At 42.1% G+C, this 141297-nt stretch overlaps 11 protein-coding genes and 1 long non-coding RNA gene across 26 annotated transcripts; 6 read left to right on the plus strand and 6 right to left on the minus strand.

Moving 5' to 3' along the window:
- Nucleotides 1-3859: 3859 nt before the first annotated feature.
- On the plus strand, nt 3860-10696 carry mrpl3 (mitochondrial ribosomal protein L3). 2 transcript variants are annotated; one of them, XM_027014966.2, is made up of 10 exons: nt 3860-4095; nt 4453-4631; nt 4760-4851; nt 6717-6809; nt 7659-7758; nt 7882-7942; nt 8797-8908; nt 9067-9144; nt 9382-9459; nt 10280-10696. In XM_027014966.2, the coding sequence occupies exons 1-10, from the start codon at nt 3998-4000 to the stop codon at nt 10421-10423; spliced, it is 1035 nt and encodes a 344-aa protein (XP_026870767.2). In that variant the 5' UTR covers nt 3860-3997; the 3' UTR covers nt 10424-10696. The 2 variants fall into 2 exon arrangements, with proteins under 2 accessions (XP_026870767.2, XP_026870766.2); XM_027014965.2 differs by having other exon boundaries at nt 3861-4095; nt 6711-6809.
- Nucleotides 10697-11378: 682 nt separating this feature from the next.
- Nucleotides 11379-15522, minus strand: LOC113580425. Its single transcript, XR_003410965.2, has 2 exons — nt 14470-15522; nt 11379-11767 (listed from the first exon to the last, which is right to left on the minus strand). It is a non-coding gene; the product is annotated as an uncharacterized LOC113580425 (long non-coding RNA).
- A 4469-nt stretch (nt 15523-19991) lies between these two features.
- Nucleotides 19992-34408, plus strand: ptpn23b (protein tyrosine phosphatase, non-receptor type 23, b). Its single transcript, XM_027014957.2, has 20 exons — nt 19992-20231; nt 22877-22951; nt 24700-24827; nt 24977-25053; nt 25138-25187; nt 25501-25632; nt 25879-25959; nt 26065-26184; nt 26274-26321; nt 26806-26862; nt 26998-27056; nt 27191-27270; nt 27362-27476; nt 27753-27818; nt 28057-28196; nt 30683-30988; nt 31186-31340; nt 31433-31584; nt 31734-31913; nt 32110-34408. The coding sequence occupies exons 1-20, from the start codon at nt 20148-20150 to the stop codon at nt 33347-33349; spliced, it is 3345 nt and encodes a 1114-aa protein (XP_026870758.2). The 5' UTR covers nt 19992-20147; the 3' UTR covers nt 33350-34408.
- Nucleotides 34409-35421: 1013 nt separating this feature from the next.
- cspg5b (chondroitin sulfate proteoglycan 5b) lies at nt 35422-56385 on the minus strand. Of its 6 annotated transcripts, none has more exons than XM_027014931.2 (9): nt 55939-56385; nt 55559-55609; nt 47749-48631; nt 44899-45087; nt 42850-42922; nt 41947-42003; nt 41532-41636; nt 39615-39740; nt 35422-36229 (listed from the first exon to the last, which is right to left on the minus strand). In XM_027014931.2, the coding sequence occupies exons 1-9, from the start codon at nt 56033-56035 to the stop codon at nt 35948-35950; spliced, it is 1863 nt and encodes a 620-aa protein (XP_026870732.2). In that variant the 5' UTR covers nt 56036-56385; the 3' UTR covers nt 35422-35947. The 6 variants fall into 6 exon arrangements, with proteins under 6 accessions (XP_026870732.2, XP_026870731.2, XP_026870733.2 ...); XM_027014930.2 differs by having other exon boundaries at nt 42850-42925; XM_027014932.2 differs by lacking the exon at nt 41532-41636 and having other exon boundaries at nt 42850-42925; nt 55939-56384.
- Nucleotides 56386-59076: 2691 nt separating this feature from the next.
- smarcc1b (SWI/SNF related, matrix associated, actin dependent regulator of chromatin, subfamily c, member 1b) lies at nt 59077-71551 on the minus strand. The gene is made up of 28 exons (XM_035529420.1): nt 71340-71551; nt 69816-69935; nt 68981-69066; nt 68011-68092; nt 67749-67841; nt 67575-67644; nt 67225-67294; nt 67049-67124; nt 66607-66732; nt 66267-66349; nt 66030-66151; nt 65856-65915; nt 65726-65740; nt 65403-65538; nt 64838-64909; nt 64632-64745; nt 64362-64515; nt 64169-64279; nt 63858-63917; nt 63368-63626; nt 62957-63112; nt 62640-62689; nt 62277-62370; nt 61716-61849; nt 61383-61517; nt 59963-60107; nt 59674-59745; nt 59077-59502 (listed from the first exon to the last, which is right to left on the minus strand). Exons 1-28 carry the CDS (start codon nt 71496-71498, stop codon nt 59435-59437), a joined length of 2922 nt encoding a protein of 973 aa, XP_035385313.1. The 5' UTR covers nt 71499-71551; the 3' UTR covers nt 59077-59434.
- Nucleotides 71552-72264: 713 nt separating this feature from the next.
- Nucleotides 72265-79052, plus strand: LOC113580426 (KAT8 regulatory NSL complex subunit 1). Of its 2 annotated transcripts, none has more exons than XM_027014967.2 (12): nt 72265-74032; nt 74275-74416; nt 74497-74570; nt 74662-74830; nt 75255-75408; nt 75769-75966; nt 76054-76169; nt 76288-76409; nt 76672-76792; nt 77331-77434; nt 77535-77700; nt 78269-79052. In XM_027014967.2, exons 1-12 carry the CDS (start codon nt 72366-72368, stop codon nt 78647-78649), a joined length of 3414 nt encoding a protein of 1137 aa, XP_026870768.2. In that variant the 5' UTR covers nt 72265-72365; the 3' UTR covers nt 78650-79052. The 2 variants fall into 2 exon arrangements, with proteins under 2 accessions (XP_026870768.2, XP_026870769.2); XM_027014968.2 differs by having other exon boundaries at nt 74689-74830.
- Nucleotides 79053-81177: 2125 nt separating this feature from the next.
- On the plus strand, nt 81178-86355 carry aste1b (asteroid homolog 1b). 3 transcript variants are annotated; one of them, XM_027014975.2, is made up of 6 exons: nt 81178-81293; nt 81404-81559; nt 82345-83713; nt 83838-84051; nt 84247-84439; nt 84939-86355. In XM_027014975.2, exons 3-6 carry the CDS (start codon nt 82352-82354, stop codon nt 85267-85269), a joined length of 2100 nt encoding a protein of 699 aa, XP_026870776.2. In that variant the 5' UTR covers nt 81178-81293; nt 81404-81559; nt 82345-82351; the 3' UTR covers nt 85270-86355. The 3 variants fall into 3 exon arrangements, with proteins under 3 accessions (XP_026870776.2, XP_026870775.2, XP_026870777.2); XM_027014974.2 differs by having other exon boundaries at nt 81178-81559; XM_027014976.2 differs by lacking the exons at nt 81178-81293; nt 81404-81559 and adding an exon at nt 81566-81662.
- Nucleotides 86356-86602: 247 nt separating this feature from the next.
- wu:fc38h03 (acetylcholinesterase collagenic tail peptide) lies at nt 86603-97206 on the plus strand. 2 transcript variants are annotated; one of them, XM_027014918.2, is made up of 18 exons: nt 86603-86687; nt 87183-87296; nt 88049-88155; nt 88939-89049; nt 89141-89176; nt 89270-89296; nt 90310-90381; nt 90859-90921; nt 91535-91561; nt 91665-91709; nt 91843-91878; nt 92003-92083; nt 94215-94311; nt 94509-94636; nt 95005-95124; nt 95470-95593; nt 95913-96015; nt 96562-97206. In XM_027014918.2, exons 2-18 carry the CDS (start codon nt 87203-87205, stop codon nt 96629-96631), a joined length of 1341 nt encoding a protein of 446 aa, XP_026870719.1. In that variant the 5' UTR covers nt 86603-86687; nt 87183-87202; the 3' UTR covers nt 96632-97206. The 2 variants fall into 2 exon arrangements, with proteins under 2 accessions (XP_026870719.1, XP_026870720.1); XM_027014919.2 differs by lacking the exons at nt 86603-86687; nt 91843-91878 and having other exon boundaries at nt 86718-87296.
- A 2-nt stretch (nt 97207-97208) lies between these two features.
- Nucleotides 97209-106626, minus strand: wipf3 (WAS/WASL interacting protein family member 3). 4 transcript variants are annotated; one of them, XM_027014922.2, is made up of 9 exons: nt 106430-106626; nt 105356-105457; nt 103658-103739; nt 102621-102747; nt 100522-100671; nt 99684-100376; nt 99396-99554; nt 99078-99179; nt 97209-98241 (listed from the first exon to the last, which is right to left on the minus strand). In XM_027014922.2, exons 3-9 carry the CDS (start codon nt 103733-103735, stop codon nt 98201-98203), a joined length of 1350 nt encoding a protein of 449 aa, XP_026870723.2. In that variant the 5' UTR covers nt 103736-103739; nt 105356-105457; nt 106430-106626; the 3' UTR covers nt 97209-98200. The 4 variants fall into 4 exon arrangements, with proteins under 4 accessions (XP_026870723.2, XP_026870724.2, XP_026870721.2 ...); XM_027014923.2 differs by lacking the exon at nt 106430-106626 and adding an exon at nt 106098-106151; XM_027014920.2 differs by lacking the exon at nt 105356-105457.
- Nucleotides 106627-108357: 1731 nt separating this feature from the next.
- On the minus strand, nt 108358-109635 carry LOC113580434 (proline-rich protein 15). Its single transcript, XM_027014978.2, has 2 exons — nt 109353-109635; nt 108358-109024 (listed from the first exon to the last, which is right to left on the minus strand). Exons 1-2 carry the CDS (start codon nt 109542-109544, stop codon nt 108632-108634), a joined length of 585 nt encoding a protein of 194 aa, XP_026870779.2. The 5' UTR covers nt 109545-109635; the 3' UTR covers nt 108358-108631.
- Nucleotides 109636-122002: 12367 nt separating this feature from the next.
- On the plus strand, nt 122003-124753 carry tril (TLR4 interactor with leucine-rich repeats). Its single transcript, XM_027014956.2, has one exon. It carries the CDS (start codon nt 122267-122269, stop codon nt 124568-124570), a length of 2304 nt encoding a protein of 767 aa, XP_026870757.2. The 5' UTR covers nt 122003-122266; the 3' UTR covers nt 124571-124753.
- A 2095-nt stretch (nt 124754-126848) lies between these two features.
- On the minus strand, nt 126849-138290 carry creb5a (cAMP responsive element binding protein 5a). 2 transcript variants are annotated; one of them, XM_027014916.2, is made up of 11 exons: nt 138236-138290; nt 136260-136330; nt 135962-136055; nt 135062-135168; nt 133008-133333; nt 132845-132920; nt 132609-132698; nt 130860-131183; nt 130515-130736; nt 129867-129966; nt 126849-127606 (listed from the first exon to the last, which is right to left on the minus strand). In XM_027014916.2, exons 2-11 carry the CDS (start codon nt 136311-136313, stop codon nt 127491-127493), a joined length of 1509 nt encoding a protein of 502 aa, XP_026870717.2. In that variant the 5' UTR covers nt 136314-136330; nt 138236-138290; the 3' UTR covers nt 126849-127490. The 2 variants fall into 2 exon arrangements, with proteins under 2 accessions (XP_026870717.2, XP_026870718.2); XM_027014917.2 differs by lacking the exon at nt 138236-138290 and adding an exon at nt 137905-138001.
- Nucleotides 138291-141297: the final 3007 nt, after the last annotated feature.

Genomic DNA, 141297 nt, shown 5'->3' on the forward strand with positions numbered 1-141297 from the left:
CCTAATTATGCACCATCAGTTCAGGTACAATCCCGTGTACTTGTAGAAGTATTCAGAGCACCACTGATAGACGTAGACGTAGCAGAGCACAAATGTCATAACAACGTTTCTGAATTATGTAAATATGTGTCTAATTTTTAATAAATGTAAAAAAAAATGGCTTTTGCTTTATAGTTTAGTTTTGTGTGAAGACTGATGAGAAAAATGTGTTGAATCCATTTAAGATGAGTCTAAAACATACTAGAAAATGTCAGGAAATGTTCTTTGTGTTCTGTGTACAAACACTGCTCCACATAAAGCAAAATGTTATGAAAAATAATTACATTTTCATACATGTTATACTTAATTTGTTTGTTACAGCATGTATGCTTTATATTATAAACATTTGTGAAATTGGTTTTATGACACCTGAAGATGCTCTGCTTGCCCTTCTGCCCAGGAAACACAATCAATCTTTGTGACCCAAGAAAGCATTTGAACTTCACACATGTATACACACACACACACACACACACACACACACACACACACACATGCATGCATGTACACACATATCCACACACACTCACAGCCTTTTAATTAACTCCAAAGTCTTGTATAATTAAGCACTCAGATCCCCTGGGTAAAAGGAATCCTCAGAGAGAGAGAGAAAGACAGAGAGAGAAAGCGAGAGAGAGAGAGAGAGAGAGAGAGAGAGAGAGAGAGAGAGAGAGAGAGAGAGAGTAGACATTATTAAGTGTAAATATGTACATGCTACGGTTTCTCTATTAGCTTTTGCTGCTTTTGATGTAGAGGTTATTTGACGTTGCTCTGCAGGAAGTATGAAATAACCACACTGAAAAAACAAGTGATGTGTTTAGAATAAATTCTCTTGAGGAAGATTGTGGTATCGGCCAGAGGAGGATGGGCCGCCCCTTTTGAGTCTTGGTCCCTCTCAAGGCTTCTTCCTCATGCTCTAGGGAGTCTTTCCTTGCCAGTGTTGCCCTTGGCTTTCTCACTGGGTGTTGGACTTGGACATTTGTAAAGCTGCATTGTGACATCTGTTTTAAAAAAGTGCTATATAAATAAATTTGACTTTGACTTTGACATTGGAAATTGATACCTGTAACTTTCAGAGATGTGGGTGAGAAACCACTAGAGGCATTGTTTAAACTATATATTGATGTGCATATTTTCAATAATCACCAGACAAGAATTGAAGGACACCTAAGATGCAAATGATATACATATCTGGTCTTTCAGTCCACCTGTATAAGATTTTTTTAAAAACTCAATAATTTTCTCTATACCTTCTTTTTCAATCCAAACAGTCTTTGCACTTCCAAGTGGTCTGTGCTCTTCCTTTGGGCTTTATTTATGGCAAGGGTCCCATAGCCTGCTCTTAGGGCTATTATAGCATATAGCTCCACATACCCTGGCAAAATAAAACAACAACATAAAAATGATATGGGCACACTCACTCTAATCTGTTCATACTGCAGGTTTTGTGATGGCTTTAATTGTAATTCTACCTTTAGAAAAAAAAGCACAAGTGAAATTCATAGTTTTCATGTATGAAAACCGTGTCAGATACAAATGCTAATTGTTTACTATAAAAATATAATATTTGCCAACACATTTATACATATTTGTTTTAATAATAACAGCAGGTATTCAATGAATATAGAACACATCTTTAATAAAACATATATAAAAGATATGATGTGAACCATATGATGTATCCCTTTACACATGAAAAAGAAGTGAAAAAAAATTACATGGGTATCTGACACGTGATTTTCACTTCACACGTGAAACTATGAATTTCACGTGCTTTGGGTGTTCTCTGGGTATGAATCTTCACACTCAAAACACTGGTGTGTTTAGCTCCTTGCATCCTTGATAATGGTGATGATGATGATGATGATGATGATGATGATGATGATGATGATGATGATGATGATGATGGTGATTATGGTGATGATGGTGAGATGTGATTATGGTGATGACATTGCTATGTATGTGACAAATAAACCAAACTTGAAACTTGATGATGGTGATGTAATGATGATGATGATGATGATGATGATGATGATGGTGGTGATGAGGATCATGATCATATTCATAATGGAATAAACATTGGAAAATTCATGTGACAGAGAAGCATAAACTGGAGTGAAACAGACAACTCTGCATGGATCATTTCTTTCTGAAAGCCTGGTTCTCTTGTTTGATGTGTTTGTTTTGGGGGAGCGCTGGTGTGTTTGTTGGTGTGGTGGTTTTGGGGGCAGGGCTGGTGTGTTTGTTGCTATGTTTGTTGTGGGGGTAGGGCTCATTAATTGTTTGCTGTGTTTGTTTGAGGGCAGGGCTGGTTTGTTTGTTGGTGTGTTTGTTTTGGTGGTGGGACTGGATTTGTCATAGTATATGTTTCAGAATAAGGGTACAGAGGCACACAAAGAACTGTCTTCTTGAATTTAGTATCAGTATGTACACACCTCATATTTGTAACCTACAATCAAAGAGTCCTCCATGTTCAAAATCCATCAACCACCAATTGGTTAAACAATAGAAATTGTTTACTATATAAATTCAAAACTTAAAATGTAATTTCAGCACAGCATGGCACTCACAGGTACATAGATTATAATAAATTATCATAAATTAAGATTTTCCAGATACACAAGGGCAAGACAAAATCTGTGTAATGATCTACAAAGAGCATCTAAATTCCATACACAGATCCTAGCTCATTTGAGCATATACCAGCACCACAATTTATATTCTCCCAGAGAATTTGCAGGCTAAGGTGTTGAATGTAAATCCATGAGCACTCTGTACCCATAGATAGCAACTTCACTTTGTTGCTGTCCCACTCATTTCTGGAGTTGTTTGATTTATCTTAAACATATAATGACAGATGTATACTCTGTGAACAAAATGCATACAAATTAATTTTGTCTGTATGTCCTGAAGGGGCACCGGTTAGACGAGTGCTGCTGCACTGTGTCTTCATGTCCACGTAGGTAACTCTCACACTGGCTCTCTTCATTCACTTTCACTCAAGCTGCTGTATGTCTGGTGCATGTGTGCACTGGCTAGGAACCCCTGAGCTCCCGTTGACTTAAAATCCCTATCACAAATGTATGTAATTAAAATCTTACTCTAACACTGTTGTCTTCTACCAGAGGCCTGGGAGTTTGGGTGTGGCAGAGGTTTTTTCACTGTTCTTAGGATTGTGCATCATCTGGACTGATGATGTCATTTCTGGGGTCTGTCATTCCTGGCAGCCACTGCTCCACCTTAGGGATCACAGTTCCAAGTGTCCCTGTCACCACTGGTGCAACCTTGGTGTTAACCTTCCACTTTCTCTCTACTTCTTCTTTCAGTGCCTGGTATTATTCCACTTTCTCATATTCATTCTATTACCAATGTTGTTTTCTGCATCTTGTCCACTATCATAATGTCTAGCTGGTTTGCTACCACTGGTTTATGTGTCTGCATGTGGAGGTCCCAGAGGATCTTAGCCTTGTTGTTCTCCACCATTTATTTATGCATGCCAGGTGTATAATATATATTTAGGCATAAACCTTTCCAAATGCTCTACTGTACATATAATGTCACCTTGTGAATAATGTGATAGCATACATACAGACCCTTAGTCAGTACAGTGGGTAAGATATCTGTCAGATATTAATGCATGTTAGAAAAATCATATGCTCATCTTGACAGTTTCTATTTTGAATAAAGGTTTGAAATAAAAAAAAGAGCCACATACTGTGTCGACCGTAAACTATGACTCAGAAAGTTTCTCTGTTTGTTTTTCAACGTGGAACAAATGTTTGAGCGGAACTATTAATACATACTGAGCGCCTCACCGATGCATTCAAAACGTCACACCGGAAATTCAAGGAATGACATTTCAGGACAAATACGAGAATGGTGTGCATGTGTCTGTGAATAACTTTGATAAAGGCTTGGTTTGAATAATATAGTTATAGTCTGTGTAATTTTCGAAAATATGGCAGCGTGGACTTGTAGAATTCTTAAGCTTGGTGATGCACTGCTAAAAGGAACGGTCAGAATTGGTTCCCGAGCTGGTACTGCAACATTTGAAAGGTAGGCTGCTAAGGTTTCGCTCCACGCTAATGAAGCACGCTAGCTATGTAGCTAAACTAGATAGCTAGTTAACTAATGGCCCTTCTAGTTACGTGAGTATAATAGCAAGAAATGTATTATGGACGTCTCTTTTAATAAGGGTGTTTACGCGTAAATGTGTTAAATGTCGTATCTGTGCTGTTATATTGCTAGGAAGATTGGTAAATTTCGCAACTTGATTAACTAGTTAGCTAACATTTATGCAGCATCAAATAACCCAACAGGCTAGCGATTTTATGAATCGTGTGCAAGTAACTTTTTGAATAACATTTGGTGACTGTTAAGGCACATTTTGCATTCGTTTATTTTTTGCAATAGTGTTCCAGTTGTCCAGTGTGTCAGGACTATCAAAACGTCTACATGGTGGGATGAGCATCTTTCAGAAGATAATGTGTCCTTTATGAGGAAAACTGTTATGGAAGAGTACAAGCAACTGACCACAGACAAACTCAACCCTTTGAAGGACGAACCATGGCCACGACACGAGTGGGAGGAAAGTGAGTCATTTATTCTAGCTTGCAACCGAGTTATGAGATGTGACAAACTTGTGCCATGACTGGGATTCAGAATGTTCCTTTGGTTTTAGAGTTAATGTAAGACAAAAAAAAAAACCTTTCTTCCACAGACAGTCGAAGGGTGGGTCTTGTTGCAGTTAAGTTGGGAATGATGCCAGTGTGGACCAAGACAGGAGAGAAACATGTAGTGACTATGCTCCAGGTAATCGTCTCATTCACTTTCTGTGGGGCAAGGAGGACAGCAATTTTATTTAGTTGCTTAGTAGTTTATTTAGGTGTCACTGTGACACATTTCATTCATCAGTTATGTAAAATCCAACAGCATATTACTTATTTTGTTAAATTCCCTAAACAACACAGCACACAGAATAATATCCCTCACTGTCAGCTGGGTTCCCAGATACATGGTTTATTGTCACTACTTCAGGACAGAATTTAAGTTTCTTCTCATATTTACTTTGTCAAGAGTCACTACCTTGCATCTCAGCTTGGAGGTTTGCCTTCTCAAACATAATGTGTCATTGTTAATGGCTGACTTTAGTATTGTTCAATCGGGATCACTAAGATGTGCAGGAATACATATCTCACATGTGTCTTCTACCAGAGGCATGGGGTTTGAGGGTGCGGCATGGGGTTCCTAGGGTTATGCTCTTCTAGACAGAGACTGATGATGTCTTTCCTGGCATCAGTTGGATGCACACCTCCAGGCTGGGTATCGCAACCCCATGTTTCCTTATCACCATTGGAACAACTTTGGTGTTAATCTTAATCATATTCTCTCTCTCTCTTTCTCCTTCTCCTTTCGGTCCCTGGTATTTATTAGGGGTGTAACAGTAGGTGTAGTTGTCCCAAACCTTCGTAGTATGCACATTATGGTTTGATGCGTGCACTCGTGTGGAGAATACGTGGTGGCCTGTTTGTGAAGATTGATGAATGTAATGCAGAATCAAATTTTACAACTGTGAGTTCCACCCGAAGCCTTAAACTGTAATCTGTTACAAGATAACAGCATGCTATTTTGAGTTTAGCTCAAGATCATTGGTGTCTGACTGAGTCAGTCACAATATGACAAATGCAAATGACACAAAGGAGCTAGAAGACCCTCCTGCTTCTTTCAAATCAGCTGTGTGGGAACATTTCAATAGGAACATTCCCTGCTGAACTTTGACAGCGAGTGGTGGACAAGGGCTATGTGTCGGTGTTCTAGGGTATGTGTGGAACCGCTTGGACATGCAAACATATTCAACAGCATCACCCTGATGTGCCAGACATTTAAAATTTTACATTTCAGAGTTTGGCAGATGTTCTTATTCAGAGCAACTTAAAATTTCAATATGTTATAGAGGTCAGCGAATGTAGTTTTAGGAGTCTTGCCCGAGGACTATTACTGATATAGTGTGGTGCACGCCAGATGGGGTTTGTACCCACATCCCCCATGGGAGAGGCAGCATTGTTGCCCCTTCCACTATGCCAACCAACCAATCCCTGCAGTCAACAACCTAAACACTACGAGTTCAGCTACTTCTCCCTGCTGCTTCTCAGCAGCACCTGTAATGTTTTTGGCCCTGTCTGCTTCTGCATCTATAAGTATTTGGTGTTTACATTTCATTACACAACACTGTCCTACTGTCTGTAAATGGGAAGAAACCTAGGCTTAATAATTGGGGGAGGTTGTTGCTTCTTTCCCATCTTACTGAACCGTGATGTGAACCGAACTGTGTTGTCCAAACTGCAGTGTGGCCCTTTTGTGTACTGTTAAACCTCTGGTATTTGGCCAACTGCTCATATTCCTTTCCTTGAATGTTTCCCTCACTTGCGACTTCTTATTGCCTCTTTCCTGGTTATATACTGCTTTAAAGCGGTTAGAGCTAGAACTAAACTCTGTAGGGGTAGATCTCCAAGAGCAGAGTGGGGGATACCATTCCTTTGTTTGTTATTGAAGTCTCGTGTGTGTGTGTGTGTGTGTGTGTGTGTGTGTGTGTGTGTGTGTGTGTGTGTGTGTGTGTGTGTGTGTGTGTGTGTGTGTGTGTGTGTGTGTGTGTGTGTGTGTGTGTGTGTCAGGTGCAGGATTGCCATGTGATCAAGTACCTGTCTAAAGATGAGAATGATGGCCGGTCAGCTGCACTGATTGTAGGGGCTAAAAACGTCTCCCCCTTTTATGTGAGTATATATGAGTAAGTTTTATACATTCGAAGAACACCAACATACCCTGTTCATTTAGAAAAGCCGTGTTGTTTGTACATGAGGCCCCACACACTTTCCTCATACGTCTTTGCATTCTTGACTTTTGTGGGTGAAGTTTGTATAAATTGAGCAGTGCAATGTGTGAAGAGGCTGAATAATGAGAGGTGAAGTGGTCCTACAGGAGAATTTCTCTGAGCGTGTGGCGGTGACCTTGCTGTCCAAGTATGCTCATGCTGCATAGAATTAAAAGAGACAGTTAAGTTTGGTGTTTTCCTTCACCCTCTTTACCTTTTGCCTTCCTCTGCAGTTTTCCTCATTTTGTTTCCAATACATTCATCCTCTCTCTCTCTCTCTCTCTCTCTCTCTCTCTCTCTCTCTCTCTCTCTCTCTCTCTCTCTCTCTCTCTCTCTCTCTCTCTCTCTCTCTCTCTCTCTCTCACGCACTCATTTTCTCTTACTCCTCGTGGATTGGTTTTGTTTGGGGGTATTTGTCTCAGTGAGATGGCCAAAGAGATCTCTGGTTTTATTGAAGGATGAATGAATCTGGAGGGACCAAAACACTTTTTATCTCGCTGGTGCTCATCAGTCAGAGAAAGCATTAATAGGAATTTCAAATAGAGGTGAAGAACTCACTGTGGGGGAGCAGAACAGAGGTGTTGATTAGCAGGTAGCAGGCATGGAGGATGTCTCAGTGTTCCCTCACTTTCTTCCCAGACCCTGTGTGTGGGCGGGGTGATGGATGCAGGTGGTTGGGGTTAGAAGTCAGCTGGGTGGAATGGATGTAAGAAGGGTGTGTGCAGGGTAACTGTCTCTGTCCCTCCTGCAGCGGTCAGAGGAATCTATGGATATATTCCGGAATGCTGGCTTGCCCCCCAAACAAAAATTGACGACATTCAATGTCACCAACAATGCTATCATCAAACCAGGTATGTTTCCCCAGCACAGGGATGTGTGTGTTCATCCTGGGAGGTGTTCAGATTGCCATGAACATGTTATCATTGTTTTTACTGTAGCATTTCCAAGTTTTTCTTCTTCCTTTTTGTGTTCAGGCACACCACTCTACGCTGCTCATTTCCGCCCAGGACAAGTTGTGGATGTCACAGCCAAAACGTGAGTATCCATGCACACACTTTCTTTGTGAACAGCCACATCCCCATTCAGACAGGCAGTTGGCATGGGAGCAACAGTGTCCCTCTTCCCACTCAATCGGTGTGGGAAGAGCCAAACGCCTGTTGAGGCAAGAAGTGTGTGTGAGCCTAAACTGGCTGCACCGCTTCCTTGTTCAACTGTGTCCCAGTTCAGATAGGTGGTCGCCGTGGGAACCTGAACTAGCTGCACCACATCCACTCACAGTTCATACTGCATGTGAGGCTGCTTTTTAAAGAAATACCAAATGCGCATTGAATGCAAGGGAGATCAGATTTAATCAAATTTGATATGTGATTAGATTTGATATTGAGGGTATTGAGTTATCTAATGGTAGATAACTGAGTAATCTAATTGTCTGGTGTTCAGCAGGGTGAGAAATTGTGAGGTACTGTGGCAAGTTTCAATAGTGTAGGGCTGTTTTGTTTGTTTTTGTGTGTGTATGTGTGTGTGTGAGACAGAGAGAGAGAGAGAGAGAGAGGTGTATTGAGTAAAAAGTTTTCTTGTAATACCAAAGAAACAAACTAAGTCTAGAATGGATTTTTTTTTGTTTGTGTTTGCTATTTGCAAGTTGTACAGTGCAGCAACAGAAAGCCAAGTGTGTGCATATATTCCAGAAGTTTCTCCCAGTTTGAGTGTCACTGCAGTTAGACTTGCATCACAAATTTTCTGCAATAAATGGTGTGCGTTTGTTTGTGTCACAGTCCAGTACCTGGTGAATTTTCTAAAGTGAATGAGTGGATCCTAATTGAAACTAATTAAAAGATTGTAGGATTGGGAGCTGAGGTAATGTGGCTATGTTTGGTGCTGTGTTGTAGGATTGGGAAAGGTTTCCAGGGTGTGATGAAGCGATGGGGCTTCAGTGGTCAGCCAGCCTCTCATGGCCAAACCAAGACACATCGGAGACCAGGAGCCCTGGGACCTGGAGGGGTAAGTGGTGGGTGTGAGTACATCTGTGTGCATGCACACATGAGTGCGTGCGTGTGTGTGCACATGCATGCATGTGTACATATGTCTGCATGTGTACACTTGAGTGTGTATACATGTGTATATATGTGAGTGTGTGATGAACTGCCCTCTTCTCACAGGACCCTGCCAAAGTTTTCAAAGGGAAGAAGATGCCAGGCAAAATGGGAAATATTTATAACACCGCCTTTGGCTTAAAGGTACAGACACACATTTAACAGAAACAGATTTTACAGCCCCACATAATGTTTTAAGGCACACGGGCAGCCCGTGCTTAATTCCTGGCTCAGCAACACCTTGCATCTTCCACACAGAAGAAACTCTGGGGACTCTCTGCTTGTGCTGTGTTAATGATGAAGGACCTGCAAAGTTGCCACAGAAGTGTTAATGTATGAGAGAGTAAGGTTAAGATTGTGTGTGTTTGTTTTTTGGGTCAGGTTTGGAGGGTCAACACCAAATATAATGTCTTGTATGTCAACGGCTCTGTTCCAGGCCACCGCAACTGCTTGGTCAAGGTAGACAACACGCTCACACACACTTCCACACCCACCCACCCAACTAAGACCATGCATACACACACTACCAGAGCCAGGTAAGATCAAACATGTACATTTCCTACTGAGATCAAGGCAGTTAATTAGTGCTCTACACCTCTCTTATAGCAGGCATACACTCATTTTAGTCTCCAATGCCCCCAAAATCCTGACCACGCCCCCTCCCCTACACTGGCACTGCCCCCAAGTTTATCCTTTCGCATTTAGAATTGCTCTTTTTTTTCTACTGCACTCATCACTTTCAGCAGTGTGTCGCTAAAATTAGAGTCCTGTACTGTCTGTGCCAGCACAGAGCCCTGCCTTGATACAGCCTGAACACCTTTGTGCCGTGTAATCCATCTCTATCAATACTAAAAACTACACTGGCATACATAAAGGGCCTTAATAATCATTAGAGCATCGATCCAGTTCAGTCAGCACTTTGGCCTCCAGTTTGTTTACTTATGTGTGCATGGATCTTTCCAGTATTTCCCACTATACTCTAAATAGATTTCAGAGTTGCTAAGGAAAGTTTGGGCAAAATTTCTCTCTTCGTAACTTGGGTCTTTATGGTTTTTAGTGGCCTACATGCAGAAATGCACATGGGCTGTGTTGTTGGATGTTATTTCTGCTTTCATCTACATTTACAGATGCTGCTTAGATGATTCTGAGTTTTAAACTGGAATGCAACTAGTGCAAGAGGTCCTTTGAGAGACATCACAGACATGCACATGCACACAGGAATGAACTGCTGTAGGCTTGCCTGAACTCTGCCTCTGACATTGTCGCCTTGTTCACCCAGGTGAGGGACACCATTCTGCCCCGCCTTCTGAAGAAGAATAATGACCCGCCGTTCCCCACTTTCTTTGCTGAGGGTGGAGAGGAGCTCCCCGAAGACCTGTATGCCGAAGACATGTTTCAGCCTGGGGAGCCAGTCCCTGAATAAGGCAGCGACCCGGCGATGCCAAACAGCAGCACCATCTGAGTGCTGGGCCCTTTGTCCTACTAGAAGCTTTGCTGTTAGACTGTCATGAAAGTGGGAACACCAGGGACTCCTCAAAGCTGTGATGTGACTGCTGACAGATCTCCATTCAAACCCATGTTCTTGCTCATGTAATGCATAAACAAACCCTTGAACAGGAGATGTTCAAGGTAGTGTGAATGTCTGGCATCTAGTGTGGGAAAAAAAATGCGTACACGCAATAAATGTTTGATAACACTCTGCTTTTATTGTTTTTGGAAAAGAGCAACATGCAACTTGGAGAAAATGTCAGCCAGGTTGGGAGCAGGATGTCAGCATAGCGAAAGGCTCTTTAAATGCTTTGAGGTGCGAGAAAGCATTCTGGTTGTTTCCAAGATCACTCTGATTGGTCAGTTCTAGGACTACAATATGGCCAGTACCCCATCCCTAGAGGTCTTCCCTTTTCTGTTGTTGCTGGAGAAGGCTGCTGACCCTAAGCTCTAACCCTTACTCTTGCTGCACATTATTACTGATTAGAAGGTTGTTTTTTGGAGGTTGTTTAGTTCCATATTTGGATCTTGGCTGACTGGAGTCACCAGTGAGCAGCATGACCTTTTGACACAGGCTGAATCCATGACGTTTTACACCTCATCTCACTTCTTTGCCTTGAATTGTAATCCAGTCCCTGTTTTCTATGGTCACCGAGTCATTCCAAATGGGTGCCCTGCTTAACAGGCCTCCGCAGCCCTCGCCTTCAGGTTTCAGCACTTTTTCACCTCTGTTAGCTGTTTATGTTCCCACGCCCCAGTCCGTCTTCTGCTCTGGCTTTTGCTCACTCTCGAGACATTGTGCAAGTCAGAAGAGCCTTGGGCAACAAGTCAGCTTTCCCCTTGTTTCTCAGCACGCCAAGTAGTCCAGAGCACTCTGTCGCTGGGCTGTCTAGCCGTTAAACTTAAACTGGAAGGCCCCTGTCAATCAAATCTCTCACCAGACTTACTAAGAGATTTGCTTCATGAATCTCATGAGTGAAGCTACTGTCACAGTTTATTGCATGATATTGATGGGGTATGGTGCTCTCTGCCCTGAGGTGGTGAGAAGACTGCTCTTTCCACCTAGGAGTATTCAGGCGTGTCGGGTACGAGGCCAGTCAAGAGACCTGGACCAGGGAGGTCAGAGGGCATCAAAGCCTCTGTGCTGCCCCTCTTCTCGTGTTGTCATAAACTCCAAGCGAAATAAAGGGCGTCTGTCACACATGCGCACACACATGCTCCTGAGATGGCTCTACTCTCAGGCATATTTGCATTTCATTTGCTGGTTTCACATGACTTCCTGTGGATGAAAATGGCAGATTGCAAGATGCAGTTTCAGTTTGCTTATCAAGAAGCTTGTGAATTAATTTTCCTTGACCAGGACCTTGATGGAAGTCACACCACAATTTCTAATTTACTTTGTTGTGCTATCTAAAAATTTACTTTTGAAGATGATTCCTAACCAAGACCACAATTTTTAGTTTTTCTGAGTTTTTCTTAGTTTTATGGGCTAGTATGTGAAGGTTTAGGTTCTGCTATAAGGACTGTGCAACCAATAAGAATAAATGGAGCTTTAAAATTAGTTTGCTCAGGTTATTGTGTGACCTTCGGCCTCGTGGCAACTCGAGAGCACTTTTCCTTTCCATCAAGAATGTTAGGTGACATGGTGACTTTATAAGTGTGCAGTAACAATATACTCTCATAGTTCTCTGTCATTGACTGGCATTTGATTTTCATAACAGCTTATTGGTTCATGCAGGTTAGGTAGACCAGCAAGACACACGAGTGCACATGCATCATCAGCAGTTCTGGGAGCTATGTGTGGGTGAGCACTGGCTAGCATTGACATGGAATGCTGGGAACACATCAGCCTGACGGTGCAGGTCTGTGAGCATGCCGCAGAGGGACACTACGCTGACCCTCACGCACTTCAGCTGAGGAGAGGGAAAAGATACTGAGAAAGGCTATTATTTTGCTCACTGAAAGTCAGAGGAGTAAATCACAGCATTATGGATGCATGACGAGAAGCTTACTAGGGGAGGAGAGTAAATGTGTGTGTGTGTGTGTGAGGAGAGAGAGAGGTGTGTGTGTGTGTCTGTACAACTGAGGAGAATGTGTGTGTACAAGTGTTGAGAGGAAGTGGTGTGTGTGTGAACATGTGATGAGAGGTTATGTGTGCAAGTGAGTGTTAAGAGGAAGGGGTATGTGCATGTATGAGTGAGAGAAAGGTGTGTGTGTGTATGTACAAGTGATGAGAAGGGGGGGGGGGTGTATGTACAATTGATGAGGGGAAGGTGTGTGCATGTATGAGTGAGATGTGTACTTTTAAAAAGTGAATTCCCCTCCTGTTAGTTGGCATCACTGACCAGTATATTCACTAAACAGCATAGTTTCTAGCCACTACGAAACTAAAAGCTCAGAGACTAACAATATAATGTGTCCCAGTCTCAACAATTGTGTCATGAGGTTTACAAATCAAATTTATATGCGAGGTCTGAAAACTGCTTTATGCCTATCATCTGCAGCCTGTAAGTGCCAGCTGCCAACTGTTAAACATGCGTAGAGACCTTAAAAAGGGGGCACATTTTAGGGAGGGTTTACACATAGAAATGGATCCGTACTGGTACAGTGACCTTCAGTTTGTAGATGGACTTAGCATGGTCAGCCAATAGGTGGTTGTTTTACAGGACCATGTGCACTTTGTAGTCTGTCATCCTTTCATAATTTCAGTGGATGATGAGGCCCTTTTTCCATAATACATAGAAAAATACCTTTCACTTAACATATCAGAACTTTAGTGAAAAGTTGTTTAGAGCAAACTGCAAAGTTACTCCTTAAAATAACAATACTTTTCTTATTTCTATATTATGCAACTTCAAATAAAGGTGTGTGCTTAGATGTTTAGTGATTAAAGAAGCCATTGCCAAACTCACATGCCCATAGAAAGTTCTTTAGTGATTAAGGAAGTTTTGAAAAGTGTTCATGCTGTGCTTATTAAGGGAGTCTGTTTATATAACGTTCTTCAAATAGAGTCCTACTAATTGCTATATCAGATATTTCCATCATGTTGTCCATCTTCTAATATGTAGTGAGGCCTCTTCAGAGCTGTCCTCTGAATAAACACACATGTACTCACACAGCATAGAAAAAGATGTATCGTCTCTTCCACCAGTGGGGAAGTGTTACCTGGCTGGAGGTAGTGAGGGGATGTGAATAGGTTTCTTCTGTGTAATGTGAAAATTAGTCAACTGCACACACACAGACAGAACTCTGACACTTGGAATATTTAGTAGGTTCTCCTGAGGAGAAGCATAAATATTGAGCTATGTATGCATAACAGCAATAGTTATACACATCTTAATGAAAAAAATATATGAAGATTGTGTTTGTGTGGGGTGTGTAAAATAGAGAAGGACCATGTTAAACACATCTTAAACACCTAAACCACTTCTGCTTTGGCCAGTTACGTTGTAGTGAAGGTGTCCGTAAGTGTGGTGCGTAATCATTCACTTGTCATAGGATTATTACGTTGTTATGTGATCTGTTGGTCTAGCTGGCTGCAGAGCAGCCCCTGCTGAGAGGGATGTCTCTTCCACCCCCACCCCCCACCCCCGAACCCCCAACTGTCCTCCACAGGACCTTCTCCTTGCTCTGTTCTTCAGAATCTTTCAGTCCATTCTGAAAACTTTAGCTCCTGGGTCCTCTGCTCTGAAATCTGAAACCCATTTGAAGGCACCAAGGTGGCACCAGTGCATAGTGACATCTTGGGTGTCTTCCTACCTGTATTATGTTTGTTTTTATGTCACTATTTTGTCAAATGTACACTGACATTCCTAAACTCCTCTATATGCTGGCATAATTTCTGTTTCATTCAAGAATAAAAAGTGTAGACTTCATGTGACGGCCTGAGTGCCGCAGGGCAAGGAGCAGGACACACAGACCTCTCAGTGCAGACAACATTTTTTCCCACTTGGCAAGAACAATAATCAGTATGGCACTCACCTATAACCCATGCGACGTGAAGACGACGAACAGGACACATGAACAACGAGCAATGCACACTAACATTACCGTCTACCATGAACTTGTATATCTATCACGAATAATGACTGACAACGAAGTACACTCCAACAGAGGTTTAAATACATGCATAAATGACACACTGAACTGGGTGTGTACTAACAAAGGGGGGCATGGTTACAAACGACACAATAAACCGTCAATGGTGAACTCCCACTGCATGTGGTGGGCCGTACCACGTGATCAGTGAGAAGGGGAGCGTACCATTACACTTCAGAATTAATTGAAGAGAACAGCTTGTGCCGTTCTTTACTGCACATCAACATTAACAAGATTTACCTCTCTGTACACAGATCATTTTATAAGGATTCAGAATTTCTATGTTCCTTTGTTTTATGTTGATAATATTTCAACATTTAAACCTCCTTTTCCTGTAAACACCCATTTTATTACCTCAATACAGCCATCACAGCAATAATTTGGTCCAGCCACAACAGAGGCTTAAGCGATGGACATGGTTGTTCTGTAAACTGTGTCATTTGGCTTCATTGGACAGCGTGTTCAAGCAGCTAGGCTGCTGTTAGTGGCAATCTTTGGAGTTCCAGTATGTTCGGTTATGGCCTGGTGTATTTAAGTCTGATCAGGTAGACTTGCTTCTCTTCAGTGAATCCTGTTTTTGAATCTGGAGATAGTAACTACAATAATTTGCAGAAAATCTCCTGTCTGTTTTCGATAGGGATGGGGGCATGGTCGTGCTGAGAAACTAACATTAATTGATGCCATAGCATTTTTGAATAAGACATTTTTGCTATCTTTGCATTCCTGAGTTTTAAATGTTTAGGAGTTCTTTTTGGTAATTTAACTCCCTAAATCACATGGTTGTTTTTTATCTGAATTTTAGGAGTTGGTGTCATCTGTTGTATTCAGTTTTGATCATGGTGTTTTGGTGGGTGATTTTAACATACAATTCCTAACATTCCTGGGGATTTGCAAGTAGCTCCCGGTTCAGTCATTCCAAGGGTTAATGCATTCCTGTTTATTGGTGTTGTTTTTGATTCTCATTTGCAATTTTCAGTACAAATTATGAAACTTGTGCAGTTTTTTTTTTTTTTATTTACGATGAAGAAACTTTGCAAAGATCAGATGGATTCTGTCTTTTCAGTATTTAGAGAGAATTATTCTTGCATTTGTATAATCTCATCTAGATTATTATAATGCTTTATACACTTGCCTTAATCAAGGACAAGCCTCTAGTTGGTTCAGAATGCCCCAACTGTTAACAAACTAGGCTTTGGGACATGTTAATCCAGGGCTGGCCTCTCTTCACTGGTTACTCAGTCCCTCACTCTTTCTGTCTCCTGCCCTTGATGTTCCTGGCAGGATGGACATTTCTCCAGCTCCTCTCTTCAGGGCTCATCTTCTCTTTCAGCTGACATCCATAAAGGCATGTTAGTTCAAACATGGTAGAGGGTGGTAATGTGAATAAAGGTGTATTTATAAACATCTTTATTCAAATTTAAGCCAACAGGCCACTCTCTTCCTGTTTAAACCAACATGTCTTTATTCATGTTTAAACCAATGTCTTTATTCACATGCCACCTTCTGCTGTGTTTAAATGTGAAGAAAGACATGTAGGTTTAAATATCAATAAAGACACGTTGGTTTAAACATGTGAGTAAAGACGTGTTGGTTTAAACGTGAATAAAGACGTGTTGGTTTAAATGTCAATAAAAACATGTTGGTTTAAACATGAATAAAGATGTGTTAGTTTAAACATGGTAGAGGGTGGCCATGACTGGAATAAAGTGAATTATCCCAGGGCAGCACTATATACATTCACCTATACAGTCCGTGTGTGTGTCAGGTATATAATGTAATGGGAATAATGTAAGGTGTATAATGTAACATGTGTACACCCATCCCTAGCCACACACACACGTGTACACCCATCCCCAGCCACACACACACGTGTACACCCATCCCCAGCCACACACACACGTGTACACCCATCCCCAGCCACACACACACGTGTACACCCATCCCCAGCCACACAATACTTGTACAGCCATTCCCAGCGATACACAGATACATGTACTCCCATCCCCAGCAGCACACACACACACACACACACACACACACACACGTGTATACCCATCCCCAGCCACACAATACTTGTACAGCCATTCCCAGCGATACACAGATACATGTACTCCCATCCCCAGCAGCACACACACACATCTACACCCATCCACAGCAACACACACACACACACACGTGTATACCCATCATCAGTGACACAGGCACACAAGCACTGTCTGCTGCTCTAGTTTGGAGTACCATATCCTGTTAAATCCACAGAGTTGGGATGCATGTCTGCGGGAGTGAATATGCCCCCAAGGCAGGGTTTGCCTTCCCTAAAAGCACCAGCAAGGATGTATACCCAGGCAGCACATGTACACTCACTAAGTGCCTTGCAGGCACACTCCCTGAGCTGAGGCAGGCACTCAGCCTGCTCTTACTGCAGGACTAATGATCTAATGATATTATGAGTAGAAACTGCCCACAGACACAATCACATGCTTTACTTCAGGAGTGTCTTTACTGTACATGTCTTTGTCCACAGGAGAGGAGTTTGTGTTCTGCTCTTCCTCTGACTCTCCTTCCCCTCCTGCACTTTATTTTTAGATGCTTTCCTTGCCACTCCACTCCAAAGTGCTGCTTTGTTTATGCTGCAGTAAAGGTGACCTTTGAGAGGTGCGTCTTCACTGCTGATCCCTGCTGGGGGGTCCACTTGACCAGTCCTTTAGAAATGTCTCCCCTAGCCTCTCACAGTCACTCACACACACACAAACACACATATATGTGCTCTATTGCTGCAAACACATACACTCTCAGACACATGTATGCACATGAGCACACACACCATAGCTTCAGGGATTTCAACACATTATTCTTAGTTGCGTTACCTAATTTTTAAACATAATTCTTTAAAGGATAAACAAACACATTTACTGATCTAGTTTGTATTCTGTAACCATGTGATAAGGGGTCTCTTCCACACATTAATAAAACCCATTGAAGGTTTTAAAAGTGGCCCAGCAAGATTTGCTCTCAGAATCCACAAATGAATAATGGAGTGTGTGTGTGTGTGGGGGGGGGGGGGGGGGGGGGGCTTGGGGGGGGGGGGGGCGCAGAGGGGTGAGGAGGAAGTGTAGGGGGTTTAATCCGGAACGCTGGCATGCAAAACCGGAGAAATCCCGTAGTCTGTGTTCCCGTGTTACCCAGCATGCACTGCTCTCTGGCTGGTCATATTAGCATCTATTAATATTAATGCATTCGATTGTGGCCTTGTGAAAGTGGACACTCTCACACCGACTCTCTCACAGTGCCATATGGGAAAATGGCAAACTAATCTTCATCTCTATTCTGTCGCATTATCATCAACATCTTGAAGAGAGAAAAAAAAACTTTTTTTCATCTTCATATGCATCATGACAAGCACTGACTCCATCGACATCTTCAACACACACACACACACACACACACACACACACACACACACACACATACAATATCTATCAAAACTTTACTCTCTTGCTAACTCATTTAATAGTTTCCCTCATCCTCCACTATTTCTAATCCATTTCAGCCATTCTTATTTTAATTCTGATTCAACTGAGTGAATTCCAATTAAAGACTCCCAGTCCTGAGTCCTAAAGAGACCAGGTGTCACCATGGTTACAGCTCAGAGACTGCTCTCTGTCAGTCATCTGGTTAGGACCCAGCTGGGCTTATGGGAGATGCAACATGAAATATTAATGTCTTATTAATTATTTGCCAATGACTGCAAATCATCAAAGTAACACAAATAATATGATGTACTTTTGGACAGTCGGTAAGGATAAAAGAGAAACAGCTGAGGTCACTGAGCAGAGGACTAGACACGTCAATGTCGTTTGTAGTAGTTTGGGGTTGGTAACTTCCTGTCTACATGCTGAAGAGTTAATGAAAGTTAAACCTAATCAATACTACAGATCAACTGATGTGAGGCTGGACAGTTGCTACTGTAAACCAACATAATGGAGAGCTTTCCATCTTTTTCTGTTCCTCTTTTCTCTCTTTGTTTGTTTGTATCTGTCTCTCCCTCTTACTCACTCACTACCTTCCTGTTCTCCGCTCTTTCTCTCTGTGTCCAACTCCCATCCTGTACCTCTCTGAGAGAAGCAGACACATCCAGCTCTTTGATTAAGACTTTATTACTTTCTCGTAATTTCCTGGGTAAATGTCATGGCCACCCCATGCAGGCAGATTACCGCCCGCCCTGTGCACAGGAGTGGGTGGCCATTGAGCCCCAGTGGGACTGGGGGGATACAGGCACCAGTACCACCCACCCCACAGGAACCCCAGCAGCAGGTGGGAATGGACGCAGGTGGGCTACCCTGAGAACCCAGACAGTGCTCTACATCTTATGTATATAGTTGCCTTTGCTGTTCAATTATATTTGACTGTGTTTCCGTCCCACTGGCACTGTATGCTATGTGAGGAGCAGGAAAAATTCCATGAGGTTGTGATAATACAGAGATCAGCAGATTTGTTAAATTAGCTAATGTGCTGTATTAGATAATTTGCTCTCCTTGTCAACCATGACCAGAGAAACGTGCATAGATTTTTAGATAATATCAGCAAAGAGTTGTAGCTAAATGGACAAACAAGATAACAGGATTTAAATACCTAAAGTTATATTTCCTAGACTGCACAGGGAAATGTTAATCTCAAGAGTAGTTTGCCTGTTTTCTGTTTGCCAAAATATGTAAAACACACACAGTGTAGTTTGTATTGGCACATTACAGCAACAATATCTCAAACACAGGTGACATTTTTCATGGGAAAGTCATTCAGCTCCTGTGGTCAGAGAAAAGGAGCACTGAGACTAATCAAGTATGAGAGACCTAAAGGTGTGCGCCTGAGGGCGGGGGTGGGGGGGTGCGTGCGCATTGCGATTTCTACTGGGATTATCTAGTGGTATGGTAATTATGAAGTGCTTTTAGATGTAGAATCTTAAGATCGAACGTGCAACATCTGTACCAACCACAACTTTTTTTAAAGTTTGCTTTTGAAGGAATGTACTATTAAAAAAATCAAGCAGCAGGGCATATACTAGAAATCGTGTAAAGAATAGATTTTAAATTGCAGTTTTTACAAGGTAGCGTTAGCAAGGTTACAGCACATTGAAAAGGTTAGCAGCTATTGCCACCTAGCGTTAGCCTAAAATCACTACCAGAAGCACTGACATACTTGAAAATGTAAACTACTAAAATACACGAATATATATATATATATATATATATATATATATATATATATATATATATATATATATATATATATATATATATATATGATCTTTCGTTAAAACGATCTCCAGGAGAAATAAATATCAAAACTACATTACCCATAATTCTAAAGAAGCACGGGCCTACTCTGATGACAGCGGTCGTGCATGAGCCAAAGGTGGGAACAGCGGAAGGAGGGGACGTGCTGAGTTTTAAAACAAACAGTGACTTCGTTATTTTAATCACTTATTTTTCAGGACAGTGAGTAGAAGCTAACATTAATTCTCGTAACGTTATAAGGTCTTCATTCTTGGGATTCAGGCAGCAATGGAGGCCGTTCCGCGAATGCCAATGATTTGGTTGGAGCTAAAAGAAGCCGGAGAGTTTCGGTTTAGTTCTGTGGTCCGACAGGTAAGGTTGGTTAAGACGGCGAAAATAATACGGACCTTTAACTTCGACAACCGAATAATTATCCACCTTGTTGTTAACTAATTAGCTAGTTACGAAGATATGTAAAGTGTTTAAGTTAGCAAACTAACGTTAGCTACCCGTTTTAGAAAAAATGAACCCTCACGATGGTAAAACATTCAACAAATAAGTTACGTTGACAAGAACCTTCTAATAGGTTGGAGACGAGCTCAGGGACCCGTACAGAAGTAGACAGGGCAATGTACTCTGTTGGCACGGTCACTTTCTGAACCGGGGCTGTTTTGTTTCCAAAGACGCTGCCAACCTCGCTCTTGCTAGAATTTTTAAGACTATTACACCCACAATGTAATCCGCGAGGAAACATCTTCCGCTTGTCCTGGCAAGTAGGACAGGCTGCCGCTTCCCTTTTATCTATGCCCGTTTGCTTCCCGTTTGTCTACGTTTGTTTCTGGCACCTTAGTTTACTAAGTAATAGCCAAGCGTGATGTTTTCTATCTACAAACCAAGGATTATTTACATTACATAAACGGCATTTGACAGACACTCTTTTCCAGACGGATTTACATATTTTTTAGTACGATAGTACGTGTGCTCCCTGGGAATTTTACTGTTGACCTTGGTGTTACCAGCACCCAGCTCTACCTGTTCTACCAGGAGCAAAAGATAAAAGTATGTAATAACCCGGATTACATGACAGTGTATGATTTACAGCAGAAATCTGATTTTATAATCTCTTTTGTTCAGGTCAGAGAACATAGATTCTAATATGCCAGAAACTATAGCAACTGGCCATTCATCTGTGTTTGCAGTTATGTATTTATGGAGTTTGAGTTAGGGTTAAGGTTAGATTAGGTTTAGGGTTAGGGTTGGTGTTATGGTTAGTATTAGGGTCTATATTTACCAATGGTATTCTCATATTGACTTGTCCAATACACAGCATTTCAAGCTGTAGTTTTTAGTCAGATTCATTTTATGGACAAAACTTCACTAAAGCTCAATAAAGATTCAAGTGTAGTATACTTCTTATGCAACAATACAATATTTGTATTAATCACCAATGACATGATACCAGCTACTAGTTCATCCCTATGTGTCCTGTTAACATTACATTTTATTGCTTTTAGAACACTGAACTGGGATTTTTAAGATTCAAGATTTATAAACGATTGGTAATATACTATCAACAGATCAAGTGTGTTCAAATCTGGTCTGCACCAGAAAGTGCCACTGTAATTTCAAACCGTCCTGAATTATTGCAGTGTCTTCTTATCCTCTGGAATTGCTCAGGTACAATATGGCTGCATTTTGTCACTATGCTACGTACTCTGTTTTGTTGAGACATGAAATGTGTCTCATCAATTTGTGGTTAACAAAGAATGGCCTACCAACTTAAATGTAGGGTGTGTAAAGTGACTTCCATAGCTGATATTTGATTGATGTACTTTCAGGAACCTGAGAACAAAAGTGAAAAGCTAAAATTGGAGCCATCCATCCTAAAACATAGAGATAAACCACTCTGTCACCTGAGGGAGAGAAGGGCTTCACCCCACTCACTTGGCTTCATTGTGTGAGACTATATGAAGGAATCTCAACGGTTCTGTGGTGTTCTGCATGGGTGCACATGCCGAAATATTCCTTTGTGACAGCCAAAGTCAGATTTGTGCCCCATTCATTTTATAACTTGAAACAGTCTCAGTGTGCACTATTATATGGGCAGAGGCCTTTCAAAATATTATAAATACTCTGACTCCTCAAACCTTCTCCCATCAACCAGCAGCCATGAGCTCCTCTTAGGAGCCACCTAGAGCTCTGAACATTCAAATACCTGATGCCCACACAAGAGGAGAAAGCTATGAAAAGATAGTACAGCATTTTCAGAGTTAACTGGAACAGTGGTCAAGCTAAGGTCTGGAAGACAGAAAACATTATGAGAGAATTGTTCATATGATTGCTATAAAGGCAAATCAAAACCCACATTTGGGTTTGATGAGGTTAAAATACAGTAAAATACAATTTTTTGGTCACAATGAGCAAAGTTATATTTGGGGAAAAAATGGTGCGGAATTTCATGGATCCATCATGCTTTGGGGGCTTGTGTTGCAGTCAGTGGCACAGAATGAATGAGTTTAATTAAATACCAGCAAATTCTGGAAGCAAAATCTGTAAAAAAAGCTGAAGATGAGAAGAGGCTTCTGCAGCAGCACAATGCTCCTAAACATATCTCATATCCACCATACATGACCTCAAGAGGCACAAGCTAGAGGTTTTGAGCAGAGGTGCCCAAATGTTTGCATGCCACTGTATGTAACATGATAGAGATTTTCACTTAAAGTCTGAAGTTCTGGTCAAAAACTCAGAACATTATTTAATATTGTTTAAGTAATGGGAAAATGTGAATATGTCCAGTGAACTTGTTTCCATTTTTATAAAGTCTCCAGTAGCACGGCTGACATCATTCCATACTTCCTTACGCAGTGTTTTGAGGGTTGAGATGGATGTTGTGATTCCAGTGAATGAAGCCTGCATGCAGCCTGTTTAGTGGTTGTATAGGCTTAGACTTTGTCAATAATGTGTTCGATTTCCCAGAACCACTCTGATATTCACCCTGATATCCCACTCTATTCTAGTACATCCAGCAGAACTACGGTGAAAAGCCAGAGAACTACAATGAAGCACTGAGGAAACTGGAGCAGCTCAGGCAGGTGGGCTGCTTGCTTTATGATTTATAATTTTTCATTTTTATTTTATTGTAAAACATGTTGTTTTTACAAGTACATATATTCAATACCGAAGGGAGCAGTAGTAAATGTGTAATGTGTAAGACACCATACAGTATCATGAATGATACAGTAATCAAAGTATGTATAAGGTGTGGCAGCATATCAGCATATGATTTAGAGCTCTCTATCACCTTTAACTGACAGTGATGATGGGAAATGCACCTTCAACCTTTCAGCGACTTATGAATATTGTGCTAGGTGATATCCCAAATTGTGAAGCCTACCTGGATAATGTAGTTGTTTATACTTGTAAGTGGGAGCAACACCTGCAAACATTAGAAATGGTTTTTGGAAAGTGGTAGGATGCTTCGCTTGTTTTGAATCTAGACAAATGTGATTTTGGTAAGGGTGAGGTAGCATACTTGGTCAAACTAGTTGGCCATGGGATGGTTCTTCCTTTGGATGCCAAAGTCCAGGCCATTCTGTCCTTTCCTGTCCCAGAGAACAAACGGAGTCTCAGATGTTTTCTGGGTATGGCTGGTTTTTACAGATGTTTCTGTAGAAAGTTTTCTTAAATTGACACTCTTAACAAACCTACTTCATGAGAAAGGTCCCTTCGAGTGGTCCCCTATGGGCCAGAATGCTTTTGATGCTATTAAAGCATTGTTATGCCATACACCTGTTCTGGCTGCGCCTGACTTCTTGCATCCCTTTATATTGGAGGTTGATGCTAGTGGTGTAGGTGCTGGTGCTGTCCTCATACAGGAGGATACCCAAAGCTTAGAACACCCTGTTTGTCATTTCTCAAAGAAATTTGTTAAACATCAATTGGCGTAGAGCACCATAGAAAAAGAGGCACTTGCTCTCTTGTTAGTGCTGCAGGATTTTGAAGTCTATATTGGCAGCACTTCTCAGCCAATTGCGGTATATAATGACCATAATCCCTTGGTTTTTCTAAGCCATATGGCAAACACAAAGCAGCGTCTTATGCGTTGGTCCCTCATTGTCCAGGGGTTCAACTTGAATATCCTACATAAAAAAGGAAGTGAGAATATGATAGCAGATGTCCTGTCCCTGTTTCGAACAGTGTCATCAGAGTAGTCATTGTATGTTTCTTTTTGTTAGCTTAGTTAGTCATGTTTTTGTTTCTAGTGTGGTTTCGTTTGTTGTGATGTTTTTGGTCACCCCTGACATGATTGCACCACTTTCTTGTCTGTAAATGCACTAGATCTTTGCTGTCAACTTTATTGTCTGGTTATTCATTCCGTTACTCATTTCTACTGCTGTAACACTCAAACCCTATGTTACGGCCTCTCAGCCTAGACAGGATCATCACAATCTATTTACAGAATTTAGCGGATGCTTTTATCCCAAAACATTTACAATTATTAATTACAATTACAATTCAACGACTGAATACAGTTCAAGCAATTCAGGGCCTTACTCAGGGGCTCAACAGTGACAACTTTTCAGTGGTGGGTTTTGAACTGGCAACATTGTGATTGCTAGTCGAGTACCTTAACCGGCTGAGTACCTTAACCACTGGGTAACTACACTGCCCATCCATACTCCACACCTGCTGAACTCACATAAGGAAAAAACAATGTTAATGGTAAATGTTAAAAAAGTTTCAAAATTATCATCTGCCTCTATCAACAGAAATATCATCATCATGATCATCATCATCTCTCGCTTTCTTTCTCTGCTTTTGTCTTTCCATCCACATATAGAGTACAATAAATGTTCCAAGGGACTTTGAAGGCTGCAACACTCTCAAGAAATACTTTGGCCAGCTGCACTATCTGCAGAGTCGTGTTCCCATGGCGAAGGGACAGGAAGCAGCTGTATCAGCTACATGGCAAGTAGTACACACATCATGCTGTTTTATTTCAGCGTGGGAGGCGAACAAGCTGCAGTAAATGCAGGGATAATACACTGGGTTTATGTACATGGTGTCCCTCTTCTTTTGTTTCTTAAATGAATTGCACATTTTATTGTTCTCTACAGGATTGACATCTTTACAGGAAAACAAGTCACTCATGATGACATCAGCTATGAACAGGCCTGTGTTCTTTATAACCTGGGTGAGACTCAACCACACACTATCTCTCACACTCACACGGTTATATAAACATAGAACCGTCTGCTTATGTTGTGTCCTTTTGCAGGTGCTTTGCATTCTTTTCTGGGTGCCATGGACAACAGGGTGTCTGAGGAGGTGGGAACCCATCACATTCAGACATTTCTGGATAGACCATATATTAGAATCCTGTTAAATCTGATACTGAATTTCATAATGAATTACTTTTATGCACTTGTGCCAGTGAGTTGATTAAGAGATGTTTTAGGAGCCTGTAGTGCCTGCTGTATTTTTAACAAACCTTTGTTAGTCAAATGACCATTACTCTTTCTATATAAGTGTAAAACCGTGTGTGTGTGTGTGTGTGTGTGTGTGTGTGTGTGTGTGTGTGTGTGTGTGTGTGTGTGTGTGTGTGTGTGTGTGTGTGTGTGTGTGTGTGTGTGTTTTGTAGGGGATGAAAACATCTTGTACCCATTTCCAGTGCTCTGCAGGAGCATTCGCATATATCAGAGATAATTATAACTCCAGCTTCAGCTCAGACATAAGCCACCAGGCACTGTGCATCAACATCAGTCTAATGATGGTAAAATAAAACAACAAGCACTCTTTACTCACTCTGCTCTTTTAACCACCCCCCCCCCCAACACGAACATTTTTCCCCATACTTCTGCCATTCAGACTAACTCCAGTACAGTACAAGCAGTACATATACAGAGCTTATCATATTGTAACACATAATCTCCCCTCTGCATTTTCATGAACTAGTTTCTGCAGTTTCTTGCTCTCTTTTCCCTTATCACCTCTTACCCTCTTTTCTTGCCCCCTACAGGGACAGGCGCAGGAGTGCCTCCTGGAGAAAACTTTGTTGGATAACAGGAAGAGCTTCCTGATCGCGCGCATTTGTGCCCAGGTGTCATATTTTTATGACGCCCACAGTATACAGTACACTCAGAATTGTGCTCACATGTCACTGGTTTCTTTTGGCCGGGCCACTAATATTTTCATTCTGCCACAGGTGTGTGACTATTATAAGGAGTGCCTGAGGATGCTGGGAAGCTCAGATTGTGGCTCAGGGAAGAGGGACTGGAAGAAGCTTCTCTGTATGAAGATTAGCTACTTCGGTGCCATCACAGATGTGTGTGCAGGAAGCATGACACCGGCTTCAAAGTGATTTAATCATGTGAAACACTCATAATGATAGACTTTCCTTACCTCCTGTTTTAGTTACACATGGGCAAGCAGAGCGAGGAACAGCAAAAGTGTGGAGAAGCAGTAAGTGTGTGTGGAAGAGTGTGGCTGTGGGTTTACAGAGTTCTCTTTATAGAGTAGCATCAGTTATATAAAGAACATGTACTCGTTAGCATGCTCTCATTACACAAAAACTTAGGAATATGTGGGCATTTTACAAAGTTTAAAAAATTCTTAAACATCCACACAAACAATGGTATATTGCATTATAGCAAATATTTATTTAAATATATTTACAGCTTTCATTATTTAAAAAATATTATTTGCAGATATCAGAGATCATTAAATACAGATATCAGAACTTTGGATTGTGAGAATAAAAGCCTGCATTTTAATTACATTATGATGTAATGACTTGTATGATTTAACTTGAATTAATGTGTTACCATTAATTGCTGCTCATGTCAGTGTGACGTTTTTTTTTTTTTAAATTACAGATTTTGGGAGGGATAGAATGCCAGATCTCTGATTAAATAGCTATATCACAGGATTTGGTTCCTTTTCACAGGTTGCATATTTCCAGATCTCTCTGAACAAACTAAATGAAGCTATTAAGCTAAGTAAGGTATGGGTAAGCATGTTTGTCTCTGCTTCACACATTCTCTCACTCACTCACTCACTCACTCACTCACTCACTCACACTCTCACACACACCCACATACACATACACTACATTTATTGACTTCTGACCTTTGTGCAGGGTCAACCAGACTCCATACAGCAGGCTCTGAGATTTTCTATGGATGTCATTGGTGGAAAGTAAGAGCAATCGGCATGTGCTGCATATAAAAATGCAGATGTGAGAGAGTTTAGAATTATTTATATTTGGTAACCATTTTATGTGATCTGTAATGTACCCTTTGTATGTTACTCCTTTGTGCCTGCACTTCTAGGTTTAACTCTGCTAAGAAGGACAATGACTTTATCTACCATGAGTCTGTTCCCTCGCTGGACACTCTGACTGCAGTAAAAGGTAGATCAGAGTTTCAGTGTTGAATATTAATGCAGGACCTTCATCTTTGACATTTGACCCAAGTCTGAGACTTTGGCCCCGTTTGTTGTAGGTGCTTCCCTTGTGAAACCTCTCCCTGTGACCCCAGCTGACCCCAATGTCACTGGTCCTGACCTTTTCTCCAAATTGATTCCTATGGCGACTCATGAGGCCTCCTCACTCTACAGGTAGCTTGCAGAGAACCAGCCTAAATTGTCTCCTCTATGTCATAGAAACTTTTTGATATGCACTGAAACTTATCCTGCATTTAGTTTAGAAAGGTATCGCAAAGTCCCAGCAAATGGCAAGAAAGGCTTGTTTTAATATCCTGCGCTCTTGTTGTATGGTGTAGTATATGAACATACAGGATATGGTGAGTGCTATAAGACATTTACTATATGAAGTGCAATTTGAAGTTACTGTCCTTAAAAGCCACTGTTGTTTCTTTTCTTTGTTTTCTTCAGTGAAGAGAAGGCCAAACTGCTTCGTGAAGTGATGGCACAGATTGATGACAAGAACCAGATCTTAGAGTAAGGGGGACACACAGTCACTCTCAAAAGTCATGTGTTCATGTTCAAACCTAGACACTTTTCATAAACAAGTCACGCATAATCAGGTAACTGAGACTCCAGCAGTCCAGTCGAGAGAATTTTCACATTGCAGACATTTTTAATGGTCCTTTGACGTGTTTGATCGATATTCATGAGATTCTCTACTCTAAATCATATTCATGTAAAACTCTACTCTAAAGTGTATTTTCCTTTCCAGGAGGTTCATGGACTCTCTGAGCTTTGACTCTGTGGATAATTTGGACACGTTCAACTCAGTGCCTCCTGTGTTGTTGGAGAAATGTGCAGGCCTCAGTGTTCGTCCAGATACAGTAAAGAGTCTAGTCCAGGCCATGCAGGGTGTGTACCGTGGCCTCAGACACACACAAATACACAAACATGAGTGGAATTGGCATTTCTGGGGGCCCAGGCAAATCAAATACATTTTTTTTTCTGCACTTCTTATTACAGTCAGAACTGAACTATTCTGACTTATTTCCCTTAATTTTTCTTTCTTTTTTGAGCACCACTGTGAGCATTTCATTCTTGAGTTAGCTAGTGTGTTATGGTATGCCAAACCATGAAATAATTAATGCGTTTAGTCATTTTAAAAAAAAAAATTCAGGTAATTGCTTGTGGTCAGAAGGGGGCCCCCTGATCTCTGGGGTCCCAGGCATTTGAGTAGTTTGCATAGTGGTAAAAACCACCACTGCACACACACACTCCCGCATGCACACACACTCACACACTCTCTCTTTCACTCTCTTGCTCTCTCAGACAAACACACACACACACACACACACACACACACACACACACATTCAAAGGTGGGTGCACAATTCTAATTACACACAGGATAAGCAAATATCCTGTGCCAAATCAACCCACATAGTGCCCAGTCCACACTCTTCATACCAGCAGCCACACATCATGAGCTCTTCTCATGGGTCAGGTATGCCCCTCCCTTCCTCAGTGTTTCCCTAGATTAAGACAATGACATCTTCAGAAGGCTCAACAGGTCTAGTATCCCAGCCAGAGCCCCTCTGGGCTCACTTTTAAAGCAAGCCGCATCTTTTTAAATGTTAACCCAAACTTGGCTCTCTAGTGAATGACACACTCAGGCCCACTGGCTCTGTTAATACATGCTCAGTGCCAGCAGTTCCATCTGGATCTACTACATTACACCATTACACTTACTGAGTCCTTCATGTATCTAAAACACGAAATACCTCACAGATTCCACCTTTATACTGCCCTAGCTAGTCTGTGCTCTCCCTTTCTCCCACTCATGAGCCCTTTCCACTCTTTCTGATAAATCTTTCACAGTTTGATTTATCATACAGCCTCTAAAACTGTCCAAGTTAAGATGTGGCAGACTTGGCTACAAATCCCTGTAAACCTATCTCTATTGGTTTGGTGATATCTTAATATTATATGTATGTATGTATGTATGTATGTATGTATGTATGTGTGTGTGTGTGTGTGTATATATATATATATATATATATATATATATATATATATATATATATATATATATATATATATATATGTATATATGTATATATATGTATATATATGTATATATAATATATGTGTGTGTGTGTTTTATTTATATATATATATATATATATATATATATATATATATATATATATGTATGTATATATAATATGTGTGTGTGTGTTTTATTTATATATATATATATATATATATATATATATATATATATATATATATAAAATGTGTGTATATGTATGTATGTATGTATGTATGTGTATATATATATATATATATATATATATATATATATATATATATATATATACACACACACACACACACACTCGGGGTGGGACTTTAACACGTTAATTTCGATTAATTAATTACAGGGAAAATAACGAATTAAAAAATTTAACGCATTTTAATCACACTTTTGCACCGTGGAACGTTTCTCAGTGCACGAGTTCCAGGCATACAGATTATATTGACGCACAATGTGATGAGCATGATGGAGATGACGGAAGAGGCTACGCTGGTGGATGGGAAATTTAAATACAAGAAACTTCCAGATGGAAGTACAAACAAAAATGTTGTTATTTGCACTTTATGCAGGAAGGAGTTTGCTTATCACAGGAGCACTTCCACCCTTCGTTACCACCTCAACGTAAAACATGTTGGGGCTAGCGCGTAGGTCAGTAATGTTAACTTGGCTGCTAAATGTGATAATATTCCTAGTACGAGCAAACAGTGTCGCCAGTCAACACTCGACCACATGTCGGGGTTCACATTCAGAAACAAAATGTCAAAGTCCACGTCAGACAAATTGACCAATTCACTGGCGAGATGGATTGCTGTGGACTGTAGACCGCTCTCTGTGATCGAAGATAAAGGGTTACAAGAGACGCTGCAAATTGCGTCAGCTGATGCAAGTTATGAACTGCCGTCCAGAAAGACAATGTCGAAAGAAATCCAGCAGCTGTATGATGAGGAAATTAATTAATTAATTAATTACAAAGCGTCTAATTAATTAGATTATTTTTTTTAATCGAGTCCCACCCCTAATATATACACACATACATACATATATATGTATGTGTGTGTATACACATACATACATATATATGTATGTGTGTGTATACACATACATACATATATATGTATGTGTGTGTATACACACGTATGTGTGTATATATGTGTGTGTGTGTATGTATGTATGTATGTATGTATGTATGTATATATGTATATGTATGTGTGTGTGTGTGTGTGTGTGTGTGTGTGTGTGCGCGCCTAGTATTTGTGGAGTGCAGTTCACCTTGCCCTGAATTCTCATGTCTGTTTGTCAGCTCTGTCTGGGGTGTACACTGATGTGGGATCCTCTCTGGAAGAAGCCTGTCATGCCCTGGAGGAGGACGAGGCTGGGGAGAAGACCCTGGTGTGGGTGGATGGGCAGAATGAACACCCTGGCAGACCTGCCGCACTGCAGGAGCTCCAGAGAGAGCTGCAGAAGTACAAGGAGGCCCATCAGACAGCCAGCCACACCAATATGGAGCTGCATCATGCCATGAACCAGCATGTCCCCAACCTGCGCCTCCTCCAGGGGCCCCTTGAGCAACTGAAGAGCAGCCTGCCCCAGCCACAGCTGAGCCAGGGTGAGGATGCATGGGCAACAGGCACCTGTGTTCATGAGCTAGTGATAATAGGGCTGTGTAGCAATATGTAGTCTCTTAATATCTGTATGTTTCAATAGGCTTCTCATTTTAGAGTGCGCTGCATGTGGGTGAGAATTGTACATGTGCGTGTGTGTTCCTATGTGGGTACGTCATGTCATGGATTGTGTGTTTCTCAGAGGACATGTCAACTTTGGAGGCCATGAAACGGATACTTGGTAAAGTTAATGACATGCGTAAGCAAAGATTGTCACTGGAGAAGCAGCTCCGTGACCTCATTCAGAAAGATGACATCACATCTGTCCTGGTGACCACAGAACGTTATCAGATGAAGGTAAATGGCCCACACAGCCTCATTTTTTTTATTCATCATTTTAAACATCTGACTAATGCTTGTTAGTCTCCTGACTCTGTGGTCTGTTCCAGGCCTTGTTTGAGGAGCAGCTGCAGAAGTATGAGCAGCTGAAAGGATTCATCATCCAGAACCTTGCAGCCCAAGACAACATCCTGAAAGCCTTGACTGAGGCTAATGTGCAGTATGCCCCTGTCCGCAGGACAATAACCAACACTGAGCAACAGTATGTGTGTCCGGTATTTTAGCTGCAGGCATGTTTGAGATTAAATGCCTAGGGAGGCATGTAGAGTGCCTCTGAGCAGTGTAAAGCACATTATGTGGTATTTGTAAATGTGCATGATTATGCTTCTAACCATTGAATCCATCTGGCAGGCGGAAGAGCTCTGTGCAGGCTCTGGTGGCCTCATATGATGCATATGAGGACCTAGTAAAGAAGGCTGAGGAAGGTCACAAGTTCTATCAAGATTTGGAGAAAAAGATATCCAATTTGCTGGACAGAGTCAAAGCGTTCTGCCAGAAGAGAAAAGAAGAAAGAATTGCATTTCTGGAGAGGTAAAAAGTGCTTGACACCCCTAGGTGAAGGTGGTAGCAGTTTGTGTTTTGTGAAGAATATTTTAAAGGGAAGCTGGGTTTAAACACCACAGAACTGCTAAGACCTGTTGCCTGTATTAAGCCAAACACTGACTCTCAATCCATTTCCTCCTCCATAATGCTTTTTGACAGTTATTTCTCTGTCTTATTTCTGTAGGGAGGTAGGAAAAGGGCCTCCTCCTAGACCTGCTCCCCGTAAGCCAATGCTTGGTAACAATGCCCCACCCTCCTGCCCTCCAGGGGGAGCTCCTTTTCCTAACCAGAGGATGCCACAGTTTGCTCAGCCTCCTTATGGCCACACTTCAGGTGCCACCCCACCAACTGCACCTCCTCAGGCTCCTGGCCCAGGTTATGTCTTACCACAGCAGTTCCAGCCTGGTCCATCCAGAGGCATCACACCTGTTCCTTCACACATGCCTCCACCAGCTTATGTCCCAGATTCTTGGTCACATGCACCTGCTGCTCCATTTCCTGGGTGTTGCTCTATGTCTGGCCCACAATCTGCCTCAAGACCAACTGGGCAGCAGGTTCCCATGCCAAGTGGGCAGCTCACTGGTCCTGTAGGACACCAGATCCAAACTGGAAACCAGTATCCAAGTTTTCCCCCGCAGCTTACACCAGGCCTGCTTTCTCAGACATCCACCAGTGCCTTTTCTGGACAGAGCCAGCCGCTTTTCCAGCCTGCACGGCTTCACTTTGGTCCTTCAAACCAGTTCCATCAAGGACAGCCTCCATTAAACCAACCCCAGGCTCAAATGGGTCACGTTTTCCCCTCCTTTCCATCCTATCCTCAACAAATGTCTGGATCTTTTCATAATCCTAACAAAAAACCTCCTGTATCTCAAACTATGTCTCAGATACCTTTCAACCAAAACCCCATGATGCCCTTTGCTGTCCAGCCTCAGATGCCTCCTGGAGCTGCACCACCACCAGCTAACATGTTTTTCCAAGCTGGACTATCCCACATTCAACAACAGCTCCCCCCATCCCAGCCAGGTACCCAGCAGTTCATGAATACTCTGCTGAATCCCATGTTTCAGCCAGAGAAACCAGCTCAAAACCAAAACCTTCCACCCCAAAACATTCCTTCCTCATCTTCTGGACCAGCTGTTGCCCAAGTACTGGACCATCCAAATCCTCCTCCACTTGCTGATATACTCACACCTTCACCTGCTAACATACCCAAGATTCAGGGGAATCAGACAGCCTCTGGGAGTATCTTGACCCCTTCAACCATGGAGAGCAGTGTTGTGCCATCTGAAGGATTCCAGATACGGCCATCTTCACTGGACCCTATGACACCAGCATCCCATGTGTCTCCCAATCATGACCATTTCCATAATACCCTGGAGAAGCTCAGCATCACTAACGAGGGAGATGGTCCTCAGCTCAAATAAGAAAAACATCAAACTGGTGTAATCTGAGAGAACAGCCCCAAACTGTCTCACCTCTCAGCCACTCAGAACCGTCTTAACCTTCAGCGGAACATTAGCCACTCAGAACCGTCTTAACCTTCAGCGGAACATTAGCCACTCAGAACCGTCTTAACCGTCAGCCAAACATTAGCCACTCAGAATTGTCTCACCCTTCAGCCAAACCTTAGCCATCAGAGTGTGTTACACTGGGCTGAGAAGAAAGCCAAAGAGACCGCTCTTAATGAATCAAAGCCATTAACAGGGTATATGCTGGTGCAAGTGGAGGTCTCAGCCTTGCTAAAGTGTGAGGGAACACCAGAGAATGGAGAGGTAGTCGGGTACAAGCACTGACCCACAGGGGTGGTCCATTAGGAGAGATCTGTTCCATGATCTGGACCCTGCCTGGACATTAAATAAGACATTAAAATGCTTAATTGTAAGTGATAACTTGCATAATATTTTAATTACTTTTAACCGTATAATCTTCCATATAATCAAATCTCAGTACTTAGAACTAGAAGCATTAGCACTACATTTGCTAACACAAGTTCAGCTTGTTCTTTATGGCTTATGTGCATACACTATCTATCTGCATTTCAGGTTAAAAAAACTTTCTTCACTATGACTATGCAATTTCCTTATTTTGGTTTCTTTCTATTTTAAAATAGCACTTTACTCCTATTGATGGTGAGATGGTGATATTGTATGAATATAAATTGATATTTTTAATTGTGATGTTGCTGAATACATTTGATATTAACCAGAAAAGGGACACCACTCTTAACAGGAGATTCTCTTTACCTTTGGGATGTTTGCTAGTTTAAAATCCTGTTGCTTTTGGGGACCAGTGGTCTTTATTTTGAGGTTTATAAAACTGCTCTTTAGATCACTGACTAGGTGCCTGAAGCACTGGTATATATGTGTGATTGTAATGTTTCTCTTATATTTAGTCTCATAAATGTAATTTTTCAAACTCTTCTTTAGCCTTTCTGTTTACTTGTTTTTCCAGTATATTCTAATAAAGTCATTGCCCTTTATAAAGACTGTGTGTGTACATGCATGCGTGTGAGAGTCTAAGAGAGTGATTGTATGCGTGTGGGGTATGAGAATTTCAGATTACAGATCTAAGCATCTTTCACTTCTTGGATAAGGCCACAAGATGGTGGTGTTAGCTTTTGAGCGCATAGGAGACAGATGCATTTTAGTTTTATGTTGGCTTAGGTGATTTTGTGTATCTGCCTTTGGGTTACTAACTCAGTTTGTGTTAAATCAACATCCTTTACCTGCAGAGCAAGACTGATGGCATAGACAGTGACACCTATTTACACACAACTCCTAAATGTAAATGTTTATGGCAGATGTGTTTACTAGGCCCATGTTGAAGCACAGACATACCCAGAGACAGAACAGATCATAGTTAGTGCTATTACAGCTTACCTGTAAGTGCAGATATGGCAAGATGCTAATAACACCAGTCATGAGCCTGATTCCCAGAGAGCACACATGCTATGCTGTCATACTGATAACTAAGTAAGTCACTGAATTGTTTTGATATGCTTTTCTTTGCAGTTGTCTTCTTGTCACAGTAATTAACAAATGCCTGTTCTTTCCTTTGCAACACTCACTCTCCCCTTTCTGGAGTTGACGCATGGCAGTTCCTGCACTTTTCACTCGTTCTGATGACGGGAGAGGCAGAGACCCACCTTTCTCTCTGGGAGACACTATCAGCTTGAGCACAGAGAACCTGTAGTCTACAGCAACACATGTCAAAACACTAATGTGTAACACTTATGTATAACATATGCAGAGTGTTGGAAGTTTAAGTGAGCTGTGTTCATACAGGACCCCTGTGTCCAGTGCATTCTGCAGTTTAGGTGAGCTGTGTTTACACAGGACCTTCCAGCCTTGATCAGATGTTGGTGGATTGTACAAATCTAAAATCTAAACAAATCTGGGGTATATCTTTGGCTTTGGCTTTTTTTTTTAAATATACATTTTATAGCAGGAAATTAGTAAGGTATTTCATGATTATTTTGACCATAGAACCAGTCTCATTAAGGAATAACAAAATCCTAATATCCTTTATTCTATATGAAAAATATTAATTTGAGATTAAAAACATGAAAAAGCACATTAAGTAATTAATTAATTAGTGGTCCAAAATAATAAGTGATCTATACACATTACCCTGAATATTTACAGACTGTTTCATTTGTGCGTTTGTACAATTATTTGTGGCATAACTGAGATACTGAGATCGCGGCATAAAAATCAAGTTTGTAGGGAGTAATGATGGTGATGTCACTGGAGTAAGCATATCTGTGTCTTTGTCCTGTTTGCAGGTGAAGTCACATGTTTGTTCCACTCATGGCCTATTCATATGCAGAGGGAATGTACACATGAATGCTTCAGAATTTTATGTTCTTACAAAAGCGTTTTATGTTAACTGTTCACTTGCTGCTATTTCTCTCGTATGTGTCTGGTTAGGGTTAGATGGGGCTGGATGCTGGACAGGACATTCTTGCATCTCCATAGGCTCCAGTGGTATCATCAGGCACACTACTGAAATTTCTCAACCCGCTATGGTGTGCTGGGCTTCTCCAGGTGAGGGCTGGCTGTACTTAGGTGCAGGTGTGGGAGGGAGCGAGTGCTGACGGGGCTGTACCCAGGCTCGGAGCCTCTTCTGGGGTAGACCTGCGAGAGGGGCCTTCCTTGTCCAGATCTTCCTGGTGGTCGGTGGAGCACAGGAGACTTTTGGGGTATCTTACAGAGGGAAACATTGGGGTGATGCTGAGGGCTGGACTCAGGGTGCATCTCCACTTCTTTAGGGAGGAGAAGCTCCAGATCAATGGTCGCAACACCCTGAACACATTGGCACAAACACACAGAGAGACACAAGCACAAAACGCACCAGACACATGGTATACACATATGACTCAAACCATACAAACCATAGAAAATGATGAGAACGTTATATATGTATGCAGATTTATGCACAGAGGAAAAATATAAACAAATAAAGCATAAAATCTTATGGACAAAATACATATACTATGTTAAAAAGGCAATATTGTAATATAGTGAAAAATGTTTTAAAGCACTTTTATTAGCATTTCCTGAACTATCAGTAATATTACATAAGGGTGGACTAGGGGTGGGTGAAAAATTTTCATACTAGTCACATTTACTATTGGAGGTATATTTCAGTGTTTTTCAACCTAATCTATCTATAGCATTTATAACACATTATATGGACAAAAATATTGGGATATACCTCATAATCATTGAATTTAGGTGTTTCATTCAGTCCCGTTGCCACAGGTGTATAAAATAAATCACCTAGCCATGCAGTCTGTCTTTACAAACATTTCTGAAAGAATGGATCATTCTAAAGAGCTCATTGAATCTGAGCATGATACTGTAATTGGATACCACCGCTGCAACAAGATGGTTCAAGAAATTTCTTCCCTCCTAGATATTCCATGGTTAACTTTGAGTGGTATTATTGAAAAGTAAAAGCATTCAGTAGTCACAGCAACTCAGCCACAATGTGGCAGATCGTAAAAGTTGCCAATGCTCTACTCACTCAATAATTGCAGTTCCAAATCTCCTCTGGCATTAACATCAGCATAAAAACTACTCACAGGGTGCTTCATGGCATAGGTTTCCATGACCGAGCAGCTGCATACAAGCCTTATATCACTAAGCACAATGCCAAGCATTGGATGGAGTGGTGTAAAGCACACCGCCACTAGACTCTGGAGCAGTGGAAATGTATTCTGTGGAGTGACAAATCACGCTTCTCTCTTTGGCAGTCTGATGGACAAGTCTGGGTTTGATGAATGCCTGAAGAATGTTACCTACCTGACTGTATTGTGCCAATTGTTAAGTTTGGTAGAGAAGGCATGGGGTTGTTTTTCAGGGGTTGGCCTCAATTGTTTCCAATGAAGGGAAATGTTAATGCTTCAGCATACCAAGAAATTTTGGACAACTGTAAAAGTCAGTGAGTTTTGTGTTCTTTTCTAATTCCAGAAAAATGAACCAAAATTATTGTCATTGGTAATCAACCATTCACTATAGATGTTTGGTTAAAAAATGAAGAAGTATTCCTTTAACCTCACTGAGAAGAGGACCCATAGTTGAGTTAATACTGCTCTAGTTAATGCTGCTCTATTTGAATTAAGCACTAGCTCCTGCTGGAATGGTAAGAGCTTGCACTATTTTGGGCAATTCTGACCTGAATGTTTTGCTTTTAATATGCACCAAGCTGATTTCTATTTGCTGCTGGTGTTTGTGTAATAACTTAGATGTCATAATAGCTTAAGACGATACACCTGTAGAGTCCAGTTGTAGCAGGTAAAGGATCATGGGTTATGTTCAGAGGTTATGGATCAATGGAGTGATGTGCATATACAAATTTGGGTACATAACATGGCCCATAGTGTTTTCTGTTCTCCGGTTGTTGTAACCATTCAGAGCTGACGTGTACTATGGCAAATTTAAGAATGTGATTTACTTGATTTTGAATCTGAATCTAACTGAATTGAATCCAACTTCAAATTCAAAGATTATCAAATGAAGTAAAATAAGATAAAAGATGTGGTTGGAATGATCACCTGTAGATAGTGTGGCCCTCCATGGACTCAGATAAATAGCATGAAGGTAGAGTTAATACCAGCTTAGAGTGTATCAAGAGTGGCCATGAAAACTGTCGAGTGTTTCATTTATAGCAGCTGACAGCAAATTTGGCTATCAAATTCAAATCTGGTTTAGGTAGAAAGCTTGTTCCAAATCATATTTACTGAATTAAAAATGTTGGCAGAAATAAGTCTATCTGCAAACTGTCAGTTGTGCACCATGTGCATGTAATCGTACATGCACATCCTCACTGACGTTCAGTAATAATTTTTTTTGTGTGCAGTATTTAAATTCCAAATAATCTGCCAATCACCTTGTATTTGAATCCAAATTTTTCACTATCATGTTAAATCTGTGCTCTCAAAGTTCAGCTTTGTACCCAAAGCTGTTGCAGTGCAAAAGGAGTCTCTCTGGCAGTGGGAAAATGATCTAGTAAAAATGACCTAGCATTTTTACAACAGTGGGCAGTGGATTCAGGACAGTTAGCAGCAGCTCGGGAATGTGTAAGCCATGCACAGGAGATAAGCATGACACTTCAGGAGAGAGAAGTAGACAGAAGGAGAGAACGGCACGTAAGGAGAAGTGCAGGAACACACTGGGACTAGCTCGGTACTGTCAAAATTATTTATTCCAGCAAGCTCTGCTTTCATCACCCTTCATTGTCTATATTTTAAAAAAATGGTACAAAAAATCTCAAATACGTCAAACAAAATAGGAATCACATCAATGAAAAACAACACAGTGTTCTTACTAGTCGATAATACTGTATAGCAATATCAACCCATGGAGTATATGAATATATATTTACACATAGGCCTACTCACTGTTTTATTCAAAAGAACATCAAAGCTGCTGAGTTGTGCTGTTAGATATACATTTATGTTTCTTTGATATTTCCCCCATAAATATTTTTTTTGTTTGTGTCCTACAATAGAACACCAATGCATGCTGAACAGGAATAAGGCAAGACAGTATGGTGTTTGAGGGTGAGTAGCTCTGAGTGGCTGGAATCTGGAGGTGTTTGGTGGTGAGTAACTCTCGGTGGCTGGAGGTGTTTGGGGGTGAGTAGCTCTCAGTGGCTGGAGGTTTTTAAGAGTAAGTTGCTCTCAGTGGCTAGAGTCTGGAGGTGTTTAAGGGTGAGTAGTTCTCAGTGGCTGAGGCTGGAGGTGTTTGGGGGTGAGTAGAGAGACTAACTTGTGGGTGTGAGAGGCTGTGTGATTTAGCATAACACAGTGCGACACTGCAATAACATAGCATGATGCAGCATGACAGAGCATGACAGTGGCAGCAAGCAAGGAGGAAAAGGACAGTGGCAGCACTGATGTGCCTCTGGCACGCGCGTCCAGTTACACAGGCATTCACTGTGCCAGCAGAAAACTCCGCTGCATAGGCTACACGCTAGCTGATCACATGGCATGAAAGCATCAGAAGCAGGTTGGGTCTAGCAGCAGAGATGCAGTGCATGCTTAGAACCTTGGCTTGCTTGGTTTGTACTGCAGTATTATCAGGGCTTGTACAGTGGTGTGAAGGGGGCTAGCGGCTTGCCATTACAGCTCCAGCCTGTGGCCGGAGGGCAGTACTACATAATGTTATTCTGCAGCGACTTTACCTCCTCGGCATCCTCGCAGCTGGCCTTGCTGTCCTCATCTTTGGGTGTCAGTGAGTTCTGGATGTTCAGAGCTTCGTCCTCCTTAGTGGGTGTCTGGACTGGTTCCTCCTGTTTGCCAGTGTCATCCTGTGAGGAGTCCCCCGCCCCCCGACACACACACACACACACACACACACACACACACACACACACACACACACATGCAAACTGAAATGCACATAGGGCTCAATATACACCCACTCCCCACACTCCCCATTATAATGCATTATAACTCATAAAATAATTGCTCAAACACAATCTTCCAGCATAATGCTATAAATATATACAGTTACCCTACAACAGTACCTGACCAACATTCAAAAAAAGCCCCGGTGACACAATTGAGACAAAGTTAAAGAATCCAAAAGAAATCAGTATACAGTCTCGCAGGTGCAGTTTTCTGTTTCTGTCACATGTGCTCCACACAGGCTGCAGGCATATGAGGACATGAGAGAAATGTTTATTTAATAAATCAACTTTAGAGACATTGTCACCTGCCTTGAGAGCATGAAAGGAGATGATGACGTTAACTCTCTGGCACTATTGGAAAAGCCTTTGGATTCAGTGCAATACTGATCCCAGGCCAGAACTTACAGAAGCCTAAACACTGGCTTACTAAACAGCACAATATGCTGCTTCTATTTGTGGCTGGTGGATCCATGAGCAAGGCCCTGAGCTGCTCAAATTGTTTTCAGTCATATCTGTAAGTCAAATGCCATAAAATGGCAAACCTAAACACTATGGCATTGCTAATAGTGCAGGACAGAAGCAGTACTTCATGTGATGAACCCTGGTCACTAAATTATATGGATCAGTATGCAGCAGGCAGCACTGCTGTCATGGTGATGTATTAGCTTTGCTCACAGCAGGAAATGCATTATCCCATTTGAAGCTACTGTGTGCATGGGCTGATTAGTAACGTGCCAGCTGTGGAATTCCTGCACAAATCCACAAAGAAGGCAAGAGTACAGAGGATGAGGAGAAACAACTTTAAACTGACAGAGTAGCTCAGTCATTTATGGAAGAACAGAAAGATATGAAATAAACTATGTTTATAATTCCTGTCATACCCTTCCAGAGGGTACTAATATGTTTGTTTGGGACTTCTTCCAAAAGCTTGGGAGTTTGGGGGTGTGTTGCAGTATTTTCACTCTTCCTAGGACTGTGCTCTTCTAGACTGAGACTGATGTTGTCATGGGCTCTACTGGAGTCTCTCCTCCAGCTTAGGGGTCACAGCCCCATGTGCCCCTATCACCACTGTGACGAAGTTCTGCATTCTCTCTATTGCTTCTTTCAGTCCCTGGTATTTTTCCAAATTTTCATATACCTTCCTTTGGATGTTTCCATCACATGAGTCCTGGGCCACATCTATTACCACAGCTGTTTTTTACTATCATGATGTGTGGTTGGTTTGCCACTACTTGTTTATGTGTCTGTATCTAGAGGTTCTTAGCCTAGTTGTTCTCCACTACTATAATTTGTAATTTCTCCCATTTGTACTTGGGGGTGTCCAGCTCATATGACGATCATATGTTCCTGTTTAGGATCCAAACAACTTGATTGTGTCTTAGTGTATGCTTTCCCTGCAAGTAACTTGCATCCTGCTCCTAGGTACTGTATTGTCTCAGATACTCCTTTGCAGTCTTCTCTGGTGTCAGCCCTTATTCGATCAATCTAGTGCTTAATGCTTGATCTTGTGCTGCCGTGATAGGACTGTCAGCCACCAACCACTATATGTCAGTAGTCATTCTATGTCTGTTTCCAAGGTAACCACATCCCCCATCTGACTGAGGCACTCCCTCATCAGCTCATCCTTGGGAGGCATTGCTTGGACATATTCATGGATGTTTTGGGTCTCACGTTGGACGTGGGTCTTACAGCCTTTTGGTGTTGGTTGATGGTTGAAGTGCTCTTTGCCTTGTGACGAGTTCTCTGGTCTTGATGTTGGCAGCTTCCTGTTCGTCTCTTGAAAAAACAAGTATCCTTGAATGGAAGGAGTGAAAGCAAGGCTAAGGCGCAGTGGACAGAGCAAGAAGAGCATCTTTTATTATGCTAGGTTGTTAAAGATGAAAATTTCATGGATTACAGTCCAGAAGACTGAACATCAGCTAGGAGGAGGAGCAGAGGTCTGAGCCAAGATGGTGGCCTTGGAGTAGGAGAGATGCAGGACAAAGAGCCATGACTGGGTGTTGGTGCGGAAGCACAGAGTGTCAAGAAGCATGACAACCAGCCATGTTTCAGGGTTAGTGAGGTGCAGCAGAGAGCCGAGGGCCCGAATAGCTCGTCATCTTACCTCACCGCTCAGCTCTTCTTTGGATTTACACTCCCAAGTGTACTGGCTCATGGTTTTCTATGAGGCAGGGTGGGAGAGTCCGTCATACCATCAAAACCACACATAAGCTCTTCAGTACCATAGAAGGCATCATAAGTTTACAGGTCTTCCTAACTCTACCTCTGAAGAATATTAACTTACAATCTTGATATCTGATAACAGAGAGAGAACGGCATAACACACACTCGGGACCAAACTCTGGATAGACTCTAAATAGACTCCTCTGAATTGGTGTGACCTGTCAACAATGTTACTTCTGATTATGTTACACTTTCACCTCAGTGGTTACACAGGTCTTCCTGTGGGACCCTTATACCCTCCCCTTCATTCCCATTGTTATGTGTTGTTGTATAAACAAGGTGAAAGAAATACAAACATCAAAGGCAGGGTATCATTCAGGCTGCAGTTCCTCATATGGCCACCCAGAACACGGGGGTGCCAGTGAGGTGTCTGTGATACACAACAGAGCCAATAAAACAAGGAAGAGAAAATGGAAGGGTAAAGAGGATGCAGGCCATCTCTTATTACCCCAATGTTCAGAGCAAGGCATCTCTAACTATCCCACTTTTCTTTCAGGAGATAGATAGATAGGGACAGAGAGAGACCACAAACTCCCATGCACAGCCATATGGTGGCAAGTGGAAAATTCAGGTTTTACAGATTATGCAGGCTAATGAGAAGGGCACCCTGCATACAGAGACAGAGTGAAAGCTGAGCAAGTAGAACTACCACTTGCACCAATATACTGAAGGACAAGAGAGGGAAAGCGAGGAGAGGAAAAGTTACCTGACAGATAATGTTATCATAGTAAGCCAAGGTGTGGGCAGGGGAGGAGTTAGGCAGAGAGTCACATGGTTTCCTTACGTTTGCCTGTGAGCCATCAGCAGCGGTGGACAGAGAGAAGGTGTCAATGTGCTGCTCCGACTGGGGCCTGCTTCTGCTGACAGAGGAACAGACACACACACACACACACACACACACACACACACACACTCAAAAACAGGAATATTGTGAGCTCCTCTTCTGTGTTTTATTCTTGACTGCCGCACTCCTCTACTCGCTCCACTCTCTATAACATGCTTTGTTCTCAATGAGACAAACCCCCCACCCCCCAAAAAAACCAAAAAAACACATGAACACATGTAGAACTATAAAGAAAGGAGGTCAACTGGGTGCTGTATTCAAAGAGAAATTACAGTGCAAACAGATTTCACTTGATTTCTTTCTTTCTTTTGAATTCCAGTTTTATAACAAAGGGTGCTCTTTGAATCCCATTTTTAATAATTCACAGATCTCCAAAATACTTTGCAAAGTACACTGATAATTTCACTGAAACACTGTCAGTTATTTCAATCAATTAAGCCCGAATCATCATAAATACTGATCCATGTAGACAATACCAAAGAAAATAATGCCAAACAACTTTCTGCTTTTGGTCTTTTGCTGCATGTTAGAGAACCTATACACTCAGATACACACTCTGGATTTGGTCATTATGAATGGTCTTGCCATTTGTAACATTACTGTTAATGGTTTATCACTCTGACCATTTTTGTGTTTTCTCTAGCTCTCCAGCTCTGCTTTTGTTCAATAAAGATACATATACAAGAGTACTTGTGATCAGTTCATGAATCCTACAACTATGATATCATCCATAAGTGCAGATTCAGTGGACATTGTACTGGATCATTTCAATCTAAAAGGTTTGAATGTTATGAATGCTAAGAAGACTTTAAAGACTACGAAGACTTTGGTCAACACCACTGCTGAAACACCATGACAGTAAGAGCCCTAAAAAGAGAGCCAAGCTGTACATGGAGAAAGAAAAAACAAACTTCTGTTCTAAGAGAGCTAGAAACAAAGCTTTTCTACTAACTTTAAGTAGGGCTAGACAGTCTCATCTATCTAAGATCATTAACAGGACACCAATACCCACACCCTGTCATGTTATCAATTTGCAAGTTTTCTAATGATAAAATTAGGAACATTAGACTTACCACCAATATATCACATTCAAATAATGAGACAATACTATCTATATGTAGATAGCATTTTATTATATATATATATATATATATATATATATATATGTGTGTGTGTGTGTGTGTGTGTGTGTGTGGTGTGTGTGTGTGTGTGTGTGTGTATGTGTGTGTGTGTGTGTGTGTGTGTGTGTGTGTGTGTGTGTGTGTGTGTGTGGTGTATTACAGCTGCAGCCAAATACCAACAAAGACTGATATAGAGAAATCCTACCAATAGCAGGAAAGGGCTGGATTGAAAGACAGCATGGAGGCACTAATCATGGCAGCACAGGAACAAGCTCTGAATACAAGCTCAATAGAGGCTGGGATCTACCACACCAGGCAGTACTCCAGACTCACACTGTGACAATCTAGTACATAGCAATGGCATGCAAGATGCTAGCACGCAGAGTGTGCATGGACTGCCATAACCGGCATTGTATACAGAAACATCTGTGCTAAGTATGGGCTGGACGTTCCAAGGTCAAAGTGGGATACAACCCAGAAGGTGGTGGAGAATGACCATGCTAAGATCCTGTAGGATTTTCAGATACAGACAGACAAAATGGTAATGGATAAACAACCAGACATAGTGATGGATAAAAAAGAAAGCTGTACTGATACATGTATCAATCCCAATAACATCAGGAACAAGACAAAAAGTTCAAGAAATACCAAGGGCTGAGAGAAGAGCTAGAAAAGATGTGGAAGGAGAAGACAAAAATGGTTCCAGGAGTAATTGGAGCACTAGGGACTGTGACCCCCTTACTGGGAGAATGGCTCCAGCAGATCCCAGGAACAACATCTGAGATCTCCATCCAGAAGAGTGCATATCCTGGGAACAGCTAGAATACTATGCATGAGTGGAGGGGTGTGTGTATACACATTTACAAACCTCCGTTTGCGAAGTCGTCTGTTTTCCATCTTTAGTAGATGGAGCCTCTTGGAGAAGAACACGATTACCATAAAGAGGAGAAGCACCGTGGCCGACACCCCTCCCACAACAAAGCACATCACTTGGAAGTCAGTAATGACAGACTCACACCTGGTTCCTTTGCTCCAGGTGTAGTTCTGCAGGTTACAACTGCAGAGGCAAGAGAGAAAGAGGGAAAGAGAGTGATAGAAGGTATAGACAGAGGAACCAGAAAAGGAGAGAGGGAGATGGAAGAAGAGTGTGAGAGAGAGAAAGTTAGAGAGAATGAAAGTCACACAAGATTAATTATCACAGTCTACTTCCCTGATAGGACAACTAGTACTATTCCATTTCCCAGCAAATGTGTGCATGTGTGTGTGTGTGTGGTTGCCCCTGAGCATGTGTGAGTTTTTGCCAAGACTGAGAACAAAGGCAAATCATTCCAGTGCATGTGCACACACACACACACACACACACACACACACACACACACACACACACACACACACACACACACACACACACACACGCTTTATTGTTATTGCAGAGCCTGTTTCTGCACTTTTTGGAATACAGCTGCAGAAATGGTGCTTCTGTCCTGTGGACGGCACAGTAGATGGGCTACTGTAAATAGGAGTGTCATGGCTTGAAAGGTTCAGGCATGATAATAATAACCATCCTTATAGTTAATATGATTCACTATTATATGTTCACAAAAATGGAGAAGGGCTCCAGAGAAGAGTGTGATTCATCACTCACTTTGGAAATACTTTACTAGCTCTGCAGGACAGGAACAAGAACAAGACGCAAAGTGTTTCTTCATAATAATTATTTCTTACTTCAGTATTTTTATTTCCACCGAATAATTGCAACACCTTTAGAACAGCCTAGCATGGAAAGCAGCAAGGGAATGAATGAATAAAAAACATAAGTTTGAAATAAACAGTAACACAATCTAGTGCATAGCCCAGATCCCTGTGTGTATTGAGGGTCAGTGGATTATTTTTATGTGGAGTGCTGAATAAATATTGTTTTAAAATGTTCTAAACATTTAGATACCCTAATTAGCAGTGCCTTTTTCTTCAAAGAAGTCTCTTGTATGCTGCCTACAATATTTTCTTCCCCGTATTCTGTATTTCTAAATGTTTTGCTGTTTTTCTTTATGATACTGTATGTTTCTTTATGATACAGTGTATTTATGATGAATTACAGGATATAGAAAATTATTTTTATGCATGTATAGAACTTTGAGTGCATTAAAATAATGAGTTACTAATGTACTGTCCTCATCCTGTGATATCCTTCAGATTAGGATTAAAGATACAGGCTGTTAGGCTGAGACTTGCAGTAGTCAATCTGGAAGAGTCAGGGGTTGATGAAAATATAAAAAATATAAAAAAGTAAAATCTGAGTTTGATAATAAAAAAAAAGACACAAAAACAAGAAAGTGTTCTCGAGGGTGTGGAGGAGTGTCTGAGCAGGTTGTGGAAGTGTGTCTGCACAGGGTACCGGGGTGTGTCTGCGTGGGGTGTGGGGGCGTGTCTGACAACAGACGGCTACTCCAGTGCTGCCCTCTTTAATTCTTTCTGTAAAATGTCAACAAAAGCCTTCCTACATGAGACCAGCTACTGTGCAAAGGGTTTTAAGATTAACATCTGTTCTCTTCAGGAAAACCTTTTTTTCCCTCTTTTTTTTTTTGACCAGATGCACTAATTATTCTGTTACATCTGCTGTACTTGTTGTTGTTGGTGTCTCTTCAGCTGTCTGTGTACCTGCAGGTACTGAGTGGTGGCACCTGTTTAGGAGCATTTAGTAGACCGGGTCAAACCTCTCTATATGGGCTTTCCCTCTCTCTCTCTCTCGCTGCTGAACAAATCTTTTCCATTACCTGAAGAATCTACATTTTATTTAAATAAGCATCTTTAAAAATGTAACTTTACTGTCTGGAGTCTTTCATATTGTCAGGGATGTAACAATTCAATGATGATAATGTTTATAAGATGTAGAATAATTGTTAGTAATGTTTATACTTTCTCTATAGTCTAATTGTGATGCATCCCAGACATAGTTATTATTGGTTTGTGCTGCTTGACGTATAATACTTCACTGTTTTATAAGTGTACTGTGCTGCAAGGTTTGGGAGTTTTATCATACTCTTGCATAATCCTACTCTTCCAAAAATTAGGAAGTAACAGTCTTCTCTTCAGGCTCAGATTGGTTTGATCCAAATCCACGATCTTTCATGAATGAAGGATTGCGATCAGTATACCACTGTGTCCAGAATGTGTCTTTTTCTGTGTGTGTGTGTGTGTGGGGGGGGGGGGGGGTATTTGGGGAATGTTTATGAGAGCAGCACTGAACTTCTCAGTAAAGCCATTAATATCAAAAAGAAGACTGAATGCGGAAAACATACTCCAACATCTGAAAATTGCAGTCATCAAGCTAAAGTCCGTTTAGGTGCCAATGTTGCTAATAGACACTTTGGAAATATGATCTCATTTGAGTCATATGGTCTCATTTGACTGTGTTCCCATTTGTTGCTGAGAGTGACCCGGAGAGAGTGAAAGAAAATGAGAAACAGGGAAAGAAAGAGAGAGGAACAGAGAAAAGACAGCACAACTGGGAGTATGAGAACACTAGTACATCCACCACACCTCTCACTGTATATAATGATAATTTTGTATCCTATTAATGTCTACGGTTTCATTACCGATTTTGTTTCATCTAGGTTTTTATAATTTGTTGTCACTTTTTTATTTTATCACTATTTTCTTACTTATAACAGAGAGAGAGGGAGAGAGTAAGAGCGAGGGAGAGAATGATGCCTCTCACCTGCAGAAGGCTCCAGCCCCAGTTGTGTAACACTGCCCTCCATTGAAGCAATAACTGGAGGAGGAGTCACATGGTGACTGACAGGTACCGTTTCTGCGCATGAACCCAGGGAGACAAGCTGAGCCATCCTCTGCATCCACAGACCCCACAGGTCCAGCTGGATTGTAGCTGGACATGCCGTGCTCAGGAGCGAAGGGCTGGCGTTTGGAGGAGACATTTTCATCCTCCATGTAGACCGGAGTGGGCAGGGCCTCATCAGGGTAGACTTCAGTGATAGAGTAGTCAGGAGAGAGATAATCGTAAAAATCCGACGTCCAAGAAGTGGGGTCTCTACTCTGAAGCTCCTGTGGGTGAGGAGGAGGTGGAGTGTCGATTTGATGACCTTGGTCAGGCTTGTAGAACCCCACATTAATGACCTGGCCATCACCTGGACTACCGAGGACGTGCAGTGGGTGTTGAGTGGGCACGAGAGCACTTGGCTGAACTTGGTCGAGAGCCAGCACACTTCCATCAGCCTTTAGTATTTTACTCTGCCAGTGAGGGGCACTCTCCTCAGTGTCTTCCTCTTTGAAATCTAGCTGGGCTCTGCCCTGAGCTCGGGAGCCAGAGCGAGTGGGCAGGCCAGCCCCCATGCCTCCCACGGCCGTGGCTGGCAACTGTTCCACTTCACTGAGGTGAGCACTGAAGTCTGGGGTGCTGGCCGAGGTGCCATATTCACCTGGGATGCCGCTGCCTGGCTCCTCCACCTCACGCGGTTTACGCACAAGGACCTGGGCCCGGGGAATGCCCGTGGCTTCACCAGGAAGTGCAGACTTAAAAGCCACTCTTCTCAAAGCAGAGGTGGAAGAGTTTAACCAGGTGGCATTGAACAGCAGTGAACTGCCTACAAACAGAGAACAAAATCAAGTTAAAGGTAGCCATTTAACCATTATAAATAATAACTTAATAACAAATTGATAGTAAATGAACCTGTTCTTGTCTACATATCATCTAAACAGTAGTGTGCTCTGTTTATAACCCACATCTACACACAGTAATATATGTTTGCACTACAGGTGCCACACTGAAACTTAAAGGAGCAATAAGACATTTTCCTATAATTCTTTGTCAAATTATAAAAGCCATTATACTGACACATAGTGGCCTGGGTGTTTCAGAGATTCTTTACTAAGTCTATTTTAAACATGGATGCCTCCATGTGGGGGACCTGCTCTATCAAGAATAAACTGGTTCATTTGAGCAGTTTGATTGTTAAAAAAGTAAAAATAATAAACTTTCATAAATATTGTTTGCTACTTTTTGTGTTATGTGAAATCTAAGTGTATGTTAAATCTAACTTTTTTTATGCTAAACCTGTTTGTATGTGTGTGTGTGTTTGTGTGTGTGTGTGTGTGTGTGTACGTGTGCACATGTTTAAATGTGTATGCTTGTGTGTGCACATGTGTGTGTGTGTGTATTTTGACTAGGAAGAACAGTGGGACTAGTTTTGAGATAAATCCAGACAGGATGAGTGCACTAGGGTTAGGATTAGGGCACTAGCCTTCACTGATCTCATTATATTGCACATTCAGCAGTTCTGCAGCCCAAAAGAAGACAAAGACAAAGAGAACAAATATAAACACACACACACACACACACACACAATGTCCCATTCTTTGTCATATTCTCTTTATGATTTTCTCAAGTATATTAACACACATACATGCACATACATACAGGCTTTGCTATGTGCAACCTCCAGATTTCTTTTCAAATCAGATTGTGGCTGTGAGATTAGGAGCTCTGATTTACTAATGTACTCTCCTCATCCTGTGATATCCTTCAGATTAGGATTAAAGATACAGGCTGTTAGGCTGACACTTGCAGTAGTCAATCTGGAAGAGTCAGGGGTTGATGAAAATCCCTACAGACACACACAAAGACATACACACAAGTACCTCAGGGAATCCTTTGCTCACTCTGCAAAAGCATGATGACCTAAGAAATCTTTCTACAATGCTTTCTGCTCCATGTCCCCATGTTGGAAGTGTGGGACAGAATCACATCTCTGCTCTCTAACACTGTCCCACTTACAGGCAAACACACATACACAACAGTCCACACGTGCATTACCTGTGTGTATGTTAGTTTAACAAATGACTCGGACAGATGGATGGATGGATGGATGGATGGATCCTATACTCTGTTTGTTGGCCATGCTCTCACACCCTTTCTCCCTGTCAGTGTGGGACTGGCAGTGTGATACACAGTGGCCACAGGGTATTCATACTTGAATCTGGACTCACTGGGAATTGGATGTGCGAACCCCCCATCCCCCCATCACACACACACTCTCTCTCTCTCTCTCTTTCACACACACACACACACACACACACACACACACACACACACACACACACACACACACACACACACACACACACACACACATAGACACATGCACACAGATTCACAGCCCCTCTCTCTTGCTCTCTCTCTCTCTCTCTCTCACACACACACACACACACACACACACACACACACACACACAAACACACACACACACACATAGACGCATGCACACCCACGCACACAGATTCACAGCCCCTCTCTCTTGCTCTCTCTCTCTCTCTCTCTCTCTCTCTCTCTCACACACACACACACACACACACACACATACTGGTTGCTGAGGTGCAGTGTAAAGTGGCTGTGGAACAGAGCCTCCTCTGTCCCCCCTCTCATTTCAGTTCCTCTCATTCACTTGTGGGCTTCATCATTCCCACCATCTCACCCAAGATGGCCACACCAATGAGGATTAGCATTTGAACCACCTCCAACTGTTCAAACTGAAAATTCTTTATGGGTGATTTCTCACAATGTAACTACACTCTGACACATTAAATCCCATTTATACTTTTATTTGAATATTCTATATATGTCAAAGAATACCACAGTACAAAAAGTTAAGAAACAAAACCAGAGAGAGAGAAACACTGGAAGCCCAAAGAAGAGTGAATATGCAGTCAGTTCAGGAGGACCAGAAACAGAGTAACACTTTCTCTGCTCATGTACCAAATATATAAACCTCACACAAGATTTCTTACACTCTTTAAAAACCTACACTCCATCTTTTGATATGAAAATGCTAAGAAACAATGATATGCTGCAGCTAGGTTTAGGAGAGATAGTTGAATGTGCTAAAATATCAGCACATTTATAACTGGCATACTCTTAGAGAAAAAAAATCAAACCATCTTAAACTAATCCCATATATAAAGTGTGTGTGTGTTTGTGTCATCACATATAAATATTAAAGCAGATGAGGCTACAGGTGTCTATGTGAAGCTTTTTATTCTATATATATTTTTTATTCTATATTCTTTCCTTTTTTCTCCATAGTCTTATTTTTAATATTAATTAGTCTGTTAGCACTTTTGACAATTACAGTTCATGCAAACAAAGCTATTTGAATTCAAGAGAGAGATAGAGAGAGAGCAGACACCTATCTCACAGTTCTGTGCATGGTTGGGGGGGGTGGCTGTGTGAACGAGAGAATGAGAGAAAACACTGCACACTTAAACACTTCCCCTAACGGAGTGAAGGAGAGTGCACTACTCTGTCTCCACCTCCTTCTACTTCAGAGCCAAAGCCTGTGAGATTGTGTTCTATTTCCTGATTAGTAGGCATGTCAGAAAGCTGAATGAGACAAAAGGGAGATAAAGAGAGGAAGTAGAGAGAGGGAGGGAGGGAGGAAGGGAGAGAGACAGAGAGACAGACAGTCAGAGGGAGTTAGAAAGACAGTTGGACAGAGAGACAAAAATGCAGTCTAAGCCTTTTTCTCATGACCTCACCAATGAAGAATATGTGTGCATGTGTGAAGGTATACAGGAAAACTTGACCTTTAGACATTTTCATTGTAAGGTATCAGCATTCATCCCTGTATTCTACAGTATTCTAGTTCACTGGTATGTTTGATTATAACCTACTGTACTGTACTAGGATATATTCTATGAGTAAATGACAAAGCACTTTTGTAAGTGGCTCTGGATAAGCGCGTCTGTTAAATGCCATAAATGTAAATGTAAATGTAAGGGGTTTTAGGCTCAGTCACCCACTGCCTTCTTAAATGGATACCGTCCTGGCCTTTTTGTCATGTTATAAACCACAAATCATGAAAATAAATAAAGATGTTTCATATTGAAATTATGATCCCAGTTTTTAAAACATGTTTTTTTGCCAACGACAAGTTTCTCTAGTCATCTCTTCTTCTCCATCATATCATGTCTCTCTCACACACACTTGCTAATAACCAGGTCTGATGTATATTTTGCAAATAGAAGCTCCATGTAATGCACATCTAAGAGCAGGTGCAAGCAGGTCTCTCCAACCCTGTACTCTATCTATGCTCCTTCAGGGAGTTTACTACAAAAATCAGGGAGTTCAGTACACAAACCCACAAACACTATTCAGGAAATCCAATCATAAACAGTCTGGTTAGCTGTATCCAGTATGTCCAGTATGTATCCAATATGTATCCAATATAGGTACAGAACAGACCTCCACCTAAAGCTAGCACTCCAGTTGCACAACTGAAGAATACTTATCTAAACCACGGCATGAGAGCACCTTATAAGTTCAAAAACAGGAATACAGTTAAGTGCTTTTCTAGTCCATGTCTGACACTACAAACTTCTACTTTACTGCCACTACATAACTGACATCAAAATCACCAGCGGGTGTGCTTTGATATTAAGTCTTTAAAAATCCACAAACCCAACAGACATGGCATGTCATATATCCAAAAGCCATGTGGCATGTTAACACACCCAACAGACATGTGGCATATTATAAATAGAGAACTGAGAGTAGCAGGCAGGGGGTGCGCAGAGGGGTGGGCCCTGCCGCGTTGGCATCAGTGATAGTGCATGGCTACTTGGGTGTGCCAGGGTGAAGCCGGACGGACATATAGTGATGCCAGACCTGCTGAGAAACGAATGCCAACTTCCCAAATGTCTCTACCTAAATCCTCATCTGTGCTTTCCAAACACCTCTAACTAAACTCTCGACTGTGTTTCCCAAACACTTTTATCTGAGCCCTCATCTGTGCTTCCCAAGCGGTTCTGACTAAACCTTTGTCTGTGCTTCCCAGATGCTTCTAAACCCTCATCTGTGCTTCTTTAACACTTCTATCTAAACACTTCTATCTAAATGATGGATTCACCATCATTCTAACGTAGGCTTACTGCTGCAGAAGTGTGATGGATATGTGGACTGGGAATATACACTGCCTGTCAAACGTTTAGGAATACATTTCAAACATTCAGATGTTAATAAAAGCCCCTGTTTTCAGTGCTAATTTGCAACAACCTATTTTAACAAAAACAAAACACATACATAGGGTTCAGGAAAGAGAGTCCATCTGTAGAACTGATGAGGAGCTTGTCTGCACAGAGGCTAACAGGCTGCTGGTGGAATGTACCTGTCGGTGGCACCAAATAGCTGAAGGAAACAAGGGACAAGTGTGTGTGATTAGTGATTAGTGATTAGTGATTAGTGATCAGTAAATGGGTGACTGGGACCAGGGACGTGGTTCTGGAGTGTCATTAGTGGGTGTGTGTGTGTGACATTCTGGGTGGGTGCTGACGGAATGCGTGACAGTTCCTGAGTCTGAAATAAAATTTCCACTCATACGTGTAAATATGAGATCAAAATGAAAGTTCAAATTCAATAATTCCATTTACATTTGCCATTTGGCATACTAGGGTTAGGTTTATTACTGTTGAAATCTCATTTACACAGATATTTGGATTCTTTATGAGTAGCTTTATTTTAATTAAAATGTTTTTACCAAACTAGGTTAACATTTCATATGATTATGCAATAATCGTGTCAAAATTACAATTAAAATGTTATTCCCCAAATATGCATTTGCACTCAGTAACAATGTGTATAGAATTTAATGATCAAACACACCACCATGCTGAAACAGCAGCCAAATGCCAATGTAAAAGGGTAAAAAGCACCTCTCAGTTCTAATGCTAAACAGAACAGATGATTTTTCTGAACCATGGCAGCTAAAGAGCTCATTTGTGTAATCTGTAGAGTAGCAGATGAGGTGGAAGAGAGCACAAATGGGGACTCTACACTCACAGAACGGAGTGAAACTTTAACAGAATTCTCTGCCTTCTATTCATTAGCTAGCTACTGGTTAACATTTGCTAAAAATACATGTGTGCAGAAACGCAGTAGCTGGAGAGTGTGCGGTGATGCAGCGTGTGTGGTGCTGTAGTGAGTGCTGTGCAGTGTGTGCAGTGCAGTGTGTGCTGTGCAGTGTGTGCAGTTCTGTAGTGTGTGCTATGCAGTGTGTGCAGTGCTGTAGTGTGAACAGTGCTGCAATAGCTGGAGAGTGAAGTGATGCAGTGTGTGCAGAGCTGCAGTGTTTGCAGTGCTGCAGTGTGTCCAGTGCTGCAGTATGTTCAGAGGTGCAGTATGCCTCTAACAGGTCATACCACGGCAGCATGCTCATGCTGGCGATGCACCGTCAGCCCACACTGGGCGCTCCAGACGGCCGGGCCAGTCAGGGTGCTCTGATACTAATGCTCTTTGACAGCCTCCACTGTCAGGAGACCTCGGTGGCAGATGGCCTTCTGTACTACAGCCAGCACAGCTCTGGAGAGAAGACCTTGCCTTAAGATGGCAAGCAGAACTGTTCTAAGAACAGGTTCATGTTCCTGTTTACTGCAACTTTGGTTTCCAGAATTAACAGAAGTAATCTCTCTCTTTTTCTCTCTTTCTCTCCCCTTCCCCTGCCCCTCAGCAGGATACGACTGCATGGCCATCAAAGCAGTCCTGTCTTGGTGAGAAAAGTCACACCCACAGTGTCCCAGCATGGCTACACACAGAGACAGGATATTACATGACACCATGTCATACATGAGCACATAAGCATTTCATGCATGGTTTCACTGCTCACATGAGCATTATAATGAATAACCTTAGAATAAACAGTGGACCTGATATAGACGCATTTATTAGGAAGTTTATATGTTTGCAAAGTACAGTATGTCTTTACTCCCAGTGAAGGTAAGGAAAGATAGAAAGTGAGTTCCAGCATGTGGGCATGAAACTGTAACATTTCAAACGAACTCAGCATAAGTGTATTTCATAGACGTGCCATGCACATCTACTGAAGCCACAGGGTTTGGGCTGGTTAGTCACCAGGAAATAAAAAAGACTTTTTTATTTGTGGAACATTCAAACAACCATTAATCCTGCACCTGAAATTTCAAACTATTGCTGAGTAACTCAAATTCTAGTACTCATTGGTTGGTATTGTTTATTATTGCACTTATCATGGTCTGATATAGAGTTTATACTTATTTTTGCATTTCTTCTAGGTATCAGCACTAATTCCTGTATTTCATCAGAATTCTAGTTTAACAGTATCTTGAACTCTAAACTATTGTATTGCTAGGATACATTCTATGAGAATATGACAAAGAACTTTTGTTGCTCTGCATAAGAGCGTCTGCTAAATGCCAAAAATGTAAATGTAAGTAAAGAGATGAAAGAGCGTGTTTCTCTCTTCAAAAACTCCACTACAGAGGCTTTGCGCTTGAAAAAAAACAAAAGATGAGATGACCATATTCAAATGACTGAGCAGGTGCAGGGTGCTTGGCTCGTGTCCAAAGCAGACAGTCTGAGATTGAGCATCCTAAATGAATATCTAGATCACAACACGATCACAGGATAATAATAGCAGAAATGAATACGTTAACTGATAACTGTGTTAGCGTGACAATCAGTCAGCTAGTGCAGCAAACCCACTGACCTCCTTCGATGTCCCGTCGCGCAGCAACAGCGCTAAGGAATGATGATGTGTCTGGAGGATTTAAAAAGAAGAGAATAGTCTATGTTATGTAGATTATGGGGACTGGGCAGTTTCAAAGGCTACGAAAATATACTGAATAAGAAATTCCGTAGTATGTCGGCGTGCGTGGGGGGAGAGAAAGAACGAGGGTTAGGGAGAACAGAGAACGTGAGTTGTCCGCGCTTAGAAACTAGTGAACTTCATTAGAGTGTTGAAAGCGCGCTTACTTTAAGACGACGTAAAAAACACCCAGACAACGCTCTTGGTTATATTCTCTACTATTGCTCTTTAACAGATATTCATAAGGGTGTGGAGTGAATTCGTCTACAGACATTTCTTACCGTGAGTGAATAAAGGAGTCATGTGCAAAAGTAGAATGCTGAAACGCAAAGCTGTCTCCCAGCCGGATGAACCTAACGGTGTCCGCCTGTTCTTCATTCTTACGCAAAAACGGATTTCCAAAAACTTAAAAGTCAAATAACACAAAAATACCCACTCTGACAAAGTCACTGAAGCACCGTGACGAAAACGTCTTCAACTTATTTTAGGTTAGGCTCCTTCACCCTTCCACATTACAATTTCGAAACTAATAGCTTCTTTTTGTCTTTCCTTAGCAGACTTAGTCCCCTACTGCTCCATAATTTCACTTCCCACTCCTTATTACGGTCACAAAATTGCGCGGGAGCCCAGTCTTTGCGTTCGGTTTGAGCGCGCGACAGGATAGGTGACAGATACAATGAGGCGTCCCGTGCGCTACAGTCAGATTAGTGGGACGAGCTACGTACTGTCGGAGATCTTAATTCCACTGCGTGAGCACATTTCTTTGTGTGTGTGTGTGTGTGTGTGTGTGTGTGTGTGTGTGTGTGTGTGTGTGTGTGTGTGTGTGTGGTGTTCTGTGTAGATTTAGTTATTGTGTGACCGCTCGCACTATACCAGCCCAAGTCACCAATATCGTTGCTATAATTACCTAGTAATCCTGTAAATATGCAACATTTCGGAGAAGGTTGAGTAGATGTACGATTTGTGAAGCGTTCAGTTTTGTCTTAAATAGATTATTTAAAAAAGTTTTAAGTAGTAAAAGCAAACCGTGTTGAATGTTTTATTCAACACGAGTTGGGAAGGTTTTAAACCAAGGTCCTATTGGACTCCCTTCATTTTTACATTATGTATTTTTGGTCATTTCAATGAAACGTTATATGTACGTTTGTGAGCACGTGGGGGTTTGTTTTGGAAATCAGGGGTCTGGTTCCCCGCGCTCCCCAGGCAAAAAGAGAAGACGAAAGGCTAAAATGGGTCCATAATCAATCATAACTGACTTTAAGTACCACTCATGAAATTTAGGAGATTCAACACAAACGTATTTTGTATTAATATGTCTCCGTATAAGTCTTGTAGTCGGTGTTTTTTTCGAGTTGCAGACTGCAGACAAAAACAAACAAACAAACATGCAGGGTTGAGGAATAATCAAATCACAATAAATTCTGTCTTGAGTTAAACTTACTATGACCCTTACACTGATCAATGCATCATCAGTTTCCACATATACATCACTGTACATAAGTGTAGGCACACAGCAAATGAATATTGGATGACAACTGAAAAGTTAGCCTAATTCTGCATGCATAATAAACTGACAAACTAACAATTTGTTCAGGTTACTAGCATATTTAATTTAATGGTAGTCCATTGATCAGTGGCTTTCTAGAACTTATCTGCTCAGCAGCGAGGAAGAGATACACCTCTATCTTACACAGGCTTGGGGTGATAAACAGGTCTAAGAAAAAGTGGCTCTAAATCACTTCATGACAGAAGATGAGTTAGTCACCTAACATGGCTGTACACAGGGTTTAGGAATACAGATGTCCACAACATGAGCTTGACGAACCCTCCTCACTACAAGGTAGAAACACAGAAGAGGCTAAAATGATCATGAAATAACAATGTGAATGTTGACAAAGTTTAATTAAATTATTCAAGTATAGGGACACCACTGATATCTAATCAAGGCCAAATATGGGAGCAATAGGTCAGTTCTGTGCATGCTTGTTTTTGTTTGTGTGTGTGTGTGTGTGTGTTGATTATCCATGCCCTCTCATCATCTTATCATCTGATGATAGGGCAGTGTTTTGTCAGGGTTCAACCCCTGAAATGACATTCATTTTACATTTTTTAAAATTCCATACACCTTGGAAAGAAACACAAGGGTCTAGACCTCTGTGACCTTAGTGGTAGATGTGTCCATGGTCATGAGTGTTTTAGAATAAAGGGAGTTTACCTTCCAAAGCTGATTGTCAGGTAAATGCTCTCATAACGCTCAGTAATGACATCCCTTCACAAGCACTCAGGAAAAAGTTGAGCATGGAGTTCAGCCAGAAAGCAAGTGCGGCAAACATGATGCTGTTTGTAAAGCACCCTTGAGTTTGAAAAAGGCCCTATATAAATGTGACTAATAATAATAATAATAATAATAATAATAATAATAATATAATGATAATATTAATAATAATAATATAATAACAACAATAATAATAATAATAATAATAATAATAATAATAATATGATAAGCCTAAAGTCCTGAGAGTGTAGATTACCTTTCTTTGTTGCTGCCATAGTAACAACTGACCATGCAAACAGATGTCATTAATGCAGTGTCTGTTATCATTAAAATGCATTATCACTGGAAATGGCAAATCATTAATTTTGATGGCCTGAATTTATTCCACGAAACAATCAGCAAGCCTTCTCTTGAGTTCTACAGTGTAAAGCTGATTACATCTCTGATAAAAAATACTATAGACAACTGCAGTGATGCATGAGGAGGTATGGGTGATAACGATTGATCCTTTTCTGCTAGTTTAGTGGCAGTGTTAATAAATGTACATATTGCACAGAGTGGTTACAGGCTACTGTTATTATTCAACTGGACATTTACCTCACTCTTGACAAGCATGTCTTTGATGTTTTTGTGTCTTGCGCATATGTATTAATAGCACACATTTAGAAAAATTAACTTTTTTTGAGGATATTGAATCCACACTTAGGCCCTCAGTAAATGCAACCAAATTAATACTAATACTAAACATAACAATACCATATACTAATCCTAAACCTATTTACTATTAGGTTAGTTTGTGTGAATTACAATTGATTCCCTAAATTGTATGAATGTGTGCTGGGTGGGCATGTACATAAAGCTAATAATTCCTAAGTGGTGTACCCAGTGTAAACATAAACAGCCTTGAATCAAGGCTGACATTGTCCTTTACCTTCACTTAAACACAGTTACAGACATTAGAGTAACAATCCCTCTTGACTTCTATATGGACTTCTCTGGTTACTAATATATATTGTTCCCTTATTTATGGACTACTCTGGTTAACAGTATGTCATGTTGCAAGCTCAGTAGAGACTGTAATCAGATGAAACAGTTAAAGGCATTAATAACTGCCTAATGATATTAATAATACAAATAACAAAAATGACCTTTTGTAGAAAATTTATTGAGCCTTGATTCTTATTCCACAAGTGCTGTATCTGATTCAATACAAAAACTGAGCTACAAACATTTAGTGCAGATGAAACAGCAAATGTAAAGCCACAAATGTTACTTTTTGAAAGTCACTGTAGCATAAAAAAACCCACATTTACAAATGACCAGTACCAACACATCCATTACTTGACAAGTAAAACATGAAATGGTATGCCGAAATTGCAGTACTAAAGTGAAGTGTGATGGATTGGACTGTTTGAGGTGCAAGTGTGTGACTCATTGCTGGAGATGGTTGTAACACTGTCTGCAGTTGGATATGGTTGAGATATCCACAACGGTGACTGGCTTCAGCTCTCCATTGGTGCCCTTGAAATGGGTGTGGTCCCTTCAGACTGCGAGGGAGATGGGGTTGGGTCTACATGAAAAAAGGAGAAATTCAAATGTATTCAAATGTATTCAATGTATGCATGGTTTCAGACCAACAGTTCAGGATATATGTGATAATTCCTGAGGTCAACAGGTATGAAGATCCCAGAACAGGTGTTCAGAGGATTTATGATCAAGGAGAGAATGAAAAGTTACTCACAAGTGCCATTGGGAGCCCCAGTGTGGCGGGAGCTCAACATCTGGCTTGCTCCTCCACTGCCCACTGTACGACCTGACAGATGAACCAACCAAGACATCATGTGCACAAACACATACATACATACATATACATATATATCTATATATACACACACATACATATACATATCTATCTATCTATCTATCTATATATATATAAATATCTATACACACACACACACACAGTGATGTCATCATATACACAACGCCCCCTCTGTATAGTGAACATACGTGTGCAGGTTGAGCCATACCATGGTGGGCAGGGTTATATGCAGCTCCACCTCCACTGCCCCCCTGCTGCTCCTGCTGCTGGCGGGCCTTCAGCTCAGCGTATTTCACCTGCTCCATGTGGAAGCTCTGACGCTCCGCCAGCAACTGTTGCCTCTGCTGCTCCAACTGCACATACACACAGTGCACATGCACGTACCCCGCATGTACACACACCACCAGCACACATGAACATACACCGCACAGAAGCACACACCCCCCATACATATATACCACACCCAGTGTGTGTGTACACACATACATACACACACACACACACACACACACACACACACACACACACATACATACACACATACATACACACATACACACACACATACACACACACACATACACACATACATACATACACACACACATACACACATACATACACACATACATACACACATACATACACACATACATACACACATACATACACACATACATACACACATACATACACACACACACACACACACACACACACACACACACACACACACACAATTAGCAGTAAGCACCAAAATCCCACTGTGCTTCCACACTACTTCATGCTTTTAGAGTCACAGCATCATTACTGCGTAGCCTTGCTTAAGGGGGTGTGAGGAAAGTGAAGAAGGCAGGTCAGGCTCCACTGGCATGCCATCGTTGGGGAAGGAGTTATACACACATGCTCTTAACAAATGTATTGCATTACAGTGCTCACTTCAACATGGTTTTCCTGTGGGATGAATGACAACGGATAATATTCCATATTAAACGCTACTCTATATGAAGAAGATGCAGCAGACTGCAATTGTTATTGCTATTATTATTTACATTTATACAGCACATTTCTCAGAGTCAGGGATGCTTTTAAAGACATATATATTAGCTTTTACGATCACTCATAAACCGATGAGAAGTGGCAGCAAATTTGCGCACAGCATTCTCTCTATCAGAAACCATAGCCGCCTGGGGGACTGCACCAGGTGCAGGGAAAGGGGAGGAGGTTAAGACCAGGACAGAGCATCAACCAGCACTGGACAAACATGCATACATACACACACACACACACGCGCACACACACACACACACACACACACACACACACACACACACACACACACACACACACACAACACAAACACACAACACACAGGTCACAATTACACAGGAAAACTGATTATCCAATCAACTTAACCTCCATGTTTTTGGAATGTGGGAGGAAATCAGAGACCCTGGAGATAACCCATGCAAACACAGGGAGAACATGGAAACTCCACCCAGATAGGGACTCGAACCCAAGACCCTAGAGCTAAGAGGCTAACCACCAGGCTACTGTGCTGCCACACTGTGTTGTTACGGATGCAGTGGTGTTACTGGTGCAGTGCAGTTAGTGCTGTGTGAACCTACAGCCTCCTTCTCCCGGTCCATGATGGTTTCCAGCTCCTCAAAATGTCTCAGCTTGATCTCCAACTTCTTCATCTGTGTCTCAACCAGCAGAGCCACTAGAGACTTAATTTTCCTCTCCTCCACTGCAGCCAAGTGCTTGGGGGGGGGGGGGGGGGGGGGGGGGGTGAAAGAGAGAGAATGTTAAAAAAAAGTAGTTGAGGCAATTAGGCATAATATTCCCAGTTTATTGAGAATTGTGCATAACCCCGGGTGTTTACCACCCTCCCTTCACCTAGGGGTTTACCACCCTCAAACCTGAGGTCAGTGTTTGAGAAAAAAGATGCCGTTGCTCACTTTGGCTTTGGTGGCTGCAGAGGCCAATGCAGCAGCGGCTGCTGTGGCAATGTGTGCTTCAACCAACTCAAGCTCCACCCTACTACTTCTCTCCTCTTCTTCTCCATGAGTCTGGCCCATCTCCAATCCATCCTCTTTACCACAGACACACACAGACAGAGAGAAAGTGTTTTAATGTTGTAATGTAGTGGTGGTGTGGTAGTTTGGGGATGTGACCATGGGGTTACATCAGGTGCAGTGAGTGTGTGGCATTGTGAATGTATGGCAGCATGAGTATGTAGCGGTGTGAGTAGTGTAACTGTATTGTGGTGTGAGTGTGTGTAGCTGTGTGTATGGTGGAGTGAGTGTGCAGCAGTGTGTAGGTGGTGATGTGGAAGTGGCGGTGTGTATGGTCATGTGAGTGTGCGATGGTGTGATGCAGTGTGAGCAATGTGTGTGGCAGAGTGTATGGTGGTGTGAGTGTGAGGAGGTGTGTGTGTGTGTGTGTGTGTGTGGTGGTGGTGTATGCGAGAGGCAGTATGTGTGTGGCATCGGTGTTTAAGTGTCTGCAGTAACACACACCTGCCAGGTTCTGTACCCTCTTCTCAGATTCAATCTCATCTCTTTCCTCATTCTTCACTTGCTCTCCCTCTCCTGCTCCATGTTCCCCCACCACCTGACAACCAGAGAAAAGACAAAGACAGAAATGCAGAAACAAACAATCCAAAAAAAAAGAAGAAAAAAAGACAGGAACAGAGAAAACAGTACATAGAGATGGATTTTAAAATCTATTATTTTCACATATAATCACAAAGTCTCATTATTATATGTGAATATAACACATAATATTTTAGTATATTGCATATGAACTTAGAACGGGATGTGGTCCAGTTTTAAGATGGCCCACAAGATTCAGAACAGAGTCTGATATAAGGGTTCTCTCACATTTATATGCTGGTCAGGATCAAACTCCATTTTTTCTATTCCAGCCCCATCTAGAAAGAACAAGGAAACAGATTTTAGTCATCTCTTTATTTAGTTAAGTGTCAGCCATAAGCTTGTAGTCTTTGCTCAGCCCTTCAGATATTAGACTAATTGCACACCCTACTGGATACTTCCTGCAGTACAAACTGATTGTGTGTGTGTGTGTGTGTGTGCGCGTGCGTGCGTGCGTATGTATATATATATGTGTGTGTGTGTGTGTGTGTGTGTGTGTGTGTGAGTGAGTGTGAGAGAGAGAGTGTGTGTGTATAAAAACGTACCACTCTTTTCTAGTTGGTCAGAGTCACTCTCTGAGATGTTACTTGATTGGAGGCTGAAGGCAGAGTCGAGTTGTGCTAGGCTCCTTGCACGTTCTCTGTGAATGTGTGAGTGGAGCAGCTCGGGGGTGGCTTCGTCCCTCACCCGAGAGAACTCCTCTACAAATATATGAGAATGAGAGAGAGAGCGCAACATCATGAAAAGACCTTTAAAGAAGTTTTTATTTTAGTGCCAAATGACTTTTACATAAACAAGATTCATGAAGTAAAGCACCTGTTGGTGTGCTGGAGATTGAGATTTTCAGAAAACAGATTTTCAAAGAAAAGGTTTTTTCTCTGGTACAAAATGTGACACCACCCCAACCCACCAAGCATCACCCACGCACACTGAGGTACACCCACGCTTACACCCACCCAAGGCAGCCTTGGCAGCAGCAGAGGCAACTCTGGGGTCGACTACTGAAGCGAGGAAAGCAACAGTGCTCATGACGGGGTTTCCTGATTGGCTAAAGGGGACTGGCTGGTAGGCCAAAGGTCCCAAAGATGCCTCCGAGTTCTCCAGGTATGGGTCCTCTATGGGCAACCGCAGGAAGTGTAGAATACACTCATCTTGCGTGCGACTACCTACATGCTCCGAAACTTTATTCCAGTCATCTTTATACATCTCCAATGCCTGACAGAGAGAGACAGAGACAGAGAGAGAGAGAGAGAGAGAGAAACACATCTTTGTAACCCAATTTGTGGCTTGATCTTTTTTTGTTTGTTTTTTTGGCAAACAGGTATTTCTGTAACACTTTCATATATAAATTCTGATGAAATTATATCTCTGTATATTATATTGCACATGAAACCCATGTTCTCTGGCCAGAACAAACTGTATGTACAGCTTGGCTGCCTGGCTTACCTCCAGCAACAACAGCGTCTCTTGTTCTGTCCACTCTCGCCCTGCACTTGCTCCTTTAGTCTGCAGTGTGTAAGGGACACAGAAAAGCTGCTCAGGTTTGTGGCTTCAGGACCATGGACAGCTCTCTAAAGCGCTGACAATACAGAGTTTAACTGGAACCATAAGAGAGGTTTACAATTTTGGGAGGGAGAGAGAGAGAGAGAGATTAAAAAAAAAAAAAATGAAAGAAAGAGAGAGAATGTGAGAGTGTGTTTGTTTGTTTGTGTGTGCGCACGTGCGTGCATGCATGCAAGTGTGTGTGCAAGTAAGACCTTTGGATGTTTCTTTGCATATATATCGGTGCGCAGGCCAAAGTTCTGCAGGTCGGAGGGTTTTTCTCTACTCTTCTCTGGAAAATTAAGCATGTGCTGAGAGGATGGAACCTGCAACCATGAAAAACCCCATTAAGCTCCTTACAACTGCATGTGCGTGTGTGTGTGTGTAAGGGGGGTGGTGGGGTGGTACCTGTAATGGTCTATGCTGCAGAGGAATCAGGGCAGAGTGTGTATCTGTGAGGACGTTAAAGTGAGGCGTTGGGGGGGGGCCCATGGGGAGGGGTCTACTCTCAGCTTCAACCTGATAATTAATCAGACCCCACTGCTCCAGGAATGCATGGACCCTACCACTATCCATGCGCGCACACACGTACATTTGTACACATGTAAGTACACACAAGGTCAAAGCAAATGCATACAAAACAGGCATACAAGCATGCACATGAACAGACGCGCTGACCTCATAAGGACACAGACATCTCCTGTAAGATTGCGTCTGCAGGAGGTGGATGTCAGGTACTCCTGTGGGTTCAGGCGGTAGGTGTCAATCATGAAGTTACGATACGCCAGATAGCTGCAAAAAGTGATGCCAGACACAGTGTTGATTTGATGCCTGAGAAGTGAGTGGAGTGATAAATGCAGATAGTGCGTCTAAAAAGGTCTCACATTTCTGGTGATTTGGACTTGTTCTTTCCATTGAAGAACTCGGGCAGTGCTCTCCTCTCTATCCTGTGCATGCTGAGACACAGACACACACAGACAGATCAGTGTTAGCACCAGTTTCCATTCACATGACAGCACACAGGGCCACTGGTCAATGGCCTTCTTGGGTTAATTTTTAACAAATGCAAAGGAATACAGATTTTATTTCTCATCAGTGTAATATAGCTGTTGAGAAATGGGAAGACAAAGGACAGATTAATAAGGGTGGTGTAACGGAAATGTCACTTTCACTGAAGAAGAGGGTGGCGTGACAGGGATGTCACCCAGGAAGGTGAAATGTGTTTTATGGCTGCTGTGCCAGAGAGCTGGTCTTTAGTCTGGTAGTCAGAGGATGTGGGTCTGAGATTTGGTTGAGACCGGGTATGGTTACAGTCTGCGGAAATGGCTACAGTAAGTTATTAAAATGCCTGTATTCAGATGTGTATACGTGTTTACCCTGCTTTCCCTCATTTGTAGAAACAAAACAAGCCCAAAACATGTCAAGCCAGCCAGCCCAGGCAAGACTCACGAGTTGTAGTCGAACCAGGAGGCATAGCTGGGAATAATGATGTGGTGTGTCTGCTCCGTCGCAGTCTCCTCACTCTCCAGACCACGTCTGAACTCCCGGACTTGATCCTCTTCGTCCTGCACAACGAACACGAGCAGTGCACACATGTCCGCAGGTACGGAGTCGATGAGTGCAATTACTGTGACCTATACTGTCACTGTGAATGATGATAAGCAGGCAGAAACACTGTGGGTGGTGATGAGTGTGATGGATTAGTATTACAGCCACTAATATGAAGCAGGTGACGCACATACACACTCACGCCGTACGCCAGAAAGGAACATCATCCTCCTGCTCATCTACAGAAACGAAACAGCACAACACCACATTACAAGGTCAACAACAGTATATCAAGAAGTAAATAAAATTAACAAGCAGGTATTGTGCTTGTGTGACACACACGCATGCCCTTACCCAAGTCAGTCATGGTCCCGCCTTTCACTGGTGTGTTCTCACTGTCTTTCTTCAAGTTAACTGTTGCCAAGGATAAAGACAAAAATCAGCATAATTACTGATTAATAACCTCAATTTGTATAAAAGAAAATGAAGCAAATTAAAAAGGTAGACAAGAGAAACATAGAATCTCGCCATTTTTGGGTAGTATGACCTCCTCCCTGTTAGGCACAGGTGTTGGGTCCTCCATGTCTTTAGTCAGATCCTCCTCTAGCTCTGCCTCCTCATGCTGACCACGCTTCTTATATGCCCCTAACCTGCAAATTACAAATTAACCAAATAAGATAATCATTTAAGGAAATTTTTTTTTAAATATTTTTCTTGCTCCCGTTCTAGTACAGTTCATGAGAAAAGGGTACGGTTTAAGATCACCCTTTCTTCTGTGCTTTCTTTCTGGGCTCGATCGAGGGTGGTGAGGGTGAGCTCCTCCTCTTCCTCCCAGAAGTCTTGCACTCCTGACAGTGTAAAGATGGCAGAGGGGGGTAAATGAGAAATGTGGGTAAAGACAGCAGAGTGGGTAGCAAAGGGGGTGAGCATAAGAGGGGACAAAGGGGATCACAGAGAGGAGAGGGCAACAGATGGGATAATAGAGCAGAGGGGGTAACAGGGGATAATGGAAGAGGAGACAACAGAGAGCAGAGGTTCCAGAAGAGGAGCCAACAGAGGGGGCAGGGTAACAGATGAGGAACATGGGGCGGTGGGTTGGGTCTACCTCCTCGTCCCTTAGGTATATGCGTTGCCGGTAGCTGATCCCCCGCCTGCCCTCATCCACGTCATAATCCTCTTCAGTCATCCACTCATTAAACACATCTGTGTCCTGAACCCATCTGGCATGTACCTAAGCCAATCAGCACCTCAGTCAGCTTTTAGAAATTATGTTTAATCAATGCATGCAGTAGAAACAACTGATCAAGTTCCTGTCTGAAATTCACTTCAGTTTATACAGATAACTATAATAGGCAGGCACTGATAACCTAGCTCAGAGTAGCATTAGACCATCACAGAGCCATCCTATTACTGTTATGGTACTTTAAATGTGCTAATGGGTTAAGCAGCAAAACCTCTGTCCATACTTGTGCTTTTGTAAAGAGGTTCATATAAAAACACACTTGGCAAGGCATCATGGTTTGGAATAAGGCTTTCCATCCACTCACCTTCCAGGGTCGACCTGGACAAGACGGCTCCTCTACACCTTCATCAACATCACTGCTCGGGACCCATGTATCATAACTACCAATGACACAAAACATTTATCCATATGTAAATATCATATGTAATATGGACATATGTAATATTTAACATTCTTATTCTGCTGTTTTGTGTGCGCTACCTGTCTGGATACATTCCCCAGTGCACTAGAACATGCTCATCTACCCACATGACAGGCCGGAACCACTCTTCTGAAGAACAAAACCACCCAGAGTCACTCACTAAATCTAATACCTTAGATACCACCCACCCACACCCACACCCACACACCCCCCCACACACACACCCCCACACACCCACACACACACCCACACCCACACCCACACCCACACCCACACCCACACCCACACCCACACACACACCCACACACACACCCACACACACACCCACACCCACATTATATACACCAAACACAAACTCCAGACATTATATGTAGTAAACACATATATTCCCTCTAGATACATTACACACCATCATCTGCTGAGGTGGGAGATGGGTAAACTTGATGGGTGGCTTGTAACCTGTCTTCTGTGACGGAACCCTGAGAGGGAGAGACAGAGAGAGACAGACAGACAGAAATTCACGAGACTATAAATAACAAATTCCCTACATGTTTGCTTGCTGCTCCTCTTCACTCTTCCTCACCTGATGTCGTGTGATGATTTCATGGAGTTCGCTGGCCTGCTTCAGGTCCAGCTCAGGTGACAGGTACACCACTGGTCTGCTCAGCAGATTATTCTACACACAACCCCATCCACACACAGGCACATGCCATCAAGAATCATATAACAGTAGACACCACAATGACCATTAACATTTTCTTCATCCCGCTCTCTATGCATCTTCATTTCTGTCTTTGGGCTGTGTGTCTTGTCAAGAATGTGTGAATACTCCATATGTTCAGTACCTGTATCAGGGTTTTCTCCACACTGATGAACATCTCGACATTGCGGTCCACTCGGGAAGGGTTCTGCAAATCAAAGCGCCGCCTGCCACAGAGGAGAAGACAACAACAAGATTTTCAATCACCATCAAAGTTAGCAGCACGGTGAAGCCAGAGGCAATAGGTTTAGCTATAGAACAACAGCTCTATGATTAATTAACGCTTCACCACCATTTCATATTCATATGAACACAATTATAAGGGTAAAAGAGATCTGATCAACATGGTTACTTAGTGCTGGTTGATACACAGAGCGGGTTCCTTCTGTGTCCTACAACACTACAAGCTAGTCCCACTAAACCTTACTCCAAACCTGTGACTGTCATAGATGCTTAATAGTCCTTAAAGCAGACACACTGGCCTTAGTGCCTAAACAATAATTAGAATTCTAGAGACGGTGGGGAAATACAACTTCCCACAATACACTTATAATATCTAGCAAATGATGATAATTATCCTAGTTGAATGTGTACCAAAATGCATTGTGAGTTTCTTGAGTAACAGCCCAACTAACTAATGATAATGGTTAACTTAGCTAATGTTAGTTAGTTTTTACCATCTTTCCTGCATTATGTCAGTGATGCTGTTAGTCTGATGAAGCCGTCTTAAATGAGCAGAATATCTATGGCTAATTCTTATAATTCTTATAAGTAAGAGGGATAAGCAGGATCGTCTCAGTAGGCAGTCTGTTAAAAGCAACTAATTTTTGCTTATACAACTGGAAATGTTAATGCACAGTTATGATCTGAAAGTATCTGATGAGAAAGTATCTTATAGTTATGTGCGTTTTATTGCTGATTACCAGAGTAAATTACTCCCTGTATAGTACAATGCAAATGAGGGAAATAATGTTTCTCGAGAATGTTTGCAATGCAGTGGTGGGCATGTCTTGTATTATTAGTTGTTCAAGAGGTCTGTGACAAACTATACTCACCAGCCCTGCTCAGTCTTAAATTTGTACACAGAGCCGATGATGTGGCACAGAGCACCACCAGGTTTCATGTCCAGGAAACACTTTGCCTGTGGAAAGGAAAAACTGTTTCTATGGCTATACTCATTCATACATATTACTGCTGAATTGACTTTATTTGTATTTGAAACAACTCAGACTGTTAAACCATGAGCATGAATTTAGCTCCTTTATAAAAAGGACCAGCCTGCGCTCATTTGCAAAAACAACAGTGTCATAGGAACATGAACTACGTGACTCTACAAGACACTTTGCAACAATAAACTACCAGTACACTTTAATCACAAAGACATCTACCCAAAATGTTAAAAAGGAAAATGACACATGTACAGCAAGAAGTGGGTGTGAGGAATGCACTGCAGGCAATAAGAGATTAAAATAACATGCATCTGATCTAGAACCACACATGAAATTGTCTTACACCTGATTTGAAAAAAATGTTTGTGTTCACGTCTTTAAAATAGATAGATAGATAGATAGATAGATAGATAGATAGATAGATAGATAGATAGATAGATAGATAGATAGATAGATAGATAGATAGATAGATAATTCATATTTGTGACACACTGAATAATGTGAATATTACTGGACAAAGAACATGGTAGATAAAGGAATGCTCATGTACAGGACACTTGGAGGAACCCATGAGAAACCTGACATGCTGTCAGAGTTCAGTATAAGAGAGAAACATGCAGCAAGTGTACTGTAGGATTATATGAGGACGCTGTGCTCAAAAGAGGCTGAGATCATGGGTGCTAGTAAGGATAGAAAGAGAAGTGTGAAAAAGTGGACTCACTGGCAGCTTTGTGAGATCTGGGCTGGTGGCTCTGCGGCCAAATGTGTCCTCCTGAAACTGCAGAAGCTGCAAGACAAGCCCTGCAAGGGACTTGCTGGAAGGAGCATCAACCTGAATATACTGATCAAATGAACAAAGATTACTGAAACCTGAGCATACCACTCAAATGAACAGAAGTTAAAAAAGGTTTAGCTGTAGACTGACACCAGAAGTAACCCCCATGATGAATATATAATCTTGGTATCTCAACTGATTGAGGTATATACAAACTGTCTTTCTTTGTGTGGCAAATTTATATAAAAATGGCCTACAGCAAGGCTCCAGTGTGTTTACAGATGTAATAAAGGTTGAAGGCAGCCACCCTACCTGGGACTCAAACCCAGGACTGATAGGAGGGAAACATGAGGCTTGACCACCGATTACTAACCGTTTTAAGTGACAGTCTCAGTCAACCAATCCTCCCCCTTCAAAGGCAGTCCCCTTCACCTTTTTGGGTGGAGGGGGGGGGTGCCCCTGCACATGACACTTTCCACTCTGCACACAACTTCCATTTCCATCAGAACCACGCCCACTCCCCTCGTCAGGAGTCCACGGACTGGGTTTCACCGTCCCCTCAAAGAATTAACCTATGGCACTTTCCCGATGGTCCCACTGCCATCCCACTTCTGACAACATGTGTAACGAAGGCTGAAGGCAGCCACCTAGAACTCGAACCCAGGTCTGACATGAGGTAAACGTGAGCTCTGACCACTGAACCGCCCACTGAACCTGGCACAGCAGGCAGACTACCCATTTCACAACATACATAACTACACAACAAAGAAATGTGGTTTGACTATTGCTTTAGTTCATTACTAACTTCTTTTCAATGGACTTTATGATCAAGCAAATCCACGCTTAAAAGACTTAATTACGTTAAAACATACGAAGGGGGTGTGTCACTGAAGAAGTAACATCGGGTGAATTCATGTAAACAAGCGTACACAACATGCAGTTAGCGAAATAGCTTTCCATCGTTTTCAAGAATGGAGGACACACTTATCTGCAAGAGCTAGCCAACAGTTACTCATCATTACTGATTTTGGGCAAACCATAGTAGTTGCTGAACTGACTTTAAATCGGTGCAAGCTTTTTTAAAATCATGCAACTAGCCAGCTATCTACATAAAAACGTTAGCTAGTAGCTTGACTATCTAGCGGTTAGATTTCCACTTAAGGTTGGCTAGCTAACGTCATTTCGTTATGATGCTGCCGATATGAAAAATATCTTAGCTAGCTAACGTTAGCTTAGCGAACCTAACTAGCTGTCTGATTTAACCTAGCTAGCCCAACTAGTATTCAGCTAACTGTATGGGTTAGCTAGCGTTAACAAGCTTGTTTGAATCCAGAGACCGAAACATACACAACGCTTGCTTAGCTAGCCGAGCTGTGCAGCTGACAAATTTCCAAGAACGCTTTTGGTAACGTGATGTGTTTCGCTAGCTAGCTAGTACCTTAACGGTAGCTAACCGACTAGCATGCTTACCTTTTTGTAATGCTTCCCCACCCAGCTGCGAACCGTTTCAAGTTGAGAAACAGTTTCGGGACTCTCCCAGAATGTAGAACAAGGGCCCCCATCTTTTTTCCGGCTGAATGTGGAGCTGCTACTCGCTTGGGTCGTAGGTCCCGGAGCTTGTGTCGCCATTGTTACCAGCCTACGTGACGTGAACCGTAACGACAAGCACAGGCGGGGCGGCGCTCGTGAAACAGCGACGTCAGGCGGCGGCGATCGTAGTGTGGAATAAGTGCTCTCGCGATGAAGGTCGCGCGCGCCGAGGTGGGGTGTGAAGTTGCGTTTTGTCCGCTCGTGCACGCCCAGTGCGCTATGAATCCTTGCACACATCCACATTCTTTGTGGGAAGTAAATGCTCATCAGCGGTACGAATATGTTTAAGGCTATTTGTCGAGTTTATTTTCAGTTTTATGGTGGTAAACATATCATATTGTTTCAAAAGAAGACATATAGTCTAACTACAAAAAACTAAAATAGATAAATGATTGTCCAGAAGCATAGAAACCCTTAAAGAATAAACGACATATTCAGCACTAAATCTGCACTCTTTTTTTACAAGTTTAACATTATTTGTTTAAAATACTGAAATATTTAAATTTTGAATTATAATGAAAGGATGAAACAGCTTTATCGTGGCATATTTTTATTTTTATTATTATTGTGCCATTCCCTCTATACTTTCTGAAGGTTGGGCTAAATAATAGCGCATGCGTGCTGAAAATAGGGAGTGTTGGAGACGGCCAACAGTGCAGAGGGGGAGGCAAGGCGGGTAGATCGGGAAGTCCGTCTTCCTCTTGAGAAAAAAAAAATCCCCAAAACTTTATATATATATATATATATATATATATATATATATATATATATATATATATATATATATATATATATAATTTTTTTTTTTTAATACAAAAGGTGTCTTAGTACTCCCTAGCCGGCCATGCCGACGACACAACGATGTATTATTACTCGGTGTATTAACGATGTATTAATCGGACAAAAATGAGCGGCAGTGTAGCCGGGCCTGGAGTGCAGGGTTGCGCGGCCGGGCGTCCGCATAGCACCAGCCTCTGCTGTGGGGGAGGAGGCTGCGGTGAGCTCGTGAATGGTGACGGTAGTTCGGCCGCTGCGGCCACCGCCACTAGCGCTACTCCAGCGCAGTGCTCGGATAGAGAGAGCAGCGTTGCCGAGGCCCAGGCATTCAGCGAATGGGACAACGCCACCTGCATCGATGCGGATCCGGCACGGAAAAAGAACAAGGACGGATACTTCTTGAACGGTACTGCGGATATCACACGGGAAGGAGACGAATGCGCAAATTCAAGGAAATATGGACTTGGGCGCTTTTGTGCCGCTGGTAGACAAAGCGGTTTACTAGGAGAGGATAACGGCATTAATATTGATTACGAAGCCAGCAGCTTTCAGCGCGGGGGCGAGCGTTTGTGTTTTATGGGAGCTCCGACGCGGAGGGGCGAACGCAGAGTGAGGGCAAGACTGCCATCGACAGGACCCGCGAGAAATCGTAGAGGACAGACCGCTCGGCCCGAGACCGAGGAGGCGACGATGACAGCCGCCGCAAGGTGTGGTTATCGAAAGTCAGAACCCGTGGTTACCAAACGTCGGGGATGCAGTTTCACCCACGCCTCAAAGCGGGTGTGTTTCTCTGGGAGAAGGAGTATAGCGTACTGCGACAGCTCGGACGCTGAGGACGGCATCGGCTCCAATGGAGAGGCTCCGGTCAAGAACACTGCTGGAGGAAATAGCGCGCGTAGCCAAACCCGCGCCGAGACGTTCAAAGAGGGATACGAGGTCGATTCGCCAAACAGCCAGCACAGGTCCTCGCGGCGCCCCTGTTATGAAAGCGGGATTGGAGCTGAATTGTTGAGTTTCACGGCGTGCCCTCCCGAAATGACAGTCGCCAGCCGTGGTGTCAGCAGCATAAACAGCCGCGAACAAAGCACGTGTAGGACTTCCAAAGGGCGAGTTAGGCTGTATCGAGTGCGCTCGTTTTTCGTCGGTTCCGCCGATCATCACAACGGGGTCAGCGAAAATGGTGCTCCCGTTTACCGGCGACCAGGGCCAGGGAGAGACGATGAGTGCCGTGAGCACGAGCAGCAGCGTAGATGCGTAAGAAAAGCCCAGTGCGTTCTCGTGCACTCTTCTCACAACGACACCCATCAGTCCCTGAAAGGACTGAAAGGAGCAGAATCCAGGACAGTGAGCCCCAGTTCGCATGTTAAATACTTCACAGAGCACGGCGGCCCAAGCCTAGAGATTAGAAGTGAAGCCAGTGGTTCACAGTTGGCAGTTAGCAGCGTGGAGCAGGTGGAGGCAGTGAAAGGGGAGGCCAGCCGGCGGCAGGCTGAGCTGCAAGAGCGCATGGACCGGTTGTGGCGGAGGCTGCAGGCCGTTCAGGTAAAGCAAGTGGAGAGGCACGTCACACAGCAGCTGCGTGACTTGCAGAGGGCCCCAGGGTGGAGCTGCACCAGGGGGCACAGTGCCATGGCTCAGAGCTCAGTAGAGCTGAGCAGGTTGGCACAAAGCTGCAGTGATGTCCTCCACACAGCAGAGGGCGCCCTTGACTCGGACCACACAGCCAGCAGCTCTGGAGGGGGTAGCGACAGTGAAGAGGACGAGGACGAGGACGAAGCAGAGGAGAGAAGAGGGCGGTGAGTGTTACCATGTTCTGTAAAATCAGTGTAAGTATTTCATTACAAGTATTTGACTGTCAAATAAAGCATAAACTGAGACAGTACATATCATAATTTGCCATACGTACGTCATATACTTTGTGAAACTGGATTGGGGATAAACGTTTATTGTAATGGTTTATACAATTGCACCACCTCTTCCATTTTATCCATTATCATGACTGATGTGTTTCTGCCTGTTATTTCCCATTCCTGCTTAGTCGTATGAGCAGAGAATGGCAGTGGATGAAGGACAGGGCGTGGCTTGGCAGCCGGTGGGTGTGGCTACAGGCTCAAGTGTCAGAGCTGGAATATCGGATTCGTGCCCTAACAGAACTCTACACACACCTCCGACAGGGCAAGGTACTGAGAGTTTCTGGAATTCAATTTATAGCCTAAAAGATTGTATATTCATTAGATGTGTGTTTTGGGTGGTTTCACAGGTGAGAGCCACTCACTCAGTCCCTGAAACACTCCTCAGAACATCAAAACCTTCACTGGCATACCATGACTGCAGGTCAGGGAGCACACACACATACGCTTAGACACGGAAACACACATACTCACCTGGTCAGTGTGGCAATTTGACAATAGATGTGGTCCATTAGGTCATCCTCTGTTGGTGATTCTCTCAGGAAGAGGCAGATGGAAGACCCCGCCCCCTCCCCACAAACCCCATCCAGTCCCTCTTCATCTGCTGCACGAGTTCGTCCTTTACCGCGACAAAGCCGTCACAAGCTGATCCTCATAGAAGGGTGTGCTGCCCTTGGGTCAAAGGTGATTACAAACTTATAAGGTGATTTAAAACACGAGTTTGTGCCTCCAAAATGCATTTGCCTAATAAGAATACAAGAAAGGAAATGAGAAAGTGAGATCCCTTGATAGGATGTTTGTTCTTGCTGTTTGTTGTGCTGATAGCACTGGAGTGACTCAGTAGCTGCAGATGTTGGCAGTGCCGCAGCCTTCTGTGATGTGGTCTTTCTGACCTGTGCATCCAGCACTTCCCCCAGTCCACCCCCCTACTTCAGCGCCAATGTCCTACAAGCTAATTAAAAGCATTTCATAAAATTAAAGTGTATATATCAGAGCAGGAATCACACAGCTGTGCTTTGGAGCTTTAGAATGTAGTTACGTGACTGCTGACTCATTATCAGTTGATGTGCCCCCCCCCCCCACCCATTTGCATGTGGCTCTCCATTAGACGGTGACCTTGGCGTGCTCTTGTGGGCCCCAGACTGTGTGCGTGCTGTGTTCCTGTGTCCCCTCTCACTGCTCTGCTTATAAGGAGCAGCGTGTGTGGACTAGTCCATCTACACTGGACCCCTGCATTCACCCGGTTCTCTCTGCCGTCTCAGGTGGGTACATCGCACTGACCCCAGGCACTAGTTTTGACTGATGCATTTCACAATGACATACTCGATTTGTATACCAGGAGGATAGATATGTTGGGATAAAGAATGCTATGCAAATCTGCTCCTGAATGAATTTTGCTGTAGTTATTCAATCTGATTTGAATGTGCAAAGAAAGCTACAATTGGGGGATGAGAGACAAACATGTTTAAAGAAACAAGTAATTCCTAGAGCACATTAACTGTCTGTCACACAAGTGAAGCAACATCCAGCAGAAACGTGAAGGGTGACTGGGTCCTGTTTTCAGCAGCAGTGTTTCTTGTTTGTACTACCAGATGCTGTGAACATTGCTGTCTTTGTCGCAGATTGTCCTCTCACATTACACTGTGGTACACCCCCGCTGGCGGGGTCTCAGTCCCAGAATTCCATGCAGTGGATGGGCCTGTCAGCTTCCTCATGGTTGGGAAGGCGGGGCCAAGGCTACCAGAGGGCGGGACGAGTGAGGCGCAGGCTTGTATGTTCCCGTCCACCCTCATCACTGCCTCCACTGTTCAATATGACTGGTGAGGGAAAATCATAAATTCTCTAATGACAGAGTGTCTGTCTATGTGCATGTGTGTACACCTTAACAAATTGCCGGTGCTTTTTAGGTGGTCCTAACTGCAGGAGTCAGAGGGCTGTGGTCAGCCCAGGCTTCCTCTCTCAGCAAGTAACAGACTTTTCCCCTCTGCTTGCCACGCCTCCCGCAGTGGACACGCCCACACAGGTAAATCTGGGGGGGTAGTCTAGTCAGACCTTATATTTCTCACATTTTAAAGTCACATGAAACTGAGTAACACTTTAAATTGCAACTGCATCTGTCTCTTCTGTCATGCATCCTTCAGCCCTTGCGGAGAAGGAGGGGGGAGAGTTCATTCGACATTGATAACCTGGTGATGCCTCTCGGCTTGTCTGGCCTAAGGGCCCGAGTTCAGAGATTACAGTACAAAGAGATTATCACCCCCAGGTAAAACTAGAACATTATTCTAATGCATAAGTGGTTTAATGAATTAAATAATGCATAAGTGATAAGTGATTACATTTGTGATCCAGCCAATGGCTGCTTTACTTAAAGGGCTGAAGTAGGATGAGGCTTAGCTGTCAGAAGCTGATTTGCATATCCAGTATAGGGCTCTAGGTTCCCTTGCATTGCTCAGGCTTACTTTGATGAGAAATAACTTGTTTTTGAATTACTTTCATGGTTTCCTTCCCTTGCTGTGTGTTTGCAGCTGGAGAGAGCTGGACTCTGTTTGCGGGGACTCGGTGGAGCAGCTGGGTCAGCACGGTGGGCAAGCCCCCCACTCCCACACATCGCACCAGTCCCCCAGTGACGTAGCAGACAATGACGAGGTGAGTGTGTGCTTCTCAGCCCTGGTTTGCATTGCATCTCACGAATCACCTCAGAAATGGAGGTGTGCAAACTTTTTTGAGGATTTTCTGAGTGTGGGTTCACTTTTACCCTGGAATCCAAAGTACTGCTAGTTATTTGTGGAGCTTTGGGAGAGATGTAGTGTGTTTTCTTTTAGAGCATTTTCAAAACAGATCTTAAGACATGTAAGGCATACGCTCCCTCCTGCACACTGCCTGGAACAGCCTGTCCCTCCAAATACAGTGAGGAGGGGGATATTTGAGGACTGCTCGAGTTGGATAAAGCTGCAATAGTCCTTGTATAAATAAAGTATTACTTGTATAAATTACTAGGGTTATGGTTAGTAGGTTTAGGATTTACTAGCATAGTGAGAACATGTTCACTTCCTTAAAGGTTCAGATTTCAGGCGTTGCTGTATCAGTAAGCTAACGACCACACTTGCTCTTAATGCGTAAAATTCACAGTGGTGGAAGGTTTACAATATTTTGTGGCTCTTGTTTTTTTCGGCCTTGCATGTAGGTGGAGGATGTGTCTGACACAGTGTTCCTCAAGCGGCATGCTGTGTGTGAGAGCAGAGAGAGGAACCGCTGGGGCAGCTGGGCTCGGAGACGTCGCCGGGGCAGGTGACACATCGGTGTCGGCCTTGGCCATGCACGTGGGGCAGTATTGAGTGACGTCGTGTTTACCGGTTATCCAGCCTGAGCAATGTTATTTATTTGTCAGGTCCTCCTCCTGTCCTGGTCAGGGGAAGAGCTGTAGGGCGCTGGAGCAGGCTCCCTGTTCTCCAGACCCCAGTCTGATGCTCTTTGCTGAGGGAGAGGCCTCACCACGAAGCCCTCTGTGCTCTGGCGCTGATGATCCCTTTTACCAAATGGAGGATGAACAGCAGGTGTGTGTGCGTGCGTGCATGAGTGAGTGCATGTGTATAAGTGAATGTGTGCACTTGCAATGTGAGTGCATGTGCTGGTATATACATGGTCCTAAGTGCATGTGCATGCCTTGGTGCTTAATGTTCCCTTCATCTCTTCATTGAACTGTTACCATGGTGATTATGAAGCTGAAAGAACTTGATGTTCTACAGAGCTGATTTGGGCATGATGCCCTTCCCAGCCCTGTGACTGTCAGGAATCCTTTAACCTGTAAAATGTCATGAATTTTCCCATGTGCACTTTTTGTGTATAAGGTCAAAGTTCAAAGTTTTTGTCACATACATAGTCATACACCATATAACTGGCAGTGAAATGCTTTTTTTATTTTTATTTATATATATATGTATATGTGTATATATATATATATATATAAAAAATTTAATTTTATTTATTTATTTTTAAAAAATGCATTTTTTTTTTTGTATGTATATTGAGAGAGATGCCTGTCAGTTCTTTTGCTTCCATCAATGGGAGTTAATGACATTGTCATGGAAGATAAAGCTGAAGTTTAGTTCTGTTTGGTTGCAGTCTGTGCTGCCATGGGAACGCAGGTCATTCCCCCTCCTGGAGGCAGAGCTCCGGTGGCTACAAGAGGACGAGGAGGCAGAGCCCGAGGAGGACCCGTGTGCGGCCAGTGGCCGAAGCCAGAGCACGGACTCGGGCATCTCGGTGGGCAGCCTGGAGCTCTCACCAAGGACCCCTCAGCCACAGCAACAGAAACCGCACTCCTCAGACATGGAGGAGCCCGCCAGTTCACAGCTCATTCGCAAACCAGCCGCCCCAGCGCCCGCCTCAACAACTCAGGACTCTGCCACCCTCCGACCCCACTTATCCTCTCCACCCTCCTGCTCTGCCCACGCCACCCCGTACAGACACCAGGTCAGCAAGGCCGACGCCAGGCCGCTCTGAAGCAGTTCTAACCTCTCCTCCCTTTAGTGCCCTGTACCCTTTACCATAACAGCAGAACATCCCTCTTATCTAACCACAGACACTATCCCTTCTGCTTGGAGCCTATTACTTTTGCTATTATTTTTATTTTGCCTTACTTGAACCTTCTGAAATTTCTTGTTTCATGTCATTCACCATGATGCTCTTAATCCTGTAAACCTCCACTATGAAAAAGGGCATCTCTAGCAGTATATCTCACCCAGAAACCCCTCTTTCAATTTTCTCTCTCAATCTGACTGCATATCATCCTGCCAAACCTCAGCTGGTATCTAGAACCCCTGCAGCTTCCTTCTTGCTTCTCTCTCTCTCTCTCTCTCTCTCTCTCTCTCTCTCCCACTCTCTCCCCCTTATCTTTCTTTCTCTTTTCTCTTTCTTCTCTCTTCCATGTTTCTTTCTTTTATCTCTCTTCTTTTTCCTCTTTGCTCTTCAGTCACCCCCCCCCCCCCCCCTTCCCTATCACCATTCGCCTGCTCCAAGTTGCTCTGCATTGTTTGTTCATTCTCTGGACATGTCTAAAACATTTTGATTTTGTTTTCTCTTTGTTGAGTTGATCTAAACGAGTGTAGGACTATATATTAACCATTTGCCTTTTAGTTGGTTTCATTTTGTATGGTAAGCACTACTCTGCTCTGCTGGAACAAGAATTTGCCCTCAACAAGGACACACTTCTCCAGAAAGCTTTACAGCATATAGTGTATCTCCATGTAAAGCACTACATATTACCCATTTTGCCTTATTTATGTGACCTTTTCTTGATCAAACATTTAAATACTTCATGTATTCCATAGAGATGTATACATATTGTTATTCACAACTTTGATATATATAAGTGAGTGTGAATATCCTTCAGTTTCACTGGAACCATTGTGGTCTTTGCTAGCACATGCCCGTTTGAATCAGCTCAACACAAGTTGTATCCCTTTGTTTTGTTGCATAAAGAAAAGTGAAGGGTGTGTGTGTGTGTGTGGGTGTGGATGTGGGTGTGTGTGCGGGTGCGGATGGGTGTAGCCTTGTGCTGGCGTGTGTGAGTGTGTTTTGGATAAGTCTGGTCCACTGCTGAAATAAGGGTGGTGTCAGTAACATACAAATGTTTTGTAGAAAATAATACATGGTGGGGGGAGGGGGTGGGTAAGTATGATCAACACACAATGCTCTCAATGCAAACATAAAATAAAAGGAATAAAATAATGTTTTACCTTGTGTTTTCATTTGTATTAACATACTTGATCAATTAAATTATGGGAGTGGTAACATAGACATTATAGGTCCCTGCTACCTTAAAATGGCAAATCTAGAGCAAACAAAATCAGAGTAATAACAAAGGTAGGAGGTTGCCAACCACTCCATCATATTTACAATGTGTGTGGGATTACTTGAGTTTTTCTTGCACATATTTATAATGAATGCACATGTTATTACTTTGCTTATACACAAATACAGTGCTGGTAGTGTGATTCCTGAAAGCAACAGTAGATAATTTGCATAAAAATACCATTTTATTTTATTTAATTTGCTAAAACTTTCACTGTGTCCTGACAGTAGGAAGTGAGACAGATAATCTGTGAAAAAACAAAAAACAAAAATCAGGATCATCTGGCTCCACCTAGCGCCTAATGCCATTTGCAAGAATCCACTGCACCCGAATCAAAACAGCCAATCAGAGCAAGGACTTGTATGACAGAACATTAATCACTGCTGCTCACGCACATGTTCTCATCTGGTCACACGCAATAAATGAAGTGAGTGATATCAGGAACTTTGCAAATGTAATAGTAGATTCATCATCAGTGAAAAAACCTGCCCATCCCTCCTTTGCTCACAACAATTTACATGGCAAAGACCAATAAATGGAAGATAACAAATAAAGAAACGCAAAATAAGAATAAAGAATTAGACAAAGCGTGAGATAACACAAGGATTAACATCAGAGCGGCTTTTCAGATGTGGAGCCTCCGGACCCTGAAGGATTCAGAACTAATGCTGAGTTAGCCACATTTCTGCTTAGCACGTAGGTAGCTAACCATATTTTCCGTTTATTTTATTTTTTTAAATTTGATTCTCCAACAAAACAGAGACGATAGTGGTTACAACACCCTATAACGCATTTCTCATTTTACTGTGATGTTGCAATTGAGCTAATGTTAGCTTGTTTCCAGTGCTAAAACGTTGCTTTATTTGGATGTTGCTGAAAATATCTTTGTCAGTTCCCAGACTGACATATCAGTTTGTTGCTTGTCCTGATGTATATGTGTGCCTGCCTGTGCTCTCACTGCCATCTTGATAGCTAAATGTCGTCATAAGGGGTTTACTTCTTATTTAGCACTTTTCATGACAGAGCCTGTTAACAAACCTAAGTTCTGAAATAACTGTGATGGTTCTATAACGAATATATATTGATGTAGATTTTTATACTGATGACATTTCACAGCGTGTATATCCGCCTCCTCTGCGGGGAGGGGTTTTGGGGGTCGGGGCTGGAGCGCAGAGGAGCGGGAAAGCTGTCTTCTCAATTTTACAGACTGCAGCTTTAAGTCAGGGATGGACAGTCTTTAAACCTTTGAGGGATGAAATGGTGTGAATGACCACAAGAGGGTAACAAAGTTCCGTGAGTTTTTTCTAACGGAATAACCAATAGTGTTTTTAGTAGACGTGTTATTATATTTTTATATTATTTAATAATTTAAAGGTAAATGGAAATATTACGGTCTATTACAGCCTATCGAAAAAGAGCTTATTTCATCGATAGATGTAACTAAACTAAGATAGCTAGGTTTGGCGTCAATGACACCACCGAAGAAGAAAGGGAGGACGGCACAAACGGAGGGAAATGTTCACCAGATATGAACTTGTGACGCGGTCTTACTAATTAAAGTAAGTGCGTTTTGCAGAAAGCAGATGCTCGTTTAAATATCGGAGAGTATAAATCATACGAAATTCCAAATTATATCGAGGTTCTCGAACTCGAGCGCTACACGTATGAGCATCCAGCTACCTAACTGCTTGACTAGCTAACGCTAACCTAGCTACATGAATGAGAATAAGCGCAAGCGCTTAAGAAACGTCGGAGGATCGCTTACTTAGGTCACGCTAGCTTGTTAGCTAGCTATTAGGCTGTTGTTGACTTTACTGGGAACCTTTAGCTAGCCCAAACTAATGTTAAATTAACAGTACATGCAGGCCAGTAACTAAACAACATAAATCCGTTATCGCAATGAGTGCTAGTTTAATAGCTAGCTGACGTTATTGCATCCAAATTTTGAAAATGATCCAATAGAAACCTAAGTGTTATCAGTGAACTGTGTCAACAAAATGTTAGGCAATAACTTACACGGACACTTTTGATTTGCTAAGATAGAAAAATAATTAGATTGCTTGTTATATTTGACGTGGACTAAGTATGTGGTAAAAAAAAAAAAAAAAAGCTAGCTTTTCACTTGTATAGAGTGCAATACAATGAAAGGATTTGGACTCAAGTTGGAATGTATATATATATATATATATATATATATATATATATATATATATATATATTCTTTTTGACAATATTTTGTGCCCAATAATATTAAAAAATTAAATGTAGAGTGTTAGGACATGACCTAGATGTCAATAACAAAAGTATGTTAAATAAAATGTCACCGTGTTCTTTTCCCTTGTAGCTGTACCATGGGGGTGCAAGGTCTGACGAGTTACGTGGAAGGAAATCGTCAGTTCTTCACTGACCTGAAGCTGAGAAAAAGCCACCTTGTAATTGACGGCTGCAGCCTGTACTTCCGACTGTACTTTAGCTGTGGTTTGGACCAGGCGAGGGGCGGAGACTATGACATCTTTGCTGTTCAAGTGCGACGATTTTTTGCCGCTCTCTCAGAATGCGGTGTGCTCCCATTTGTGGTTGTCGATGGTGGCATAGACCAATCGGACAGGAAATTCAAGACCCTGCGAGAGCGGGCTCAGAGCAAGATCCATGAGGCACATGCCCTCTCCCGGGGGGCTCACGGTAGCGTTCTGCCCCTGCTCACTCGGGAAGTCTTCAGACAGGTTCTGCGTGACCTCGGAGTGCCCCTTGTGCAGTGCGTCTCCGAAGCTGACTTTGAGGTCGCCTCTCTGGCTCATCAGTGGCGATGCCCTGTCCTGAGCAACGACAGTGACTTTTACATCTTTGACTTGCCTGGTGGCTACCTGCCATTCACCTTTTTTGAGTGGGAGAACGTTTGTGGCAAGACCTCGGAGCGCTACATCCCTGCCCTGCGCTTCACCGTCAACCGCTTTTGCTCGCATTTCAACCACATGAACAAACAGCTCCTGCCCCTTTTCGCAGTTGTCACGGGTAATGACTACACACCTGCAGAAACGTTTGAGATGCTCTCCAGCCGGGTTGAGTTGCAGAGGGAGGCGAGAGCAAGGGGAGGGCGTTCAAATCCTCGCATCGAGGGCCTCTTGCTTTGGCTGTCACAGTTCAGAAGCCCACTGAATGCTCTGGAGGAAGTGCTGGGAGGCAGGAAGAAAGGCAACCTGCGGATGCAGCTCATGGCTGGGATACAGGACTACCAGCTCCCTCCTACCAGCAGACTGGCACTGCTCTTCTCTAGCAGTCAAGCTGGACTCCCTGATGTCCAGGGGCTCCCGGTATCTTTAGCCTCCCAGCCAGAGTGGCTCTTGAGGGGGATCACGTCAGGAAGGCTGCCCCCTTTGGTTCTAGATGTGCTGGTGCTCCAGAGAGTCCTCCTGATTCCTCAGGTGGAGAACACTCGTCTGCCCAGTAGCCATGAAGCCTCGTTGAGCATTCGCAAGGCCATTTATGAAATCCTCCTGCTCAGCGGGGCAAGACAGGATCATGCTGTTCAAGCACAGAGGGGTAGAGGAAGTGGTGGAAAGGCAAGAGCAAGTCAGAGTGGGCGGTCACAGGCTTCCAGCGCCAACTCTGTTGTGGAGGAGTATGACAGACTTGACCTTAACCTCAGGAGAACCAGTATAGAGGTTCACCTAACCACTACTCACCCACAGCTCAACCTGATGACTTTAGACAGGGTAAGACAGGATTACAACAATCAGACTGTGAATGGAAAATCAAAACAAAAAACAGATTAGCAATTACCAGACATAACTCCTTCAGATAAATTCATCTCCTGCTCTCATTCACATTCTGACACAGATGGCAGCATCAGTGAGGCTCCAGGTGTTATTAGGAACGCTGGGTGTGATGGAGCATGTGCTACAGCCCTTACCTCCACATCTGTGGTTGCCTGCATGTGTGACGTATTTCTGGGTGAAGTCCTCTACCCCAAGGCCAAGTGTCTCAGTGCAGCAGTGCCTGCTCCTCGGGCTGGTGTATGGGGAGCTTTGTCGGCGCATGGCCCTGCCTGGAGGTGAAGGTGTCACTTGTACCTAGAAAAAGACACCTGGTGTTCATAACATGCTTTAAGTAGGATTGTGGTTGAACCTCGAGCCTTAGAACCTTCATGATTTCTCAATTGTTTGCTAAACATAAATGGAAGTTTGGCATCTGTGTAAACCACTCTTGTTTTTTTCACAATTTATGTCCTTTGTTCTAACCGTTACAGATCCACTACATTTCTGTGCTGCTACTGCCTCTGTCTGCAAGCAATTAGACCGACTGAGACTTAACACTGGTCACAGAAGGGGCTTGGATCTGGGTGTGGCTCACTCTCTTAGCCAATGGCAGTCTTGTATGTGGGCAGGAATTTACCTGAACCAGCTACTGTGCTTTCCACTTCCTGAGCCTCACTGTGTCTGGTACTGTATGTCTCTCTGTGTTTAATACTATTACTATGGAAGTTTGTTCTGTTATTGTCACTGCTTCAGCATTAGTTATGTGATATTAGTTAGACAAGCACAGCAGTGTTGCATGTTATTGGTTTCAGCATATAACTGTCTTGTTATATCATTACACTGCACTAGATTTTGGCCACCTTTAATGTTGTTTTTACCTTGCATTAACTAACACATGAATTCCATCAGTGGAAGTTCTCAGAACATACTTTTTAAACATGAAATAAACAAATCTACAAGACATACTTTTCCTAGGTATAGAAGTTAACATTTTGATTGTTGGCATCGTTCCAGTATCTTTATATAGTAGAGCCATAATATAACCAAACCTCTGATTGATTGATCCATCTCTCTCTCTCTCTCTCTCTCTCTCTCTCTCTATCTCTCTCTCTCTCTCTCTCCCACTCTCTCTTTATTTATTTTTTTAATTCCCCCCCCCCCCCCCCCCCCTTTCCCACCCCAGGCTGTTCAGTGGTACTCTGCTACATGGTGTGCAGGCTGCTCTTCGGGGGGGCCACCAGGCTGAGTCTTTGCTGGCTGGGGTATCTGTTGCTGGACAGCTCTATGCTGTCCTGTTAGGGGTAGTGACGGGCTCTGTTGGCCAGTCCCAGACTCTTCACTCTGCACCACTTCCATCAGCGGGGAGGGGGAGGGGGAGGGGGAGAGGGAGGGGCCAGGGTAAAAGGAGGCGTGGTGGGGGCAGCAGGAACAGTAGAGAGAGAGATGGAATGCAACCTGTCACTGGGTTGGAAAATAGGTTTGGCGTGCTGACCTGTGAGGATGACTGGAACTAGGACTGAAAGATAAGATGAAGGAACCTTCCATTCATCCATCCAGAGGTGGTGGAGTTAGGAGAGGACTGGGATAAGCAGACACCTAGGAAGGGTTTAAACAGGTTTGACTGGACCAAAATGAATGTCAGTCTTATTAAAGTTTTATCTTTTTGTATCAAGGAATTACACCAATTACATCTAAGCACTTAATTCAGGATGGGGACAACTGCCTTCACTTTGGTTTTTATACGCCAGGTGCCTTTGTGGAAGGCAAAACAATTTTTAGCAAATTCTTTTTTTTAAATCTGGCAGCTAAAAGAAAACTGCTTGCTACCAAAGTGCCTCACATACACTAATGCTGTTAAGATGCTGTCATGTGTATGAAATTAGATTTCAGCTTTTAAACAGTTTAGTCATTAGTGCCTTTTATTAAAATGAAACACCTGCTTATGATGATAACATTTCTGTTTGTCTTTCTTGTAAGAAAGGAACAGGAAGAACTAATAACCTGGAACCTGCTGTGTATTTACATCACTGTTTCCTAGATTCATTGTTAATCATGCTAGTCTTTTAAACTAAAGTTTTCATTACTGGTGGTAAATATGGGCCATTTGTCCGCATAAAAAAGTTCATTGTGAACACTGCTCTAAGTATTGTTCAAGTATGAGAGTAAGTGATTGGATAATGCGGAGGACATTGTGCTTTTGATTTAAGATGGGTGGTCATGTGGATGATGTGAATGATAGCTGGATCTTAGGAGGACAGCACTGTTTTAAGAGGCCATCTGCATGCAGTTGCATTCACTGAAGTGAATTACACTCTTGCTTTGTACCGCCATAATGTAAACATCCTGTCTTAAAGGCATGTATTATGTGTGTAGAGATTGACCGCTGTTAATGTGAATGTGAAAACTAGAGGAATGTCAATGTTTTGCGTAGCTGTTTGCCCTATTGTTACACCTAATGCTACTCTTGTGGATTATGACAAAATAAATTTAACATTAGGCCATATTTTTTGTTTTTATATGTATTTATGAGAAAATTCTATCAATTTTTATCTATTTTGTATTCTCTGATCTCATTAAAGTGGAATCTAGATTTTTACTCAGTTGAAAATGTTCATGTGCAGATATTTGGTAGTGAGTAACCAGATGAAAAATTGAAAAAGGTTCTCACACTACTCTTGAAAAGCTTCATGTGATGAATCTTGCGCTTTTTATAGTTTGATGGTGCGAATTCGGTATTACTAAGTTGAGCAACTGGCCTCGGGTGGAATAAGGTAACTATTACAGCTTTATAAACGCGACATGCCTGCTGAGTACGTCCTCGGTTTTGGTTGTGTACTGGTTTAGTCTGCTCGCTCGTCTCCATCAGTTCACGAGGGTACGTACACGTGTATCCACACGGACTAGGACCTAGATCATTTTGCTGAATGTAGCCGTGAGTACACATTTATACATGAGTTATCTAGACGTACAGTAGCCTACATATTCACTCGTTTTGTATGACACATATTTAATACGATTGCATATTTAAGACGATTGCTTAATGCAAAACTAACTAAGCTGTTAAATGTTTCCATGTCGGCTGCTGGCTCCGACCTATTCAGTCATTTTTCGTCGAGGGCACAGTCGTAGTATTAGTCTAATATTGGCACAGGGAGTGGGGGTATCTCCTGTGTCAGCACATTGGCTGTAATAGCAGTCGCGCTTCGATATTCCGAGAAACCGTTTGAAGCATTCTTCGCTCATTGAAACGGCAGCACGAAGAGAGACGGACAAAATATATATTGGAAAAAGTCATACGAGCGTAGACGATACTTAACAGGTGTGCGCGCAGAGCGGGAAGAAGTGGGCGCGTGTTGGGATGGGAGAGAAAAGGAGGTCGAGGGTAATTCAATATAGTTCAAACATCGTGCGTGCACTGTGAATCTAGCACGTACAGGAGGCAGAAACATGGCTTTGGCCAAGGTTGGAATACAGCTGCAGTTTCTGCTGTACTCTGTGTCAAGCTTCTCATCTAACAATTTGGATAACATTATTCCAACAGGTAAGATGTTATAGATAAGATAAGTATATGTTATACGAGAGCATGCGATGTGTCTTCCATTTTTCGCTGTTAGTGGTGGGTGGGTGTATTAATTTGAGGAAGGCGATTAATATCGCTTACCAGTTTCATTGCTGTGTAGATGTGAGTTCCTTCAGTTTCTGTGTATTACAGCAGACTACAGGGACATATATTAGTGTTGTATTCCTGTACGCTCAGGCTCTTACCATGAGTCAAGTTGATATGAATATCAAAGGACAGACTCACAATAAACTACGCACGGATCTGAGGAGTGTAGTAGTGTTAAACGCCAAACGTTGGTGGAGAACCACCGAATTGTTTCTGTGGATATGTGAGCCTACAGTAGTGCTGTTTGACTATTTTGCCTTAGATACAGTTGAAGATACAAATGCAAATATAACATAGTTTGAAATTACACCAAAGTGTTAAAGTAATATTATATAATCCTGATGCTTAAAAGAGGACAACATACATTTCACAGGCCCTTCTAATCCAGAGAAATTTACATATTTCACACCTACATATATCACACAATTTAAATATATCACACAAAGTGTGATCCCTGGGAACTGAATGAACTACATTGGTGTTGGCAAAAATGTTGCTTTACTGCTGAGCTACAGTGGTACGTGTTTAACATCAAGCAATAAGCAGACTAAAAAAATTCTAGTCTCCTTAGACGGTGGACTGCCTGTCCCGAATTCTAATAATTGTTGTGTAATTGATTGCCATAGCCTTGGTCCCACCGGATGCTCTGAATAAAATTGAACCATGTTGCCTAGTGACTCCGCCTCCTCCACCCTTGTTCCCGCCCCCTCCCAGCGTCTGGAGACTAGGTCAAGTGAGTGATTATTCATGTGATTTGTCTGCATGATACTTAAAAATATTTGGGTTTTTTTCATGTTTACTAGACAAAGATTTTTTTATATGCTCATTTAACATTTAATCATTTCTGGCTAATGTATTCCACATTTCTCAGCTATCATATATAATGACAGGTTCTTATCTTCTCCTTTATTAAATGTGCCTAAAATTTGTACACTATTTAAAAATAACTATTAGTAATTGAGATAAACAACATTCTTGGTTTTACAATGCTATTTCTCAACAGCACTAGAGGAATTATACTGTATTTCTCCTTATGAAATGACAGTCATTCTAACTAGTTCTAAATATGAAAGCGTGAGAGGTAAAACCAAAATAAATCTGAGCAGCTACATATTTTAAAGGAGTTTTTTTTTTTCTTCAAAGACGGGTAAAGTTAGGATTTAGATTCTGACCCCAGCTGTGTGGTGTGCCATCAGGTTCCTGTGAGTGTTGACTAAGTAAAAGGCTAGTCAGTCAGACTAGCTGCGATGTGATCTTTGTGCTTCTGACAGACTCAGGATGGAGTTCTAGAGTCTGACACATTCAGGATGGCATTCTAGAGTGTGACAGACTGAGGATGGTGTTCTAGAGTGTGACAGACCCTGAATGGTGTTCTAGATTCTGACAGTCCTTGCTGGCTTGTGATGGGGAACACATTGATAATTGGTTATGGGTAATTGAAGGGTCCCTGAAGAAGTTAAAACAAACTATTCAAAAATAAGTTGTTACTTATTGGTTAATAATGTTTGTTTTTAAGGTGTTCCCAGTATCTTTGGAGCCACAGGGAGGTAGAGTAAAAGATGAAGAGCCAGTGATGCAGCATTGTCTACCAGGACCTCCGGGTCTCCCTGGCCCTGTTGGACCACAGGTAGGGATGAACACCAGCAGCATTACAGATAAAGTAAAGCGTTATATTTACTGTGTTAGTACTATATAGAATTATTCACTCTCCATTTCAGGGAATTCCAGGAATACATGGACCCAAGGGAGAGAAGGTCAGTCTGTACAGGACTCTCTCATATACTGCAGCTGTACAGCAGAACCTAACCATTTATTTAAGTTCCCTTCCTTTTCCCTGTTCTCTGTAGGGTGATATAGGTCGACCAGGATCAAAGGTAAGATTTGATTCACCAAAACTGGTGTGAATCTTTAAACATAACCATGATGAACCTCCTTAACAAAGCCTTATGACCAATGGAACAACAATTTTTCTGTTTACCTCACCAGTGTGTTATCACATCTCAAGATTATATGAAAACACTACAACACTGTGTTATGTTTGTGGTGCTCTTTATTGTGTACTGTAGCTTTGCAGTGCTCCAGAGTTCCACTTTTTTGTTAATTACTGTAGTGCATTAAGACCTGGCTTTGGTCCGTGGGCATGCTGCCTGGCAATAGCATTTAGTTTAGTGCTTGACACGGACATTAATCTCCCCACTGCAGTGCACACCAGAATCAGCAAAAAGCCATTTAATTACACTGAGAACTAGAGAGAGAGAGCAAAGAGCAAGGGAGGGAGAGAGAGGGAGGGAGAGAGAGGGGGGGAGAGAGAGAAAGAGAGAGAGAAGCAAGAAAGAAGCTGCAGGGGTTCTAGCCTCCAGATTAGGTTTGGCAGGACGATATGCAGTCAGATCAAGGGAGAAATGTGTGAGACAGGGAAGAGAACTTTTGAGTAGATGAAGAAGCTACTTACAGACTTTTCATACAGTATATGCTCACCAGTAAAAAAACAAACGTGTGGGGGGTATGGGGTGTGTGTGAGTGTGAGGGGGTGTGGGAGTGTGAGAGTGTGAGGAAGTATGTGGGGGTGTGTGGGTGGTGTGGGAGTGTGGTGTGTGTGGGAGTGTGTGGGAGTTTAGTGGTGCACCACTAAACTGGCACTGACACCTGTATGCTTTTATACAAAACCATATTAATTAATTAAATACTGTCCTGTGTACGTATCCTGGGTAAATGCAAAATGGTAACAGTGACAGGTTATCATCATGAATCATGAAACAGCTGAGGTCATGCCTGTCATTTATTTGAGTATGAATATGAACAGTAGAAGTCTCAAAGTTGCATTCAACACTGCACAGTAGCTGTTGTGCTAATGTATCTAAACTAATGTATCTGTGTGCTTCTGTAGGGTCACTCTGGTCAGCCAGGTCTTCCTGGTAGGCAGGGTCCAATAGGGTGGCCTGGGCCTGAGGGAACAAAAGTAAGATCTGCATTTCAGCTATAGACTCTGCTATACATCACCATTCTGCTATAGGCTCTGCTATACATCATCATTCTGCTATAGGCTCAGCTATAGATCACCATTCCCGTTTAAGGGAACTTAAACCATTTATTTAAGTTCCCTTCCTTTTCCCTGTTCTCTGTAGGTTGATATAGATATAGTCTGCTATGGACTCTGCTATAGATCACCATTCTTCTATAGGCTCTGCTAAAGATCACCATTTACCATTCTGCTATAGGCTCTACTATAGATCACCATTCTGCTTTTAATTTTCATTCACTTTTAAGTACTTATGGCACACTGCAAAACAAATACTGTCCATTAACCCAACAGTTCTCAATTGTTAGCTTACTAAAGGCAAGACACAGTCGGCATTTCACCCTGTAGCAATCAATAGAACATTTCCTCAGGTTAGCAGTTCCTGTTAATACCCTGCTCTTCCCGTGTGACTGACAGGGAGAGAAGGGTGACCCAGGGCTGATGGGAATGCCTGGCATGAGAGGTCCATCGGGTCCTAAGGTGAGAGAGTCACCCCCTCTTAGCACACCTTCTGCTGCAGTCTCCCCACCTTGCACACCTCCACCTGCATAGATTCCCTATTAGTCTGAGCATGTGCCAAGATGAGGTTTGATTGGTTTGAGATGTCCAACACTGCAGGCAGAATTGCTTTGCTGACTGTGGAGGACGTTGTTGGAGATGGCACGGGGGGAGAGACTCCGATTCCAGACACAAGGGGATTGGTCCATTTCCTGCCAGTTATTCTGGCATAAACTGAAACACTGCTGAAGCTAGCTCTGACATTCCCTTCTTATTAATGAACAAACAAGTAAAGTAATGAGTGAACTTTATTGATAGTGGGGGAAATTGTAGAAGAAGAGGCCTTCTATAGCCGGTGCTGTTTGTAGATTTCTATTGGTTTGTGGCTTTTTTCTGATGCTGAATTTGGAACTTTGAAACCCCTTATAATGATTATAATGATTCTCTAAGAAATATAGTACCAGATATTTGTATTTTTTTGTGAAGAACAGATCCATGAATAATGTTCTCATAATTATGAGTCACAGTGCTTCTGCACCCATCTGTTAATACACCTATTTAGAAGCATTTTTGTGGAATTTTTCTTTTTACACAGGGCCTGCCTGGATACAAGGGAGAGAAGGTTTGTCTTTTAAACTCTCTTATTTTGGAAATGGGAAAATAAGTGTTTATTTTGTTTCAGCACTGAGTGTGTCAGAGTCCCTTCACAGGATTCTGTTCTGTAGGGCTCACGGGGGTATCATGGAAGTCCAGGTGTAAAGGGAGACAAGGTGAGGGAAATTGTATGTGTCAGTACTCATGCATGTGTCAGTACCCCAGAGTGTCAGTACCCCAATGTGTCAGTTCTGTCCTTAATACATTGTTTCAGATATGTGTAATGTACTCAGTTGAGTGTCTCTGTAGGGGGTGAACGGCCTGACTGGAATGGTGGGGCAGAAGGTAACAACTGAGGAATTATGGGAGTCCGCATTGATCTGTCATATGTCTCAGTGCATATTTGATTTCAATAAGTTTGTGACTTTCCTTCTATGCCTTTGTGTGTGTGTGTATACATGTGTCCCAGGGTGAAATAGGAATGAAAGGGGAGCCTGGTGTTTCAGGGCAGCGTGGGCCTTCAGGACGACCAGGTAGAAGAGGCAAACAGGTGGGGAGAAACCACCTACACATGTGTACCTACAACACCCGTAACCATCTACACACATGTACCTACACCACCCCATAACCCCCTCCACACATGTACCTACACCATACATAACCCCCTCCACACATGTACCTACACCACCCATAACCCCTTCCACACATGTACCTACATCACATATAACCACCTCCACACATGTACCTACAGCACTCATAACCCCCACCACACATGTACATACACCACCCATAACCCCCTCCACACATGTACCTACACCACATATAACCAACTCCACACATGTACCTACAGCACTCATAACCCCCACCACACATGTACCTACACCACCACATACCCATGCCACACATGTGCCTACACCACCCCATAACTATGCTACACATACCACCCATAACCACCTCCACACATGTACCTAGACCACCCATATTCACCTCCACACATGTACCTACACCATACATAACCACCTCCACAAATTACATGAGTCATTTTAGATTCCACAACAAATTCTCTGATAGTTATAAACTCACCATACTCATGCTCACTGTTAGGAGTTTTAATTAGAGGTATTTTTGATCATTTTCATCATCTCTGTGTAAATCCCTTGAGATGTTCATGGTGCCTGGTGCAGTTTCATCATGGGCCATTGTCACACATTACACTGATACTGGAGTGAGAGAAAACACCAACACTCTGAAACTTTACGAAAAACCACCTCTTCATTCTGGACAACACTCCAAACACACACACACACACACACACACACACACACACACACACACACACACACACACACACACACACTCTGTACACACTCTGTGTAAATCCCTTGAGATGTTCATGGTGCCTGGTGCAGTTTCATCATGGGCCATTGTCACACATTACACTGATACTGGAGTGAGAGAAAACACCAACACTCTGAAACTTTACGAAAAACCACCTCCTCATTCTGGACAACACTCCAAACACACACACACACACACACACACACACACACACACACACACACTCTGTACTCACTCCATACCCCTCATATACTTTCACACACACACACACACACACACACACACACACATACACGCACACACTGACATGCTCTCTGTCTCTTCAGGGCTTACACCAGTTCCAGCTGAATGGAATAATTTTGGGATTACCCAGCATGCCATGAGTCTTTGAATACACAAGTAGCATAAGGGTCACTGACACCAGAGACCCATCACATTTTTAGCTTGTGTTCACTCACATACACACACACACGTACACATGCACCCACACACACACCCCCCCACGTTCTGCTCATCTTCACACACCCAGTTACCTGATCCAACAGTGCCTTACTTTGCTAAATTAGTCAGGACCTCTTCCTGAGGTGTCTGTGAGACTACTGCATTAGCACACATGTCACACTATCAAATTGTCTGCATGTATGTGTGTGTGTGTGTGCGTGTGTATGGTTTCATTACAGCCTTCATTACAGCTTGTGTGTGTGTGTGTGTGTGTGTGTGTGTGTGTGCATGCTTTCCTGACCTACTCAACCTTCACTACAGTGTGTGTGAGTGTGTGTGAGTGTATGCTCCCTAACCTGCTCAGCCTTCGTTACAGCGTGTGTGGGCATGTGTGTATGTGTGTGCGTGTTCGTGTGTGTGTGTGTGTATGTGTGTGTGTACATGCCTGTGCCATGTAGCTTTCATGAAGCAGGACCCATTAGAGGAGTTGTCAAGTTCTGCTATCATCTTGTATTGGACAGACATAGCTGTGTCAGGTTTCAGACCTCCTGTGTTGCTCTGTACATAGGCTTTTCCTGTCTGTACCATGTCAGAGCCTTAGGACAAGCTTTGGGAGATGTCTGGTAGGGCTGTGCCCCACTCTTTAATCATTGTGGGTTTAACTACTTACCCTAGCTGAAGCAATCAGAGAAATTGGTGTCATGACCTTTAAGGCTTCAGTGCTTGCTAGATTGCAGACCTGGAGCGTCACTCGAGAGCACATCAGCACTTGAACCTTGGACTGAATCTATGAACTCACTCACTCTCTCATTCTCACGTTCTCTCTTTCACATTCTGTCTCTCACTCCCTCTCTCTCCCTCTCACTTCCTCTACACTACTGTGTGTGTGCATGGTTGTGCAGGGATCTAAAGGAGAGCCTGGTGCAGTTGGGTTCATGGGTCCTTCTGGCCCTGTTGGACCCAGTGGACATCCGGGACCCCCAGGAGCTCCTGCCTCAGGTGGTCAGACGTGTGTTCACACACACACACACACACACACACACACACACACACACACACACACACACAAACACACACCTACAGAGTGAGAGGGACACACACACACAAACTCTAGTTTCAGTGCTTGCCTGTGTATGCTGTGAATGTGTGTGTGGGGATGTATCTGGTGAATGTGTGTGTGGGTGGTGGTGGTGCAGGCCTGTATGTGATGGGTGAGAAAGGTGAGAAGGGGATGCCTGGTGTTCCTGGACACTGCGATTGCAGCCTGAACAACGCTGGGAGTGCAGGTTTGCAGCGCCGTGGCAAATATGACAAAGTCTCAGAGGTGAGCACCCCTACTTAGTACCCCTGCACAAACACCCTCACTCACACAACACTACACAAACACCCCTGAACAAACACCTCTGCACACACAACCCTGCACACACACTCCTGCACAAAAATCCCTCGTATAAACACCCTGCACAGACAATCTTGCAGAAACACGCCTTCCCAAACTGCCTGGGTCAACACCCCAGCACAAATACTCTTGCACAAACACCCTCACGCAAACTGTACAAACTGTGTACAAACATCTCCACATATACACCCTTGCACATACAACCTTCAGTGGATTGTGTTGGATTGTGGATTGTGTTGATTGTGTTGTTAAGTGCAGTGTTGTTTGTCATTTCTCTGTTCCTCTGGGTGTAGATATTTGTGGTGAACAGTGAGGAGGATCTGAAACAGCTCCACTCAGAGAATGCGCTCGCCTTCCGTAAGGATCAGAGATCGCTCTACTTTAAAGACACAGATGGATGGCAACCCATTCATGTACAGCGCTTTACTCCTTCACCTTCTGTTGTAGATGATAACAGCCTGCTGTTGTAAAAATTGTTTAGACAACAATCTGCTATTGTAGTAGTCATTATGACAACAGTCTGCTGTTGCTGTTGTCTTCATTCCTGTCATCGTTGGTTCCACAAGGGTGTTTCATAGGACCTGAGAAGAGCCATTACATCTCACTCCAGTGGGCATGAACTCACTGTCTTGTTTTTGAGCCTTATTTTTGCCTGCCCTTAAAGCTTATTCCTGTTCAGTGGTGTAGGCTAGATTCAGGCTTACTAAATGATGAAGGCTTGTAATTTATTTTACAATAAAAACTGTTTCTTTTTAAAGCTGCTCAACTTCCAGTCGACAGAGAGGGTGAAGGGAGGGTGGGTATGTGGGGATGGAGTGGTGGAGCCTCAAAATGGAGAGGAATGCGATGATGGAAACAAGGTGGTCACAGATGACTGTGTGGGTCAGTTGTGGTTATGTGTATATACACTGACATACACACATACATACATATATGCTCTAATACTAGCTCATTCATACTATTATGTTTTGGACAAATGACTGTGGTTATAGTGTTGTTATAAGTCATGTTTTTACACACACACAAACACACTCAGACACACACACATACATCCTCATACATGCTCACACATACCTTGTCCACACTTTTTGGCACAAAACAGCACAATATTAAATGATTAATATGGAGACAATACTGTTGTCGCCACCATCATCTTGTGTTTGTGTTTTCTGTGTGTTATGTATGTGCCTCTGCTTTGCAGGCTGTAAGAAGGCCTTCTGTGGAGATGGATATCGCCATGATGGAATTGAAGAGTGTGATGGGAAGGACTTTGGTTATCAGACCTGCAAGACTTATCTGCCAGGGTAGGGGCCAAATACATACACACACAAACATACACGCACGCACACACACAAACACATGTATGCATGCACACACACATGAATGCGTATACACGGACACACATGCATGCAGACACACACATGCAATCACACATGAATGCATATACACACACATGCATGCACGCACACACATGCAATCACACATGAACATTCACATGCGTTCATGCACGTGCACACATGCACACACATAAATGCATGCTCAAACATAAATACACACACACACACATGCAAACAAAAATACACACACGATCACATGCATGCACATACACATACACTCACTTGCAGTAAGTACATGGCGCCTGCACACACATGCAGACAAAATACACAGACAAACATAACACACACAAACACACATGAAAGAATAAAGTGTAATTGCTCATGCACACCAAAATTCACAAACATGCTCAACCCCTAAGCACATAAACCTCACCCCTGTTTTATTTTTGAGCATGTGTGTGTGTGTTGGATTTGTAGTCAGCTACAGCAAGTGGTGTCTCTTTGTTTGTTCAGGACCTATGGACTGCTGAGATGTACTGAGTCCTGCTCTATTGATTCTACTGCCTGCAAGTTGTTTACCTGAGCCCCTCAAAACACCTCCCACCCTATACACACATGCATTTGCTCTCATACACACTCACACACACACACACACACACACACACACACACACAAGTGCTTTAGCATGCACACAGTCAGGTAATGAACAAAGATAATGAGAATACTGAAAGATGATAAGAATGCTGAATGTAAATGCTGTATATGAATATGTATTCATTTCTTTACTTCCATTTAATTTTTGTTACAGAAGCATGTGTGTATTTGTGAACACTGTGGATTGCCTTTCATGTTTTTGCTGCAGTCTAGCGAGAATGTGACCTTTTGCAGTCAGCCAGCATTCACTGAGATGTGATGTCACTGAAAGGTGATGTCACTGAGAAGTGCTGTCATTTCCACACTATCGCTGTGCTGCATGGAAGTCAAAGTGAAATGTATATAAATATTTACAGCAAAAGAATGTTTGACCATCACATGCACTTCCTGATGTATGATAATGTAGCTTGGGAACTAAGAAAGAATGCTGTTTATTTTCTCTCATTTTTTATATATATATATATATAAAAATTTCTGCAAGAGGAATAAAATGGTACTCTGCTATGTTTGTTGAATTTAAGCCGTTATTTATTTAGCAAAGAATCATAATTTCTGAATTTCACACAGATACAATCCAGTTGGTGGTACTACATTCTGTCTTGCGTGAATATCTTGATGAGTTAAAATTCAGACAAACCTGCCGATATTTAGCAAAAACAGAAAACCTGTGACCAACTTACAGTATGTCAACTAAACATGAAAGGAGAATGAATGTCCAGTGTCTTATGAAACGCTTTGCATTAAAATATGGGACAAAAATCTATAGAACACAAAACACTCATAGGGTCTTAATTGTTTTAGTATGTGGTATAAAGAAAGTCCTTTTCCTGGTTGTGACATGCAGATTGTAATCAGGGTAACTTCTGGTTCATTCATGGTGTCCCAGTCTGAGGCCAGATAACTGTTACAGCTTGTGTCACCAGTGTGCTACTGTTAAGAGATGAGTCCTGTTGTCCACTTACAGGGCAGCGTACTACAGTTACAAGGTACGTTTTTCTCTATAAGGATAAATTTCCATGTTTCCTCAATGTCCCCTCATCAATACTTACTTCTGCTCCTAGGAGCACTAGTCCGGCACTGTGTGGAGGTAATGACAGATCCATCCAAAGATAGTTTGAAAATTTTGACATCACGCAGCATGGTCAGCTAGTTGACCTCTATTCCTCAGCGCAAAGCAAAATCACCTGTGAGCGCAGATAATGGACAAATGGACACTGCTTTAAGTATTCCAAGAATGCAACATCTTTTTACCATAATCCGGTTCCCAAAACAAGCCCTGCAGCTCAGATAAGTGGTTGGGAAAGGCTTGTTTTTTTAAAAAATTATATTCCGATGTCTGAGGTGAAAACTTGGATCAGGTCTGAGGTGGTGTGTTGTACACAACCTCCAGAGTTCAGAGATCAGCATAACATGAGGTTGGAATTTGGTTCTCGTCCACCACAGAGTGATGACTACGAGATGGAACTGTAATGAAGGGCAGCACCAAGCATCCTCCTCTTCATCTTAAGTAGGTCCTCATGCCAGGAGGATGGGACATCACTGGGGAAGGGAACATCACACTTGTTTTACTTCTGAATAGTGTGAAACATTGCAAATAATCATTATTGATCATTAATCATTAATCCATACCAACTGTCACAGCTGCACAAGGGCCTAAAGACATTTTCAGTTTTAAGTATGAAAAGAGTATTCAGCATACACCCAATGATTTTGCCCAGAGTTTGCTGCCCATCCACACTGGCTGATGAGAATGATGGTTAGGATTAGTTTAAGGTTTATCAGTCTTTATCCAGAGTAATCATGAGACATTTCAATGGAATGAATCTATAGTCCTGACAACCATAAGTCATCATTTAACTGTCCATATCATTTTTTGACCACAGGACCACTGTTAACCCATGTAAAATGACATGTAAAATCACAACAAAAAAATATAAACTTGTATCATCTTCAGTGTTAATGCTGTGTGGGGGATGCCTGACTAAGCTGTTGGTTGAGCAGGTAGTGCATAGTGCTATTAACACCAAGGTCATGGGTTCAGTTCCCAGGGAGCTCACATAGTCATACTGATAAACATATACATTCCTCTGGATAAGAGTGTCTGGCAAATGCTGTAAACTGTACATCTATAAAATTAATCTGTATCAAAGATGTAGCCACACAAAAAAAGTGATAGATGAGTGTAGGTACAAAGTGAGTGTGAGCTGACTTGTGTGTGCAACCACAGTGTAGACGCAAACTCCAGGCTGTTCAGTGAATGACATGTGTTTGCAATTCTGGTTCAAGGCCTTGTCTACATTCCCTCTAAGCTAGGGTGTGCGGTGGGAGAACTGCTGTCAGAACAGTATTATACAGGGTATATAACCTGAGAGTACCTCTGTTCTCTTTGCTTGGGTATATTCTTGGGAAAGGTCTGAACTCTTCAGGTGGTGGGAAATCCTCAACTGGGTGGAACTGAAACTTAGATTCAAAGTCATCTGGAAAGCAAGCAAGCATAAAATATTGCATACTTAATGCTTCATGATCATTGTTCCTAAAACAAAAATGTTGTAATGTTGAGTTAAATACTTTTAATGTTGAGTTAAATACTTTTAATGTTGAGTTAAATACTTTTTATTTATTTTTCTGTATTTTTAATGCATTTTAAAATGATATATTGAAATATTAATTAATTATGAGTGGGGTGTTTTTACCAAGGCTGTTCAGGTATCCGTTCCTCATTGAGCTGCGTGGAGCAGGAGGCAGAGGTGGAGGAGGTGGAGGAAGAGGGGGAGGGGGCAGGGTTCTGCTGGACAACTCAGTGGTAGGAGAGCGAGCAGGTGGGGCAGGGGGTGGAGCCAATCGGCCAGCACCTGCCAATCAACCATGCTTTACATTTTATTACCACATCTAAATCAGCCTTTATTATCTATTCTCCAAAAATGAAATGTCCAGTGGTGGGCAAATCCAGTCCTGGCAGTTTTGCATATGTAGGTGTGCACCTGTGTTCCGGGGGATGGCAGGAGGTCTCCGGCTGGGTGCTGTGCAGGGGTAGGAGGGCGGCAGTGGGGGCACTGTCGGACGGTACGTGGGCAAGGGCACAGCTGGCATTTTAGGAGGTGGTGGTGGGAGAGAGGAGGGTAGACTAGGGGTAAAAGAGGCAGGGAGAGGTGGAGGGGATGGAGGAGGGAGGTCTAATAGACTGTTACAGTACTTAGCATCAAACAAAACTGGAGAGGGGGGTGGGGGGTAATGAAACCTGTCAGGAAGTGCAGAAGTAGGGAGGGATGGAGGCAGGGGTGGAGGAGCAGTTGTGGGCATGGGAATGAGCAGGGGTTGGACAGGAAGCCAGGTAGGTTTGGAGATCTGGGGTGGAGGGGGTGGGGGTGGACAGGTGGGCAGAGGAGGTGGCCTGTTGCCAGGCCGATCCTGATAAAAGACTGAAGGAGGGGGTGGAGGTGGGGTGAAGATGATGGGGGCAGAAAAGTGAGGTCTGGCGTTTGGAGGAACCACCTGGCTGGGGGAGGAGGGTGCTGTATATGAGGACAGGGGGCGTGTCTTAGATAGAGAGGAGGATCTTTCTAAAGGTTTGTGGGAGGGAGAGAGATCTGGGGTGCTGCCGTGGAAACCCTCCCCATGAGATGGCAGGTTCCATAAAGGTTGCTTCAGGTTGGCCATAGAGCCAGTCTGAGAAACTGAGATAGAAAAAAACCCAAAAAAACACACACACAAACACCACCAAGGAAATGTACAAAATTTAACATGTACTCACTGCTAGACACAATGTAATAATCATCTTACGTTGATCAATATGGGATACAGCCAGTGAACCTGAGTTACCTAAGCTTTTGTCTCTCTGTCCAACTGGCTTGAGGACAGGAAATCCCCCAGCGAAGAGCCCACTCAGAGTGGACCCCTGTGTGGGTGGTGCGCTGGACCCCCCAGTTGACGTGCCCATCCCAAAGCCATTGACACTATTCCCCTTGGGTTCTGGAGTTGGGCAGGCACAGACAGGATGACCAACAGGTTAGGAGGAAAGGAAAGACCTCATCATCCACTTCAAAGTAAAACTGTCCATGGTTTGTGTTTACTGCAGTGGGTTCCTTCCTATAATGGTGGAGCACTTTGTGTGGGGACAGGCATGCGCACATCTGTCAGTGTGAATCACTGGTGGACCTTGACATTAAATATAGTCTCAGATAAGCAGTGCTTTATCTGCTGTGTGAAGGCCCTCTTCCCTCTCTCACTGTGTGACCTGCTTACGTGTCCTGATATGAGAACACCAAATTGCTGGATTGCATGCTGACGGACTATTTCTGACCATAACTCAGGAATGTATGTCATCAAAGCAGAACTGAAACAAAAACTCCAAAACCCTGGTTATGCAGGTTAATACTGGTTTACTGGTTTTTCAACTTACCAAATTCAGCTTGACTTAGCCAATGCAGTGTTATATCCAAACTATAAAATCTCCATTCACACTGCTGTGTAGGCGATGTAAACTTTAACCTTAGGACTGGGTGCTACAGCAGAGTTAAAGTGACTACTGGTAATATCGCAGTGCCATGATATGGGTTTTTCCATTGCTGTGAATACCATGATGAGCCCCAAAACAGCAAATCAGAAACAGGCTAGCTCATAAGATAAAATAAAACCCCTCTTTGTTATTAATTATTAAAAACAAACAGGTTGTTCTAAAACTTACATTTAACTCTAATTTACAATGGTGGTGCAATCAGATTATTAATTTGCTTCTATTCAACCAGCTGCTGCACAAAACACATACATTATACTGCCCATATGAGTGGGAAAATATAGCCCACTTGGATCTTAGCTACCTTTGAAAAGTTAGTTGCTAAACATTATTGTAGAAATGCCCTGCAAAACTGAAGATGATTGAGAACAAAATATAACTGCAACCAAGGCTGAAGAACTATTTCCAAAAAGGGGAGTGTCCTCAGTCATTTGGAACTCGTTTAGATTCAGAGTTGCCAAACATAGCCAGCAAACTATACTGGGCAAACCATATCAGGGCACTCTATTAGCTAAATGTAGAAACACCACCAATCTACTTCACCACATTATAGTCACTCATGTCTGTGAGTATGAGGTGGTGACAAGAGTACTTGCAGTTAGCCCCACCAGCAGTGGCACGCCACCCAAAACACTGAACACCACCCCACCACAGTAATCCAGCAAGGTGGCACTTTCCACTGCTCAGGAAGAAGACAGGAAGGAGAGGGAAACGAGGAACACAACAGTAATTATTTACCCCTTCCCAAGTACTTCAGTTTCTTTAAAATATCTGATTAATACTCCTATTTCCTGCCTGCTACAGACGTTCCTGGTAAAATTGCTACTCTGCTGCGTTGCTATGCCTCGAGAGATATTGCCAGCACGAACGCCTTTTTACCTTTCATTTCTGCTTGCTGCATTGCATTGTTATTGTGCATCAATGGGCAATATACAGTACAGTGTTTGAAAACATACTTTCTTCCACTTGCATCTCACTCCCTGCCACCGTCACAATCGGTCATGATTAAGATTTATTATGTTTAATGGGCATTTAAAGGTTAATAATAATAACAATAACAATACTACTACTACTACTCCTACTATTATTACTACTACTACTACTACTACTACTACTATAATAATAATAATAATTATTATTATTATCTTCTTTATTACTTTTCTGGTATATCATGGTATCATTATTATCTAGATAGTGGAAAATACCATAATATAAATTTTAGTCCATATCATTGACCCTTCCTGATTAACTCTTCCCTACAGTTACAGTCAGGCTTGTAAATGGATACAGTGTGCCCAGCTGATTTTCGCTATGATATCCTTTTCTGGAGCATCGTGTCAGTCCATTTCTGCCTGAGCTGAATGGTACTCTGGTTGACCATGAACTGGATGTCATTTGCACTCACTCTCGAAGGAGGGGGCACTGCGGTCATTGACCTGTGTGACCTTCTTCAGCCGCGTGCCTTTCTGAATGTCTGCCAGCAGTGCCCCACGCCCTCCTCCTGCAGAGCACTGGAACTTAGGAGACTCAGACTAGGACCATGAGAGAGAGAGAGCGAGAGAGAGAGAGAGGGAGGGAGAGAGGGATAGAGAGAAAGAGAGTGAGAGAGAGGGAAAAATAGTGAGATAGAGTGAGAAAAAACACCTTTATGTATTTAAGTATTTAAACACAGACACAGATCTGCACAGACAGAAAGCTCAAAGGAGACATGAATCAACCACGAGGACTACTCAGAGCCAGCCCTAAAAATGTGACACTGTTGTGTGATGTATGCTCCTGTGTGTGTGTGTGTGTGTGTGTGTGTGTGTGTGTGTGTGTGTGTGTGTGTGTGTAATTTTATCTCTAATTAATAATGCAAATGTGTCCAGCTGGTTTGCAGGATGAACATGGTGATGTTATGCAGCAGAATGCATGTGTGTAACTATTCAGGCATATGTTCCACTGTATGTCTGTTGGTTTGTGTTTCTGTGTTATTGTCTGTGCATATGTGTACAGGCACAGGTGTGTTTGTGTGTGTGGATGTGAGTGTGTCTGCGTGCATGCTTTTTGTCTGTGCATGTAGGTGTGTATGTCTGTATATGTATATTTGTCCATGTGTATGGTTTACTTTGGGTGTGTGTTTTGTGTCTGTGTATTTGTGTGCAAGTATGCATGTCTGTCTGTTTGTGTGGGTCTGTGTGTGTGTGTTTGTGTCTGAACATATGTGTTTGTGTTTGTTTGTGTGAGTGCATTCGTGTCTGTGTGCTGTCTATGTGTGCCTTTGTGTGTGTGTGTGTGTTGTGACTGTGTATATGCATGTGTAACTTTGTGTATGCAGGTGTATGTGTCTATTGTGTCTGTGCATCTGTGTGTGTGTGTGTGTGTGTGTGTGTGTGTGTGTGTGTGCGCGCATCTGTGTGTGTATCTGTGTGTGTTTGTCGTGTGTGTATATATGTGTGTTACCTGTAAGGGAGCTGGTGGAGGGGGAGGTGGAGCAGTGGGTGGAGGGGGAGGTGGAGGGACAGGCATGACTGCCCTCATAAATCTGTAAAACATTGATTTACTAAATCATTCACATACACCACATGATCCCGCGGAAGCTCCTAAACATACACCTCCAGGCCTTACCTGTGTACTGGCAAAGTCTTTACAATTATAACTACAATTACAAGTTCAGATGCCTGTCAGAGCAACCAATAGCTTTTTTGTCTCACTGAAGAACCTAATATTTTTTTGTATGAGCAGGCAAGCAGACATATTTCGGTGCTGTGGGTTGACCATTCAGAATGTGTTTGAGATGAGCATGAAATGTCAAAACATGGGATAGATGTGTGACCATGGGAGTAACTGGTTTTCCTTTATGTTTCCCCATGCTGGAAAGTGTTCAACTGTCTCATACTCTCACTCCTGTTTTACTGGGCCTGTGTGTGTTTCTGATGTCACACTTTCATTTCTTCTGTTTTACTGGGCCTGTGTGTGTTTCTGTGTCGCACCCCCACTCCTGTTTTACTGGGCCTGTGCATGTTTGTGTGTCACACTCTCACTTCTGTTTGACTGGGCCTGTGTGTGTTTCCAAACATCTATATGATCAGTCTAAAGCCTTTTGATTTTCCTCTCACAGACCCCTCCCATTTCCATTAGATTCCAAATTGTGCTTGGCAGGAAGTTTGTCCATCATGAGCTGTGGCAAACAGGAATTCTGCTTCCTCTCCAGGGTAAAATGATCTACTTCTGCCACAATGGCTGACAAAAGGCCCCAGAGAGATCTTGGCAGACGCTGCCCTTTCTCAGTGCGCCTCACCCCATCTCATCATCCAAGCCGTAACCTTAGCCCTCAGTCAGACGGAAAAAAAAATGGATCTCAGATCAGTGTTGAAGGGGAGCTTCTTACAGCAGCCAGAGAGATCAGGAATTAACAATGGAGTCTGTTGTTTGGGAAGTGTAGCTGCCTAACCTCTGGCAAGCCCTGTGTTCCCACAACGGAAGAAACAATGCATGCTATGGATAAATATACAGCTCAGCCATGTAGTAACAGCATGGTGTTATTTGTATGAAATGTGTGCAAGACTTTAAAGAACATAAAATTGCAGGTACAAATCAAATATGTGCTCATAAACCAATTTTGCACTTCACTGAAACTGGCGATGTGAAACTCATACCGGTGACATCACTAGCCCTCATCGGGGGGTAAAATAAAGACAATTAAATAAGTGAAATCCAGTGGTATTTTGTACGTTCTTGGAACGTTACAGGAATGATGTGCAGCTGCACAGGCCAGTTTCAGGAATTCACTGTTTGTGGCCTTGATACACAGCATCTTAACAACAGCCAAGTTCTTCCCCAGAGTCTCATTAAGAAGTTGCATACACGCTGCTGACATGGGCTTCTTATAATGGAAATGGTTATGTGGGGTGGTTGCATGGCATAGTATACATAAAAAAATAACATAAGAGAAATACAGAGAGAGAAATACAGTATACAGAAGTAACATAAAGAGAGAAACGTCTGTGATTGTACTGGTATCATTTCGAAACCAGTCAGCAACCAGTATGGGACCAGTATAATCCCCAAATGTTAACACAGACTGCCTAAAAAAAGGGAAAAAAAACTGCATCGGATAATTCGCGCCGTGACAGGTAAAATGTATCTAAATGTATCTACCTGGAATTGCGGAATTTCTTAGAACGCAAATCAAACAAGTGCAGACCGAAACTGAGCTCGTAGATGAGAAAAACTAATCCGCCGTTTGATGTAATACTGCTCCTTAAACATGAGACAAAACTGAAATATGTAAATATAAAACAACATTTTTGTTTACTTGTACCTTTGAGCAGGCATCAAAGGTATACATCAAACTTAAAAAGAATGAAGCTGTTGCTAATGTAAATGTTTTAAATCCATGTTTCCCATGGGAATTCTACAACGGGGTGAACCTTTAGTTTGAGAAGCCTAAAGGTCTAACAAGTAAACAAAAAGAAAGGACACGCAGTACAAAGCAAAACGTGAAGTTAATTCCAAAAATTCATATGCAAGAAAACTTCACACACGACAACGGGAACCAAAAGATGAACATTTCATGTTGTTTAGCAAATACTATTTTTGAGACTAAGATGAAGAAGTCTCGATTAATGAGATTACTGTTGAAACTCAAAGTTGGTTATGCGGTATGCTGAAAATTTATTTTCTCAGAGTTTGTAAGCTATTTATATGGTCACTCAACAATGGTGACTATCACTGAAAATAACACTCGCCCATAAGAGAAGACCACCTGACAGTACTGTGAACTTGAGGGAATTGTTTACTGTTTAGTTTGCTGTAGCTTCTTAACGGTTTGTTTTCGGTAAGCTAAAGCAGACTTTACCTTCTTAGCGGTTTGTTTTCGGTAAGTTAAAGCAGACTTTACCTTCGCGGGCAAACATAAACGTCCTCGATGCGCTTTTCTCTCAGATTTTGTCGCGTGAACCACGACGCACGAAGCTGTAATCGCGTAACACGCCACTGACACGCGAGATACTGTTACAGAAGATGAGCTCGGGTTATAATTAGGCAAACGCTGAATACGCCGCCAGTTTATTCAAACTTAACTACAGCCCAACTCGCTTTTGCCCTATTCTATTTCTGTTACATTTCAACCGATTCCTTAACTTCCCATTCTGCTTTACTGCAATCTTTACAAAAATGTTGTATATGTCAAAACAAAGCAAAATTATAATTTTAAACGCACAATGAGTTTACCTTTAGTCGAAACGGTATATAAAGATTGCCATATCTGCTAAGTATTTTGTATTAACGCTAGCAGATTCAGCCCGTGGTCGTCATCATCCGCCTGTTGCGTCCAGTCTGAATGCACAATGCATGCATAACTGGACGTAAGTGGTACGGTCAGCAGGAGGGGCGAGATGTGCGGTTAGCGCGCGGGTCTCTTACACATGTCGACGCCATGGTGCAGCCTTTGCGTCCCTTAGAAACGCTCTCTAGTGGTAGCGTTTAAGATGAACGGGGAGGGGAGAGAGAGAGAGAGAGAGAGAGAGAGAGAGAGAGAGAGAGAGAGAGAGAGAGAGAGAGAGAGAGAGAGAGAGAGATACTGACTTTTAAACATAACCAAAGGATGTTCAACAATAACGCCCAACATTTCTCAAATACAGTGTAGCCCCATGGCCTTCTCTAATCTGCTCATGATTCTCCCAGCTTCTTTCAACCTATTTAACATATTTAACAACGTATTTGTAAAGCATTACTGCACATTTCATATGTACAAAGCAGATCAAAATATTAAAATATACTGAAAACATGGTCATAATGGAGCAGATAAAAAGATGCCGTACTATGTAGATAAGTGCCCCAGCACAGAATCTATTTTAGGTCTCCTAAGGGACAGTGAAAGACAGAGAAAAAAAGACAGACAGAGAGAGAGAGGAGAGAGAATGTTGTAGCACAGGGTGGGTCAGGCTTAAAGATGACAGCCAAAAGCAAAATGACAACCATTAGGACATACTACTGGAGTATTAAATACTGTAGTCAAAACATATTTCAGCAACAGCTTGACTGCTCCACCCATGTAAAAGCAGTTACACGGTCACGGACATGAACGGTAGCCTGTATGCATCCTGCATGTAAGCACTTCTACATTTCTCCTCGTATGTTTACATTTATTTGAACAGATTACCTTTGTAAATCAGAAACAAGGAAGGTGTACAGGGTTCAACTGCAGCGGTTGCATAGCTTTGAAGCACAATAAGTTTTCATTAATCAATTCCAAATTTATTTCCTTTGTAGTTTTTTTTTTTTTTTCAAAAATCATTTTGTCCATTTGGTATGAACTCATAGGAACACAGACCTACACACTAATGAACAGAATTTTAGCACATGTCTCAGCTTCACAGAACATCCGATATCTGATTTAATCTCATGTGTTAATAACCTACTGCATTATGCAGTAATTAAACAAATGTGCTTCACTGTTTGTTCAAAATCCATGTTTAAGATCATTACATATGTATATCTAAGTCCAGAACATATTGTGACCCAGTAGATGGTATATCTGGTGAGCTGATTATCATATATTGTTGCTCGGTAAACTAGTTCACTAACTTCTTATCACTTTCTTTGCACCATATCAGTCTAATGTGATTGCAGGTACTTGTTTTGTAATTATTAAACTAACACTTCATTATACATGCATGTACTTCCATCACATTTAATCTCTAGAGGCACTGAATTCATATTAAAATTTAAACAGCTGACTAATTTAATCAGTGTTGACCTGTAATGGTCAATATGTCATAAACAACTATTCTTTCTTTGTTCATTATTTTTGTGTTCAGACAATGAAAGGTGAGATGTGGTGGTTTACAAGGGCCTCCCTTCTAATGTGTCTATGGTTGTAAGCAGTTCGCTTGAGAATTTTTAACCTAAATAAACTTACACTCCCAAAACTTCATTTCCACTTCCACTATGCTATCATTCCACCATATATATTATATATATATATATATATATATATATATATATATATATATATATATATATATATATATATATATATATATATACACACACACACACATATACATATCCTTCATAGATCTTTTAAAAATATAAACAAGGGAACTACAAACAAAACTAATAACATACAGACATGCACATGTAGCCTATGCATTCAAAATTTCAAAATACAGTGTTTCTTTTTTCAGAAGCAGAAGCTCCTTTGCTTCAGCACAACAGCATCTTCAACATGCAGAGCTGTAGGACACTTATCTTCATATCCCGCGCATATGTTTCTTCATATAGAACAAGCCAAACGCCTATAGTAGCTGTCCCCAATGCATAATAACTTAAGTGCAGATTTCAGTTCCTCAGAGGTAAAACGTATATTTACAGAAGGACTTGGCCTATTGTAAATTCTTACAGTCTTCTGCTTCTATCAGTCTCGTGTAGTCATTTGGGAGAATGCGTCTCTCTTTTGCTCGGGTCTTCGGCAGAGGCCTCATCTTTGTAATCCTGTGGCAAGCCCACACGCGTGCGTCGTTTCTCCTTAAAGCGGCCCGAACGCGATACGCGCAGGTTCCGGCGGTCCGTGCTCTCACTGAAAGTCGGTTGGACGCCTGAGTCGTCATATGTTTCGTCGCTTAGCAAAGAGGTACCTCCTTCTGCGTGCGACTTTGCTGGAGAAGTCTTCTGTGGCACGGGGTCAGCAGAGGCCGGCTGTGCCGAATCAGCGCATTTCTCAGCGGCTGCAAGATCCTGCTCCATGACACATGCTGATTCTCTGGCTGCCTTTCTTCTCTTTCCCACAAAAGATCTCCACCAAGGGGCTGTCATTTTTATACCCTGGAGAAACATAAGCCTACGTCATCACTGGTTTGTGCTATCATAAAACTTTCTATGCAACTCGAGTTCAACATTAACAATTTTATCACAGTGGTAAACATGAGTGTCTAGAGGTCTGAAGCCTAATCAATTTCTGGGGTCAGTGGAGTACTTTATAAAACAGTGTAACACCACTACAAATAGCTTAATTCTTTTTGTGATGGTTGCGGTACTACTGCGCTGGTAAACACCCCTGAGGCTTTTGTTTGGTGGCAAACCCCCTTGAGGCTTTTATAGGTACTGATTCATGCCGCAAATATGAACCTGCTAGTCTGCCTAAGCAACTCACCTGGATTTGACGGCCAACACGCGAAGCGTCGAAATCCAAAGATGTTACATAAAGTGGGAACGTGGGGATTGAGAGTAAACTCCAACCGTTGACAGGTTGCTCGTTCCTTAAGATGTCCTCATGTGCTGAGGAAATCCCGACGTCTGATATGATCTCCTTTGTCGCGGATCCAAATAACTTATAAAGACACATTGGATAGATTCATGATTTGATTGAATAAATTGCTTTTAGTGTCTCTGAAAAAATAACAATTCTAATAATATCAGATGAGGACTATGCGACTCCAAATAGAGACTGAATTAGCAATTTTACAGTGTCGTCGTGTTTTACTAACCTTTGGATTCCACCTCCGAAACTAGCACAAGCACACCTGTTCTTTGTTTTTATTGGACGAGCAACACGAGGATCGGTCACGTGAGATAAGTCAGGTAGGCCTGATTTAGGTTATGGGTGGGACTTGTTACCCAAGCAACGCACCGCGAGTCTCTTCCTTGCCGCGGTGAAACTTTTTTTGTCCCTTTCACTAGGTGGGGAGCATTCTTGAGCGTTCCAAACAAAAGAGCCCAACCCTTTACTACAGTGTCGGCCGGCTAGGTACCGATAGCTTTGATGTTTTTTAAATAAGCCTCTTTAAGACACACTTTCATCATCACTGACGTACATTTCATGGCCGTTCGAAAGTTATTGTTGTCGAGCTTTAAATGACGCTGTCATAGGCCAAGCGCCAATGGACAGCTTAAATGTCCTGCAAATCGTTAGCTGCTTCTAGGCTACAGGGGGCACAAGGGGTTTATTATGCTTGTCTGTCGTTCCTCAGTGGCCACGTGAGTATAGAATGCGGTGAGTGGGTTAGAGTTAGAATACTGTCTTGTTATTTTTGACAGGACGGTAAATTACCGAACAGACTACCGGCATGAAATAGGCTGCAGTATTTTATATACGTTTCTTGTTTGTTCGTTTGTTTCTGTTTATTAAGTAGCCTAAATTTTTGCTAACATTGGAATACTAGAAATACTAGTTTATTTAACCTATTTACTCCTTTGAGTCCTTAAATTGTGCAAAACCCTCAGCTAAAGTTGAAACAAAGCAGTAGGAATTCGTCTTAGTACATTTCAGTATATTTAGGATAAATAAACAAACAAAAGACCTCAAACTGTAGGTAGTTTTATTAATTTTCCAACTGTATAAATGCAGTGTGTAAATACATACATATGACTACATTGCTTCTAAATAATCTACAAATGTTAACACATAAAAGTAGGCCTGTGCAAAATAGTGAAGCCCTTTTAATTTCCAAAGTGGATATATATGACAGGTGCTTCAACTGTATTCTAATTTACATAGTTATTTGTCAAACCCACAGCTATTTGGAGGTGACGAGGATTTGCTTGTTGTATCACTCCGAGCTGCTTGAGGCGTAAGAGCTTACAGGCTGGAATACTGCCAGTTTCAGTGGTGCTGAAAGTCAAGCATGTTCCTCACCTTCTACCTCACCCCAGATATTCATTAGAGAGATTTATTGTGACTGCTTTTGTTAATTTCTCTTTCCTATTCTGTCCCTTTATTATTGCTCTCTCACTCTCTCTCTGTCTTTCTGCTTGTCTGCCTGTTCACATTCCACAATTACACCCCTGCGTGCGTGTGCACGTTGACATGACCTATACAGGTGTTTTTCAGTCTATCTCTGCAGGGCCTGCTGGGCTGCATCTTCTCTGATCTCATATCTGTATCTTATGAAGATGACAGACCTGCTCTATAGCAATGAATCTGTTGGGGTCTGTTTGCCAACTGTACCGATGATAAGTAGCACAGACGAACATTGATAACTAGTGAAAGCACTTCTACATGATGGCTGTCCTGCACAAGCATGTTACCTAAGCCACTGCTCCTCTGATTGGTGCAGGTCTTTTGGGAAGTGGCTTAGCCTTAAAGCCTATTGTTTATGGGTGCATTAATGGCAATTGAAAGTGTCAAGGAGTGACTGAGAAGCTATGGTGTATCTGCAGGACTAAGTTAATGTCTGTTGTATTTCTACTGAGGATTCAGACCCACCTGGAAACAGGGTAGTCAGGCTCCCTTCCCTCAACCAGCCAATTACACACCCCAGGCTCTCGTCCCTCTACCAACCAATCACACAGCCCAGGCTCCCTTTCCTTAACCATGCAATCACACTCAGCTGCCCCCCTTCCTTCAACCAACGAATCACATACTCCAGTGGGATTACAATATTGGCTCAAACTTGTCTCCTTCATATGTGATTCCACATTAACAGACTAATAAAGCATTCTGGTTATATAACTGGAGATGCCAGACAAATAAAAAAAAGAGAATCTATCCTTCAAGCTGAATGAAATAAATAGACCAGATGCTTCCATCAGCATGTAGAGGTTAGATTAACAGATACTTGGGCTTCACTGAAGTGGAATAACAGCTTCTCCTAAACTGCATAATGCATGTGAGTGTTATTAGGAAAATACACATGGTAACCTAAACTGTAGCTGCAGGAACTACTTGGTGTCATGGGATGATGTCATAAGTGATTACAGTATTTAAACAGGTGTCGGTGTTGACAGTAATGCACCAAATACATAACAGCCGTGATATGACTTTCTCAGGAAGTTGTCCATTACATTTTTAATGAAATATATCTGCTTTTTGTATGAATTGGCTCAAACGTGTGCTTTGTTGTTTGTAATTTAGATCCATATTCCATGATATGGAATATGCAAAAAGGCTCAGACACATTTCAGAGAATTGACCCTGATATGAATGCAAATCCTACATAAAAATGTTCTTGTTTTGAGTCCACCTCCTTTCCAGTCTGTACACTATTTGATAAAAAAAAAAACAACCATATTTCTGCTGACAAATACCACTAGCATTACTGGACAGCAAATTGGGCTAATGGTTAACACTGCTTCTCGTGCATGGTTCATCCTGCTGGCACTGTCTGACTATACTATGTCTTTAAAGGGGCCCTGGAGACATGTTTATCACTGCAGCAGGTGGAAACCTCCTGGTTTCTCCAGGAACTGTTAGGGTGAAACACAGAGTGGCGGAACGCATATCTAAATGGTTTCTGTGCTCAGGACAGAGAGATTGATTGATAGATAGGTAGGTGGAGATAGATAGATAGATAGAGAGAGAGAGAGAGAGAGAGAGAGAGAGAAAGATAGAGAGAGAAAGAGAGGTGGCCGAAGGAATGCCTGTGCATTAGTTTCTGTTGCCAGGAAGCGAGGCCAAGTATCGCAGGGAATGGCAGAGTTAATGGCTTCTCAGGAATGAACAGCAGGAGAAAGAGAGAAAGAGAAATATCTTGGAATGCAGTCTTTGCTGTTTCACTCTGAACAGTTGCCATGGAAGAGGCATGCATGCAGGAAACATTTACCTGCCCAGCTGCATGCCTGGAGGACTCCCTGACCTGTACATGCTCCGAAACTACACAAACGCAGCCTTGCACACATCCTATAAGCATGGTCATCAAGCCCAATGTTCTTTATGTATATTTTGGAAACACATATGTATAGTTGCTTGCAAATACTCCCAGAATGCTATACGTCTCACTGCATAGGTGGTTTAAATTTGTGTTGTAATAGTTAAACTATTTGTTAAACAGTTGGATTTGGTGTATGATTTAGTCTCGTAGTGTCCATTGTTAGTTTAATTAACATTTAGAAATATCTACCGTCTCCACGATGTCTTTATCTTCTTCTAGTAAATCTCCCCCCAGTAGTCCTTTTCCTGCTGTTGTTACATTTATTACATAAAAGTGTTCTTATCTGAAGAAATGACATTTCCTGGCCTTACCACTGACACTGCAATGGTGTCAGAAGTGTGGCACTGAGCTGGAGGTTATCGAGCACTACATCAACAATCTCAATGGTAGAATGTGAAGAAGGGACATTCCGGAGGAGAAGGGAACTGAGGGGTACTGAGCATCTGCCCCTGCCTCCTCCTGGACAAGTCCAGCCTTTCCAGAGTGAGGCAGTCAGCTGGGGAATATAAGTGTGCTGGTGGAGCTGAGCACGATGATTCACCAAGCATACCTAGCATTCGAGAATGCTGCACAGGAGGAGTTGGTACTGGAACAGTTCTTGGATGTGCTGCATGAAGAGCTGAGTGGGCACATGCACCTCGCCGTACCGGCCTGCCTCCAAGCATCTGCCACCGAGGCCAACAGAGCAGAGCTCCATGACAGGGCATTGTACCAAGTGGTCCCTGAGCAGGAGGGGATGGAGCAAATGGTTTGCTGGCTCTGTAGGCAGAGAAGACACCACGCCAGTCATTATTGTGAGCTAGAGAACACTCTGGAGAGAATGATCCTCAGCAGAAGATTGACAGCTGGAGACTGCATTGAGTGCAGTGTACATGGAAAATAGCTCAACAGGGGCAGAGAGTGGGGCAGGTGCAGAGAGTGGGGCAGAGGAAGAGAATGGGGCAGCTGCAGAATGTGGGGCGGGCAGAAAGTGGGGCGGGTTGGAGTTGTAAAGTAGCTTTGGATAAAAGTGTCTGTTAAATGCTATAAATGTAATTTAACTGTGTTCAGGCTTGACGGAGAGACACAGTCAATGGCTGTGGGAGCATCTATGTCATTATAGTGACATCTTCATGGCCACAGAAAATTTCTGTACATGGACTGATTTAGTACAGCACAGCAGTAATACTGGTGATGCTTTACTGATTGGCTTCACTCCCAGTGGCTCCCCTTTGCTAAAAAGGAAGCAAAAAGTAAAATAGATGCAATCGTTGAGCCATCAGACAGTCCCTGAGCAGCACCAATGGGGTGTTTCTGTTTGAACTTTCGTTGGTTCAGCGTTACCCGACTTGTATTTGCTTCCATGCATTTATGATGCCTTTGATTAACTTGCCGCCTCTTCATGGTTTCTGGACCTGCAGAGTGGATGTTTGTAAGTGAGACTTGCTCCAGACACCAAACAGAAAACAACGCAGGGACGCAGGGCTATGGCAGTATACTTGTCAAACTTGTTTAACACACTGACACTGAATGCTTACTTGTGTCCCTAAGGACCGGTGCATTGTCTACCTAGATGACCTGCTGGTCCATACATCCTGCTTTAGCACTCCAATCACAAGCTCAGGGTACTACTGGCGCTTTTCCCACACTTGCTCATATAGCCGCACCGCTACACCTGCATTCGGAAAAGGGATCTGCATTCCAGTGGGATGCATTTACACATTTCACAGATACAGGATGGGACAGAGTTGCCACGTATTACAGCCACTGCTTGAACCAACCAGAGCTCAACTACTGCATTGCGAAGAGAGAGCTGCGGGATGTCATGGCGACTCTAAATCATGTGTTCAATGACCAGATTGCCCGTAGTATTTGGAGTTGGTAATCCTGGAGGGAGGTTAGCAACGAATTGTGTAATGAAAGAAACGTTATTAAAATAACCTTTTGAGAATACAATTACCTGTTATTAGTGGCTAAAGAAACCATGGTGATGTAGTGACATATCTGATCAATCTTGAAATGCCTGATTTCATTTTAATTAACTCCCAAGGTATGGCATAATCCAGATCCTAATTATGGGTGAAGTTACAGGTGTAAAAGCACTAGCAAAGACTGCGTGAGAGTCTCTGTGTGATCTTTTAGGCTTTGCAGCTAACAGAAGCTTGTCTTTACCAGTCAGGCTGAGCGTTGGTAATCATGGGACTACTGGAGTTTAGCTGATCAGCTAAAATACTTGCTAAATGTTTGCGTACTTTTATCTTTTACCCAGGACTGTAAAGAGTTAAATCTTCTACTCAATAAATGTGTACTGGAAGTTCGTCTTGAAGGACTGTACTACGTCCTTTCTGTAGTGAGCCAACTATCCAGTTCCACTCTGCTCAAGCAACAATTCCCTTCACCCTGTGTACTGATCACACTTCACAGACATCTTCACCCTGTGTACTGATCACGTTTCACAGACATCTTCACCCTGTGTACTGGTCACACTTCACAGACATCTTCACCGTGTACTGGTCACACTTCACAAACATCTTCACCATGTACTGATCATGCTTCACAGACATCTTCACCGTGTACTGATCATGCTTCACAGACATCTTCACCGTGTACTGATCATGCTTCACAGACATCTTCACCCTGTGTACTGATCATGCTTCACAGACATCTTCACCCTGAGTACTGATCACGCTTCACAGACATCTTTACCTTGTGTACTGATTACGCTTCAAAGATGTCTTCGCCCTGTGTACTGATCATGCTTCACAGACATCTTCACCCTGTGTACTGGTCACGCTTCACAGACATCTTCACCGTGTACTGATCATGCTTCACAGACGTCTTCACCCTGTGTACTGATCACCCTTCACAGACATCTTCACCCTGTTACTGATCAAGCTTCTCAGACATGTTTACCCTGTGTACTGATCACGCTTCGCAGGCCAATCTCATGCAGTTCAACCAGCTTGATGGTAAGGATGTAAGGTGGATCATGGCACTGTAGATGTACCTAAGATGCCTGTACCAGTAAGTGCTTAAACAAGCTCCAGCTAGTTAAAAATATAGCAGCCAGAGTTCTTACTAGAACTATAAAATTTGATCACATTACTCCTATCTTAGCTACATTACACTGGCTCCAGTAAAATTTCATATTGCTTATAAAATACTTCTAATGACCTACAAAGCACTGAATGGTTTTGCCCCACAGTACCTTAGAGAACTTCTAGTGCATTACAACCTATGACATCTGCTTAGATCAAAATATGCAGGCTCTTTACCAAGTACCAAGACTAAGAAAATCTACCACAGGGGACAGAGCCTTTTCCTATAAATATGAGAATAATCTTCCTGTAAATGTTTGAGACTCAGTATGCTAGGTTGAAAACCTATCTGTACAGTCAGGCATTTTATTAACTACTTCCCATCTTAGGTAAAGGTGTAGATCTAGGGGTCCATGGGCATTGAGAGTTATGGTAAACTGGGATGTTATGATGCTGTCACTTCACCTCTCTTTTGTCACTCAAGTTTGTAGACTGAGAGCGGCGGAGTGGTGATTTCCATGGTGCCCTCATGCCTGTAGTTCCTTCTGGCTCTACCCTTTTACCTGTGCTGCCATAGATAGATCTGCCAGAGTCCATATTTGCACATTATAGTTCCATAATTTACACACCTTTGTACTTAGACATGCCTAATCTCTCTTTCTGCCATGGTACACCTTCTGATGTCATGTTGTTAATGATCCTCAACCCATCTCAGCTGCCGTCTTCCTCCCACCACCCCCTGATGCTCCCACCACACCTCCACCCCAGCCAACTACTTCTCCATTGCCCTTGACAGATGTTCTCATGTAAGATGGGTTTCTGACACATGCACACTGTCAGACTAGGACTTCTAGAAAACCAGAATATAGCTCCATTGCTTATTTCTTTATTTTATTTTTTTATTTTCTCTCACTACTTATTTTGTGGCTGTTGTAAAAAGTGCAATATAAAAAATGTGACTTTGACTTAGACTTTGACTGCTATACAGATTACTTCTCTACGTGGTCCAAGGCCAAATGTCCTGCTGGTGCAACAGTCCATTTCCTGTTTTTGTGAAACTTAAATAACAGAGCATTCTTGTTTGAAGAAATTGTGTTTCCTGGGTCTTCCTCAGCACCACCACCAAAATATATTGTTATCACCTTCAGGGTGTACAGCTAGATACTATAGCTATTGTCGTATTTGTTGCCATTCACAAATGGTGTCAGACATTCTCTAGCTCTCTACCAGAGGTCGTCCCCAGAGAGGATTAGGTAAGAAACTGACTGGAGATGAAGTGTAGAAGGGGTTTGACACACCCAACATAGCATCAGATACACAGCTCTGTGCAGGAACTGAAATTATACTATAAAGGGTATCTATAAGTTGCTATAATACAGTAGTCAGATAATACCCGTGTAAGGTTAGGGTGTTCCTAAGAAATACCCTCAAAAGAAAGTGGGTGGTATAGTGGTGTATAGATGTTGTATGCATGCATGCACACACACACACACACACACACACACACACACACACACACACACACACACACACTTATATTTGTCATATAGTGTTTACATATATGCCACAGAGGTGTCCTGTGGATTCAGTACTCAGAGAGTTCAGTACAATTTCAGCTCCTGCAAAAACCTATGAATGCCATCATGTGTCTGAACTTTCACACACCTCCTTAAGGTGGCTGTTTTTGTTTTCCTCCATGCCTTTTAATATGTAAATGTATCAACTCCTTGCTCTTGTTTTTAAACTTTGAAAAGCCACTACATGCACTGAATACCTTTTTCCTCTTTGGACAGGCAGGTCTTCCTGTGCTTGTGTCTGTGTCTGTGCTCACTGGACCTGTGCTTGGTTAGGATCTGTCTCTGCTTTGTATATCTTACTTTAAGGAGATACTCTGCTAATTCAGACTTTCTATTTAGTGCCCAGAAACACTCTAATTTCCTTTCAGTTTAGTTTCATAACTGATTGATGTTTTTCATTGTTTTTTATTTTTATTTTGGCTTTGTAATAGAGCAGTGCTGGTTAAAGGCTGGTTGGTGTTAATAATTGTTACAGGGTTAGTGAACCTCAGAACTTCCTGACTAAGGGACTCTTTCAGGTGTTGGCTATATGTTGCCTTAAAATAGATCATTTTTGTATGTTTATTGACAGTGCAAATCTATGTGTATCTCTGTCTTTCTCTCTTTAAGAAGGTCTAAGAGAGAAGAGGTAGAAACAATCTGTTAGCTGATAGCAGCTCTCTGTGTATGATGGCATCTTTCCTAAGAGAGCAAACATTTTTCCGAATTACCTAAACTATTTCTAACATTTCACATTTTTAAAACTTTTAACTGGACCTTTTTCTGTATTTGTGTGTAGTAATGGCCACCAGATGGCAGTGAGCTTATTACCTTTTGTGCTGAAATTCTTTTTTGCCAAATGAAGTTCACATCTGTTTTGCCAAATGAAGTTCACATCTGTCACATTCTGCATTCTCTCAAATTGTTATCACATTTACTGTGAGTGTCTGTACACATACATATAGGGGCATATACATATGTACGCATGCGTGTGTGTGTGTACATGTGAGTGTGCACACGTATGTTTTGTGTATACATATGTGTCCGCATGTGCATGTGTGTGTGTGTACAAGAGTGAGTGTGCACATGTATGTGTGTGTGCATACATATGTGTACAAGTGTGTGTGCATGTGTGTGTGCATGTGTGAGCATGCGTATGTGTGTGTGCGTGAGGGTGGGGGCATGTGTGTGTGAGTATGTGTATGTGCGTATTCACATATGTGCACATGTGTGTGATTGTGCATGTATTTGTGTGCATGCATGTATGTGTGTGTGTGCGTGTGTGAATGCATGTATGTGTTTGCATGTGTGGGTGTGTGTGTGTGTGTGTGTTTGTGAGTGTGTGTGTGTCTCGAGTGTGTGACTGTGTCTTACCTATCTACTGTGATGAGATGAAAGAAGGCATAAAGATGAAGCAGTGTACTTATGTAGAATAACTATAATCAAACATATCACACAAGCAGATTACATTCTTAACCCCCCCCCCCCCAAGATTACAATTCTTACCCCCCGCCCCCCATGTGCCCTACTCGGTTCTCTTTTACTGGTTTTAATTTTTTCCACATGTGGCCCCCTCCTCTGCTCACCCCCAGGGGAGCATTAGACTACCCCCCACCCCCCATTTCATCTGGCTGAAAGACTGAGCATTTGAGCCACTGTTAGGGAAGCTTTGCTTTAATGCAGAATAGCTTCTATTAGCTGTTAGAGTCAAAAGTGTGGCCAACAATGTCCTAAAGAAACTGGCCAGGGTGCAGTAACATTAAAAAAGCTTTGCTACATTGTAATGTCTTTATACTTCTTTGCAAAAACGTAAATGTTGTCTAGATATGCTATTATAATGCACTCCTATATGTTTGGAGAATCTGTCAAAGCACTTCTGCTTTGTGAATGTGCACACACACACACACACACACACACCTCCCCCCCCCCCCCCCCCCCCCCACACACACACACAAACACACACAAAAAACCAAACAGATTCTTGGTGTGTGAGGGCAGGAGAGAGTTAACACTGGTGAAGCAGATTTGGGGAAAAGAACTTAATGGCCCAGCCAGCTGCTGCCTATGTCAACTCTCCCCTCCCTCTCTCTCTCCCTCTCACTCTCACTCACTCTCTCTCCCTCTCTCTTTTCCCTTTCCCACCCTCCTTCTCCCACCCCTTTCTCCCTATGTGTGCTGTGTAGTATGTAAGTGTGTTCTGTAGAGTATGTATGTGAGCTATGTAGTGTATGTGAGCTGTGTAGTATGTGTATGTGAGCTGGTTAGTTTGTGAATGTGAGCTCAGTAGTGTGTGTATATAAGCTGTGTAGTGTATGTGAACTGTGTAGCGTGTGTGAGCTGTGAACAGTGTGTATGTGAGCTGATATGTATGTCAGTCAGCATGTGTTTCCAATACACCATCCATTGGCATTTTCTCATGCAAAGATCCTCATCCATCCCACCATCCCCCAAATCACGTGTTTGTGCATGCATGCATGTGTATGTGTGTGTGTGTGTGTGTGTGTGTGTGTGTGTGTATGTGTGCATGTGTATACTGGGGTGATGAAACATTTCAGGTGACAATCTTTTGAAATGAAGCAAGTATTGGGGGATATTTGCACAGGGTTCAGAGGAATAAGTTTTGAATTTGAGCTTACGAGTAGAAAGCTTTGATTTAGGTGTTTCCATACACCAGACTGACAGACAGAAAGCAATACTTCTATTATGGCAGAGAGAAAGTGAGGGGGGTGGGGGGTGGGGGGTGAACAAGAGAGACAGAGACAGAACACACCCACACAGCTGGGTTGTCCTGTTTGGTATGATGTACAGTCATGTTAATGGACTGAATACTAAAATACTGAATGTTCCCATTGTTGCAAACAGTGTCTGGGTCAGGCTGACAACAGCAAGCTTTCTGTTACACTTACTGCTGTCTCTCTCTCTCTCTCTCTCTCTCTCTCTCTCTCTCTCTCTCTCTCTCTCTCTCCTCTCTACTCTCTCCTATTGGTCTCCCCTCTGTCTATAAATAAATATCCTCTCTATCCTCTCTCTCCTCTATCTTCCTGCTCTCTCTCTCTCTCTCTCTCTCTCTCTCTATATATATATATATATATCTATATATATATCCTCTCTCTATCCTCCCGCTCTCTCCTTTTCTCTGCAATATGCCTTTTGTTTACTGTTTACTCTACATCTGTTAAACACTCCCTACTCCTGTACTAATTTCACTCTCATCTTTTCTTTCTGTTCTTATTAGATCTGTATTATTTTATGTGTGCAAGTATGTGCAAGTGATCACACATACATAGACACACACACACACACTGATATTGAAGTTTTACCATCTTGGCTTCTCTGGGTAAGCTGATATATTCATGTGAGTGCTACCTTCTCCTTAGATCTGTATTATTTTATGGGAGCAAGTTTTTTATATGCATATATGATCTTGTGTACACACACACACACACACACACACACACACACACACACATACTGATATTGCAGTTTTATAGTCTTGGCCTTTTCTGCTATGGGTAAGCAGATATATTCATATGAGTATTAGAAAGGAAATGACCTTACTGATACTAACAGGCCCCTTCTCACTGGACACACTGGGAAGTATGCACATTCAGAGGAAATACTAAATATGTTTGTTTGTATGTACGTATGTGTGTGTAGACTGAGAGGTTAGAGCTGTTAGATATGTTAACACTGTTAGAGCTGTTAGTTACATCTGTTAGAGATGTTAGTTAAAGCTGTTATAACTGTCAATTGTAAAACTGTAGAGCTGTTAGTTAAAGCTGTTAGATAGAACTGTTAGATAAATGTGTGAGAACTGTTATTTAAAGCTACTAGTTAGAGCTAATAGTTTGAATTGTTAGGTATAACAGTTAGTTAAATGCTTTTAGTTTAATGCTTTTACTTTGAGTTGTTAAAGCTGTTAGTTTGACTTGTTTAGTTAAATGTATTAGAGCTATTAGAGCACCATCCAAAAGTCATGACCTTGATGGAAATATGAAACATCTGGCCCTTCCTTTCTTTTAAGTGTCTTTACTTCAGAACTGGGTTTATTGTGTCATCTGTTGCTAATGGTGTTGGTGCTAATAGGGGGAAAAGAGGAAATGTGCAGAGCTGGTCTGGGATTCTATGTATAGTATGTACAGCTTGTGTGATTATGTGCCCCCTCACAGCTGAGAGATACTCTACCAATTGGTTGGCACGTGGCCTGAGATCACGGTTTCCTCTGGGAAACTCCTTTCTTCACTTCTCTCTTCCCCTTCTGGTGTTTCCCCTCCATTCAATTGCTCTTTTTAAAACAAGCATTCTGATTCCAGAACTGAGTCCTCGAGAGACCCTCGTGGGAAGGTAGAATCTGCTTTTGTCATAGTCCAAAGATGCTTTTGTGTGTGTGTGTGTGTGTGTGTGTGTGTGTGTGTGTGTGTGGAGGGGGGGGGGGGGTGTCGTTAGTGGACTGCTGTCCACATCTGGCCGACGCGGGGAGAAAGGGGCGGAGTGATCCATGCCTGAACTCAGAGCATCAGTGTGTGTGTGTGTGTGTGTGTGTGTGTGTGTGTAATCTGCACCAGATGACCACTTGTGGAATCAGAGATCCTGAACGAGGCGAACGGTTTCCCGCTCGAAGACGCTTTAGCGCACAAAGCCTGTGCGTAGGTTGGTCTTTCTTTGTCTTACTTCGCCATGAAGTAGGACTGGCTGCAAAGTTGTTGAAGACGGAGTTTCTGTAAAACTGCACAATGGATTTATTCCAATTGTTAACATTTATCATCTGAAATGAACCCCGAAGAGACTGGATTGGGACAAAGTAATGTCTAAAGTGTTGATGCGTGTTGTAATTTCTTCGTGGGAATGGCGAAAAGTATGTCATTTAAATGTATGTTGTGTTGCGCTGGAGCGCTTATATTCCTGTCCTTTCACCCTGTGCGACCAAATTGTCCCGAGCGATGCGACTGCCAACTTGCGCAGCATATCCTCTGTGCAAACCGCGGGCTGCGCGCCGTGCCACAAACACCGGCTGATAGCGCAACGGACGTGCGGGTTCTGGGCCTTGCGGGAAACTTCATCCGCAACGTCAGTGCGTTGGACTTCGTGCGTTATAACAGCCTCATGAGACTCAATCTTCAGTTTAACAGAATACGGAGCATACATCCAAAAGCATTTGAAAAACTATACAAGCTCGAGGAACTGTATCTGGGCAACAACTTAATCTCAACAATGCAGCCTGGGACTTTACAGCCGTTAAAAAAGCTCCAAATCCTATACGGCAACAACAACGACATTAAAGAATTAACACCCGAGTCGTTTGGTAATCTGGGGAGCGTCGTCAAACTAAGACTTGACAACAATGCTATTAAATTATTGCAGGAGTCCGTTTTTAAACACTTGACCAATCTGGTGTTTCTACATATGGAATCCAACCAGCTTCGGCATATTCATCGAAGTGCTTTTTCAAGTCTTACAAAATTACAGTTTTTAAACCTCTCAGATAACAAGCAAACAGAACTGCGCGATATTTTCACTTTTTCCCAACTTAAGTCTTTAGTAACTTTACTACTCTCAGGGAACCAGATAAGACATGTTGGAAATCACATGTTTCAGAACTTGAAAAAGCTCACAAAACTGTCGCTGAGTAATAACAAAATCTACCGGGTTGACGGTGGTGCGTTTAAAGGGCTGTCGCGCCTGAAAGAGCTTATGATTGACAGTAACGAGCTAATGGAGATCCCTGCCGGTTTACTGGACCCGCTCGAGCGCATTGAACACCTCGACCTCAGTGACAACCAGATCTCGCGTGTTGACGCTGCAGCGTTTGGTCACCTCATGTATCTAAAAGTCTTAAAGCTGAAAAACAATCGACTCACGATCTTGTCCGGTGAGATCTTCGCTTCGAATGGGGTGCTTTTCAGTTTGGACCTAAACGGCAATAACTGGACTTGTGATTGTCGGATGGGCAAATTAAAGAGTTGGATGACAGCGGTGCATTCTCAGGGAAAGCTTTTGGGTGTATTTGTGCGATGTCATCAGCCCCCAGCGTTAGAGGGAAAATACTTAGATTATGTTAACTACACTCAGCTGCTACCTGGAGGGAACCATAGTGGTTTCTGTGGAGCAGATTACCAGACAGAACCACTGGAGAGTCGAGGAGCAGGTCTGCTGGAGACCCTAGTCACAAAGGAGGAGAAGCCACGGACAGGAGAGGATCACAAAGCTGTGACGGTTGTAGATGCTGAGGACAAACCTCCCCTACAGAGGAGGAGGAAGTGGTCCAGGCCAAGACTTCATGCGCCACCCAGCAATTCTGGACACTCTGGGAAAACAAGCCCCTTATTGGACTTAGTAGGAGCTCTGACAACTAAGGCTCCACCCACGCTAAGAGAGAAAGGCGTAGGGGATAGTGTGGCATCACCGCGCACCGGCACTCTGGGACGCATAGAATCTTCTGGGCAGGTGGAGCATCAGGAAGTGAGGTCAGAGTTGGATTCCTGTCAGTTCAACCGGAATCATATCATGAATGTAAGTGTGGACAGCATCACCCACGGTGAGGCCAGGGTCCGTTGGAGCATCGTCTCCGACACCAAGGCAGCTGCAGGCAGAACACTGCTGTTCCGTGTACTGTTCGATCGCTTCGGTCGTCCCGTCCGCTTCCCACGCTACGTCTACACGGACGGCGAGACCAGGGCGGTAACTCTGCAGGAGCTCCGCCCTGACTCCACCTACATCGCCTGTGTCGAGAGTGTGGTGGGTGGAGTTTTGTGCCAGGTAGCGCCGCGTGATCACTGTGCAGGGTTTGTTACAACAGTGCCGTCACCGGTGGGTGGGGTTAAACTGCAGCATGTCACTGTGGTGGCCTTGGTAGCCAATGCAGTGCTCCTCCTGCTGGTGGGTGGAGTCTGGCTGGGCCGACTGCTAAGAAAGAGGCTTCAGAGCAGGAAATCCGCTGGCCACGTTCATGTTCGTCACATGTACTCCACCCGAAGGCCTTTCCGCTCCACCATGGCAACGACCTGCGTCTCCTCAGAGTTTAGTGGATACCAGAGTGGCCGGCCATTGGCTGAGGAGGGTGATCTCATCCAGTTTCCTGGAGACCGTTTTTTTGAAGGCTGTCTGACCCGCAGAGATAATGATGTAATAACACCACAGTTCTCAGACTAAATCCAAGTGTTTTGCCTACATGCCTAGTAAAAAGGCAGCACAGAGTATGTGTGTGTGTGTGTGTATGTGTGTCTGTGCAACTCTACAATTTTGAGCCACACAAGAGACCCTTCACAGTAACCAATAAAATCTGTCTGTAAAGCATCCTTGAGTCTGAGATGGGCACTATATAAATGCAAATAACAATAATAATAATAATAATAATAATAATAATAATAATAATAATAATAATAATAAATAAGTCTCAGAGGTCAGACCACTGAAGGAAGCTCCATACTATAGTGGGTAACCTATATGTGTGGGTACTATATATGTGTGTGTGAATATGTTTGAATATATATGTGTGCGTGTGTGTGTATACATATGTGAATATATTTGAATATATATGTGTATGTGAATATGCATGAATATGTGTGTATGTGTGTGTTTCTGAGTGTGTGTGTGTGCGTGTGTGTGTGTGTGTGTGCTTCTGTGCTTGCCTTTGTGAATTCTCCAGTGGTACTCTTCATCGTAGAAACACATCTGTATGTTTATGTAGATGTGTACATATACTTTTTTATGTCTATGCAGAGGATTACATTTATGCAGATAAGTACATCTATGCAGATGTGTACATTTAAATTTTCCTGACAGTATCCGCTGCTGGTTGGCAGAATTGTTTTACTTTTTTTTTTTCTTCTTCTGATGGTTGTTTCATATTATAATATTCTTGATATAAAATGTGTTATTGTTTTAATTTGGAGATAGAAATTGCCTAATTTGTACTCTTATTGAGTTACAGTTACTGTAAGTTTATTTCAGGAAAACCGATATTGCTTATTCACTGAATACCTGAATACTGTCTTCCATTTATCATATACTCAAGTCTTAAAATAAATGGGAGGAAATAATTATCAGTGCTGTGTATGTGTGTGTTAGGGGAAATTATTTCCATTAAGACAATCTAACTAGACCTAACACATTCAGAAACTAGTTTCTGCATTCATTTATTCAATACCTATTCTCTAACGTCTGTTATGTAAGGATTGCTCCTACAGTACTAATCACACAGGTAGTTCACTGAGCTGTAATTTGAATTATGTCCATTAGGGGGCAGAAGATGCAAGATTTTCCCTGTATGAACAACTCCCTTTCCCCTACTTAACTTTATTCAAAAATGTTGAAGTCTGTGAAGACAAAACAAAGCAAATTATATAATGCATTCTACTAAACTATATTGTTAAAATATATTTATATAAATTACATCATAAATACAGCTTAATAATACAATAATGATGCAGTGAAAAGACTGTGTTGTCTGCTGCTTTCAACATTTTCCAAACGCAAATACAGTAACAAAATGGATGTAGACCAAATTCTTTTAATTAGAAATTGCAATAAAGTCTATTAATTGGTATAAAAATAAAGAAATATGGATTTTATTTTCAAAAACTGTACATGGAAAACATCTTAACCCACTACTTGTAGGCAAATTTATAACCTCTCACATTATATGATGCAGTGTAAAATGGTCTAACATTAAATATGCTGTTATGAATTGCATGAAGGGGACTATTCACCAACATTTTATCACAGCTGATATGTGCACTGTCAGTGAGTAATAAGTTATTTTTTATATGCTGTTCAACATGTATTTCTTATACTGGTACTGTGCTGTGTTCATATGGAAAAATACTGAAGATAATAAATGTCTAGTTGTAGATGATATTTTATGTGTTGTGTGAATAAGTTCATATAAAATGGATCATACATACTGTTCAGATGAAACAGGCTGCAGCAGAATTTTACCACTTGTGTGTGCATTTGAGCATTTGAGTGTGTGTGTATGTGTGTGTGATACTTGATTTATGTAAAGGAATTTTGATATAATTTCCAGTCAGTACACAGATGCATGAGCCGCAGTAGCACAAAATTATACATTCATACTTACAGCATCAATCACACATACATCATTTGCACATACAACATCATACATACAACATCATACATACAACATCATTAACAGATACATCATATATACATCATTCACACATACAACATAATTCACACACATCATTCACACATACAGCATCATTCACACATACATCATTCACATATACATCATTCACACATACATCATTCACATATACATCATTCACACATACATCATTCACATATACATCATTCACATATACATCATTCACACATACATCATTCACACATACATCATTCACACATACATCATTCACATATACATCATTCACACATACATCATTCACATATACATCATTCACACATACAGCATCATTCACACATACATCATTCACATATACATAATTCACATATACATCATTCACACATACATCATTCTGTCCCCCCTGTCAGGTACATGCAGGATTTCCTTCTAGTCATGCACTCGTCTGGCAACCCAGCTGTTCATGCTGAGCTACGTGGCCAATGTGGATAAAGCTAAAGTGGAGGGATAAGGAATCTGCCAGTAAACACACGCATCCATTATCCATAGGAGTAAATGTCCCTGGAAGCAGTAATGCAGAAGGAAAAGTGAGTGGAGGCATATCCAGAAGGTCTGACCCAGGCTGCCACAGTCTGACAGGATCCACTATCTTAAACTTCATGTCTCTCATTGAAACATTTGAGAAGTGCTGCCTCAGATAAGCTACTTGAAAACTTTCCTATAGATTCACCTGCTATGAATGGTATGTTTAGGATTGGGTCAGCTTTATATGGCGTATAACATTTGCACTGGACCAAGACTTTATGGACGAAGTGTGCTTCACACAAGATGTTCAGTCATTGTTGTTTACTGTTTCTATTTCAATGTTTTAATTTCTTCGCCAAGTCTTCTGAAGGAAGTTAACAGTGGCATGAAGGAAGGAGAGTAAAGGATGTGTATGTTTGTGGGGGTACACTGGGACCACATTTAGCTGGCACAGTGTGAGGACATAGTCAGGCGTGTGTTTGCTGTAGTGCTGGATGCTGAGAGGCTGTTGTGTTGGATGGTGCGTGTTGGAGTGGGACTTCCTGTCGGACTGCCCACTGCAGATTAAAGCAGAGAAAGCAAAATCAGTCAGAATGGCTATGAGTCCAGGCAGTACATCTGTGTCTGTGTGCATTATACACCCTGTGTGTGTGTGTGATACATATCCTGTGTGTGTGAGTGTTAGGGGTGAGCAGAGAGCCTAGAATTTGTATTTGTATCTGAATTTGTTGAGGCAGAAAAAATATTTGTATTGGCAACACTTCATAATACAGCCTGCATTTTAGCTTGCAATTTCTTGTCTTTTCCTGTAATTTTCTGTACCATTTGGTGAAAATTCCTTGCACACCTGAAGTGCAATATAAATTGTGGAAATAATCAACCCCAAACAGATAAATGCGTTTTGTCAAACACTAATCACTCTCTGATTTTACCAAGTTCATTAAGTTCAATAATAATCAGCATTTTATGAGTGACTCAGTAGTGACGAATAATGAAAAAAAAATCTATGAAGAAATAATGAAAGAAAAACTTGATAAGGACACCTAAGCAATGTGAAATAAACTGTTATATCTGTCAAATAAATTAGCTAACAAATGATCATCAGCATCATGTCTGTCATACCCTGACATACCAAAAAACAATGAGCTGCAAAAAGTCAGTTGTCATAACGTGCTACCATTTCAACCCACAAAGTGTCACTATACATCCTAATGTCACCAAAAATGTGACATAGTTATTATGTCAACTTGACATCAAACATTACAAAAGTAGCTTTTATGACAGCTTATGTTTGAAGGAATGAGCATACATAAACGTTTATGTATATTTAGATCAGTTGTCATGAAGGGCTTCTGAAGGGTGTTCTGGCCTTCTAAACAGTGCTCTTCAGTAAAGTTTTACCTAAATGTTTAACAATATGTTGTGGTAATTGTTTTGTTTTGGTAGGAATAAAAACAACAAATCAAATTTCATTATTTTAGTATTCTATTTAATCCTGTTGTATTAAGTTTTCTTACTGTCTATTTAAAAGTTCACGTTGCATGGCGTCTATGACATGAAAGGTAACAAACAGCTATTCTTGGGTCCCTTATTGTAGCCTCAGCTGGGAATAGGTCCTGTAATGTTTATGTTTATTTGTTCTGTGCATGTACAGAATAAGAACAAAAGAACAGTGGAAATGTTATAATCCAGTTTGCTCCCTGATGTTTCTTTCTCCTCTAGCCTGCCCGTCAAAGGTATTGCAGCACTAGACATTAGACACTCCTTTTCTCAAGCCGTTCTTATTCAAAATCATATGGTGCAGTAGAAGACATAAGAAATTCCTGTAATCTGGGTGAAGTTTACAAGTTTGCCTGTCGAACTCACATCATAAATAGTGATTGTCACAACTGCCATCGGCATTGTATTTCACCCCCCTCTCTCTCTGTGTGTAGATTTCAAGAAAAACAGAATGTTTCAGACATTGCTTGCCCAGCTGATGAAGAAAATCTTGTGTTTTACACTGTAATTTTGACATATATCTTCGATCTCTACATTTTTCACTTTAGTACACTGCATTTATTCACCTAAAATCTTCCTCAAATATATATACATTTATAAATGTCAGAAAGACAGTTTAAATTCCCACTCTCTTTTTCCTTTTTGTTTAGTAAGTATTTTATATGTACAGATTAATAGATAATGGAAAAATACATGGTAAATGATAGAAAATTAGACTCTAAAATGCTGTTAGATTCTAAAATGCAGGCTGTATTATGAATTGTTACCAAATGCTAACTATGGAGGTTACTTAACTAGTAGTCAACAGAGCTAACAGCTAACTAGCTATAAGTTAGCTCTAACTGTACAAAAAGGACAGGAGTCTAACAAGCTATGCTTATATCTCAGTCCTTGTCAAGAGGAGATGCAATTCAAATCACCGAAAAGATGACAGACATATTTCTGCACTGCCAATGATACAGGCTGTTACCGGGCTAACAGACAAACACTAGCCTAATCTAAGTCAAACAAGCATCACTGTGTTCTCGTTCTTTTAACTTAAAAAAGTGGCACAGAACCTTTGCTAGAATAGCCACAAATAGCTCTCAATTGCTCCAGTATGATATCTGCAACCATGTTACACACAGGCTGACTGAGCAGTGAGCACAACAAAACAAATCATTTTTAGAACATTTGTTTGAAATAAATATTCATTAAAACAACTATTTGTGCTTTTCTGAATTCCATATTCATATTTGGCTCAAACTCTTGGGTGTGTGTGTGTGTGTGTGTGTGTGTGTGTGTGTGTGTGTGTGTGTGTGTGTGAGTGTTACACACCCTGTGACACTCTCTGTCTCGTGGTCACAGGACATTCTTTATGTGCCAGCAGAATCTGCTTCAGTTGAGTTACTTCTGACCTCAGCAAAGTCACTTCATTCTGAAAACAAATAAACAAACAATTATAAATGACTAAACATAAACACAGCACTGCAAGCCTTAACATGTATTTTAACACCTTACTGATGATTTTAAAAGAGTGCTGTAATGCTCTAGCATTTACCACTGAAAATATAGCACTATATTTATATATGTATACTGTATATACATAAATATACTAACCATAATATACAATAAATAAATAAATAAATAACACAATATAACTTTAGGAATATACAGTATAAACTTTATATAATTTAATAACAACAACAAAAATCCGAAGGCAGCAGAATTAGAAGTGTAAGTTCACATCAGTGTGAACGCTGTGTATGACGTGTGTATGTGTACAATGTGTGTTTCTGTACCTGCAACTGCATATATGTGTGTGTGTGTGTCTACGATGTGCGGATTTTTGCATTGTAGTTGGAGTTGTGTGTATGTGTACGAGTTTGTGTGTATGACGTGTGTGGATACAATATGTGTGTGTTTGGGTATGTGTGTAAATATGTGTGTGTGTGTATGTTTGTGTGAGTGTATGAATTTCTCTACCTGCAACTGCAGGTTTGTGTGTGTGAGCTCCTCAGCCTTCTTCTCCAGTGACAAGACCCAGATTTTCCGTTTCTGTCTACAGCGTGAGGCTGCTGCCCGGTTCCTTTCCAGAAACTTCCGCCTCCGCTCATCCGGATCCTCATCTGCTGCATGCCTCCGTTTCCCTGCACTTGTCTGTGGGGGCATATGTGTGCAGGGCGGGCTTTTGGGAACTGGAGATATCTGGGAAACAAATAAGGGCATGCATTCATAAAACTGACCATCAAGGTACTGTTTTTGCAAAAAAACTAACAAACCTATGAATGGGTAGTCAACATACAGTCATGCTTCTATAGGAACTGCTACCTGTGCAGGTACTGGTTGATGTGTCAGGTGAGTGACAGTTGGAGGGGCGGGGCCTTGGTGCAGGAGTGCATGGGGAGAATGGTGGGCACAGCTGTGCGGTGACAGGTCTTGGCTTTGATGATGAAGACTGTGTCTTAGCTGTGATTGGCCATGGCAGTGCTGCTGGTACGAATGAAGAGACAGTGCTGGCAGATGTGTCAGTGGTAGCCCCGCCCTCCTGTGCTGCTGTGATGACATCATCTGACCCATGATCATGTGACCCATGGAGTTCTGGTTGCCAGAGGAAACCACAGGGTGTGTCTGGACTGGCATGACCTTTGATGTCTAAGGGATTGGGTTGGGAACAGACTGTTGGATTATGAACAGACTGTTATCCATCATCACTAATGAAGGCTTCATCACTTACCACATAGAAGCACTGACAATGAATACTGCAGTGCTTTGATATTAATCATATACCTTATGTTTACAATGTAATAAGGAGTGGGCTGCTGTTATATTCACAGCATCTTTAGTTAACCTTTGAATATTCTTCCATACATTTTTAATAATTTCTAGCAGCAGCCTGTATAATATTTCAAGAAAGTTCAACAGGTTTAGATTTGTTGTGAACAGATTTAATGCAAACATTAAAAAATTCTTGACATCAAAAGCTGTTTGTTCTAAATAGTGAATACAACGGGATTGAGCCCTGGGGGATTTTATTTCTGATCTGAAGTACTGAATTACTGAAAATATCTGCTTCACGTTATAGCACTATAAAGGATTTGACCCTAAATATAATGTTAGATACTTTTAGAAGTAATTGGTTTATAACTAGTCAATGAGAACTATGCATAGATACTAAATAAATTCGTTTAATTGATATCTAATTAACTCTAATTGATAAAAAGGCAATACAATGTTGCAGAGCAAACCGCATCATCAAATTCAAAAGCCAGCCACAACCATGTGCTCACTCACAGGTGCTGACTACTGCATTAAAGCTAACCACAGCAATAATCCCAATAACAACTTCTAACTACTATGTTAAAGCCAACCACAGCCATAACCCCAATGACAACTTCTAACTACTACGTTAAAGCCAACCACAGCCATAACCCTAATGACAACTTCTAACTACTACGTTAAAGCCAACCACAGCCATAACCCCAATGACAACTTCTAACTACTACATTAAAGCCAACCACAGCCATAACCCCAATGACAACTTCTAACTACTACGTTAAAGCCAACCACAGCCATAACCCCAATGACAACTTCTAACTACTACGTTAAAGCCAACCACAGCCATAACGCCAATGACAACTTCTAACTACTACGTTAAAGCCAACCACAACCAAACCCCAATCATGACTGCTAATTACTGTGTGAAAACATATTTACAAAGTTGTAACTTGGAAAACCATTTCAAAACCAACAAGACCTATTGTATCAAATAATATCAATATTATTTGAGTATGAAATACTAACCTTTACCAGTTAATAATATACACTACTTTAAATCCTTACTGAAAGGTGTGTAAAATATTCATAGCTAAACAAAGAAAATGATAAATATGTTTTTATATATATCATACACACACACACACACACACACACACACACACACGTAAGCAGATTCACAGCACACATACACACAAACACAAAGACATCTTTTACAAGGTCAGCAGATGATAACTCAGACAACACAGTCGTTCTCTGTGGGTGTATGATATTAATATAGAAGTAAATCTGTACAGGCTGTACCTGGTGGGTGGGGCCCGATCCAGAGGGGGTGGGCTCTGATCCAGAGGGGGTGGGGCCTGCTATCCCACTGATGCCTGGGTCCATAGTTAACTGTTTTACAAAAATTTATATTTTAAAATATTACTCTAAAAACAAAGCTATATTAACATATCAAAATTATCTAGCACATGCAGGAGCAGCTTATGTATAGTGTGTTAAGTTTCAGTTTGTCAGTGTGCATCTCTGATCACGCTCACATGTATGGCGGATGTCCCCTGTACTGCACAGGCTTCTGCAAAGCTATGCTGCCTATGTAGGCAGCTGGGTGCTGACCTGGGGTCAGTAAGAGAGGCACGAAAGATGTTAAGAAAACAGAAACACAAGAAACATGTTCATTTGTGCTCCGAGGCTTCCACTTACCTCGTGGTGGCAGTATTGGAGGTGTGCAGGTCCATCAAGCAATGCGGTGGAGACTGAGAGGTGTGCATGTGAAGGGCGCACCCATGGAACTGTGCCAGGGAGTGGGACAGCTGGGTGGGGCCTGGGCGCTGTTGGGGTGGATGGGGGGGTGGTTGGGGTTGAGAGGGCTGTTGGGGAAGAGGAGGGGCCTGATGTGAAAGAGGACGGGTCTGTTGGGGAGGGGGAGGGGCCTGTTGGGGAAGGGGTGGGTGTGGAAGAGGCTGGCACTGACTCTGTTTCCCAGTATGGGGCTGGCTTGGTGCCAACGACCCCTGCAGTGCAAAGTTCTATGAAGATAAAAGATAAAAACACCACTTTCATTAAGCTCCCCTGTTTCTCTTTAAAAGCTCTTCTTAAGTGTTTCTAAAGTCTTCTTTCACCTTGCTCCATCATCAGTCTGCACTGTATCTTTGCCACAGTTAAGAATTTACAACTCTCAGGTCTTTTCGTCTGTATGTGGCTTGATAGTCCCACTGCAGGCCACACAGTTATTTTAGTGCAATAGCCCCTAGTACATGAACCATGCAGGATGGATCACTAGTGCGTTTGGCTGGGCTATGAAACTTTCTAACATGATAACAGTCCATACTAGGCCTGCCAGTAACATCTGCTGCAATTGAATTAATATTAGTAGTAGTTTTAGTATTATTTCATGAATACTTCACAAATCTCTGGTTGTAGCATTTCTAATTACTACCAGAAACATCAACACTGGAAAATGTTGTTTTATATGCATTACAAAGTCTCAAACAATGCTTTACTATCTTGTTTGCTTCTAGACTGTTTCTTGGTAAAAAAAAAATATTTCAAAATGTTTAACAAGCTCATCAGACATTACACATGTTTCAGCTTTTTAACCATTTGGCTGTTGAAAACTCAACTTTCATAACTGCAAAATACTAGAAATATTGAAAACAAAACCCTTAGTCATTCGCTGATGCCCTAAAAAGGTGCAGTTGTTTGTGATTGGTCAGCAGAGCAGAGATTTGTGATTGGTTAGAATACTTGGACAGCAAGCTTGCAGGTGAAGTGAATTTCTTGCTAAAGTCTACGGAATGTCACGGAATGCTCGCCTCTCACGAGTCACATGGTTGGCCCGCCACATGCAATGGGAGGATCTCTGTTTGTTTGTGACCATGCCTGTACACCTGCACCGGGTTAGTGTTTTGTGTGTATATAAACCCGTGTCGTGGAGTGCAATGCTATTGGTCTTTGATATGTTTGCCTTTGTGCCTGTTTGTCTTTGTTATATGTTCATAAATGTTCACCGTTAATGTCATGTGTGAGTGCCAACGTTGTCTTCGTTTCATGTTAATAAAAGTCTGTCCACAACAAAAGAAGTCTGCCACTCACCCTTTGGCACTCGGGCCGTCGTACTACAGCTAAATATTATTGGTTCCCTGCACCCTAGCAGAACAGTCAGTCTTGTTGTGGGAAATTAAAAATGTATATATTGATATCTTTGAAATATTTTATTTCATTAGCTTTAATTTTATTAAACAATTATGTAGATTGAGCTGCATAGTTCAAAATGCACACTTTGAGTCACTTAAATTTGAGAACCTCACTTCACCGTTTTCGGAATTCTCATCAACTGTCAATCAGCATAGTGCCTGGGAGAGAGTCCTCAGCGGAGTAAGGCCCATCTGGGCTTATGCATGATTACAGAAGTGAAAATTCATTTTAGAAGTATCTTTAACTGGAAGAAAACGGGGTTTCCCTGAAATGTGTGCGTGTGTGTGTGTGTGTGTGTGTGTGTGTGTGTGTGTGTGTGTGTGTCATCAGGATCAGAATATCATAATAATAAAACATATGTTATCAGGTAACAATTAATTTCTTCCCTTGTAAAGTGTAAAGTGTATGGAGTTTCTCCCCCTGTGAGCACTGTGCCTCCCACATGACAAACCGTCATTTTAAGCATCCTCTCAAGGATGTGCTGACTCTCACTTCTGCACCCTTATGAACACAGGCAATTTCTCTTTCATCGTTTTTTGAAGTTCTGGCATTTTCCTCACCTGCTTGGTGTCTTCCTCTTCCTCTGTGGTCTGGTCAAGTTCGAGGTCACTGAAGAGACCCACCTCTTCACAGTTCCGTAGGAAGCGTGTTGGCGTTGGAGTCTGATCTACACATTAACATACATCACCAACGCCCAGCAAACATGTATGAGTCTGATCTCCACATTAGCACACAGCACCAACACACAGCAAAGACATAAGAGCAGACACAGTGACCATCGGCTCAGGAGCCAGCAATAGGACACAAAAGTAAAATAAAGTGCAATATAAGTTAAAGGTTAATGTAAACTAATATATGTTATGTTGCATGTGCATGGTTGGATACAATGCCTGTAAATGTAATTAAATATTTGAAAAAAAGAAAATCTACAAAATCGTATCATATAAAGTTAACCCCTCTGTGTTCCACTGCTGTGAAAATAAGTTGGATTGTACCTTTGTTGTTTTGCTAATTTGTGGCTAGACTAAACTGAACTGCTTTCTGTAGACTATCAGTGACAAGGGGTTCAAGAGGTCAGAGGGGAACCCTTCCTTTTGTTTTTTATGTAAATGGTTCTGTCGCTGTGGTGACAGCTTACAGGACCCAGAGGCCAAAGGTCAAGTTGATGTTTACATATCTCAGAACATGAAGCTTCCAGGGCAACAGACATTGTCTGAGTCCATAATTAAAGGAGATATGGAGCATGATCTATCATTACCATCCCTCCACACATACACACACATATATATACACACACATACAAACACACGCACACACTCAAACACCCATACATACACATACACACACTCAAACTTACATGCATGAAATGGCTTGAATTAGAACTTTGAAAGGACAATAGTCCTATATGATCCTTTGGTTTATGTTTCTCTGTCTGCTTGTTCAGATGTTAATAGTGGTACCTGACAGCGTGCTGTCACACTTGATTGAAGGGAACTTAAGGATCATCTCATGCTTGTGTCTGTGAATGACCAGGTGATCTTCCCTTTGGAAACGCTGCAGAAATCAGGCACAAAGGTGTTTGAGGTGAGGAACTTTAACAGTCTTCCCTATGTATTGGGGTCAGAGAATGTTAACTTTATGCAGATGCAGAATATTTGCAAATGTGTCCATGTATCCAGCTTTAACCTAGGGCAACAGTAACTGTGGATATATCTAGCGGTATCTAGCGGTAACCATAGGGAACTAGGTCTGACTCACCTGAGTGCACCCTGGAGCAGTGCACATATACAGCCCACTCTGGTCTATGTTCATCACTGGGACTTGAAAACCTTAGACACACACACGCGCGTGCGCACGCACACGCACACACACGCACATACACACACACGCGCACACACACACGCGCACACACATACACACACACGCACACACACACACGCGCGCACACACACACACACACACACACACACACACACATACACACACAGACAAACATCAGCTGAGCAGACTTTTGCTTGCCCTCCTGTACTATGTTACTGTGTTACTGTAGGTTGTGATTTTTGTGCAGCATACTAATGGTGAGTATAATGCCATTTACTTCTTTTAGGGCACAACAGAGATCTAATGAGCACAAAAATCAATAATAAAGGAAATCTAAGCCTCAGAACACCCCATAGTACACAGTCATTGCTTTCATTTAGGTAGGCAACGCTCTACCAATTATCATCATAATTATACAGCCATCATAATTATACAGTTTTTTAGAGGAAACCTCTACCCCCAGCTAGATGATACAGCCCTTCTTCCTAGAGTTTCTATGCAGGTGTTTTTAGTAACTGGGTAGTGAGTCTTATAAGTGTTATACCAAGAACACTCTGGACTGTGGTTTACTGGACTGTGGGTGACTCCACTGGGACAAGAATGTAGCCATAGCTACAATGCAAAGTTACAATGACAACTGAAGAACAACTTGAATATCTATTATTAGATATGCTGTTATGTACATTATTAGGAAGCATATATTGTTATGTCTATTATTAGTAAACATGTTTTGTGAGTATTATTAGAAAGTGTATATTATTAGAAAGCTTGTGTTATGTATATTATTAGAAAGCGTTTGTTATGTATATTATTAAAAAGCGTTCTCTTTCTTCAGACAGTTGCCTATTTCTGGCTTAAGTTTCACTTGTTGAAATCATTACTGCAGCAAGAGGAATAATGCAGACTGATTCCTGACCCCCCCCCCCCCCCTCTCTCTCTCTCTCTCTCTCTCTCACACACACACGCGCGCGCGCGCAATCACGATATCATTAACATGATCTAAAGAGATACATTATAACACCCAATAAAAAGCCAAGCACTAACAAACAGTTGGTTCAGCTGGACACAAGCAAACACTGTGAAAATATTATTATTTTAGTTAAGTCAACAGTGTAGGTGGTATATCAATAAGGAAAGTTCATTTTCCGATATTTTGTGTAGCAAACGTTAACGCACCCGTTATTAGAGCTTATGGGACAAAATCATACCAACCAACCGGCCCGCAAAATGACGTAATGGTCACATGTTAAAAAATCCAGACGGATATTCTTAATTCTACTTTAATTTCAACTTTAATTAATTCGAGAACTGCATCTGAGATTTGACCTTTTAGGTAGACCGAATGCCCAAAGCGCAAGAAACGGGGTTTTAAGTTCTATGAAACTTAAATGCATGTTGTATGATCCGTTAATTCACTTGCGATTCAGATTCTTCTGATATAGTATTAGCTTTATAGTCCGGTGAACGGAACAATTTAATTCAGCCCCATGAAAAATGATCCTCCCATATATTATTACGCTCTCTTTTATTTAAAAAAACCCGCACACGTACACACACACACAAAAAAAAAATGCAAGTTCACCTGTCAGGACAGGCGCTCTTGATACCTGTCAAACTCCCTGTCAGACCACCTGTCCAGTAAGTAAATTACGCGCTTGTAACACATTCACCCAACCACATCTTCGGGTCCAAAAGATTCAGCTTGTTGGTTGAACACATGACCTCACTTTATGTCTGTTTAATGTTGTCACACCCCTTCAAATAGAAACTCTAAACTGTTTATCAGCCGGCATTCCGAATGACAGTTTTTAAGAGGCAGTACTCACATTACGAATATATTCTGCTTGTGTTGGGAAGAATCTCATAAATGACATAATTAGAGACTAGATGGTAATATAGTAACACTAACTTACCTAAACACGCGCAGACTAACACCAACAACGCTCCTCATGCACGGACGAAGCACGCTGAACTAAAACGCTATTACAATATGACCTATTTACAGAAGCATTACATCACCTCTCGGTGACGTCACGTGGGATTCCTGAACTTCTAAATCATTGCGGTTCTTTTTTTTTTAATAAGAAGTGGGGGTTTCAGATCGTACGCGCCCGCCTATCGAGAGGCCGACGCGAGCACAGGGTACAGTTATTGGCACACAGAGAGACGAAGCGGAAAGGAGGCGTGTCCTAATGAATTGCTGCGCCAACAACTATCTGGAAGTGTGCGCGGGACGGCCCCGATCAGCGAATTACGCATTTGTTTGTTTTTGTTTGCAAGTCTTCAGACTTTGTATGGAATTGGACGTGCGCGAGCGTGTAATTTCCAGTCCCGTAAAGAGTTGATTTTGTTTATTCCATTGCGATTTGTTAACAGGTCTGTAGCCCAATACTGGAGTAAGAAAATGACACGTTACAGAGGACAACAAACAAATGTGGCACTATACAGAAAACGTCTTGTGAGCAAATCTCCGGTGCACGTAACCTACACTACGAAACGACCTACAGTCTCGGGAAGGAGAGAATTTATTAATTCACCACTAACGGAGTGATTGCCGCCTAAAACTAAATAAATAATGTAAAACGACATTGCGGTATGACGCAAGAGTTTGGCATTTTGTAGCCAACTGCAGACAATACTGACGCAACAGTAATATGATACGGTTCAGATTCAGCGCCAAAAAGTTTATCAAAAAAAAACAAAAAACCGAGAGAGAGAGCGAGAGAAAATGGAAATAACATTTTAAAACATTTGAGTATTTATGTATTTCTCCCAGTATTTTATTTCTATGGTAATTTAAGGGTATACTGTGCATTATTAAAGAACCGATTTTAATGCAATTAAGAAATTAAATAGGCTTCTTCAAAAATAATATTTAACTATTGTGCAGATATACATGTACTTTTCCTTTAGCAGCTGTGAATAACGCTTGAGCTTCTGAGCTTCTGCTCCGTCTTAGGCCAGCCTTTGACCACGCCCTGAACAGCTGACCAGGTGCTCTGGATATCGGAAGTTTAGTGTGAGTGAGTTGGAGGTATTCGGGTCATGGTCCTGGTGATTCACAACAAGGCAGCACTTTTGTGTCTTATGCACAGGAGGAGACAGGCAGTGAGACAAGAAAAGAGAGATAAATTGGAGAGAGAAAGTGTGAGAGAGAGAAAAAGAGAGAAAAGCTGAAGACATGGGGATGGTGACTCATTGTTAAGTCCTGCTGTAATGTGCTACAAGTTGTTTCCCCAGCAACCCCCCAAAACAGGAAGATGTAATGATGTCATTATCAAACCTTGATCTTGGTCTCCTCCCACGGTTGTGAGCATGAATCATTTACAAGCACACAAACTATAACACTCTCAACACTTCAGAGCATGTACTCAGATGTTTTGTGTGTCATCATCCAAAGCTTTCCTCTGATAGGACTCACCTGAAACAACAAAAAAATTGCCAAATCCCTTTTGCAGATAATACACACAAAGTAGGAAGCTCTGAACTGATGACATCGGATGAAATGACTTTAAGGATGAATAATTTACAGTGAGATCAGAACTACATGTATAGTTCTCTGATGTGATGATCTTTTAAATCAAATGCTAATACAGAATTGAATATATATATATATATATATATATATATATATATATATATATATATATATATGTGTGTGTGTGTGTGTGTGTGTGTGTGTGTGTGTGTGTGTGTGTGTGTGTGTGTGTGTAATAGCTGGTTGGTGATGCTAACAGTGTGCATCTAGCTCTCATTAAAGGTCTAATCTATTAAGGATGATTCAGATAATCCAATATGTGATAGATACTGCTGTTTAATCTGTAGGCCTACCTTGAGCTGTAGTTTTCTCACATCTGGCATCAGCTGCCTGCATGATCCTTTAAACTGAGCTCTGGTCCTCCCTTTGGGTATGGTAGCTAATCAGGCACATGAGGACATAAATTAAATCAAATGCATTCCTTTAAAATGTTTCAGGTCATGTAACATACCTGAGAGATTTGCTTATAGGATTGGTTCAGGTGTGTCTGTAAAACCAACCCTAAATCAATAATATATGAAATTGGGCTTTGATAGTGCCTTGAGGGTAATGTAAAAAAGAAAATTTGAAAGTCCTTGATGCCAAAGTATTCATTCTTAACTTGTATAAATGTTTGTGTCCACATTCTACAATAGCTGGCCATCCATTGGTGGGCAAACCTATTGTTGATCATTTGAAGCTTCCTTTATTCCTCCTATATTTCTACCGTTGGGTATAGTATCTGGACAGACATATGATGAAGTAGATTAAATCAAATGCATGTCTTTTAAATAGTTCAGGTTATGTGATAACATGCCGAATTAGTTTTAAAGATTGAAATATTTTTATCTACAAAACCAACCCTAAACCTAAGCCTAGAATACATTAAAATACCACTTGTTGGCCAAATGTGCATATGTATGTGTCAGCTCAGTGTACTAAATACTTTGATACATACTTATCATTGAAATTTGTCTGAACTATGAGTATGTGTGTGTGTTTACGTGTGCATGCACTTATTTACCTGCTACTTTAGGTATGTCTCTGGTTGAACAGTACAAACTCTCTTTGTGTGTGTACACCTGAAACACTAGATACCATAGACTTTACTCTTGAGGATGCTTCTAGAAGATCTTTATAATCATTTGTTTAATGGATTGTTAACAGTCGGTGGTGGGTACACAGTCTTGGACTTGCCTGGGACATTCCTGTGTGTCTGGGAACATGGGTACACATCAAACAGCCACACCTGTTAGCTGTACAGTCTCCACACTACACTCTTTTAAACTGGACCTGACCAGTTTGGACCGGACAGAACTGTCATGGTCTGAGGTTTTAATTCAAGAATAAATATGTGCAGTATAACACAAAATGCAGACATGAAAAAACAAAACAAAACAAAAAAAAACTAGAAATGGTTCCTTGTCATTATTAGCAGGCAGAACATTTTTTTTTCAT

The sequence above is a fragment of the Electrophorus electricus genome, chromosome 8 (assembly GCF_013358815.1).
Source record: "Electrophorus electricus isolate fEleEle1 chromosome 8, fEleEle1.pri, whole genome shotgun sequence".
NCBI lineage: Eukaryota > Metazoa > Chordata > Actinopteri > Gymnotiformes > Gymnotidae > Electrophorus > Electrophorus electricus.

Bases quoted from the DNA above. Each gene is read 5' to 3' on its own strand.
- wu:fc38h03 (XM_027014918.2), top strand. From the start codon at position 87,203: ATGGCTTTGGCCAAGGTTGGAATACAGCTGCAGTTTCTGCTGTACTCT. The intron at 89,297-90,309 runs GTAAGATTTGAT...GTGCTTCTGTAG, and splicing joins TAGGTCGACCAGGATCAAAG to GGTCACTCTGGTCAGCCAGG. The intron at 90,382-90,858 runs GTAAGATCTGCA...TGTGACTGACAG, and splicing joins CTGGGCCTGAGGGAACAAAA to GGAGAGAAGGGTGACCCAGG.
- ptpn23b (XM_027014957.2), top strand. From the start codon at position 20,148: ATGGAGGCCGTTCCGCGAATGCCAATGATTTGGTTGGAGCTAAAAGAA. The intron at 25,960-26,064 runs GTGTCATATTTT...ATTCTGCCACAG, and splicing joins TCGCGCGCATTTGTGCCCAG to GTGTGTGACTATTATAAGGA. The intron at 31,585-31,733 runs GTATGTGTGTCC...TCCATCTGGCAG, and splicing joins ATAACCAACACTGAGCAACA to GCGGAAGAGCTCTGTGCAGG.
- LOC113580426 (XM_027014967.2), top strand. From the start codon at position 72,366: ATGAGCGGCAGTGTAGCCGGGCCTGGAGTGCAGGGTTGCGCGGCCGGG. The intron at 74,417-74,496 runs GTACTGAGAGTT...GTGGTTTCACAG, and splicing joins CACACCTCCGACAGGGCAAG to GTGAGAGCCACTCACTCAGT. The intron at 75,967-76,053 runs GTGAGGGAAAAT...GGTGCTTTTTAG, and splicing joins TCCACTGTTCAATATGACTG to GTGGTCCTAACTGCAGGAGT.
- LOC113580434 (XM_027014978.2), bottom strand. From the start codon at position 109,544: ATGTGTCTTTATAAGTTATTTGGATCCGCGACAAAGGAGATCATATCA. The intron at 109,025-109,352 runs GTGAGTTGCTTA...ATGTTTCTCCAG, and splicing joins GTGTTGGCCGTCAAATCCAG to GGTATAAAAATGACAGCCCC.
- mrpl3 (XM_027014965.2), top strand. From the start codon at position 3,998: ATGGCAGCGTGGACTTGTAGAATTCTTAAGCTTGGTGATGCACTGCTA. The intron at 4,632-4,759 runs GTGAGTCATTTA...TTTCTTCCACAG, and splicing joins ACGACACGAGTGGGAGGAAA to ACAGTCGAAGGGTGGGTCTT. The intron at 9,460-10,279 runs GTAGACAACACG...TTGTTCACCCAG, and splicing joins ACCGCAACTGCTTGGTCAAG to GTGAGGGACACCATTCTGCC.
- smarcc1b (XM_035529420.1), bottom strand. From the start codon at position 71,498: ATGGCGACACAAGCTCCGGGACCTACGACCCAAGCGAGTAGCAGCTCC. The intron at 67,842-68,010 runs GTACTGAACATA...GGTTGTGTGTAG, and splicing joins TGGAGAAAACCCTGATACAG to AATAATCTGCTGAGCAGACC. The intron at 63,627-63,857 runs GTAAGCCAGGCA...TCTCTCTGTCAG, and splicing joins AGACGCTGTTGTTGCTGGAG to GCATTGGAGATGTATAAAGA.
- aste1b (XM_027014974.2), top strand. From the start codon at position 82,352: ATGGGGGTGCAAGGTCTGACGAGTTACGTGGAAGGAAATCGTCAGTTC. The intron at 84,052-84,246 runs GTGAAGGTGTCA...TAACCGTTACAG, and splicing joins GCGCATGGCCCTGCCTGGAG to ATCCACTACATTTCTGTGCT. The intron at 84,440-84,938 runs GTACTGTATGTC...TTCCCACCCCAG, and splicing joins CCTGAGCCTCACTGTGTCTG to GCTGTTCAGTGGTACTCTGC.
- creb5a (XM_027014916.2), bottom strand. From the start codon at position 136,313: ATGAACATAGACCAGAGTGGGCTGTATATGTGCACTGCTCCAGGGTGC. The intron at 136,056-136,259 runs GTGAGTCAGACC...TGATTTCTGCAG, and splicing joins CTGCTCCAGGGTGCACTCAG to CGTTTCCAAAGGGAAGATCA. The intron at 127,607-129,866 runs GTGTGTAACACT...TTTAATCTGCAG, and splicing joins GAGACAGAGAGTGTCACAGG to TGGGCAGTCCGACAGGAAGT.
- wipf3 (XM_027014920.2), bottom strand. From the start codon at position 103,735: ATGAGGGCAGTCATGCCTGTCCCTCCACCTCCCCCTCCACCCACTGCT. The intron at 102,748-103,657 runs GTAACACACATA...TCATGGTCCTAG, and splicing joins CTCCACCAGCTCCCTTACAG to TCTGAGTCTCCTAAGTTCCA. The intron at 100,377-100,521 runs GTAACTCAGGTT...TTTCTATCTCAG, and splicing joins ACAGAGAGACAAAAGCTTAG to TTTCTCAGACTGGCTCTATG.
- tril (XM_027014956.2), top strand. From the start codon at position 122,267: ATGGCGAAAAGTATGTCATTTAAATGTATGTTGTGTTGCGCTGGAGCG.
- cspg5b (XM_027014930.2), bottom strand. From the start codon at position 56,035: ATGAAGAACAGGCGGACACCGTTAGGTTCATCCGGCTGGGAGACAGCT. The intron at 42,926-44,898 runs GTTTGTAAATGT...TTCCTCTGTCAG, and splicing joins AGACGACTTCGCAAACGGAG to CAGAAGCAGGCCCCAGTCGG. The intron at 39,741-41,531 runs GTAAGACCCACG...GACTCCTCACAG, and splicing joins TCAACCAACACCAAAAGGCT to GATGACACTGGCAAACAGGA.